The sequence below is a fragment of the Mustela nigripes genome, chromosome 12, assembly GCF_022355385.1.
Source record: "Mustela nigripes isolate SB6536 chromosome 12, MUSNIG.SB6536, whole genome shotgun sequence".
Classification (NCBI taxonomy): domain Eukaryota; kingdom Metazoa; phylum Chordata; class Mammalia; order Carnivora; family Mustelidae; genus Mustela; species Mustela nigripes.
The window spans coordinates 69,038,884-69,183,062 of NC_081568.1; the positions used below are offsets into that span (position 1 = coordinate 69,038,884).

At 39.3% G+C, this 144,179-nt stretch overlaps 2 protein-coding genes, 1 long non-coding RNA gene and 1 pseudogene across 15 annotated transcripts in view; 2 read left to right on the plus strand and 2 right to left on the minus strand.

Annotated features, from left to right (window-relative positions):
* The first annotated feature begins 4,379 nt into the window (after positions 1-4,379).
* CDC42SE2 (CDC42 small effector 2) lies at positions 4,380-119,594 on the plus strand. 10 transcript variants are annotated; one of them, XM_059417497.1, is made up of 8 exons: positions 4,383-4,520; positions 8,827-8,978; positions 11,615-11,705; positions 42,112-42,195; positions 82,123-82,465; positions 113,099-113,200; positions 116,635-116,751; positions 117,080-119,594. In XM_059417497.1, the coding sequence occupies exons 5-7, from the start codon at positions 82,412-82,414 to the stop codon at positions 116,731-116,733; spliced, it is 255 nt and encodes an 84-aa protein (XP_059273480.1). In that variant the 5' UTR covers positions 4,383-4,520; positions 8,827-8,978; positions 11,615-11,705; positions 42,112-42,195; positions 82,123-82,411; the 3' UTR covers positions 116,734-116,751; positions 117,080-119,594. The 10 variants fall into 10 exon arrangements, with proteins under 10 accessions (XP_059273487.1, XP_059273483.1, XP_059273480.1 ...); XM_059417496.1 differs by lacking the exon at positions 11,615-11,705; XM_059417498.1 differs by lacking the exon at positions 8,827-8,978.
* Positions 46,351-50,095, minus strand: LOC132027538 (plakophilin-4-like; annotated as a pseudogene).
* LOC132028488 (uncharacterized) lies at positions 106,064-108,651 on the plus strand. Its single transcript, XR_009407455.1, has 2 exons — positions 106,064-106,536; positions 107,516-108,651. It is a non-coding gene; the product is annotated as an uncharacterized LOC132028488 (long non-coding RNA).
* Positions 119,595-141,312: 21,718 nt separating the features above from the next.
* RAPGEF6 (Rap guanine nucleotide exchange factor 6) overlaps positions 141,313-144,179 on the minus strand; it is a 196,650-nt gene continuing 193,783 nt past the window's right edge. For all 4 annotated transcript variants that reach the window (XM_059417506.1, XM_059417507.1, XM_059417508.1 and 1 more), the window contains one exon: positions 141,313-144,179. This exon is cut by the window's right edge and continues 705 nt beyond it. The gene's annotated coding sequence lies outside the window, so the exon portion shown is untranslated.

The window sequence follows — 144,179 nt, forward strand, 5'->3', positions numbered from 1 at the left end:
CAAGAGCTGTCTTACTTTCAGTAACACCTGCCAGGGAAGGAATGGAGGACAGGACATGAAAGATCCTGGTGTGCGCCTTTTCCTTTCTTCCAGTTATACCCTCAAATCTTACTCATCATAAACTTTCCTTGTGAAAGCAACATAAAGGTGGAACTGTAACATTTCTGTCCTATCTGGTTTAAGGGCAGCAATGTCCAGACATTTTGAGGTATGTTGGAGCTTCCATCTCTCCTCTTGCTAAAGCCCTAGTAAACTGCAGAGGTGTGAGTCCTTCTGGTGCCTTCTGAATGGCTTCCTAAGAGGTCACTGGGGCCCGTTCTCCTGGTCACTGAGCTAAGGACTTTCCTCAAGGTGCAGGGAGTAGCACCCTCTTCCCAGCATAGTACAGACCTCAGACCCTCTTGGTTACCTGCCTTTTGGACTCTTTCCCCACTCTCGTATGCCAATCTGCCAATATTCAGCTCAAAATACATTGTGGCTCTTGCTCTTCCTGGGAACTCGCCTTTAATTAAGTGCTAGTTGCTGAGGTTGTCTTTGCTAAACTTTGTGCTCTCCTAAGTGCCACATCCCCTTTCTTTTTATTGCTACTATTGTTTACTTGAGAGGCTTCTTTTAGCTGACTCCTTTTAATTGTTAACAAATGTGTCAACGAAATTTTTCTCACTATCATATGTGGAAAATCTGAGTTATGTGTCATATTTAGCTGTTAACTTAAGAAAAAAAAGGAAAAAGGAAAAAAATTGTTAGTCACTGGTACTCTCTAACCTGACATAGCAGAATGCCTCTCAAAAGGCTCATTTCTTTTCTAGCTGTCCCCAGGGGCATTTTTATTACAGTTCCTAACGCTTTTTGTTGTTGTTTTAGTTTTTATTTTTGTTTTGTTTTGTTTCATTTTTTGGTTTTTGGTTTTTGTTTCGAGCTGAGGGGCTATAATGCGATTACATTTAACCCTTGAACATCATGAGTTTGAACTGTGTGGGTCTACCTACAGACATACTGTTTTTGATAAATATAGCATAGTACTATAAATGTATTTTTTTAAGGAACTTCTTTTCTTCCTTAGGATTTTCTTAATAACATTTATGGTAAGAATACAAATACATATCGCATAAAAACTGTGTCATATGGGGCATTTGGGTGGCTCAGTTAGTTAAGCTTTCTGACTCTTGATTTCAGCTCAGATCATGATCTTAGGGTTGTGAGGTGGAGCCCCACATCGGACTCCATGTTGGGCAGGGAGCGTCCTTAGGATTCTGTCTCTCCCTCTCTGTCTGCTCCTCCCTCCCCAGCTCACACACTCTCTCTCAAAAAAAAAAAAAAAGTGTTAGTTGACTATCGTTATGGTATGTTATGTTATGTTATGTTATGTTATGTTATAGGTAAGACTTCTTATCAACAGTAGGCTATTAGCTAATTTTGCAGGGAGTTAAAAGTTAAACATGGAAGGGCTGGGCCCCTCCCTAACTCTGCATTGTTCAGGGGTCAGCTGTATATTTGAGGCTATGTGTTGAAGCTGCAGGTCCCCAAACTACCTGTCCCTATCCATGCCCCCTCTATCCATGCTTCTTTTAAGTTTATTACCTAAAATCATCTCCCATACCACCAGAGGTATGCAATAAACAGAAAACACTGATCTACTCCCTTTTTCCCAGAGACCCACCTCAAATTCCTTTCCCTCTAAGAGACCTTTGCTGACAATACAGACCTCAGTGATGCCCTCCATGGCATTCATAAGACTACTATGTCTAATTATTCAAATGCTGCTGTGTGACATTTCATTAAGGACAAAGACCATGCTTTATACTAAGTTTTCCCACAGCACTTGGTATGCTACCTGGCAAACAGCAGGCATTCAATAAATATTTGTGGTTTGATGAACAGCAAGGGGCAGCTCTGGGTAAAAGTGTGGAGTGAAGTTTGACTTAGGTTCTTCTACCTTTGACTGCCTCCATCACGGAAAAGACCATGGATCATGATACTCCTCTGAACTGATCATTTTCTCCTTTCTCAATCAGTTCCAGATGTCTCCCAATTTTTCTCAATCTCCCCAAATCACACTTCATGTGCTCTGTGTCTCCTTATCACATTGACTACTAGCTAAGGTATTTGGTGTTTGCCACTAGATTTTGTTCTATTTAAAATTGTGTCACAAAAAATTTTTTTGTATCTTCTATCACATCCAAGACAGACATATGTATACATAATAGATGCTCAATAGATATTTATCATACAAATAAATGAATCTGTGTTATATTGTTTGTGTCTTAAGGTTTTGCTGTTATATTTTTAGGAAAAAGTACAAAATCACCCAAGTAATTCATTTAACATTGGTCAAGGGAATTTACTAAGTTTATTAACAAGTATATAAACATTTTATGGTTTTTATTCAGAATAATAAAAATAAGATCATCTGTTTGCCTTTTTTTTTTTTTTTTTTTTTTTTTGGTCCTTCTTTGGCTCCTTCATTTGTCCACTTGGCCAATCTAAATGTTTCTTTTAAGGAGCAGTCTAAGTCTCTATAGCTTTACATAGAACTGATGGTTCCTTCTCTGTATTCTGAGCATGCCATACATACTTCTAGTTAGGGGTGACCACATAATTTATTGTCTAAACCTGGACATACTGAGAATGAAAGTACACACAAAAAACTATTAAGCCAGGATAAGAGGTGTCCCTGACAAACCAGGAAGTATGCTCATACTACTTTGAAAGTAGTTATTTGCTAACTATATGTCTCTTGTCATTCAACTGTAAAACTATTCTAGGTCTGGGCCTTATTTCTCTTAGCTTCCTTCTTATCTAGAACTGTGCCTACCACTCGTGGTGATAGAAGAAATGTTAGTGTCTCTTTAAAAATGTTCATTTAATTGCATATTATACTATCTTGATGTAGAACTCAAACCATCCCATTTGGGTCCTATTATGAGCCATTTTCTCAGTATAAAAATATAGGGCATTGAGCTTAATTGTATGCTTGTGTAATGATGGTAGCTAGCATTTACCAGCACTTAGCATGAGCAAGGCCCAAGGCTAAGGATTTTGGTTGAGTTTGAATTTCTCACAATTCTTGGAGGTAAGTGTTGATATGGTCCCATTAAGTTAGAGGAAAAGACACATTTACAAGGATTAAGAGTCTTATTCAGGGTCACCCAGCTAATTATGTAGCAGAGTTTGAACCCCAGACTCTGACGCCATACACCATCTCTCCTATGTGTAAGAAATAACTGGTACTAAATTTTGTAAAGTAATTTTGAAAGATTAATACCACACTTGTAGAAAAAAATTCATATGCTTTTGCATGTTTACAGGAAAATGTGTTTAAGTAAAGATTGCAGAATAAGAGTTGCAGACAATAGAGTTAATGGTGGGCAGAGAGACCATTTAGCTAGCAACTGAAGTAGGCCATTTAAGTATGATCCACGTCAGAGAAGACGGAAGTAATGCACTGATTGGCCTGATTCTGATTTGCTCTGAGAGTACAACGGTCTTGCCTGACAGGGTGGAGTTGAAGATCCGTGAAGAAAGGGAGCCAAGGTCTCCACAAAGTATTTGTTTATGAGCAGCTAGCTAGAAGGACCGTGGCTAGGTCTTGAACCGCTTTTTGAGCAAGGGACAATTAGAAACTTAGGGGAGAAAGAAAACTAATATTGCACTAATATAATCAATCCAGATGAAGAAGACGTATATATTACTACATCATATTCCAAGTGTTGTAGGCCTGAAAACTTAAATGTAGGCGTTTGGTGGAAGGCTGGCAGCTGGATGGGCACTCTTAGGTGTTACTGATTTCTGGGTGATACAAAACACAGCTAAAGAAGGCTCAGATTCCAGGAGACAAGTAATTTCACACTTTTCAAATGTCAGGTGGAACTTCTAGGCCGTGAAAGCCAGTTAGGACAGATTCAACGATTCTGACGTTTACATTAATAAAAAGCGGTGGTCCGAGGATTTCAGGGCATGTTTCCAACAATTCCAACTGACAAGTGGGTGCCCGGACTCCGCGCCTAGCCTGGCCAGCCTGGGAGCGTCCGCGGTCCCGCTAGGAGCGCAGGCACCGCCCCTCCGCGCGGTTCGGGGTGGGAGCGCGAGCCGCCGTTGCCAGCCGCCGGGCGGAGGGCAAGGAGGGGCTGTCGTGCGCTCCCACCCAGCCCCGGTCGCCATCTTCCGACGCGTCCTTTCCCGCGCGGGCTCCAGCCCCAGCTCTCGGCCCTCCTCTCGCTTAGGAAGGGGCTTCCTAGCCCGCGCAGCTGCAGGGAGCTGCGCGTCGCGGGGGAGCTGGCTCAGTCCGACGCCCAGGCGGGGCAGGGGGTGGGGCCGGCGCGGCGGCGCAGTCCTCGCGCGGCTCTCCGGGCGCGCGCCGCCTCTCGCTCCGCCCGCGCGCGAGCCTGGGCGGGGAGGGAGGGGCCAGGAAGCGGCCAGCGCGCTGGGGAGCGCAGCTGCGGGCGTGGGGGTGGCAGGAGCCGCGGAGCCGGCACCGAGAGCGGCTGCGGCTGGAGCCGGCGGTCCAGACAAAGGCGACGGTGAGTGCCCCGCCGGCCCGGGTCGTGCACCGGCCCCCACACCTCGCCCTCGCGGCCTCCTGGGCGGGGGCCCGCAGCCTCGAACCCCCGCCGCCGAGGGCTCGGTGGGGAGCGCGGCCCGGCCCTGCCCCCCGCGCGCTGCGGGCTGTGGGCTGAGCCTGCGGCTCCATTTTCAGGTCTGGGCGAGGTCTTGCTGCGGACCCTGCCTTTGGTTTTTTCTTCCATTCCTTCTGAGAAATGGTTACATGCTCAGTTCAAAATTGACGACAGGCGGGCGGCTGAGGGAGCCAACCGCCAGCCTGATGTAAAATGGAAATGAAAAGACCCCCTCCCCCCAACTTTGCAGGTCTGGGAGTCGGGAGGGGAGGGGCGGAGGGCCGGCGGAGAGGGCCGGGGTCCTCCAGGTGTGAGTTCGGGGGTGGGGCGGGCACCCCTGCCTGCGGAGCCGGAGCTCTTTCCTGCGGGGGGCGGTGCGTTCCGCCCGCGGGTCTCGCCTCGCTTCTCTTTGGGCCCCGGAGAGAAAGCCCTGCCTGACCACCTACACGGAGGAGCTCGTGTTACTCGTACAGGTTGTCCTTCCTTTGCCGCTTCAGTTGTGATTTTTGGTAACGGGTGTGGTAGGTAGCGGCTGTCTGATGCCCCATTTATCGCCGAAAAGCCCCGGTGGGCCGATTTCATGTGTACTTGAAACAACATTGGAATTTCTCTGTAGTTGCTGTTATTTCAAATGATAAACTTTTGTAGGGGAATTTGGTGCTGATGTTCAGTTTACAGAACTGACATTTTGTTTAAAGCGTCTGGCTTATAGTAGGTGCTCAGTAAAATATTTGAATGAATGAACGAATCTTGAAACGTGAAAACTGATTTCACAGCTTTTAAAAATTTAGGCACAAACCCTCTTGACTCAAGGGGGAACAAAAGTTGGGAAACAACATGCAGTTTCTGTTTATATGCTGTTTTTAAAAATTTTTACCCACCATACATGTAGTGTTGATGATCAGTTATTATCAATGTTACAAGTGTAGGAAGTGTAGTTGGAATGTGAAATTTTTCATTTGGAGGAAAAGTCGGTAGACATTTTCTGTTATTTAAAAAATAAGTATTAAAAAGACAAGGGTTATTTCTGATTTTCTTTTGAAAGAACAGAAATTAAAGAAGAGGTGTTTGGATTGTACTTTGTTCTTTTGAGACACCCAAAGTCTATTTCATTATGAATAGATAAGTTTATGTGCTTTTGGCGGGGCATGGTGGCATGGTCTTCAGTTGCTTTTTGAGCCAGAGGCTCTCTAAAGTTAGGGGGAAAAGAAAACTAATGTTACACTAATTAAACCCTACCGTTTATTCAGCGGGTGTTCATTAAGTACCCATTATGTACTGGCACCTGTGTTGGTTGCTGAGTTTCTAGAAGCAAACAAACCCCACAATTATCGCTTTAACCTGAGCGTGAAGTTCTTTCCTTATTATCGATGTTGCCAGTAAGGACTGTCTTACACCCCTACTGCCTACTTACAGGAAAGCTGGCAAGTGGAGTGCAGGAAGTATGGATCCCTAACAGGCTATTTAAAGGTTAATAAGTAACTTCATAGGGTTGAGATTATTGGTTTGCATTTTCTTATTGTCAGTTTAATAAAATCAGTCTACATTTTAAAATGAAGGGAGGAAAAGGTTTAACAAACTAATTTTTTCCCTTCCTTCCATAGTGGATGATTTTGGTACAGTGTGTTTATAGAAGAGTAATGTACTTCTGGTTGTTTTCTGTAAATAATCTTTGCTATACAGTATTTTCTATTTTTTAAATTCTCCAAGGAGAAACAGTGGATTACTTTTCTACAAGAAATGTTTTAAATAAAGCACCTATTTGGAAGTTTTATTTTGACTTTTTAGTCGCTATTTACAGATAAATACAGTATTGACTTAATCATGGTGAAAAGGGAAGGACTACTAGTGAGAATTTGTGGTTCCATATTTGGACTTTCCCCGTAGTATTGCGACTGTGATGGAACTGCTTACTAAAAGGAGAATGCTGTTTGTAGTATTTATTCTGAACATAAGGTTGCATTGTGTGCGTTTGTCTTAAATATATAGGATTTAAAAAAATTTTTTTAATTTATTTATGTGAGAGAGAGAGACAGCGAGAGAGAGCATGAGTGAGGAGAAGGTCAGAGGGAGAAGCAGACTCCCTGTGGAACTGGGAGCCCGATGTGGGACTCGATCCCAGGATCATGACCTGAGCTGAAGGCAGTCGCTTAACCAACTGAGCCACCCAGGCGCCCCATGGGACTTTTTTTTTTTTAAAGTGCTTTTTTTATTTGGCCTATCCAAAGGCCAAATTGATGTGTCCCAGTGTCATTTTTTTGAGCATTACAAAATAATGTAGATTAATAAATTTTTTCATAGATGGCATTTCAGTTTAGGTAGATTGACTTGTTAACACCTTATACATTATTGAAGATAATATGTACTTTCAGGTTTTTATGTTGGCTGTTTGTTTTTTGTGGTTGTGCCTGGGAGTAATGTGGAAAGTAATCTCAAATTTTAGTGGTAGAGGGTTTTGTTTTATTATTTTTTTAATGTACATTTATTGTAGGAAGAGTTACTTTGACAATATACTGTTGATAGTCTGGTGCTGATGAGAAACCTAGTGTAGTAGGTGATAATAGTGATGTTGAAGAAAGTGTAAGCAAGGTGTGATACGTTGAATAAAATGCTTGGTGTATTGTATTTGGTTAAGAACTTCATCATCAGAGCTCCTGACAGTCAACAGTATAGAGAAATACTAAAATTTTTTCAAGAAATAAAAACCCATGGGAAACCTGGGTGATTTGGTAGGTTAAGCATCTGCCTTTGGCCCAGGTTGTAATAGCAGGATCATAGGATTGAGCCCTGCGCCTGCTCAGCGGGGAGCCTGCTTCTCCCTCTCCCTCCACCACTCCCCCTGCTTGTGCTGCCTTGCTCTGTCTCTGTCAAATAAATAAATCTTAAAAAAAACCAAACCCATGATTATGTTTTTGTACCTTTAAAAAATACTATATTTTCATAGTATTATTTCTTTTTTAAAAAATTTAAAAATTTTTAAAATTTTTTTATTTGACAGGGATCACAAGCAGGCAGAGAGGCAGGCTCCCCGCTGAGCAGAGAGCCTGATTCGGGGCTCGATCCCAAGACCCTGAGATCATGACCTGAGCCAGAGGCAAAGGCTTTAACCCACTTTAACCCAGGCGCCCCCATAGTATTATTTCTATCTCAGAATAGTTTATAATGTTTTGAGTCTAAATAAATTCCAGGATCATCCCATTTTATAATTGTTGCAGATTTGAAATGATGCTTTCTTCCTCAGGGTATGTGTGTGTGCGACAGGATGGGAGTAGGGAGTTTGTTGATTTTTTTAAGACCCTTCAGAATGCTTTGCAAAGTGTTTCCTTTATCGTATGTAATTAATAAAGTGATTTAAGAATGATGCCCATAAAAACATTGCAGCTGTGCTAATTTTTGTATAGGTCATTAAAATATCAATTAGCATGTGTATAAAAACATTTCCAAAATGCTTTGTAAGTAATTTGTCACATTTATTCTCTAGGACAGGTTACTATTAAATTTTTTTATATCTCAGGTGTCACTTTCTGGAAGTGTTTAGGTTTTCGTCTGCTTTTGGATGAGTCTGGGGTACTTTTGTTAACATGTCTTAAGTTTTTTTTTCCCTCACAACTGGAAATGTGTATTGGTTTTCATCTGTTATAGTGTTCTTAATCTCAGTCCCCATGAAATATTTTAGCATTGTACTGAAAATTGTTAGTGATGTTTTTGAGAGGAACATTATGGATTCTCTGTACATTCTTGAGAAGAACTGAGTGAAATGTGTACTTATCCTTAATTCTTACTTATTAGTTGGGTGAGGGAATTTATCCTGATTTTTTCCCCATACTGTGTGGAAAAACTTGAAATTTAGCTTGTTAATAATTAACTTCATGCATACTGCTGCCTTACCTCAAAGCTTAAGAATACTGGAACTTTTCTATAATACAAACAAATAACAGGGCAGGATTTAGCTGAAAGAGTTATGGGAATCCATCCAAAGGGAGTTTCTGAACTGAAAGCCAAAAGACTTGGTAATAAGCTATCTTTATCATGACACCATAAAATACCTGCAAATGTATTTTAGTCAAAATGGATTACAGTAAAACAAACTCTCTCTTTTTCCTAGAAAGCATTAGATAACTGCATGTTAAATTTAAGTATCTTTGAAAATGACTAAATGATGAGCACTGAAATTTTTTTTTTTTTAAGATTTTATTTATTTATTTGACAGAGACACAGCGAGAGAGGGAACTCAAGCAGGGGAATGGGAGAGGGAGAAGCAGGCTTTCCTCCGAGCAGGGAGCCTGATGCCGGCCTCGGTTACCAGGACCCTGGGATCATGACCTGAGTGGAAGGCAGACGCTTAATGACTGAGCCACCCAGGTGCCCTTAAATTTTTATTTTATATTTTACGCCATTAGAAATTCATGCTAAAATTTGTTAAATCTTTGATTGGATTATTGTAAGCATCTTTTAGTAACACATAAAATCATTTTGTTCCATGTAGCTTAATAATATACTTCCACTTTTTGCTTAATAAAGCAAAACTGAATTTTTTGTATATTCAGAATTGTATATATTTTGTACTTACATATGGTGAGAACCCAAGGGTATTTGTGGAACTGGTAGGTGCAGTGGATGGGACTTGATAAAACTTAAGGAGAAAACAACTTTCTTCCTGTACCTTCAAACTGTCGCTGTAGAGTAAATATTTCCCTGCCTCTGGATGAGCGTTTAGGAATTCTTGTTCTTACTTGTCAATGATAGTTTTACTTTAGTCATTACAAGGTACAGTTCAGTATAATCAGTGTTAAAACTCTTACATAATTCAGAACTTCTCTTTATGGCTCAGAACTTCTTGAGTCCTAGAAGTCTGCTTTGGAGCAAGAGTCCTAGTAGGTGTCTGGGTTAAAGTTAACACTGTGCTGTCCATTCAGCTGCCCAGGGTCTAACTCATTGGGGAGAGAGAATTGGGGGTGGTGGTGGTGGTATGTTTTTAATGTGGCTCATCTTCTTGTGCTCTGGCATTGGTGCCTTCTGAATCAGGCAGGTTGTTCAAAGTGGACTTTCTCCAGAAGTGCTGGAAATGGTTTTCTTGGGGATTCCATGGCTGGGAACCTTCCAGCTACAATTCTTGTGATATAATTCTTCCATTACTATCCCTTCATCTTCCAGTTTCTCTCATCTGCAGGCTCACTGTGCCTAAGGAGAGGTTTTGCTTTAGTCTTCACAGTAGTTCTGTGAAGACTACTTTTTAACTGGACCTGCTCTTTACTAAGATTATTTCATAATATGCAGTTCCGTGCATTCCACTCAGATCTCAACATTGTACCTTTCCAGTTCTTTCTGTTAATTATTCCCACTTAAACAGGACTTCTGTGTCTGGGACCTATAGCATGTTGCTAATGTACTGTCCCAAGCCTCCTTTCTCCATATCCATGCTTTGAATCCGTGGTCCTCTGTTACAGATTTTACTTTTGTACACCCTCAGTTCTCTGTCGCACTTCTTTACTGTACTCGTCTAGCAATCTGCCCCCCACCCCTTCTCCATCTAGTCTAGCCTGTACATGGCATTTGAGTGCGACTTGAGGGAAAAAAACACCAATGATCACCTCATCTCCCTGTAAATTCAGGAGAGTTCTTCATGCTCCTACAGTTCTGTAATCTTAAATATTTAATTTTTAAAAGTAATCCCTACACCCAACATGGCTCTCCAGCTCAGAAGCCTGAGATCAGGAGTCACACATTCCACGGCCCAAGTCAGCTAGGTGCCCCATTACTGTAATCTTAGTACATTTGTTGATTGAATCACTCTCCCACTCCCCTAAGTGACTATTTTATATCTCTCCTGAAACTCTCTCACTTCTTTGCATTTTCAGCTGATGACTTTGCTTCCTGTATATTAAAAATGAAAGCAATCAGAAGAAACTTTTTAATCTCTTTTTGCATTTATACCCACACTTCCTGCATTTTTTTTTTTTTAAAGATTTTTATTTACTTATTTGACACAGAGAGAAAGAGACAGTGAGCACAAGCAGGGGGAGTGGGAGGCAGAGAGAGAGGGAGAAGCAGGCTCCCCAATGACCAGGGAACCCGACGTGGGGCTCGATCCCTGGACTCTGAGATCATGACCTGGGCTGAAGGCAAATGCTCAACCAACTGAGCCACCTAGGTGCCCCCTGCATTTTCTCTTAAGCCATGAACAGGGGTTTCATTCATCTTGCCTTTCTCTGGTCAAGGACATTACATTGCCTCAGTATTCATCCCAGGCTCCTGCCTGCCAGTGAGCTGCGTCATCCCTGTTTGCCATTTCTACTTGATCATTCCTGTCTGTGTAGAGATATGCTGAACTATCTCCCATCTTTAAAACAAACAAACCTCCCCCAACACCACATTTTTCTTATTTATGGCCATCAGTCCTCTGTATCTCTTTTGGATCCATTACATTCAGTTTTTTTTTCTTTTTCTTTTATCTTCTTTTCTTTTTCACTCTAACGACTTTTTTTTTTTTTTTTAAAGATTTTATTTGTTTATTTGACAGACAGAGATCACAAGTAGGCAGAGAGGCAGGCAGAGAGAGAGGAAGGGAAGCAGGTTCCCTGCTGAGCAGAGAGCCCAATGCGGGGCTCGATCCCAGGACCCTGAGATCATGACCTGAGCCGAAGGCAGTGGCTTAACCCACTGAGCCACCCAGGCGCCCCTAACCAAAAGTATTTTGACTAAAAGTATTTCACTTAAAACCATGTAGTCCTAGAAGAATTAAGTAAAGACTTTTAGATACAAGGAGAAAAAGTATGTTAGATTAATTTTTGTGTATGGAAAGTGAAAACAGTGGGAAATGATTATGGACAGAGGAGGTAGGAAAGCAACAGAGAGGTAAAGTAAACGCAATAAAAAGAAAAGGCTGATTTGGAAGTAGGGTGACAATACTTAAACTATCTTTGGCTTGCTCCGTACTTCTTTTGGGCTTTCTTGAATTCTTTTTTTTTTTTTTAAGATTTTATTTATTTGTTTGACAGAGAAAGAGAGCGCGAGTGCGAGAGAGCATGCGCACAAGCAGGGGAAGCTGGAGAGAGAGAAGCAGGCTTCTCGATGAACAGGAAGCCCAAGGTGGGGATCCATCCCAGGATCCTGGGATTCATGACCTGAGCTGAAGGCTGACAGTTAATGACTGAGCTGCCCAGGTGCGCTTATTTCTAGAATTCTGAGGGTTGGTAATTTACATGGACTTGGGCTCTTGAAGTTGGGCTATATTACACCTTTCTTTTATCAGGGATATTGGTTCAAGTGAGTTTGGGATCCAAAACTTGGTTGGTTTTCTATTGCCAAACTCCTTTTGTTAAAAAAAATGTAAGTTGCTGTTATCCGACTTTATCTGAGGATATTCTTAGTATTTCTTAATTGTTTTGTAGAGAGCCCAAACAGAGGTGTCATAGCTTTAGAGAGAGATTTTCAGCATACACAAATTTATTAGTATGCTGTGTTCTCTCTGTATTGCACAGCATGTTTACCACCCCCTCGGAAAAGGTGGGGCCTATAAGTAGTTTTATTGTAGTTCTGTGGTAAGCTAGCAGCTAGCTACATTAATGTGCACAATTTTATTGAGTGGTATTTATAAGCATACTTGTGCTTATAAATGAAAAATACTTGAATGCATATAAATGCATTTTTAAAATTGTAATTTAATATTTAGGTAGAAAAAGGAGTGTGGGGGAAATTAATGATAATGCAAACTTTCAGTCTTTCATTATGCTGAGACAAGATTTTGTAAACCCTTTTAAAAATTAATTAATTTTAGAGATTTTATTTTTAAGCAATCTCTGCACCAAAACGGGCTCAAATCTACAACCCTGAGACCAAGAATAACACGCTCCACTGACTGAGCCCGGCAGGTGCCCCTAAAATTTATTTTTAAACTCTTTTTTTTCTAAGTTATAAGTCTAATTTCCTGTTGATTGAAAAAAATCTTTTAGGGGTGCTTGGGTGGCACAGTTGGTTAAGTATCTGCCTTTGGCTTGGGTCATCATCCCCGGATTCTGGAGTTGAGTGCCTGGTGGGCTCCCTGCTCAGCAGGAAGCCTGCTTCTCCCTCTCCTTATGCCTCTGCCCCCCTCCCCCAACTCCCGTGTGTGTGTGTGTGTGTGTGTGTGTGTGTGTGTGTGTGTGATAATGACCTCAATCAAAATCAAGAGAAATATGCTTAACAGTCTGAGCTGTTAATTGTTCTATTTTTAGCGCATGCGTGCTCACACTGTTCTTGCAAATGGTTAAATCTTTAAAAAATCATTTAAAGAAATTGTTAAAAGAGGTGGCTTAGAAGTTCCTGAATGAATAATTTTTTATGCATTAGGCATAAATTATTCTCCAAAAACCAATCTAAACATTTTCCTATTTTTTTTTTTAAAGATTTTATTTATTTATTTATTTGGCAGAGAGAGATCACAAGTAGGCAGGGAGGCAGGCAGAGAGAGAGAGAGAGGAGGAAGCAGGCTCCCTGCCGAGCAGAGAGCCCGATGCGGGACTCGATCCCGGGACCCTGAGATCATGACCTGAGCCGAAGGCAGCGGCTTAACCCACTGAGCCACCCAGGTGCCCACATTTTCCTATTTTTATGTAATATACAGTAATTTGTCTTGATTGACTTGTCTGATGGGACAAGTCATGTGGCCATAATTTCATGTGGCCACAATGCGGACTTAATTTTCATGGTCATAGAGGTATGGGTATGTATGTGTTGGTATGTATCGTTTGTTCTTATAATATGCAGATGTAATATAAACTTGTGTATGCTTTATATTTTACTTTAACTCCTAAGCAGTGATATCTGTAAGTCAGATTTGGTATATTTTTCTTATATTAAATAGGGAATTAAAATATAAAAATTTGCATATTAAAACATGACTTTTAATTTTTTTATTAAAATCTTTTTTTTTAAAGATTTTATTTACTTATTTGGCAGACAGAGATTACAAGTAGGCAGAGAGGCAGGCAGAGAGAGGAGGAAGCAGGCTCCCTGCTGAGCAGAGAGCCTGATGCGGGGCTCAAACCCAGGACCCTGGGATCATGTCCTGAACTCAGTGGCTTTAACCCACTGAGCCATCCAGGTGCCCCGAAACATGACATTTTTTAAAGTTTATATACAAATCTTGTAAAATAATTTTGGATGACAAACTAACAAGTGTTTCCCTACGGTTTTGAGTTAATTGTTCTATTTTTAGGGTAATTATGTAATCTTCATTAGAATTTGACTTTGGTCTATCTGAATTCATGTTACCATTTCACATATGAAATACCATATTGGATTAATAAGATCCTTATTTCTGGGACACCTGGGTGGCTCAGACTGTTAAGCATATTTCTCTTGATTTTGATTGAGGTCATTATCTCAGGTGGTGAGAGAGAGCCCTGCATGGGGCTTTGCACTGGGTGGTGGGCTCTGTGCTGAGCATGGAGTCTGATTAAGATTTCTCCACCTTCCCCATCTGCCCCTCTCCCCCATCTCTTGCGTACACTCATTTTCTTTCTCTCTCTCTCTCTGAAGAAAAAATCCCTATTTCTGAACTAGTAAGTAGTTAAACCTCTAAATTTATTTCAGGTATATTCATAGTTTGAGGCCTGTGATGGCCTGCTTTAACTTCATAAAGTTCTAGGTGGATTGTGAAGTAACCAAAATAATCATATTGAGAAAAGTGAATATAAGTAATAGGCTGTCAACCAAGTCTCTTAGGGAGTTGTGAAAGTATGCATGCATTTATTCATTTAACAGATTTACCACACTACTCTTCCCAGTCTACTCAGAATAAACTGTACTCTCCCAGAAAATACAAACTCACTCACACTCTGTCTATATAATATGGACCTTACAGCCTTTCAGAGTGGCTTACGTTTGCTCACTGCCTTTAGCCACAAATTAATTTCTCAAACAGGTCTTGCTTGTTGATTATGGTTTTTATACTAGTTGTTTCCTCTGTTTGAAATGATGGTTCCCAGATCTTTGCAAGGGTAGCCTCTTATCTTTAAGATCTCAGCTTAAGTATCACCTAATTTCCTCCCCACTCAGTTTAAAATAGCACCCTCCCATCACTGTTACACTTTCTTTATAGCATTTGTCAGACCTTAAATTAATATATATATATATATATATATATAGATAGATAGATAGATGTAATATGTATTTTTAAAGATTTTATTTATTTATTTGACAGAGAGATCACAAGCAGGCAGAGAGGTAGGCAGAGACCGAGAGGGAAGCAGGCTGCCCGCCGAGTAGAGAGCCTGATGTGGGGCACCATCCCACGACCCTGAGACCATGACCTGAACTGAAGGCAGAGGCTTAACCTACTGGGCCACCCAGGTGCCCCCAAATAATATATTTTTAATTTAATTGTGTCCTAAAGTAGATCATAAGCCTATGAGAGCAAGGATCTCCTTTTTCTTGTTCCTTGCTGTAACAATGCTCAGAACAATACATAACACTAGATAAGTGTTTAGTAAAAAAGTTGAATGAATAAAATAAGGTAGTAATCTCATTTATTCTTTTTTAAAATTTATTCTTTTTTGTGAATGAATTTTAGTGTATTGATGTCTTAAAGTGTCAGAAATGTATGCCTCCTAGCCTAGGGGAGTAGGAAATGGGATCATTCAAGTAAAAGCCTGATTTAAGGAAAGTATGAAAAAATTTAGGAACTGCTCTGATGAATCTTAGTTGAGAGTACTGGGTAGAAAAACTATTGGTGTGTTGGAACTGGTGAGCTGGTCTTTTGCATCTCTCCAGCTCCATGTTCAGTAACACTGTGTTGGCAGCCTGAAACTGGCTATGGTAGGACATTTATGACATGGAGATCTACAAAAGCTGTAAGTCAGGGTCTTTTTTCCAGAGAGGTAGTTGTTAAATATTTATCATCAGACCACTGGATGGAACCATATGAAATTGCTGTTTTTATGGATAAAAATGCTTGACTATTGATGAACATTTTTTCTTATCGTTTAATGTAGCAGAATTAGTTATTTTGGTTTAAAGATAATTTCTTCCTTGTGGTCTGTGAAGTCAGTTCAGTGACTTACATTAGTGCTGTCCCTTTTTTGTTTTTCAAAGTTGCATTCCCTTCACATCTGATGATGGTTTGTAGATTCTTTTATTGTGTAAAAACTGGTTATTTGTGTGTATGTTAATTGCTTAACTGAACACCTTATTTTGACTGGTTGCTCCAACACAGGCATAAAAGATCTTGATATGCCTTTGAAGGTGTTTTTGGTTTTCCTACTGAGTTGCTAAACCCATTGTAAGGTGTTCTTTTCCTGGTGAAGGAAGTGGAGCGGATTGGTTTGGTCCTAGATTATTAGATAACTTTTATTTTAAAATTTGCTTTTCAGAATGATTTACATAAATATACCTGAGTTCAGTTTTTCATTTTTTTCCTGGTTTGTTTTCTTCTTCCGCCCATTTTCCTCTAAGTGCTTACCTGATGTCTCTGATGATTTACTTCCTGCTACTCTGATTTTTTCCCTATGGAACCGTATCTCTAAATCAATGAAATGATGTGGTCTTATTTCTCAGGTTTAGTAGGTTTTTGCTATTGTCTCTTCCACGATCACCTGGACATTCCATGCCATTTTTCACCCTTATCTCCCCTCCCCCCCAAGTTCTATAAAGAGATTATTTTCTTATAGGCACCTGAGGAAATTTATTTTAAAATTTCTTGAGGAAATTAATTTAAAAATTGAACTTTGTTGATTCACTGACAGATTGTATTTATTTATTTGACAGAGAGAGATAGCGAGAGAGGGAATACAAGCAGGAAGAGTGGGAGGAGAAGCAGGCTTCCCGCTGAGCAAGGAGCCTAGTGCAGGGCTCCATCCCAGGACCCTGGGATCATGACCTGAGCTGAAGGCAGATGCTTAACGACTGATGCACCCAGGCGACCCCTCAACATTTTTTAAAAACTGAAATAAGATCTTAGTACACAATTTAGCAAATACTGTGATCATAAAAGCATTACTTTTATTACTTCAGTTTGAAAAAAATCTCTTTGGAAAGTGAAAATTTTGTTTGACAGTGGGTAAAGCTGTAAGTAAAGTTGTGATTAAAAACAATGGTGTTTAGGGAGAGTAGAATTGTGGTAAGTCACCTCAACTCAAAAATTACTTGAGCAGTAATTTTTTCTTAAGAGCTCGTTTACCTTTGCACAATAGCTTGATTGTGTTATACCAGCAAAGGAAAACAGTACGTGATTCTGTGTACAGTAGACTTATTTTAATAATAGCTCTAGGGTAAAATAAGGGGCTGTAGATAAGTTCCTATTTTTTGGTCTGCCCCAAGTCCTAGTGATGCCTTAATATTAAAATAATTTTAGAAGAAAAATATGTTTTATTCAAGGCTTTTATCTGGTTTGGGACAATTTTATTAGATATTGCTATCCTTTTTAATATATCAGAATGAAGAATGAGGACGTTCTTGGGAAAAAAAGTTTTAGTTTAAGAATTCTTGTATTAAAAAGAATTATTGTATTAATGTTTGATTTTGTTTCATGTATGTGCAAATCCTTGTGGAAGAGTCCCTCAGATATATTGGTATATTCCATGCTTTGTAAATCAGTCCTAATCTTATCAAGTAGCTGTTTTGGACTAAAAGTAGTTCTTTAAAGCTAATGAAGAGTCCTTTAAAGACTGAATAATTTTAAAGATTTTTTTTCTTATTTGACAGAGAAAAACAGCGAGAGAGGGAACACAAGCAGGGGGAGTGGGAGAGGGAGAAGCAGACTCCCTACTGACTGGGGAGCCCGAAGAAGGGCTTGACCTCAGGACCCTGAGATCATGACCTGAGCTAAGGGCAGATGCTTAACAACTGAGCCACCCAGGTGCCCAGGGGTTGTATAATTTAAATGACTTTTTCTTTATCACAGTTATGTTCATTAGCTTACCTTGTTTTTATTTATTTTTTTAACCGTGTCTTTTTATTTTTTATAAACTGCTTGCTCACAAGCTCTGTACTCTGTATCTCTTTTTATTTTTTTAACTTTTTAAAAGATTTTATTTATTTATTTGACAGAGAGAGATCACAAGTAGGCAGAGAGGCAGGCAGAGAGAGTGAGGGAAGCAGGCTCCCTGCTGAGCAGAGAGCCCGATGCGGAGCTCCCCAGGACCCTGAGACCATGACCTAAGCCGAAGGCAGAGGCTTTCACGCACTGAGCCACCCAGGCGCCCCACTTCATATTATTTTAAAACATCTCCAGGGGCGACCGGATGGGTTAGTCCTTAAGCGTCAGCTCAGGTCATGATCCCAGAGTCCTGGGATTAAGCCCCTGGAGGGGCTCCGTGCTTGCGGTAGGCCTGCTTCTCCCTCTCAGGCTCCCTGGCCTGTGTTCCCTCTTTCTCTGTCTCTCTCTCTGTCAAATAAAAAAATAAAATGTTAAAAAAAAAAAGTCTCCAGAGTCAACTGGATATTTTACTTTAAAGTGAATTGCAGTCAGGAAACTGGAAATTCAAGTAACCCAGGTGAACTCATATTGAGTGTCCTTTTAATCTGCCTATTTTAGGGGAGTGATTCTTGAGGCTATTTAATTTATTTATTTGACAGAGAGAGGAACAGGGAGAGAGAGAACGCAACCCAAGGGGAGTGGGAGAGGGAGAAGCAGGCTTCTCGATGAGCAGAGAATCCGATGTGGGGCTTGATCCCAGGACTCTGGGATCTTGACTTGAGCCAAACGCAGATGCTTAATAGACTGAGCCACCCAAGTGCCCCTCTTGAGACTATTTTAAAAACTTTCAGGGAAAGTTTTAAAGTTAAAAGCTGAAGTAGAACAGAGTGAGACTAAGTTCATTATTGCTGGTCAAAATGGTAAGAAAGTAATTTTGGTTTATGGTATAACGGTTGTATGCATAAAGAAGTCTGTTTGTTTATTTTATTTTTAAGTAATCTTTACACCCAACATGGAGTTCAAACTTACAACCCTGAGATCAATAGTTGCCTACTTTTCCGACTGAGCCAGCCAGCCTCCCCACAGATGTGTATTTTAAAGGCTGAGAACTTACCCTTTGCAGAGAAAAAAAGTGACTAAAATGTGGGAAAAAGTGTTCAATTTTAATAAGAGTAAGTTTCTCTTACCAGATTTAGGATTTAAGAAACGGTGCTGATTTACCTGAGTACAGTGACAAAGGTACTAAATTTATTGCTGGAGGGAGTATGCATTTGTAGAACCCATTATTATTATTATTATTATTTTCAAAAGCATTTTGACATATATCAAAGACTGGCTTTTTTTTTTTTTTTTTTTAAGATTTTATTTATTTATTTGAGAGAGAGACAGTGAGAAAGAACATGAGAGGCGAGAAGGTCAGAGGGAGAAGCAGACTCCCCGTGGAGCCAGGAGTCCAAAGCGGGACTTGATTCCAGGACTCTGGGATTGTGACCTGAGCTGAAGGCAGTTGCTTAACCAGCTGAGTCACCCAGGTGCCCAGAGACTGGTATTTTTGTCTCTGAGGCTATAGCCTAAGAAAATAATCCTCAGGCTTTTTTTGAGGGAGGAGGTTCTTTTTTTTTTAAACCCTATGGCAGCTTTATCGAGATAATAGGTGTGATACTGTGAGTTACAATAAGATATAACCTATTTAGTCTTCCCTTTTCTTGGTGCAGAGCTCCTAAAACCCTTGGATTTCCTAAGAGAGGTGTATTTTGTTATGTTCCTGAGGTGACTTTTGGGAAGCACATACAGATGGCTTCTGATTGCCAGGGGAACCAACTGTGAATTGATTATTGGAACTTCAAGTCCCACTTCTCTGACCTGGAGAGGGGCCAGGTGCTGGAGTTTGAATTGCCAGACACTAATGATTTAATCGATCATGACTGTGTAATGAAGCCTCCATAAAATCCAGAGGATGGGGTAGGATAACACCTCCGTGGTTAACACAGGGAGGCGCTCCGGAGAGTGATGTGCTCGGAGAGCAAGGAAGCTACAGATCCCTTTCCTTTCCCTGTGTATCTCTTCCATTTGGCCTTTCAGAATGACATCCTTTCATAATAAACTGGTAATCTCATGACTGAAATGTTTCTCAGACTTGTTTAAAGTGCTCTGGCATATTTCCATTTTTTTTTTTTATTTTTTAAAGATTTTATTTATTTATTTCACAGAGATCACAAGTAGGCAGAGAGGCAGGCGGAGAGAGAGGGGGAAGCAGGCTCCCCGCTGAGCAGAGAGCCCGATGCGGGGCTTGATCCCAGGACCCTGGGATCCTGACCCGAGCTGAAGGCAGAGGCTTAACCCACTGAGCCACCCAGGTGCCCCTGCCCTGGCATATTAATCAAACCTGAGGAAGGGGGTCATGGGAACTTTAGAAGCACAGGTAACAGTCTGGACTTATGTTATGATTGGCTTCGGAAGGGCTGGGAAGTCTTGTAGGACTGAGCCTTTGGCATGCCTGGGACCTGGTGCTGTCTCTAGGTATGTCAGGATTGAGCTGAATTATAGGACACCCAGGTAGTGTTGGAGAATTGCTTGGTGTTGGTGTGTTCTGCACCTAGGGATTGGTGTTAGGGTTGTTATTCACATAACGTATTTTACCTTTTAAAGCATGTAAGTCAGTGTTGTGCAATCATCAGTACTGTCTAATTTTAGAATATTTTCATCACCCCCAAAAGAAATTAGCAGTTATTCCCCATTCCTCCATTTCCGCCAGCTCCTGGCAACCACTAATCTGTTTTCTGTCTCTTTGGATTTGCTTCCTTTGGACATTTTATATAAAGGATCATACTGTGTGTGTGTGTGTGTTAAATATTTTTATTTTTATTTATTTGACAGAGATCACAAGTAGGCAGAGAGGCAGGCAGAGAGAGAGGAGGAAGCAGGCTCCCTACCGAGCAGAGAGCCCGATGCAGGGCTCGATCCCAGGACCCTGAGATCATGACCTGAGCCGAAGGCAGAGGCTTAACCCATTAAGCCACCCAGGCACCCCATACAGTGTGTTTTTGTGAGTGGCCTTTTTCACCTAACATGATGTTTCAGGATTCATCTATGTTGTAGCATGTATCAGCACTTGATTCTCCCTTGTGGATGAATGTTACAGTTGTATGGATATACCACATTTCATTTATCCATTCATCCATTAATGGGTATTTGGGTTGTTTCCATATTTTGGCTATTACGAATAATACTCCTATGAATATTCATAAGCAGCTTTTTGTGTGGATTTTTTTTTTTTTTAAGATTTATTTATAAGAAGGGACACCTGGGTGGCTCAGTGGGTTAAAGCCTCTGCTTTCAGCTCAAGTCATGATCTCGGGGTCCTGGGATCGAGCCCCGCATCGAGCTCTCTTCTCTGCTCAGCGGGGAGCCTGCTTCTTCCTCTCTCTGCCTGCCTCTCTGCATACTTGTAATCTCTGTCAAATAAATAAATAAAATCTTAAAAAAAAAAAGATTTATTTATAAGAGAGGAATAAGCAGGGGGTGAGGCAGAGGGGGAGGGAGAGATAGAAGCGGACTCCCCATTGTGTATTACTGATAAATTCCTTCAGACAGGATCATTCAGTGTTAGAATGTTACTTTTGTATGTTGCCCTAACAGTTGTCTTATATTTTACATAAAGTCATTTTGGACTAATGCTAAAAGATATACTTTATGCCGCAGTTGAAAGACTAAAAAAAGCCAGCTGTCAACTCTGAAATGTGCTTTTATGGCAGTCAATATCACTTGAGCAGGAGAGAGAGAGAATGTCAAGCTGACTCCCCCTGAATGCAGAACCAGTCCCTGGGCAGAATCTCACAACCCTTGAGAGCATGACCTGAGCTGAAATCAAGAGTCAGGTGCTTGACTGACTGAGTCACCTAGGCATCCCAGCCATGTACATTTTAAACTTAACCATAGTCTATCTGTGAGAGTTCTTTGCAAGATACAAACAGTTCTCTGGGATTTTCAGGTAGATATTATACAGGGAATATGATACTTTTAAAAAAAAATCATTGGATAGTGGGGAAGAGTTGGAGTCAGAGAACCATCACTGGATTATGTTTGAGAGCATGAGGCCATAGCTGAAAGGTCAGGAAGGTAAAACTGGGGACCCATCAAAGGAATGCTGAATATGTGATGTGACTGCTTCTTGCTGGCATCTGGTGACTAAAGTTACTGTAATTGCTTCTAATCACGTTGATTTTGTTGTGTCATTGCTTACCATTTAAATCAGAAGTGGAAGGATAACTTCGTAATTTTTTTTCCTTCACTTTTGCTTCCCAAATCTCAAAAGAGGACTTCTTACTGGTAGAAACTGATTTACATTCTGAATACAAACTATAACTTGAAGTCTGGGAAGTGTAGTTTATTGGTTTTATTTTGTTTTAGCTTTCCTGTACCTGAGATACAGGAAGGTGTGTATGGAAGGAGTAGTAGGAAAGAATGAATGCCAAGTGCTACTTGAGTAACCTAACATTCAACGGAAGCCTTCCTTTTTTTTGGTGATAAGGCTGTATGTCTTTACATGCAGTGTACTTTGAAGATGGTAGGATGAAAGAAATCCACCTTAGACTTGATTTTTCTTTTCCTGTAACGTGAGCCATTACCATTCTGTTACTTTCTTAAAGTAGCATGTCTATTGTAATATTTCCATTTGGAAAAACTCAGGTGTTTCTGGAAAGTTCTTTCATACTGTGTTTACCTATGGGTTGAATAGATGAATAGGTGAAATATTTTCAAAGAATATAACTGCAAAATACTATGTTTTTTTTGGATGCCTGGGTAGTTCAACTGTTGATTTCAGCTCAGATCATGATCTCAGCGTCACGAGGTTGAGCACTACACCAGGCTCCAAGCTAAGCAGGGAGTACACTTCAGATCATTCTCTCTCCCTCTCCTGTTGCCCCTCCCCCTGCTCATGCTCTCTGTCACCCTCTCTCTTTCTAAAATAAATGAACAACAACAAATCTTTAAGTTTTCCCCTTATTGCTTGTTTTTCTAGGATTGAATTAACATGTAATTTATTTTTTTAAGAATTTTATTTGTCTGGGAGAGTATGTGCATGCATGCACAGAAGCAGGGGAAGGGGCAGGCAGACGGGGACAAGCAGGCTTTCCATGGAGCAGGGAGCCCAGTGTGGGAACTCAACTTCAGGAACATAATGATCTGAGTTGAGGGCAGAGGCTTAACTGACTAAGCCACCCAGGTGTCCTCTAATAATACGTAAACGTCTTTTTATAAAAATTGTTCATGCTACCTCAGTTTATTACTTTATCAATTTAGGAGAAGCTGTAGTAATCTTTAAAAAGAATATGGGAGCTAGTAAAAGCTTTTCCCTTTGTGATTTAGAATGAAAACATGTATGATTTCTTGATACTGAGCCTTTTTTTTTTTTTTTTTTAATTTATTGTGGCATCTATCTGGTTGGCTCAGTTGGTTAAGAGTCAGACTTTGGTTCAGGTCAGTGATTTCAGGGTCCTAAGATTGAGCCCTGCATAGGGCTCTCCTCACTTAGTGGGGAGTCTGCTTCTCTGTCTGTGTGCCCCCTCCCTCTTGTGTGCACATGCATGTGCTTTTTCTCTCAAATGAAATAGGTAGATGACCGGAGCCGAAATTAAGAGTCAAATGCTTAACAGCTGAGTCACCCAGAGGCCATGATAGTGTTTTAAAGAAACTTCTTTTTCCTCATAGAATATTTATACCTCCCATATTCTGTGTTCAGTAGTTTGAGTATGGTGAGCATATCATTACAAAGCCTTTTACTAAATAACTTTCAAATGCTATGTCTTAGGTTATTCAATATTAAGTTTTTTTTTTTAAGATTTTATTTATTTATTGGACAGACAGAGATCACAAGTAAGCAGAGAGGCGGTGGGGGTGGGGGGAAAGCAGGCTCCCAGCCAAGTGGAGAGCCCGACGTGGGGCTCAATCCCAACACCCTAGGATCATGACCTAAGTGGAAGTCAGAGGCTTTAACCCACTGAGCCACCCAGGTGCCCCAATATTAAGTATTTGAGAATAAGTTGTTATATAGCTTCAGTTGGCATCTGATGTTTGCAAGAGAAAGTATTAAGTTCACCTGGAAACTTGACTCAGCTTTATTTATTTTTTAAAAATTTTATTTACTGGGGGCACCTGGGTGGCTCAGTGGGTTGAGCCTCTGCCTTGGGCTCAGGTCAGGGTCCTGGGATCGGGTCCCACATCAGGATCTCTGCTTGGTGGGAAGCCTGTTTCCCCTGTCTCTCTGCCTGCCTCTCTGCCTATTTGTGATCTCTGTTTGTCAAATAAATAAATAAATAAAATCTTAAAAATTTTTTTTTTTATTTACTCATTTAGAGAGTGAGTGCCTTCATGAACAAGATGCGGGGGTGGAGAGGAGAGGGAAAATCTCAAGCTGAGCCAAAAACAAGAGTTGAGTACTCAAGTGACAGAGTCACCCAGGTGCCCCCTAAGTCTGCTTTAGAGATGGCTGTTGACTGCTTGTAGGGAACATGAAATTAGATTTTATATAAGCATTTTTGGGTACTGAAATTGAAGGGTTGGTCTCCATTTTTTTCCTCCCAGCTATTTTCTAATTTAATTATTTTTAAAGAGCTGGTAGTATTCTGTTGCTGTTTTAGTTAGTTCTAGAGCACTGTTATTCTATGTCTACAAGTTAATGTTATCTTTGAACTTTCTTATATATGTACCTTTAAAAGTTTTTTGAAAAACTTTGTACTTCATAAATTTTAAAACTGACATTAAAACTTCAAATTTATGAAATTATCAAAGATGTAATTTCTGAAATATTTTATGTTGTCTTTGATTTTAAAGAATATGCTGCCAGACACTTTTACCCTATTTGTTTTGCTTACTTTATTGGAAAGAACTGCTGTAAAATTTGTTAGCCCTCACTGTCAAGCCAGATTATATATGTTTTTCTTGTCAAAAGTGGCCTGACATTTGCAGTGCTAATAGAAATAATAACACCTGCACTGAACAACCACTGGACAACTATTTTCACTACCAGATTCTAACATAGATTGATTAGGTAATGAGTCTTGCTGTGAATTTCTTTGAATATTTCTTGCTTTGCTTAAATGAGACTCCATCTCTGCCAGTTATGCCTTTGGTGCATGGGAGACTTGTTAAAAATCAGTACCATGTTAAGGTTTGAGATGAGTTAAGAAATGTGGCTTTCTCCTACAAGATGGAAATGTTACTGTGAAAGGGAAGGTGGAGGAAGAGAATGAATGATGCCTTGACACATCAATTTTATTTAATTAAAAAACATTTAAAGTAGGGGTGACGAGGTGGCTCAGTCCGTTAAGCGTCTGCCTTCAGCTCAGGTCATGATCTGGAAATCCCAGGGTGGAGTCCCACATCAGATTCCCTGCTCAGTGGGGGAGTCTGCTTCTCCCTCTGCTCTTCACCCAACTCGTTATCTGTCTCTGTCTCTCTCAGATAAATAAATAAAATTCTTAAAAAAAAAACCCCAAAACTTTAAAGCTCTTTTTTTAAAGTAATTTTTATGCCCAACATGGGCCTTGCAAACCTACAATCCCTAGACCAAGAGTTGCAAGCTCCACTGACTGAGATAGCCCGGTGCTCCAGGGCTTACCAGTTTCAGAAAAAAGCATAGAAGGAAGTTGGAGATCTGGAAATGAATTTCCTTACAACTGTCCAGACCTGTCCTCTGTAGTACCTGGAAAGTATCAGACCTTACTCTGGGTTGAAGATCCTTGAGTGAAGGGAATAGCTTATCTTCTGCTTTAATTGGTGTTGTTTATTTATCCTTTTAAGTATATTACCTTCCTCCTTTTTAATTTTGCCTTGAAAAGCTTTGTTTTGACTAACAGCAAAACTGACCTTTGTGATGAAATCATTGTGGTTTTCTTTCTTTTTTTTTTTTCCATTGTGGCTTTCATAGTACTCTATAGCCCTTTGATCATAGATCAGAACCTCATGAATGTGATTGCCAGTACAGAAATTGGAAAAAAAATAAACTGATTATCTACCTTACAGTTTATACCATGATAAGTTCTTGATTTTCCAGAGTTGAGTATACAAAAGAAAACTTTAGAAATACTGGAAGAAAACATGAGTCAGTATAAAAAGTTGGATATGGGGAAACCTTCACAAGCCATCCAGCATATAGTAATCCCCATTATCTATGGTGTACGTATTTCTAAGACCCAAGTAGATGTCTGAAATCATGGATAGTAGTGAGCCCTCTGTTACTATACCTCTGTTATATATTTTTTAATACATAAATATCAATGATAGAGTTGATATATCAGGCACAGTAAGAAATTGATAGCAGCATCTAATAATAGAACAGTTTTAACAGTTTACTGTAATTTTTTGTTTGAATAAATTTATGCGAATGTGGGTTCTTTCAGAATAGCTTTTTTTTTTTTAAGTTCATTTATTTATTTTAAAGATTTTATTTATTGAGGGGTGCCTGGGTGGCTCAGGTGGTTAGGTGTCTGCCTTCAGCTCAGGTCATGACCCCGGGGTCCTGGGATCGGAGTTCCACATCAGGCTCCTTGCTCTGTGGGGAGCCTGCTTCTCTCTCTGCCTGCCTGACGCTCCCGCTGCTTGGGCTCTCTCTATCTCTCTTTTTGTGTCAAATAAATAAACTCTTTTTTTTTTTTTTAAAGAGTTTATTTATTGAAATAAATACAGCAGGGGGAGGAGCAGCGGGAGAGGGATAAGCAGGACTCCATACTGAGCATGCAGCCAGAAACTGGGCTGGATCCCATGACCCTGAGAGCATGACCTGAGCCAAAACCAAGAGTCAGATCCTTTAACCAACTAGCCACTCAGGTGCCCCCTTTCATTGATTTTTTTAAAGTAATCTTCTATATCCAGTGTGGGGTTTGAACTCACCACCTCAAGATCAAGAGTCACATGCTCTTCCGAGTGAGCCAGCCAGGCGCCCCTATCTTGATACATCTCACTGTACTATAGTCATCCTTCTTGTGATGACGTGAGATGAAAAAAATGCCTCTGTGATGAGTTGAAGTGAGGTGATCTGCACAGGCATTGTAAGGTAATGTTAGGCAACTCTTGACCTGATTATATTTCAATAGGAGGATCATGTCCTTGTGACTGTGGTTGAAGGTGGGTAACTAAAACCAGGAATAAGGGGAAGACTACTGTACTTTCTGTCATTAGAAAAGTAAATCTGGGGAGCCTGGGTGGCTCTGTTGGTTGAGCATCCCACTCTTGAATTTGGTGCCAGTCATGAACTAAGAGTTATGAGATTAAACTGCATTGGGCTCCATGCTGGTCGCAGAGCCTACTTAAGAGTCTTTCTCTCTCTCTCTCTGCCCCCCTCTTAAAAAAGAAAAAAAAAAGTAAACCTCAGATTTATTGTTTGTGGACCATAATTTTTTTAAAAATACAGAATCTTACCTGTTTCAGAAATACAATTTTAAAAATACATGTAAAAGTTCAAGATTCTCATTTACATCTAAGTTATCTTGCAAATTTTATATATTTTCCCTCTTGCTTTTAAGCTTAGAGAAACCTTTCAAAGTTGTGTTGTAATAAACATGACCTAGTACCCATAAACCTTCCTGATGATTCCTTTGCTAAGTTTAGAGCTTATTTGGCTCTTGGTAACAGACAGGTTGTACATACACAGGAGTGGGTAGAATTGAAATTGTTAGGGAAATTGGCTTTTGTGTTTTCTTGGAAAAACGTATAGATCTTCCTCAACTTAGAATGGGGTTATATCGTAAGTTGAGACTATCCAGAACCTAAAAGACATTTGATGCATCTACCAAACATCATCCATTAGCCTATTACCTTACATGTTCTCCAAACACTTGCAGTAGCCTACAGTTGTTGGTCAGTAAAGTGTGGAATATCTCATGTAATTTATTGAATGCCGAAAATGAAAAACGGAATGGTTGTAAGTTTATCTGTCATTTACCTTCAAGATAGTATGGCTGACTGGGAGCTGTGGCTCACCGTTGCGGCCCAGCATCATAAGAAAATATTGTGCTCTATATCACTATCCCAAGAAAATAACACAGTTTGGAACTTATTATGAAGTACTGTTTTTATTGAGTGTATGTAGTTTTCTCACCATGGTAAAGGTGAAAAATCCTTAAGTCAGGGACTATCTGTATTGATTACTAAACTGTTTTAAGATGGAGATCTTCATCCTGAGTAATAGTATGTATAGTTGTTAATTGGAAATCTGAATGGTTGAACAAAGATATTTTTATAGCATATTATTTAGATTTGTTAAATTTTAATATAAAAATGAGAACTTCTTTTTCTTTTTTGAAGGATTTTATTGATTTGACAAAGAGAGCAGAGGCAGGGGAAACTGGAGAGGAAGAAGCAGGCTCTCCACTGATCAGGGAGCCTAGGGTGGGGTTTGAACCTAGGACCCCAGGATCATGACCTGAGCCAAAGGCAGACACTTAACTGACTGAGCCACCTAGGCACCCCTGTTTTTTATCTTTTCTATAAAGTATATCCCCTCTTCACTCCCTCCCAGTGAGCAATTTGTCAGGGGCTATTTTGAGGCCCTTGTGTGCCAGGGCCCAATTGAAATGCGTGCTGAGTGTTGTGCAAGAGAATGACGCAGTTTACCACATCTTAAGCCCTTAGAAAGGCAGTTGGGACAAATTAAATATATATTGACTTTCTCAAAATAAGTTGAGATTTCAGCACCCTCTGCATTTACCAGAAATAATACCACACTGAGTCACTCTTTTGGTGATTGAAAATATACAGCTGGTAGAAGAAATTTCATGTTAATGGTTGCTGTTATTGTGGGAGGGCCACTACATAAAAGATGCAGAGACTTGTCCTTTAATATTCAGAAAGATCTCAATATTAGCCCTATGTTTGGGCAAATAGGCTGAGATAAATGGAGACATTACTGCATTCACAGCATATATCAAAATATAGATCAAATTAAATGTAGCAATCTCATTTCACACAATATAGCTAATTAATACAGGACAAAAAGGACAAATTACTGATCAGTTCGGGAACTTTTACTTATTTTGCCTTAAAGGGAAGATATGTTGTCCCTTTTCATTATCATGTATGGTTTTCTTTTGTGGAATTTTTTAAAAACATTGAGTTATTCAGTAAATACTTAACACTAGCTGTGTACCAGGAACTTAGGTAGTAGTTCATTGCAAATTAAAATTGTTGTCTTCATGGAGCTTATTTTCTAGTTGGTGAAGACAAGCAGTGAATGAATGAGATACATAGAATGCCAGATAACTTGAAGTGCCACGAGGAAAAATAAAACATGGGATCAAGGTAGGGACTGTCAAGGTAGGGAACAGGTGATTGCAGTTATAAATAGGATGGCAAAAGAAAGGCTCAGTGACAAGACTATAAAAAGACGTCTGTTAGGGCATCATTTATGATAAAGATAAATATTGGCAGCAGCCTAAATATCCATCTACAGAGGATTAGTTAAGTATATTATGATACATCTATATAGTGGAATACTCACCCCCACTCATGTGTGTGGTGTGCATGTGCGTCCACTTGCTTGCTCTCTCAAATAAATCTTAAAAAAAAAAAAAAAGTCATACCTGTAAGAATCATTTCAGATATAGGAAGTAATAAAAATTAGGTATGAGGGGCACCTGGGTGGCTCAGTGGGTTAAAGCCTCGGCCTTCGGCTCAGGTCATGATCCCAGGGTCCTGGGATCGAGCCGCACATCGGGCTCTCTGTTCGGCGGGGAGCCTGATTCCCTTCCTCTCTCTGCCTGCCTCTCTGTCTACTTGTAATCTCTGTCAAATAAATAAAATCTTTAAAAAAAAATTAGGTATGGAATGGTAAATGGAATATGCTACCATTATGCCTACCACAAAAATTTGTATATTTTATATATGTAATTTTATAAATATATGGAATATCATTGGAAAGATACATAAGAAAATGTTAATAGTGCTTATTTTGGGAGAACAGGGTGATTGGTAGACAGACTGAGGATGTAATAGTTCAAATTCCACCCAAGTGTCTGTGGATAGATGAATGGTAAAAGTGATGTGGTGTGTATACCCAATGGAATATTACTCAGCCATAAAGAAGAATGAAGTCTTGCCGTTTGCAGCAATGTGGATGGAGCTAGAGTATTATGCTAAGTGAAATAAGTTAGTCGGACAAAGACAAATACTGTATGATTTCACTCATGTTGAATTTAAGAAAAGCAAATAAAAGAGACAAACCAAAAACCAGACAATTAACTCTGGAGAACAAACTGATGTTTACCAGAGGGGAAGTAAGTGAGGGAGTGGATAAAATAGGTATAGGGGACTTACAGTGGAAAGCAGCCAATTATGTATAGAATTGTTGAGTCATTATATTATACACATAAAACTAATAAAACATTGTATGTTAACTATACCGAATTTAAAATAAAAAAATATTGAAAAGAACCCCAAACCAAAAAACTTTGAATTCATTGAAAAAAATTCACATCGCATTTATTTTGTATTCATATTACTTAGTCAAAATGAGTAAATAACATGTAAAGAATGCAAGGACTGTTTGCCTAATTAGAAAGTGATGGAAAAAAATATGGGTATTTATAATACCCACTGGCCTAGATAGCAGTCTAGCCTAGATAGTGAATAAATTGATAGTTAATAGAAACATGGACTCAAAATTGTATTGAGCTGGAGACCTTGTTGGCAGTTACAGTTGCAAAGCAATGCCAACACTGTTTTCATTGGATGATGGATTGTAGCACTCACGATGGTAACATTTAGATTCATGTGATGTTTGTTTCTTTTCTTTTTTCTTTTTTTTCTCTTCCATTCAAATGGAAGGTATTCATTTCCTTGGCCTGCCACAGTGAGGTACCATCAACTGAAATTTGCTGTCTCCTCATTCTGGAGCCTAGAAATCCAAAATTAAGGCATCATCAGGCCCATGCTCCCTCAGAAACCTGTAGGGGAATCCTTCCTTGCCTCTTCCTAGTTTCTGGTGGTTTTCAGGCAGTCTTTGGCATTCCGAGCTTGCGGCTGCATAACTCCACAATCTCTGTCTTCCTCATCCCATAGCATTCTCCCTGTTTTTATCTTCCCAAGGCTGCTTTCTTATAAAGGTGCCCATTATAGTGGATTAGGGGCCCACCCTACTACAGTATGACTTCACTTTAACTGATTACATCTGCAACAGCCCTATTTCCACATAAGGTCATATTCAGAGGGAGTGGGGGTTAGGACTTGAACATATCATTTCTTGGGAGGGGGGCAGTGGAGGGAAATGGATACAATTCAACCCCAAATAGAGGCTTGTCTTTTTACTGTTACAGCCTTCCATATATACAAAAGTGTTTTGTAAAGTTGTATGAAAAGATAATGTTTCACAAGTTTATTTTTAAATTTATTTATTTAAATTTATTTTAAAAGACTCTGTAAGGAGAAAAGATCTCATCTCTGAATCAAATCAGACTTAAGAGTGAAGTCTATTTATTAAAAGTTATGTTTTGGGGTGCCTGGGTGGCTCAGTGGATTAAAGCCTCTGCCTTTGGCTCAGGTCATGATCCCAGAGTCCTGGGATTGAGCCCTGCATCGGTCTCAGTCTCTCTGCTCCCCGGCCCCCACCTGCCTTTCTGTCAAATAAATAAATAAAATCTTAAAAAAAAAAAAAAAAGAAAATAATGTCTTAAGATATAAGATTTAACTGTATCACAAAGAAATCAGAGGAATCACTCATTATTTAAAAAACTGAATACAGGGGCGCCTGGGTGGCTCAGTGGGTTAAAGACTCTGCCTTCGGCTCACCTCTCAATCCCAGGGCCCTGGGATCGAGCCCCGCATGGGGCTCTCTGCTCAGCGGGGAGCCTGCTTCCTCCTCTCTCTCTGCCTGCCTCCCTGCCTACTTGTGATCTCTGTCTGTCAAATAATTAAAATCTTAAAAGTTATGTTTTAATGAGAATGGAATATTTTTTCTCTTAGTGTTGTAAAGTACAAGTATGGGGATTGTAAATAGTAGAGAGTTAGAGATGACACTGAATGACTAATTCAGGCTTCGTACCTGTTAATAAAGTTATACCATGAAGATAAAGACCTCCTATTTTCTTGCATGTTTGTTCTCACTCATGTAAAAATGGCTTTTTCCAGATCAGTGTGACCTGAAGTTACAACTAAATATGGCAGCAGACAGGACAGAGTATTGAGCCCCCTTCCATGACCATTGAATTCTATAAAACATTAGGAAAACTTTAAAAATTCTTTCTCCCCTTTCTCTCTTCCTCCTGTATAAATCAAAAGCCAAGTATTTGGTAGTCTACAAAGTCTCTTTAAAGATTATTCCTTAAGCCTTTTTGATACCTTTTTATCCTTTGAGAAATAAGCATTCTGTCTGAATAAACTGACCAATTTTCATTTAGATTTTCTCCCCCCCCCCCACTCAGGATCAAATAAAAAAAGAAAACTCTCCTTATTTGCTGTCTTACTTAATGTGCTTTTTTTTTTCCTCTCTGAAATGTTCATTAATAGAGGAAAAATATGTATTCAACTTATTTACTTAAAAATTTTTTTTAAAGATTTTATTTATTTATTTGACAGACAGAGATCACAAGTAGGCAGAGAGAGAGGAGGAAGCAGGCTCCCCGCTGAGCAGAGAGCCCCATTCGGGGCTCGATCCCAGGGCCCTGGGATTAAGAGGTGAGCCGAAGGCAGAGTCTTTAACCCACTGAGCCACCCAGGTGCCCCTGTATTCAGCTTTTTAAATAATGAGTGATTCCTCTGATTTCTTTGTGATACAGTTAAATCTTATATCTTAAGACATTATGTTCTTTTTTTTTTTTTTTAAGATTTTATTTATTTGACAGATTTATTTATTTGACAGAGAGGCAGGTGGGGGCCAGGGAGCAGAGAGACTGATGCAGGGCTCAATCCCAGGACCCTGGGATCATGACCTGAGCCGAAGGCAGAGGCTTTAATCCACTGAGTCACCCAGACGCCCCTTAAGACATTATGTTCATTTTTTTTTTTAGGTTTTATTTATTTATCTGACAGAGATCACAAGTAGGCAGAGAGGCAGGCAGAGGGAGAGGAAGGGAAGCAGGCTCCCCGCTGAGCAGAGAGCCCGATGTGGGGCTCCATCCCAGGACCCCAGGATTAAGACCTGAGCCGAAGGCAGAGGCCCAACCCACTGAGCCACCCAAGCGCCCCAAGACATTATGTTCTTAATAGGGTAGGCTATGGTAATGTATTTTAATTCAGCTGCCACCAAGTCATAGTTAAAATACTTCTATAAACTCGTGTTTTTTTTATAAATTTTGTATAAAATTTACTAGTTTATATAAATTTTACAAATTCAGAATGTTAGAATTTATTTGGTCTGTCAGTAATTGCTTAGTTTGATGTTCTCTCAAACGTGGGCATCTTTTCTTTAATTTTTTATTTATTTTTAAAAATTTTTCTTTGTTCCAAAATTCATTGTTTTTGTACGACACCCAGTATTCCATAATACCTATCCTATCACCAGGCCCACCCAGACCCCCAGCCCCCTCCCCTCTAAAACCCTGTTTGTTTCTCAGAGTCCACAATCTCTCATGGTTGTCTCCCTTTCTCCATTTCCCCCAATTCACTTTCCTTTCCTTTTCCTAATGTCCTCCATGTTATTCTTTATGTTCCACAGTGTTTTGTTTTGTTTTTTTGTTTTAAGTTTTTATTTAAATTTTAGTTAACATATAGTGTAATACTGGTTTCAAGAGTAGAATTTAGTGACTAATGACTTACATATCACACCCAATGCTCATCTGAACAAGTGCTCTCCTTAATACCCATCAAATGTAGGGATCTTTTTAGTATTCCTTATTTTTTAAAAAAAATTAGGGAGTATGAATTCAGCACTTCTCTATCTAGTCCAGTATCTTTTGGCGGGCAGTTATACTTAATATGGTTCTTTTTTTAAATAAAAAATTGCCTTTCTGAAACTTATGCATAATAGCTTTGGTTCCATCGTCTTTGATAACCCACAGTCGTGCTTCCTCTTATGCTGTATGCTTTGGCCTACACATATTTGAAGGCTGTCCTATCTCTGTTTTTTGCTGAGCTAAATCTCTAGTTCCCTTAACTCGTACCTGACATCTTTTTCAGACTCCTCACCATTCAGCTCTTCTCTGGATATATTCCTTTTCTAATTTTTAATTTTTAAAAAAATTTGAGTATAGTTGACGTACAGCATTAACACTGGTTTGACATGTACAGCAAAGTGGTTCACCTTCTTTATGTGTTATGGTGTACTGAACACAACTTTAGCTACTGTCTGTTACCATGTGATACTATTACAATATCATTGGCTATATTCTAAATGCTATGCTTTTATTTCTGTGACTTACTCATACCATGACTGTATCCCTGTATCACCCACTCCTCTTCACCAGCTTGACCTACCCCCGCCCCAATTACCTTGCCTCCCCTCTGACAACAACCATCAGTTTGTTCTCTGTATTTCTAGGTCTAATTCTGCTTTTTGTTTGTTTACTCATTTGTTTTTATATATTCCACATGAGTGAAATCATATGGTGTCTGTCTTTTGCAATCTGATTTATTTTTATTTAGCATAATATCCCCTGGGTCCATCCATGTTGTTGTAAATGGCACAATCTCGCTCTTTCTCTCTTTTTTTTTTTTTTTTTGGAGAGTGTGTGAATATCTTCACCCATTCAGTAGTTGGTCTTTTTGTTTTGTTGATGGTTTCCTTTGCTGTGCAAAAGCTTTTTATTTTGATGAAGTCCCAGTAGTTTATTTTTGCTTTTGTTTCCATTGCCTGAGGAAACGTATCTTAAAAAATGTTGTTAGGGCTGATGTCAGAGAAACTACTGCTTGTGTTCTCTTTTAGGATTTTTATGAATTCATTGCTTTAATCCATTTTGAGTTTACTTTGGGTAAACTCAAACTTTCATTTTTTTAACACATAGCCGTCACATTTTCCCAGCATCATTTATTGAAGAGGCCATCGTTCCCGCATTGTATATTCTTGCTTCTTTTCTCATAGATTAATTGATCATATAGGTGTGGGTTTGTTTCTGGGCTCTGTATTCTTTTCCATTGGTCTGTGTGTGTCAGTGTTGGTATCAGTACCATACTATTTTGATTACTACAACATAGTAATATATCTTAAAATCTGGGATTGCGATGCCTCCAGCTTTGTTTTTCTTTTTCTGGATGTGTTCTGGCTAACAAAAATGTCTCTTAAGATACAGTACCCAAAACAGGATGCCATATTCGTGAACTTGTGAATCTGAAATTACAGACCCAAGTTCCTTTTCATGATGTGGAGGTATAAGCAGGATTGATAACTTCTTTAGTATAAGTGCCCTAAAGGGAAGGTACCTGATACACTGTAGGAGCACCTGATACAGATTTGGGGGTTGAAGAAAGCTTCCTGAAGGAAGTGATGGCCATACCAAGTTCTGAAGGGTATGCCAGGCAAGAGATGGAAGGCAAGTGTGTTGGCCTGTAGTCAAAACAGAGAGAACCTGGTGTTTCATGGAACACAATGAAATTGAAAACGGTTGGATGGCACAGTTATGGGGCATTGAGTGGAAGAGGAAGTAAATGATGTTAAAGGGAAAACTGGGGACCACGTCATAAAGACCCTTAGAAATTGTATTAACTGAACTGTTCCTGAGGATAATAGTGAATCATTAATGGCAGTTTTTTAAAAAAATATTTTATTTATTTATTTGACAGACAGAGATCACAAGTAGGCAGAGAGGCAGGCAGAGAGAGGGAGAGCAAGAGGAGGAAGCAGGCTCCCTGCCGAGCAGAGAGCCGGACGCGGGGCTCCATCCCGGGACCCTGGGATCATGACCAGAGCTGAAGGCAGAGGCTTTAACCTACTGAGCCACCCAGGCGCCCCCATTAATGGCAGTTTTAAGTAAAAAATAAACACTACCAGCCATTCATTTTAGAAGGATCATTCTGTCCCAAATGCCAATGAATTGGAGGGGCTGAGATGTGCTTGGAGATGGGTTAACAGCTATAATGGTATTTTTTAGATATAATGGTGGCGCTCAGACCTTGACCAGTGATTCTTAGGTTGGAAAGAAACAGACTGGAAAAATAGTTCAGGGAATTCCATTGTTGTTTGGCTATAGCTGGGAGTGATGGAAAGGTAGGAGTCAAGGATTTGGTTTGTGAAACTGGGTAGGTGGGAGAATTTAATGAAAATCACTTGAATTGGTGCGGGGTCACCTGGGTGGTCCAATTGGTTAAATGTCTTCCTTCTGCTGAGGTCATAATTCCAGGGTCCTGGGATCAAACCCCACATTGGGCTTCCTGCTCAGCAGAGAGCCTGCTTCTCCTTCTCTGCAGCTCTCCTTGCTTGTGCTCGCTCTCTCTCTCCGTTGAATAAATAAAACCTTAAAAAAAATCGTATGAATGGGATTGGGATAGAGGAGTGCAGGGGAAGAAGTGGGGTTCAGTTAAGCTTGAGACAGAGTAGCACATGGGGGTGAGGTGTACTAGATGCCTTTGGTTATTTGAGGTTGAACTGAAAGACATCTAGGCTGGAGAACCTTGGATAGAGCTTTGCTGGGAAAGTAGGTTTGGCGGTCATCAGTATACATATGGTAATTGAACTCGGGAGAGTGAGCTAAGATAACTTAGAAGAGCATTTGTACAGTGAAAGAGAAAGGCACAGACTGAAACTCTTAAAGAACTGTGACCTTATTATACTTGAGCTAAACACCTTTGGTGTTTCTGATTGGAGTATTTGGGAACCAGCAAAAAGAAAGAAATCAGGGCTGCTCCAATTTATTTATTTAGTAGAAACCCACCCAATCCTTTGATTGGAGAAATGCAAAATAGTTCCTAAAATATCTACCTTAGTCAGTTTTCAGTGTCTGAAATTCATGTTACTAGAGGTTCTCTACTTTGGGGTAAGGCATTGTTTCTCAAGTCGTTAACCTGTTAAAATGTAGATATTCCTAGGGACGCCTGGGTGGCTCAGTTGGTTAAGCAGCTGCCTTCGGCTCAGGTCATGATCCCAGCGTCCTGGGATCGAGTCCCACATCGGGCTCCTTGCTCCGCAGGGAGCCTGCTTCTCCCTCTGACTCTGCCTTCCACTCTGTCTGCCTGTGCTCACTCTCACTCTCTCTCTCTTACAAATAAATAAATAAAATCTTAAAAAAAAATGTAGATATTCCTAAAGACGGTAACATACTGGTGGTGGTGATATTTCTAGGTCAGTAGGTTTTTTTTCTGGAATTCAGACTGAAGGAACAGATAGGAATTTGAGAAAGATTAGGCTTGGAAAAAATATGACATTGTTGCGGAGTATAGGGCAACAAAGAGGCCTGGAGGTTACCAAGCACCTGGATAAAGAGATAAGGAGAGCGAGGGCCACAGACTCTGTGTGTGTGTGTGTGTGTCTGCCAGTGTGCATGCAAAATGGGTATGGTGAGTTGGAGAGCAAAGAGGTAATGCCATTAAAAAGAGATAAGAGGGGCACCTGGGTGACTCAGTGGGTTAAAGCCTCTGTCTTCAGTTCAGGTCATGATCCCAGGGTCCTAGGATTGAGCCCTATGTCGGGCTCAGCAGGGAGCCTGCTTCCCCATCTCTCTCTCTGCCTCCTTCTCTGCCTACTTGTGATCTGTCAAATAAATAAATAAAATCTTAAAAGAGAGAGATAGGAGAACATTTGAGAAGAACTAAATAGATGGAAAATCCTGAAAGTATTTCAGTTACAAATTAGGGCAACCGTATAATTTATCATCTAAAACCAGGACATATTGAGAACAAGTTTTATCTAAACTGGGACATACTGAGGTAGAGGAATGACTTCTGAGTAATCACATTGTGAAAACTTGCATAAACTGGGGCTATCATTAGCAAATAACAAATGGTCACTATAGTTATAATGTGCTTAATTCAATATAGTATAATAAAATACTGTCATTTTTTAGCTACTGTGTGTCAAGCATTGTACTAAGCAAGCACTTTATACATCTTAATTACATTCTTAAAATAATCCTCTGAGGTGAGTAGCTGTTGTTTCTTTATAGTTGATAAAACCAAATCTCAGGGAAGTTTACCTATAGTTCTCCATGGCAGTCAGCTTTGGAAACAGTGAAGTGACATAAACAAAATCCAAGTAAACTCTTAAACACTACATTATACAGCACTGGCTGTGGGTGTGCATCTGTATTTTAAAATGCCCTTTAATTTGGCTCAGAATACTTTTGTCATGTTACATCATGTATTAAATCCCATTCCCCTTCTGATTGCCATTTATCTGAAGGCTTACTTTGTGCCAGGCTACATTTGAGGCATTTTACATGTATTAACATAATTTAAACCTCACAGTAGCCTTATGAATTACTTCCTTTTTATAGTTTAGGAGATTGAGGCATGGTGAGTAACTTGTCTAAACTCAACACATTTAGTAAGTGGCAGAGCCAGAATTCAAACTCTGACAGTTTGACTCCAGGGCCAGTTTTCTTTTTCTTTTCTTTCTTTTTTTTTTTTAAAGATTTTATTTATTTATTTGACAGAGATCACAAGTAGGCAGAGGGGCGGGGGGGGGGGGGGGGGGGGGAGAGGGACAGGCTTCCCGCTGAGCGGAGAGCTGATGCAGGGCTCTATCCCAGGACACCAAGATCATGGCTGGAGTGGAAGGCAGAGGCCTACCCACTGAGCCACCCAGGCGCCCCCAGGGCCCATTTTCTTAATTGCTATCCTCTACTGCCTCCTCTAGTCTGCATTCTTTGTATGGACCTGTTTTCATTTCTCTTGGGAGTGGTTTGTTTTGGTGCCTGGTAAAGTGTGTGTATACCTATAAAGAAAGTTTCTACAACATTTCCAAAGTGGTTGTACAACTTTGCGTTCCCACTGGTAGTCCATCTTTATTACCTCATCCCTCCTTTTCTGTTTTTTTTTATGAAGGCATATGCAGCCTTTTCCATTAGTTTTGAAATTCTGGTAGTTAGAAATACATTCATTCTCCCTGTTTAAAAGTTTTGCCTAATTCACAGCTTCTCGTGTATATACCATCGCTTCTATCCATTTCTGTAAACCTACCACATCCTATACTTGTAGGGTCTAGGAATGTTAACAGCACCAGTGAACAGTACCAAGAAGCAAAATGTCTTGAGTCTTTAATTGTATCCCCACTGCCTATGATACTATTGCCCAGATAACTTTTCACTTAAATTGTGTAACTGAATGGTTATATGCCTTTCTTTACAGTGTACCTAAGGAGGAAATAAATGGTAGTGATTTATTGCAGTACTAATAGGTATTATAGTGTACTGATTAGTTAAGAATTTTAGGGCAAATTTCTTTACCTTTCTGAATGTGTAAAATGAAGAAATTGAACTAGGTTTCTCATAGATCTTTATTATTTTTGCCAGGTCCATATTTCTTTGGGAAGAAAGAAAGAATTAGCATTTGAAATTAAATGAGCAAGAAGATGGAACACATACATAGTACATATTTTTCTTTCAGTATCAGAGTAATTTAATAGGGTCAAGGTCTGATAATTGAAGCCATTATACTTTGAGGAAAAGTGGAAACCAAACAGAAATGTTACTGTAAGACTTAGGTCTTTAGCTTCTTGTAATTTGACCGGCTTAAACCTAAGACTTTTGAATTGTAGTGGGTTTGGGGACTTAAAAGTGAATTTTTATTTTTAAATTCAGAAAAGCATTTGAGGGTTGCAAGGAATCATAAAGTTGGTCTAGATCAGCTATATGTTATTTTCAAGTCACTGCCAGTAATATCCTCACTGCTGATGATAGGTGTTCCAGGCAGGACATCCCCTTTGAGGCAACAGTGGCTTAGAAAGATATTCTAATATGTGGAAAATAGAGCCTCTGCTCATTCATTCTAGTTGTGTCATTTGTGCTGATGCAGAACTAGCATATTTTTTCTCTGTGACTGCCCTAACAGTATTATAAGGTAGCACTGTTAACTCATTTCTCTAAAGATGAAGCCCTTCTTTCATAGCAGTGTCATGGAACTGAGACTGGTAGCTTGGAGAATAGATATCTCTGGATAGAGATGGGCTTACACACTTTCGATATTATCTAAAATAAAATTTAGTGCTTAAATTCACCACAAGAAGTAATGTAATTTGCTGTTATCAGTATAAATAACAGGTAGATGGGGGTAGAGGTGCCATTTAATAAGGTGTAAAAAGCACCAAGCCATGCCAGCAGTTAACAATTAAATGGATCTGATTTCATATTTTCTTCATCATTTCTAAGAAGAATGTGAAATACATTGTAGTAGTGATACTGAGATGAATGCTAATAAAATTCCTATATTAAAATGTTTTTGGTTGACAGGGAAAAAATTTTTTTTTGTCTGATTCCTACCAGATGTAATGAAAGCCTGGGTTACTTTGTAGACTGCATGTGAATGAGTAGTAATGAAATCCACTAAATTTTCTTTTTGCGCATGCCAAATTATATGAGGTTAGCTAGAGTGCAGTTTTTGGTATATGCTTTCTTTGTGATTGGTAATTATGGTTTTGATCTTTAGCATTGAGATAATACACTATTCAGTGGAATTATTTTCCAGAAAGAAAGATAATGGCCATGATTTTCATAGTTAATACATTGAAAGGGTCTTGCCTTTCATATTAATCAGTTTTGCTACCAGTTATTAATATGCAATTTGTTTTAAAACTTAAATGAGCCTGCTTCCTTCTCTTTCTCTGCCTGCCTCTCCACCTACTTGTGATCTCTCTGTCAAATGAATAAATAAAAATCTTAAAAAAAAAAGAAAGATTTTATTTATTCATTTGACAGAGAGATCACAAGTAGGCGGAGAGGCAGGCGGAGAGAGAGGGAAGCAGGCTCCCCGCTGAGCAGGACTCTGAGATCATGACCTGAACCAAAGGCAGAGACTTAACCCACTGAGCCACGCAGGTGCCCCCAAAAGTGGGTTTTCTGATTGTTATTTGAATAGTTCTATAGAAACGGTTGATTTTTAAAATTCTAACTATCTCTTTTCTTAATTTTGTTTTCAGATGAAACGTAGCATCCTAGTTCATTGTTAGTTTAGCTTGGAAGAAACATGTAAGCTTACAAAATGTAATGGGGCCAGTATCTTGCAAGGAATGATAGGTATTACCCCCAGTATTTTGTCTTCATTTTTTTTTTTTTTAAAGGTAATTTCTTTGAGAGAGAGTATGCACAGGTGGAGAGGCCGAGGGAAAGAATCTCAAGCAGATTCCCCTGAGCAGAGAGCCCCACGTGGGACTTGATCTCACCCAGAGATCATGCCCTGAACTAAAATTGTCAGATACTTAACTGACTGAGCCACCCAGGCACCCCATTTTTTTAAGTAATCTCTGTACCCAACATGGGACCTGAACCTACAACTCTGAGATCAACAGTTGCGTGCTCTACCTACTGAGCCAGCCAGGCACCTGCCGTCTTCATTTTCTTAAAATGAATTATTAGTATTCCTCATGATATGCAACCTTGAAACTTCAGAGTATCATTACTTAGTTTGTATTTGTAGGTGATTTTAGGAAAGTAATTGATTCTGAAGGAGGAATTATTATTTTTTATGGGATTCTGAAAATTCATTCAAATTCCATATTTTAGAGAATCAAGTACTGTGGTACTAGTTTTGGGAGAATGAAAGAAATTATATGATTAGGACTTTGAGGTTTGAGGCTTATGCGCATGAATCACATTGCAGCTTACCAGGATGCAGAAGACTGAGGAAGCCCTGAATTTGGGATTGTAAATTCAGCTTGGACATGGTAGATTTTAGGCCAGTTGTTTGTTGGCTGTGTTAAGTGCTTATATGTGTTTATTAGGAGGCTTGTAGAAGAAGAAATATATCTTAGGTTAAAAATATGCCTGAGGTCATACAGCTAAGTTATATTCAGAATTAGAACTCAAACCTGGGGCCTGCTGACTCCAAAGTGAATGTAGTTATTAGCCCTATACTATATTGTATTGTCAAGGCAGAAAAACATGCTTGGCTTTGACAGTAAAATATGTTCCCTGTGAGCTATTTTAGAAATCTAGGAGAATTTGCAAAGTCAGATGCCAGCAGGATCAAGACAGATAATTGAGTTGTGTTGCAAGAGAGTGATGACATCTGCAGGCAAATGCAAAGCCTGTGACCCATCCAAAGGATTAGCTGCTCATCAGCTCCACCAGATTGTTAGTTACCATGTGGGAATGTGGGCCCATTATTGCTAGATCTTCCGATTTTTTTTTTTTTCCCCAAGAGAGGTCAGAAATCTTAATTTTCATGTAGAGTTGTCTTCTGATTTATAAATGTAGGCAGCTGTCCTTTAATATACTATGTGTAGGTCAGCCTTATTTGAATCCACCACACAAATGTGTGTTGGATTCTATCTAGTGAGCAACTTTTGCTAAGAGTTTTACCTGGTACACTGTAGACACAATAATATGTATGATGTGAAAGGGTGATAACTGTGTAATAATCACACTACAGTTTTTGAAATGCAAGTTGCTTAGTTTGAACATGGTGCTTATTGAATCCGGTATTTAAGTTCAGTTTCCTTATGGATCAGTTAGTTATAGATGGGGGAGGAGGGAATTGTTCCCTGTAGCTTTTTTTGCCTCCTGATTGCATGCTTTCATTTGCACACAGGGTTGGTTGTGAAGTTTGTGGACGTTTGACTGAAACCTGGAACCCAAATGAGAAGAAACCTTCAAGGAACAACTTCTATTGATAGTGAGTCTACAGTCATCTGTATGCATAATATGGAAAGTTCTCAACCCACAGATAGCTAAATGGGTGACTCCATTGACCAGGAGTGGTGAGTCTGACTGTCCCTACTGAAAATTAACTAAATCCTATCATAAAAAGAGAACTCCTCCTCCTCCATTCTTAGCATTTACTCACTGTTGAATAGTAAGTTAATTTTTTATTACAGAGAATGACAACAGGGCAGTTTAGGAAAGTTCCTTGTGCCTAATAATGTATTTAGTGTATGATTGCAGTTTGACTTTTTTATTCAGTTATGCACATCCTTTCCTTTGCCATTGTATTTTTCTCTTTTATTTCTTTTCCTAATTATACCATCTTCCAAGGCCTGTCTTCTTTTTTTTTTTTTAAAGATTTTATTTATTTATTTGACAGACAGAGATCACAAGTAGGCAGAGAGAGAGAGAGAGAGAGAGAGAGAGAGAGGGAAGCAGGCTTCCCGCGGAGCAGAGAGCCCGATGCGGGGCTCGATCCCAGGACCCTGAGATCATGACCCGAGCCAAAGGCAGCAGCCCAAACCACTGAGCCACCCAGGTGCCTCCAAGGCCTGTCTTCTTAAAATATTCAGCTAACACTAAAACGATGGTCATGATAATTATCAGCATCTACTTAAATCTTGGTTAATGATAGGCGTTCTTGCCTTTGAAATCATTTTAGGAATAGATCCAGTTTTGGCCACTGAGTAATAGAAGGGAAATCTGTAAGAGGATTCTAGGAAAGGTTTCCTTGATTTTGAGAAAGAAGGAAAGCGTTGATCCCTCTTCTCCGTAGTGGTTTTATCTGGATGTGACATCTAGAACTGCTGTGGCCGTTTTGCTACTAGCCTGAAAGTGTTGCCCTGATATCAAGGTAGGTAGAGGCAGGAGAACAGCGGAGAAGTAGAACTGGACTGTGCTTAACACATGTAAAATCACCCTCACTGTGCATTCCTTGTTAGCTGAGATAATACATTTCCTTAATGTTAAGCAGTTTCCTGTAGGTTTTCTGTTACTTGCTGTAGAAATCCTCTCATTTGATTTCTCCTCTTTCTGATTACCCATTGTCTTTAGTGTCTCAAGCATTTATTTCTCCTTGATTATGTTCTGTGCTGTCCAGTGATGCTCCTTTGTGTATGTTGCTTTTGAGGCACATTGTAAACATTTTTGAAGTTAAGGACTGTGTTTATATCCCTCCTTTGTCTAACACCAGTACTGTCTTCTTAATAAAGCCATCAGAGCTTATTTACTGAATTGAATTGTTTGAACAAATGAGTATTTGAAAGACCAGTCTACAGAATTGAACAAGTACAGAGGTTTTCCTTCCTTCCTTCTTTCCTTCTTTCCTTCCATCCATCTATTCATCCATCCATCGAAATTTTTATTTATTTCAGAGAGAGAGAAAGAGACTCTTAAGTAGAGTCCCTGCTCATGACGTGAGCCAAAACCAACTGACTAAGCCACCCAGGCGCACCTACAGTGATTTCCTTTTAATTCACATCCTCTTCTTTGACCACACTGTTTCTCCTTGGGATTATAAATAAAGCTTGGCTTTTAAGATGATTATTGTATAACACATATTCAAGTGGTTAGTTCTACTCTTAAGAAAATGGTGGTTGTATTTTGCCTTTTTTTTTTTCAATTTTATTGTAAGTCTCAGAGCTTTTCCTATATATTTGAGTTCTGGCTTTCAGTGAAATACATTTCACTCTCTGTTATAAAAACTGAATAGTTTATGTTCTATTTTCTCTGCTAATTATAGAAATAAGGGATGTTAAAAAGTATGAAATAGTAATTTGGAAATAATTAGTATTTGGCTTTGAAATGCACATTTACAAAAAGGCTCCCTATGCTGTACATCTCTGCTCTGTTCTTAAGACCTAGTTGTGTGTCTGTGTGTGGAGGTAGGTTTTGTGGTGAATCTAGTACCTTGTAAGAGGAGTCTTAAGTTACAGGATGGATTATTTACTTATTTTTTATAGCTCTATGAAATAAAACCACTTTTTTTCCTAACTCAAGGTACCCATGTACTCTGCAATCGTTATTTAAATTCTAATGTTGTAATCTTGAAAAAGTTGAATGTAAACCTCTTTTGCTCTGAGAAAATACATAGTCTTGGTTTCTGTTGTATTAAAAAGGAAAATCATAAAGCCTGTGGGTAATTTTGTAATACATTTTGAATCCTTGAAAATATGATTTTCACTTAGGGAAGAGTTGATTTTTTTTTTCCTTGATGGGTTGTTGTTAAAATTTGGGGGAATAACTTTTTAAGAGGGAGTGAAAGGTGTATGATGTGCTTAACCTATCAATTTTAATTCAGTAATACCATTCAGTAATACTAGAAGTTGAAATCACTAAGGTCAGCTCTAATGTGCTTTATTTCATAAATGTTATGAAGAGTTTGTCAGAATGGAACATGTGCCTTGACCCCAGGCAATCACAGCAGACATGTGATCTAAGCTAGATGAATCAGAATGATCTTAGGATATTTGCTAGGAATGCTGGGATAAAGGCACTGTTTTGTTTGTTTGTTTGTTTTTGGGGGGGGGGGCTGTATTTCAACAGAAATCAAAATGTACTGTCATTAAACTCCTGGCAGCTACCTTCTGGCCATAAAAGGAAACCAGTTAAATAAGAAGTAAACACTGAAGGAGTAGAACAGAGAAAAACTATGCTCTGACCACTAGATTGAGTCCTCCCTGAAGATAGTATACCCCTAGACTTTATTTATTTTATGTGAGCCATTAGGTTCCAGTTTAATCCAGTGTGCTTTGGATTTTTTTTTTTTTTTTAAGATTTTATTTATTTGAGAGAGAGGCAGTGAAAGAGCATGAGCGAGGAGAAGGTCAGAGGGAGAAGCAGACTCCCCGTGGAGCTGGGAGCCCGATGCGGGACTTGATTCCGGGACTCCGGGATCATGACCTGAGCCGAAAGCAGTCGTCCAAACAACTGAGCCACCCAGGAGTCCCTGTGCTTTGGATTTTATGTTTTATGTATATGAAAACATCTTAACTGATAGATCTTTTATTAGCACCCATTCTAAACTATATAATGATAACTCAAGGACTTAATAAAACTTGTGAATTAGATAAGTCTGATAATGCAGTCCATTATCAGGTGTATAGATGGCAGATAAGACTGTTCATTGATTGATTACAAGGATTCAAGTATTAAGCAGAAGAGTTAAGGTGGTGAATAAATACTTAGTCCATGCCATTGCTAAGCAGTTTATTGTTAATTGGAATAGACTGACACGGTGTCCTAAATACTAGTAGGATTATTATCAGAGATTAATAATCTCTTACTAAACAAGGTTAGGGTTGTGGAAGAAAAGGAGTATCCATCATTTCTTAAGACTAGCTCTTTGTTGGAGACTCCTGCTGAACCCTTCCTACCTTTGAAGCTGCTGAAACAAATTGTGGAATTGGCAATCTTTTAAAAATATATATATATTACCATTATTTTTTATATAAATTATTATTCATTTTTTCCTAATAAATCATTAGAAAAAGGTACAGTTCTCAATCCTTTATTCAATTTTTGTTTGTTTGTTTGCCTTATTCAGAATCTTGAGGCCAAATATACAGGGGGTTTCAGAATTCTTCTAATTTTAGAAAGGTTAATATAGTGCACACATTGTATTAATATCTCTTTTTTACTTAAGGAAGGGACAAGGTGGTTTCTGTTATTAATAAATACAAATAATGCCTTACATGAGTCAAATTGCTAAATGACATACTCTGTGTACTTTCAATATTATCTTAAATATTTAACAGTTTTTTTAGTAATAGCCATAAAACATGAGGGATATGCATTCCATTTCTTTTTCTGTTCAGTTTATCAAAACATAACTTTCTTCACATTTGAACAATCCCCTTTCTTATGATTTCACCTATACATCTCCTATCTCATTTCACCCATTTCTTTAACTTCTTCATTGCATTGTGTGCACCTTACCTGACTACAGAATCTACAAGTGATTACTTCTGACACCTAAGTAGAGCTTAGAAAGTCAAAATCTTCTCTCCCAAAGGTTTCCTTACTTCACTGATAAGTCTTCAAAAAAGAAAAAGAAATGCTTTTCATTCATATATTCCATACTTACACATTTCATCCACAAATCAGCAAGACAGGCTTTTCTTCTCATTCAAAACAGGATTAGATAGAATTCTTTTACTGAGCATTTTGATGCTACAATCCACTAATCTGGGAACCCAGGGTGCTGTTCTACTGTATAAGAAGGTCATTTAGTGGAATAAAAGTCTATATAACTTATGGTTAATTTCAGTCCATACTATGTTGAATAATTAGTAATAGCTGGGAAGTAAATTCAGTCATCAGAATAAGGATCTTTGTAGCTATGAGGAAACTGCAAATACATCTTTGTATGTCAGGGTTCTTTCTGTTGGAATCATTTTGACTACAATACAGCTGTTGGTGCAGTAGCTTTCTGTTTTCTTGCTGGTGAAGAATAAGAATTCGTGTAAGTAGGTGAAAATTTGCTGGAGCCAGAGTACAGGCCTTTATGCTTGGTTTTATTTTGGCTATTATAATACCACATAGGTGGCTGGGTCCTGTCGTGATCAGAGCAAGAGTTTCTGATTCTTAACTAGGCTGGTGAGGAGGAAATGCTGCTGATGGGTGACCTTTGTTAATCAGTGGTAGACAAAGAAGGATGCGAATTGAATTGGTCTCACTCTAACATGAAATAAAGGTATAAAAAAATAGTTCTGATTGCACCCATTCTTTTTAGAAATGCTTTGGAGGTCCTGATGCCATAATGTATTCAAGACCTGGGCTGCTTTCTTCACCGCTTTCAGCAATGATCTGTCTTCTCTGCTCTTGGTTATGTTTACTACCTTCTCTATCTCCCCTGAGTTGGCTAGGACTTTGTTGTTCTCCATGTTTTTGCTGGTAATCTCATGCAGAGCATAGCAGTTGTCTTGTTTGGTCTCATCAGACAGTACATGAGGGCCATTGCTACTGGGAAGGTGGTTGGCCAGTTCTCTCATGCTGTGAGCTTCTTATTCCAAACATCTAGCACCATATCCCTCAAAGCAGTTACTTCAGATGGAGCATCTATCATTATGTGCTCTCATAGTGGATGGTCACCTGGATGTACTCTGCAAACTAGTTTCCAGCAGGGAAGCTCTGGAGAGTTCAGTAGAGCCTTTCAAGGTAGCTGGTGTGCAACTTTCTGGTAGAAGAGTCCAGTAGCATCTTAAACCCGTTGGAGGACTTTGGCGGTCTTGGGATATGACCAACTCCATCCCACTGATCCTCTTGTGTCCTTCTCTTTTTCTTTTTCCCCTGACATCCGGGATCCAAGTCCTTGCTGGGAGAGTCTTTTCCTGGTAAGGCATCCAGTTAATTCAGGCCCAGCAGCTGGGCCTGAGGGCCATTGCACAGGTTCCATGGGGGTGCAAATGCAGGACACCACAATCTTGGTGTTGTAACCATATGTGCTCACACTTGTGTGGATCCCATACAAAAGTGAGTTTACTAGCACCTCACAAGGTCACATTGCTTCTTCACTTCCTCCCCTGTGGAGCTGGCAACCTGTCATATTAGACAGAACAAGTAAAGTCTGAAATTTAATTTTGTGATCATCAAAATGGAAAAGAGCTATTCCATCCAGAATAACTGGAACATTCACAGTGTTTATTAAGGCCAAGAGAGCACCTTGATTGATTGTTGTCTTTATAACATCACATGGAAATAAATTCCAAAGAACTCCTGTAACAAATTCCTGTACTTCTGCATCAGTAGATTTGTCTCATCAGTTGGAACAAAGCAGGTATCTTACCCCCACCAATATTTTTTATTGCCAGTTTATTTTATTTTTATTTGTAACTTGGCAGACGCAAGGTTTCCGAGGGCACCACAGCATTTCCTCTGAACTTTGTCCAAAAAGTCTACCAGATGCTTGATTCTTCCTTACCTATACACCTCCATCTGTCTTTTGTTGTTGCCAAAGCACAGGTGCTGCAGGTAGGTGGCTGCATTTGCCTCACCTGATGGGAGGGGTGCTGCAGCATGTGAATGACTTCAGGTAGCTTGGGGTCATGCCTGGCAAACTCCCTGGAGTCTTTCTGAATATTGTGTATTGATGGGGATCTTGTGCCAGCACCACATGTGCTGTTGCATGCTGAAGTGTGCTAAAATGTCAACTGCTGCACTCAGTGCTTTATTGGCCCGTAGGGTTCCATGCAGGTAGCTGTTGTGTTCAGAGAGTAATTATTTCTTTGGTATATAAGGGTGCTCTGCTGACTGGACATCCTTTGCACGTTTCCAACACCTACTGTACCTGTGTGATACAGTGCTGCCTGTGATCTTTGGAGTTCACGGTTCCGAGGTTGGGTCTCTGATAACATTGAGCTGTAACAGGTCTTCCCCTTGTATATAGGAGTGATGAGCAGGTTGGGAGACTAGGGTCTTTCCTAAGCTGGTTGTACTTACTAGAATAGGAACTGTAAGCCTTTCAGGCTGTCTAGCCAGTGTGGAGCCATACTCTTCATAAATGGCATACTGCTGCTGTCCAAGTTGTTCCGTGTCATAAACTGCCCTTTACAGTGAATGTCACAGGTGTTGTGGTGCAGTGGTCATCCCTGAGTGTTTGGGGTACAAAGAGCCCACTTGGCCTTGGGATGGGAAGCTACTTGAGTCTGTGCCTCCCATCAGGATCAGTGGGGATCCTACTTTGGTGATGGTTTGGTACTGAAAGGTTGGTCTCTTTGGATTGGATGTCTGCTGGGGTTATTGATCCAGCCCAATGGACAAGTACTGGGGAAGAGAGTCTGTATGCAGAGTATGGAGAGGTTGCCTGCTAAACAAGTAGTGGGGTGAAGGAATATGCACTGGGGTTCAGTGGTCGGGAGTCACTCACTGACAGCCAAATCTACTCTCCAGAGAATTTTTCTGTAACCCCTTTGAAAGAGACATGCCTCCTGATAACAAAAGAAAGACTGCTCTAGATGGAGCTGAACTAACCCTTCTCATGGCCTGATTGGCTACTGATGGCTGAACCAGTGTTTGTCCTTCAGCTCTTGAGTTTCTCACCAAATGGTTATTAGTTGACCTATGTATGAATGCTATGGTCTGTTGTCTGTCTTACTCAAATTCTAGCTGTTGTGAAAACTCTTTGTTTCCTGGTATTTACTCTTGGAATAAGAATCCATATGTGTTGAACTTCTTGAGTTATCTGGTGATGTTTCATGGAGAGATGTCTGTGCTGGTGAATAGAAGGTCCCTTGTGCTGATGCTGTCCTGATGACATCGTTATTGAGATGGACAGTGTCAGAACTCCAGGTTCCTTTATACCAGTGTTTGGCACATCTGTTGATCTCTAAGGAAATGACTTCTCTGTTGAGCTGCTCCTTCAGGAAAACTAGAAAGGTAGTGGCCATGGTGTTTGGTTTCATGCCTGGGCCAGTGGAGGCAAATTTCTTTCCATGGTTGCTCCTCCTGCACAGGTGAGGGCTGCTCAGGAATGGGTGTTCCTCTTGCTAGGTTAGGCAGTGGCTATTGTCACTCTGGGAATGAGGTCTCTCTGCACTGAGGAGTTGCCGCTGCAGCACTGGAAAAAATTAAATAGTGCGTAGGGGGCTGCCCAACCCTCTCTCCCCATGTATACCCCTTTCCCTAAACTAGCGCTCCCACCACCTGTAGCGGTGGGCTAGAGTGGCTAACTTGCCCCTCTACCCTGTGCCCATGGTGTCAACCTCCACGGCCAACATTGACAAGCACTCATTTTTGTACTTGAGAAAACTTAGAGGCGTTAGGTGATTTTATGGAGGTTTATGTAGCTATGAAGTAATAGAGTTGAGATTATACTCTGCATCAGTTTGGTTCTGATATGCATGTGCTTAACCTGTGTTGCCCTGCTTCTTCATGGTGCTGTACTGCTTAAATTCATCTGTTTATTGTTAACATGAGTAAGATGATTATTCTTTGTTAAGTTTATTCAGCCAGCCTAACAAATATACTTAGTATTTTTAATAGTCCTGGAATTGATTCACTTAGCTTTTCTGGGAATATAGTCTGTTTGTAACTAAACGTAATTTTAAATTTTGCTTATCCTTTTCAAATATTATATCATATTGGTTCACTTACTAGTTACAATGGCTAGAACTTGTGGGACATTGTGATTACAGTGAGCTTGTTGTCTGGTTAATTTAATGCACCTATCATTTCACTAAATGCTTAACCATTAATTGGAACGTTGATACTATTTCACCCCTGAGCATGAAGCCAGATGTTAGTATTCTTTATAAATAAAATATGAAAGGGATTGAAGTACTTCTGTTATCTTAATAGTTTTTAAAAATCTGGAGTGCCAGGGTGGCTCAGTCAGTGAAGGGTCTGCCTTCAGCTCAGGTCATGATCTCAAATAAATAAATAAAATCTTAAAAAAAAAAAGCTATTAAAAATCCTATTTGGACATGTTTGTAAGCCAGATTTTAAAGTCTTAATTGTTGCTGTATCAGAATTGCTATAAACTAAAATTTGCTGTTACCTGTACCTGCTTATACTACACTTCATTTTTCTTTTTCAAGATTTAATTTATGAGAGAGAGAGAGAGAGACAGTGCGCACGTGCATGAGTTGGGGGGGGCGCAGATGAAGAGGGAGAAGGAGACTCCTCGCTGAGCTGAGAGCTTGATGTGGGGCTGAATCCCTGGACCCTGAGATCATGACCTCAGCCGAAGGCAGAAACTTAACCAACTGAGCCACTCAGGCACCCCATACTGCACTTCATTTTTAATCTCTCATAGTCTGTACATACATCTTTTAAATCTTTGGTATAATCATTTTTATACATTTAAGAATCTGTTTATTCTGTATAATTTGCTGAGTTATATTTGTCTATGTATTTAAAAAAGTTTTGTGGGGGGATAGTATGTAGTGAATATTTTACATGTATATAACATGTAGTGAATATGTTGAATAAGTTAGTTTTTACCTTTTTATTATCTGGCTTAATTATCTGATTTAATTATCTGATTAGTGAGGCATCTTTATAAGTCTGTGTTTTGGCTAATGATAGGAAAATATTATATCAATTTTAGAGATGGAAAAACCCCAGAAAGTACATATTTATTATTGTTGTAGTTTCTTGTTTTCATGGTCGTGTGCCTGATTTCAAATTTGCCAGTTTTGCTGACTTGATAGCATCTTGCTCTGGGTGCCAGTCTTTAGAAGCTCTCTGGTGGGTTTAGGTATTTCTCTCTCTCTATTCTCTGTCACACACACATACACATGTACACACACGTGAGGAATAATTCATTTACCAAATGTGAGAGCGTGAGGAAATGTGCATATAAAGAAAAAGGAGGTAGAATGGGGTTCCCCCATTTGGATATTGCTCCTGAATGGTTCAGAGTTTCTCCTGTTAAACTAGTAATTATCTGTGAAGTACTTTTGGAGTTTTTTAGGGAGTGGAATAATTTGGTATTAGCTCTTTAGTTTTGTCAGTATGATCCAAAATATCTGTCTCTATCTGTAGCTAGAAAATACTTTTGAAACATTTGATAATAGTGTTACAATTTAAGGGAATGAAACTGATGTTAAATTCCTAGTTACTTTGGCGAATGATCCAGGGTTTAAGTATCTGGAAATAATGTTATTTGAGGGGGCTGTGCTTTGCTTAAGTAAATAGAATTGGGGCTCAGTGTTGGGCCCATTCAGCAGCTAACCATAGTATAATCATCCTTACCACAGCAGCTGGAATTTATTGTAGCTGTTGCTCTATGTTCTCACTGTAAAGGCTATGATTTCCATGAAGAAATCATAAAGGCAGGCCTTTTGTGGTTTTGATTACCAAGTGTTTTTCTGACCAGCATCAGAAAATGCTCTGCATGTTTTGGGCTATGTGGATATAAGACACACACACTTTTATAAAGGAAGCCATTTCTTCTTTGGAAAGTAGTCACATGCAAGAAACCTATTTTCATTTATTGTTAGCATGTGATATTTGTAAATGGTTTTAATTTACATGTTCGCTGAAAAATACATAGAGGAAACATTACTAATTAAAGGAAATGTGTTGATCTTAGGATGGATATAGACATTTTCCACTCAAGACCATATTCCCATGGTCATCTTTTTCTGTAGTTTTCTTTAAAAATGGTTTGACCCATAGAACTGACCACAAGTTGAGTGCTATGTGTATTGTCATTGGGTATTTTAATTTATTTTAATTACAATGTAGTTAACATACATTGTTGTTTTAGTTTCAGGTGTACAGTATAGTGATCAGCACTTCCATACATCACTCAGTGCTCATTAAGATAAGTGTACTCTTAATCCTCTTTACTTATTTCACCCCCAACCTCCCCCTGGTAACCCTGTTTGTCATCTCTAGTTCATACTGTATTGTTTATTGGTTTGTTTCTCTCTCTCTTTTTTTTCCCTTTGCTCATTTGTTTCTTAAATTACACACATGAGTGAGATCGTAAGGTATTTGTTTTTCTCTGACTGGCTTATTTTGTTTAGTATTATACTCTCTAGCTCCATCCATGGCATTAAAAATGGAAAAATTTTACTCTTTTATGGCTGAGTAATACTCCATTGTATATACACACACACTACCTCTTTATCCATTCACCTATTGTTGGACACTTGGGCTGCTTCCATAGTTTAGCTGTTGTAAATAATGCTGCAGTAAAATAGGGGTGTATATATTCCTTTGAATTAGTGGTATTGTATATTTTGACTAAATAACCAATAGTGTGATTACAGGATCATAGGGTACTCCTATTTTTAATTTTCTTTTCTTTTTTTTGTTTTTTGTTTTTAAAGATTTTATTTATTTATTTGACAGAGGGAGATCACAAGTAGGCAGAGAGGCAGGCAGAGAGAGAGAGAGGAGGAAGCAGGCTCCCCGCTGAGCAGAGAGCCCGATGCGGGACTCGATCCCAGGACCCTGAGATCATGACCTGAGCCGAAGGCAGCAGCTTAACCCACTGAGCCACCCAGGCGCCCCTATTTTTAATTTTCTGAAGAATCTCCTTGTTGTCTTTCATAGTGGCTATACCAGTTTGCAGTCCAGCTAACAGTGCACGAAGGTTCCTTTTTCTCCACATTCTGGTCTACACTTACTATTTCTTGTCTTTTTTATTTTAGCCATTCTGACAGGTGTAAGGTAAAATCTCATCGTAGTTTTGATTTGCATTTCCCTTATGGTGAATGATGTTGAACATCTTTTCATGTTGTCTGTTGGCCATTTGTATGTCGTCTTTGTCAAATTCTTTCTTCATGTCTTCTGCCCATTTTTAAATTGAATTATTTTATTTATTTTTGTGTTGAGTTGTATAAGTTCTTTATGTATTTTGGATACTGATTTTTTTTTAAAAGATTTTATTTATTTATTTGTCAGAGAGAGCGAGCACAGGCAGACAGAGTGGCAGGCAGAGTCAGAGGGAGAAGCAGGCTCCCTGTGGAGCAAGGAGCCCAATGTGGGACTCGATCCCAGGACGCTGGGATCATGACCTGAGCCGAAGGCAGCTGCTTAACCAACTGAGCCACCCAGGAGTCCCAAGATTTTATTTATTTGTTTGACAGAGAGACTCCACTGAGCAAGGAGCCTGATGTGGGGCTGATCCCAGGACCCTGGGATCATGACCAAAGCTTAAGGCAGTTGCTTAATGACTGAGCCACCCATGCTCTCTGATTTTTTTTTTTTAAAGATTTTATTTATTCATTTAATAGAGATCACAAGTAGGCAGAGAGATAGAGAGAGAGAAGCAGGCTCCCGACTGAGCAGAGAGCCCGATGCGGGGCTTGATCCCAGGACCCTGGGATCATGACCTGAGCCGAAGGCAGAGGCTTTAACCCACTGAGCCGCTCAGGTGCCTCTGGATACATACTCTTTATTGGGTAGGTCATTTGCAGACACCTTCTCCCATTTAGCAGGTTTTGTTTTATTTTGTTGATTTTTTTCCTTTGCTGTGCAGAAGCTTTTTATTTTGATGTAGTCCTAATAGTGTATTTTTGCTTTTATTTCTTTTTCCTTAGGACATATCTAAAACAATGTTTTAATGGCTGATGTCAAGAGAAATTACTGCCTGTACTCTCTTGTAGGATTTTTATGGTTTTGGATTTCTCATTTAGGTTCTCAAACCATTTTGAGTTTATTTTTGTGTATGGTATAAGAAAGTGGTACAGTTTCATTCTTTTGCCTGTAGCAGTCCAGTTTTCCTAGCACTATTTGTCGAAGAGACTTTTTCCCATTGCTTATTCTTGCCTCCTTTATTGAAGATTATTTGACCATATAATTATGGATTTCTTTCTGGACTTTCTACTCTGTTCCACTGATCTATGTGTCTGTTTTTATACAAGTACCATAGTGTTTGAATTTCTTCAGCTTTGTAACATAACTTGAAGTCTGAAATTGTGATACATCCAGTTTTATTTTTCAAGATTGCTTTGGCTATTTAGGATCTTTGGTGCTTCCATATAAATTTTAGGATTTTTTTCTTCTAGTTCTGTGAAAAATGCTGTTGCTCTTTTGATTGGGATTGTATCAATATGTAGGTTTCTTTAGGTAATATAGACATTTTAACAGCATTTTTTCTTCCAGTTCATAAGCATGGAATGTCTTTTCATTTATTTGTGTTGTCTTCAATTTCTTTCATTGGTGTTCTGTAGTTTTCAGAGAACAGGTCTTTCACCTTTGATTAAGTTTATTCCTAGTTATTTTTTTATTCTCAATGCAGTTATTGGGATTGTATTCTTTTTTTTTAATTAAAGATTTTTATTTATTTTTTTGACAGAGATCACAAGTAGGCAGAGAGGCAAGCAGAGAGAGAGAGAGAGAGAGAGAGAGAGAGAGAGGAAGGGAAGTAGGCTCCCTACTGAACAGAGAGCCCGACGCGGGGCTCGATTCCAGGACACTGGGATTATGACCTGAGCCGAAGGCAGAGGCTTTAACCCACTGAGCTACGCAGGCTCCCTGGAATTGTTTTCTTAATTTCTCTTTCTGCTGCTTCATTACTACTGTATAGAAATGCTGTGGATTTCTGTACATTGGTTTTGTATCCTGTGGCTTTACTGAATTCATTTATCAGTTCTAGTTGTTTTTTGGTGCAGTCTTTAGGGCTTTCTTTCTTTCTTTTCTTTAAGATTTCACTTTAGAGTGAGAGAGTGTGTGCATGTGCGTGGGGACATGAGTGGGGAGGAGCTGAGGGAGAAAGAGAACCCCAACCAGACTCCACTGAGTGAGGAGCCTGACAGGGGGCTCAATCTCACAACCCTGAGATCAGGACCTGAGCTAAAATCAAGAGTCGGAGGCTTAACTGACTGAGCCACCCAGGCCTCCCTTTAAGGTTTTCTATATATAGTATCATGTTAATTGCAAATAGTGAAAGTTTTACTTCTTCACCAATTTGGATGCCTTTTATTTCTTTCTGTTGTCTGATTGCTGTGGTCTTACTATTTTTTGTTTGTTTTTTAATATTTATTTATTTTAGAGAGAGAGAGAGAGCAGGAGTGCACGTGAGTGGGGGGCAGGGGAAGAGGGAGAGAATCTTCAAGAAGGCTCCCCACTAAGCACAGAGACCCACGTAGGGCTTATTCCCCATGACACATGAGATTATGACCTGAGCCAAAACCAAGAGTCTGATGCTCAACCAACTAAGCCATCCAGGCACCCCTTGTCATTGGGTTTTAATGGCCAAGAGGGAAGAATAAATTTTACTCTTTAAATGTTGGCTAACACTTTCATCCCTAATTACATCCCTAAATATTCTAAGGTAGAGTTACATTTCTTTGGTTCCCTCATATATTTCAAGCAGTTTACAGGGCAGATTTACCAGTAAACAAATCTTCCTAAAACTTTTTAATCTTTTTCTTTTTTTTTTTTTTAAAGATTTTGTTTATTAATTTGAGAGAGAAAAGAGAGAGAACAGGGGGAGGAGCAGAGGGAGAGGGACATAAAAAACTCCATGATGAGTGCCAAGCGTGACTTGGGATTCCTGGACTCCTGAGATAGTGACTTGAGCTGAAACCAAGAGTTGGACGCTTAACCAACTCAGCCACCCAGGTGCCCCAGAACTTAAATAATTTTTAAATGTCCAGTAAATTAAACTTGCAAATTTAGCATATCAGATTTTCTTATCTTTTAAATAACTTAATAAATAGAATATAAAATATCATAATAAATTATTATAGATACATAAGAGCACTAAAATATTAATAGTGTAGGTTTTGCTTGACTTGATCATTTCTGTATCAATTTCTATATGTTACCAGAGTTAGAATATTATCCACCCAAAGGGAAACAATTACCGTCAAGGACGGTCGAAGTAATATGGTTAAAAATCGTGACTGTGGGGACGCCTGGGTGGCTCAGTTGGTTGGACAACTGCCTTCGGCTCAGGTCATGATCCCGGAGTCCCGGGATCGAGTCCCGCATAGGGCTCCCAGCTCCACGGGGAGTCTGCTTCTCTCTCTGACCTTCTCCTAGCTCATGTTCTCTCTCATTGTCTCTCTCTCAAATAGATAAGTAAAATCTTTAAAAAAAAAAAAAATCATGACTGTGTGCTATTAGGGTGAAAAACTATAGATTTCAAATGGATTTCTGGGCAAAGAAACTTGAGGCTGATAGAGAGCCTTGGGACCTAGATGTGCCTGCCAAAGCTGAGCTGGCCATGGTTAGGATGGGTGTTTTTCTTAGGGTGAAGTTCTACCTGTCACTTAATAGGACCTTGGGAGCCATTCCTTTCATCTATATACTTGAACACATAGGTTTCTAGTTTTATGCAGTTCTTTGTACTCAGGTGAAATTCTGGTCTTATAAATGAGTGGGGAGTAGGGATTGGGACAAACATCCTTCTGGTTCCCACTGTTAATTATTTTTCTCCCTCAGATTCAGGGTCCCACTTCATCCTGGTGTTCTAAGCGTGTAGTAAACTACTCATTTAAAGTTCTTTATACAGAATAGAATTCTAAACCACTTATTTCAACTATAGTTCTCTACACTAGAGCCACAGAAAGTGATTTGGAGAACAGTTTCTGCCTCTGGAAGGAACGTCTTTTGTTTCATGAACAATGACAAATCTGTATTGAGATGAAACATAGAGGCTGTAGTCAGCCTTCTAGATACAACCACACTGTGTAATGGCTCCCCTTGTCCCTTAACCAGTACAGTTTTTCAGTTGGACACATAGTTTATTTCTCAAAAAGTAGATTACCTGTAGTAGAATCACCTTAGACTCAAAGAGACTTAGATAGAGACTCATTATTAGAATTCAGCATCTGAAAAATACTGTTCTAATTTATAATACAGCATGATGCCAATAAAAATAGCAGAAAGGTTTTAAAGAATTAGGCTAGATGAATGTAAAATTTAAAAGACAAAAAATACCCAGAAAAGTTATGAAAGAAAAGGAAGTAGTTCTTTCATATATTAAAAATGTATTCAGGGGCACCTGGCTGGCTTAGTGGGTTAAGCCTCTGCCTTTGGCTCAGGTGATGATCTCAGGGTCCTGAGATCAAGCCCCGCATCAGGCTCTCTCTGCTCAATGGGGAGCCTGCTTCCTCCTCTCTCTCTGCCTGCCTCTCTGCCTATTTGTGATCTCTCTCTCTCTCTGTCAAATAAATAAATAAGTCTTTAAAAAAAAATGTATTCTAAAACAATAATGATGGAGGCACCTGGGTGGCTCAGTTGGTTATTGGATCTTGGTTTCGGCTCAGGTCATGTTCTCTTGATCATGGGATCAAGCTTAGTGTTGAGCTCCAGGTGCAGTGTGGAGTCTGCTTGAGATTCTCTCTCCCTCTTCTCGTCCTCTTACTCACTCACTCTCTATCTAAAATAAGTAAATCTTTAAAAGAAAACCCATAGAATTATAATGATGAAAAAAATAAAATAGTGGAAACATTGTGATTCTGTATATGAGCTAGGTCAGTAGTATAGAATAGAAGTTGTTCCAGATTCATAGGGAAATTCAGAATACAATAAAAGTGCATTTCAGGGGCACCTGGGTGTCTCAGTGGATTAAAGCCTCTGCCTTCAGCTCAGGCCATGATCCCAGGGTCCTGGGATCGAGCCCCGCATGGGGCTCTCTGGCTCAGCAAGGAGCCTGCTTCCTCCTCTCTCTGCCTGCCTCTCTGCCTACTTGTTGCTCTCTGTCTGTCAAATAAATAAATAAAATCTTTAAAAAAGGGGCGCCAGGGTGGCTCAGTGGGTTAAGCTGCTGCCTTCGGCTCAGGTCATGATCTCAGGGTCCTGGGATCGAGTCCCGCATCGGGCTCTCTGCTCAGCAGGGAGCCTGCTTCCTCCTCTCTCTCTGCCTGCCTCTCTGCCTACTTGTGATCTCTCTCTGTCAAATAAATAAATAAAATCTTTAAAAAAAAATCTTTAAGAAAAATGCATTTCAGATCAGCAGAGAAAAGGATTTTTTAAAAAAATTGTATTATAGCAAAGTAGTAGTACAAAATTAAAAAAATAGATCCTTCAGAGGAAGAAACACATTTTTTCTTTATTTATTGGAGTTAGGAATTTTTTTCAAAGATTGGAAATACAGACACTCTAATGCATTGTTAGTGGGTGTGCAGTTTGGTATATTCTGTTAGGAGGAAATTTGGAAAATATTTGTGAAAATCTAAAATGCCTACCAAAATTTAAATCTGTAAACCATCATACTATACATGTGTGAATATACAGTATTATTCTGTGCATCATGTTTATAGACATAAAAGATTAGAAATAACTCAACTTTACATCTGTTGGAGACTAATTATACTCATGATAAAATACATCCTTTATAAATAGAGGGAGACAATTTTTTAAAAGTTACTGATACTGTCTGATTTCTTTTTTTTTTAAGATTTTATTTATTTATTTGACAGACAGAAAGATCACAAGTAGGCAGAGAGGCAGGCAGAGAGAGATGGGGAAGCAGGCTCCCTGCTGAGCAGAGAGCCCGATGTGGGGTGAAGCCTGATGTGAGCTGAAGGCAGAGGCTTAACCCACTGAGCCACCCAGGCGCCCCTGATACTGCCTGATTTCTAAGATAAAGTGTTAAGTGAAAAAGCAAGGTGCCTAATGATGTGTGCAATCACATGAAAATATTTTAAAAAGGAAAAAATATATATGTGCATTCTTCTATGTGTGCAGAGCATCTGTGAAAGATTACACAAGAAGCTAATACTTGTGGCTTTGTCTGGAAGAAAATTGGATGGCTAGGGATAATGGTGAGATTTATTATTCATAATTTACTCTTGCATCTTTTGAGTTTTATACCGTGGTGATATATTGGCATATTGCTTACCAAAAAGACACACAGACACACACACTCACTAATATTTAGTACTGAGGAACAAAACATATTTATCCAAATTTTAATCTTTATCAACTCATCATAATCTCTAAGAATCTCTAAGGGTGAGACTCACTTCCAGTTACATTAGGAAGTTTTTTTTTATTGTGATATAAAACATATAAAAATTACTTTCTTAACCATTTTTAAAAGTATAGTTTAGTAATATACTCACATTGTTGTAAACAGATCTTCATCTTGTAAAGTGAACTCTGAAACCCATTAAACAAAAACTTCTGTTTACTTCCTCTTCCCAGTCCCTGGTACTCTCATTATACTTTGTTTCTGTGAATTTGAGTACTTCAGATAAAAGTGGAATTACTCATATAAGTGGAATATGGTATTTGTCTTTTTGTGGCTGGCTTATTTCAGTTAGCATAATGTGTTTCAAGTTCATTCATGTAGCATGGGACAGGATTTCCTGCCTTTTTAAGACTGAATAGTATTGCATTATATGTGTGTATCACATTTTGCTTATATATTTATTTGTTGATGAACATTTGGCTTCCTTCCACCTTTCGGTTATTATAAATAGTAGTGCCTTGAACATAAGCGTGTAGATATTCTTGGTGACTCTGCCTTCAGTTCTTTTAAATAGATAACCAGAAGTGAGATTGCTGGATCATTTGGTGGTATTATTTTTCAGATTTTTCAGGAATTGTCTATTGTTTACCATAGGAGTTGCACCATTTTATGGTTTTACAAACAACACAGAAGAGTCCCAATTTATTCATGTTCTCACCAGTACTAATTGTCTGTTTTTTCTTTTTCTTTCTTTCTTTATTTTGGTTACTAGCCTTCATAATGGATATGGGGTGATCTCAATACATGCTTTTAACAAGCATTATAATCATATATTTATTGTATACGTAAAAAAGTTTATCAAGTATATTTAACCTAATGATTTCAGTTTGATTACCTAAAATGCAACAAGTAGCCACTTTTTAGAACTTTTTCTCAGTATGCTTTGTTGTTGTAACTTGAGGTGTGTGTTGTGAAATCAGATTTTAAAGGGCTAGTACCCTTTACAGTGCCTCCCCTGTTTTTTCCTTCTATTTAACCATGATTGAATGACCCAGGAACAGACTAGGCTATATTTATTCCCAAAGAATTTTGCCAGTAGTTGAAATTCGAAGGTTCTATGTGTTATGAGAATTCCTACTGTGTACCAGCATTATAAACACTATGATTTAATAAAAACACTTGTCATTTTCACTTTGTAACATAGTATTTGACCTCTGTTTATTTCAGTTTTTAAGAAAGTTTTATTTATTTATGTATTTGAGAGAGAGCACAAGCTGGGAGAGGGGCAGAGGGAGAGGGAAGAGTGGCTACCTGCTGAACAGGGAGCCCAATGTGGGACTTGATCCCAGGACCCTAGGATCATGACCGGAGCTAAAGGCAGACTCTTTTCTTTTCTTTCTTTCTTTCTTTTTTTTTTTTTTTTTAAAGATTTTATTTATTTATTTGAGAGGGAGGGAGAGAGCGAGCACAAGAGGAGATCAGCGGGAGAAGCAGACTCCCTGCCCAGCAGGGAGCGCAATGTGGGACTCGATCCCAGGACTCCAGGATCATGACCTGAGCCGAAGGCAGTCGCTTAACGAACTGAGCCACACAGGCGCGCCCCTGAAGGCAGACTCTTAACCAACTGAGCCATCAGATGCTCTTGTTTACTTTTGTTTTTATTATTATTATTATTATTTCTATTTTAAAGCTTTTATTTATTTATTTGACACAGAGAGAAATCACAGTAGATAGAGAGGCAGGCAGAGAGAGAGGGGGAAGCAGGGTCCCTGCTGGGCAGAGAGCCTGATGTGGGGCTCTATTCTAGGACTCTGAGATCATTACCTGAGCTGAATGCAGAGGCTTAACCCACTGAGCCACCCAGGTGCCCCCCCCCCCATTTACTTTTAATTGAAAAGTTTTACCTTCATAGTGAAAGTTTTGTGTTAACTCTTCTCACAAGATGAATTCAGTCATAAGTTGTCTTTTAAGAGGAAGGTCAAACAGTCTTGGAGGATTTTATCCAGAGAACAAAAGTACATGAAATCCCAGTGAAAAATGGAAAAGGGGTATAAATTGTCTTCCAGTTTTTTTTTTTTTTTTTTCTTCTCCAGGAAAATTTTAGGGGCATTATTTATTTGAGAGAGAGAGAGATTACAAGTCGGGGTAGGGAAAGGGAAGAGCAGACTCCCTGCAGAGCAGGGAGCCCAATGTGGAACTCAAAACAAAATTAATGCCTGGTAAAATATTTTCCATTTTAAGTAAATTAATTGCAGTTTTCTTTTCCTGACTTGAAGTTTTTGAAATTATTTTTTTGGCATTACTATCACAGAATCGCCTATTCTATCTTGCTAGTATTTATTCTTTAGAAGTATTTAGTAGTGGTATTTAAAAGTATTACATCATTGTGTGAGTATCTATCTATAACCTAAAATTACACTGTAAGTATTAGAAGTCATTTGAAAATAATTTTTGCTAGACTTTAAGTTTCACTACTGTGCAGTTTATGATTTTTCATTTAAACATTTAAACTGAGCAGTTGGATTTATGATATTTGGTGTGTGAGTTGGTAAAGAAGGCTGCTAAGTGATAGTATGGCTTGGGAAGGGTGGGGTTTAATCCTCACTCTCGGTTTTGAGAAAAATAATGAAATCCTTTATATCCCTTCCCATAGACATGCATTTCAAAGACTTACATTTTAATAAGAATTGGTTGTGCAGCTGCAACCCTGGCAACACAGACTAGGAGAGAAGAATTGGGGCAGAATTCCAGAAATCAAGGCAGACAATGGTCTCATGTGGAGCTGAGCTAATGAAAACTGATAAAAATATAAAGCACTTAGTAGAAGTAAGACCAGTTCTTTCTTTGCAATAGTGGATGTTGAAATTTTCCATACTATATTTTATTATTTAGTAAGTCAGAAAGCTGTCATAAGCTGCTTACTCAATAAAAGTAGCTGCATTATATTGTCCTTTAGTATAAAAACACCCTACAGACTCTGGGAAGCTAATATTTCTGTGCAGTATATCTAAAAAGTAATTGTTGCTGGCCCATTTGGTAAAGTATTGAGAACACAATGTACCAAGTTTGTCAGATTTTTTAAAATAAGGTTTTTTAAGTTTTAGTAATTTAAGAAATAAATGCTCACAGTAGTTTTAATGTAAATTTGTGGTTTTTGGGCTCTTGAGGTGCCCTCAAATGATAAAATTTGTAAACGTAGTCTTCTCTCTTAATGCTCTGACAGTGGTATAAAATCTGTTATGAAGCGGTAATTTAATTATTACCAATATTTAGATTGTGTCTGGGATTTTCCCTGCTGTCATAAGAAGTATTGCAAGAAAACATTTTTTGTGCATATAAAGATTTTGCCTTTTTTTTTTTTTTGGATTAATTTTAGTAACTTCTGGATTTTCAGAACTGACACTAACTCAATACCTGTAAAAACTTTAGGTATTTTCTAAACATACTGCCAGTTTACATCATCTTAATTTTTCTAGGAATTAGTTTTTTCCTTAATAACTTATTTGAGCTTTTAAATCTTGACTTTTAGTTCTGGAAAGGTTTATTCTCATCATTTTTTAAAAAAATATTTTATTTATTTATTTGACACAGAGAGAAAGATCACAAGTAGGCAGAGAGAGAGGGGGAAGCAGTCTCCCCACTGAGCAGAGAGCCGGATGTGGGGCTAGATCCCAGGACCCTGAGATCATGACCTGAGCTGAAGGCAGAGGCTTTAACCCACTGAGCCACCCAGGCACCCTGCCCACCCCCCCCCCCCCCCCCCCCCCCCCCCCCGCCCCGGCTCCAGTTTTAATGAGCTTTCCTTCCTTTGGTTTTATAGTTACTGCGTGTACATTTCTGGGTTGTCCAGGTCAGGCACTCTTCTTCAAATGGTGTAAGTTGTTCAGTGTTCATCTTTATTTTGCAGTAGTGTTTTGATCCAGATGTGTCTTTATTGTGGTTAGTAAGGTAATTGTCCCCTGGGGGGGGGTGTTAGGGGACTATTATTTGCTGAATCTAATAGTATGTAGTGGGAATGACTAACAGCCACATCTTAGTTTGTGTCAGTTCAGGTAATTTTAAGGAGTGGGAGAGGGCTTGAGTCTCAGTACAAATAGCCACCCAGCAGCACCAAATTGCTCTTAAGTTTTCCTGTTGGTTGCTACTGCATCAGGCAATTTCTGTTCAGGGTTTATTTTTTAAACTCTTAAAAATAAGTAGTAATACTTTCTGGAGATAAGAAATACTTATTATTTAATAGAAATAAGAAATAATACACTAAGAGTTAATTTCTTTTAGATTTTATTTAACCACCAGATCTGTAGGGTTTTGGTGGTGTGGTGGGGGAACTTAACTAAATGGAACCCCAAAGTCAATTGTATCATCCGTAGACAGATGAAATAGAGGGTGACCCTCTAGGCTTAGGCATACTATATATATTATAGGTAACCTAGTTAGTAATACATTTTTTGAAGTGTTCAAATCTCTTTTAATTACTCTGTTGATAATTGCTATGTTACTAGGCTTCATACATGGTTATTGTTAAACAATATCTGCCAAGGGGTTTGGATGCATATTGTGGATTTTTAAAATTATTTTGTTCTGAAATTAAAGTATGCAAAATAAAAAATCTGTCAAAATAAATGCATGAATACGTACATATGTACATATCTTTATAGTGAAATTGTACATTCAAAAATATATGCTTATTTTTTTTAATTGAAGTGTAGTTAACATAATATTGTAATAGTTTCTTATGTACAACATCATGATTCAGCATTTTGTATACATTTGGAAGTGATCACAGAGATAAATTTAGCTACCATCTGTCCCATACAGAGTTGCTAAATATTAGTAACTATATTTCCTGCGCTGTACATTGTATACCTATAGTTTGGCCTTCTAATCCCTTCCCCTTATTTTAAGTATTTCCTATTCCTCATCCCTCTAGCAAACACCAGATTGTTGTCTATATCTGAGTCTGGTTTCTGTTTTGTTACATGTATTCATACATTTGACTTTTTTTTAGATTCTACATAAAAGTGAAGTCATAGGGTATTTTCCTTAACAGTTTGACTTACTCTTTACTAAGGATTTTTCTCTAAGTCCATCTGTGTTGCTGCAAATGTAAAGATTTCATGCTTTTTTATGGCTAATATTCTAGTGTGTATATAGAGTACATTATCTTTATCCTTCCATATTTGGTGGACATTTAGATTGCTTCCATATCTTGGATATTGTAAATCATGCTGCAGTGAACATAGTGGCATATATTAGTCCAAATTAGTATTTTCCTTTTCTTGGTATGAATACTGTGACGTAGAATTGATGGATTATATGGCATTTGTATTTCCAATTTTTTGAGGAATCTTTATGCTGTTCTTTCATAATGGCTGCACCATTTTGTATCCCCACCAAACAGCACATGAGGGTTCTCTTTCTTTCACATCTTGGCCAGAACTTATTTCTTGTGTTTTTGATACTAGCCATTCTATGAGGTGTGAGGTGAGATCTCATTGTGCTTTGATTTACAGTTTGCTGATGGTTAGTAATGTTGAACATATGTTTATGTGCCTGTTGGCTCTCTACATATCTTTGGAGAAATACCTATTCAGATCATCTGCCGAATTTTAATAGATTTTTTTTGGATACTGAGTTGTGTGAGTTTTTTCTGTATTTATAATATTAACCCCTTTTTGGGTAGATCTTTTGCAAGTATCTTCTCTTATTGAGTAGGTTGCCTTTTGTTATGTTATGGTTTCATTTGCCATCCAAAGCCTTTAGTTTCAGGTAGACCTGTTTATTTTTGCTTTAGTTGCCCTTGCTTGGTGAGATGATCCAGAAAAATACTGTTCAGACTGATGTCCAAGAGCTTACTGCCTGTGTTTTCTTCCAGGAATTTAATGGTTTCCAGTCTTACCTTTAAGTTGTTAATCCATTTTGAGATTATTTTTGTATATAGTGTAAGAAAGTGGTCCACTTTCTGGGGTGGCTCTGGTTCAGTTAATGTAGCATGTGACTCTCGATCTCAGGGTTGTGTTTGAGCCCTGGAGATTACTTAGGAAAGAAAGAAAGAAAGGAAGGAAAGAAAAAATATTAAAAAGGAAAAGGAAAGCTGGTTCACTTTCGTTCTTTGTAATTGTCCATTTCCTCAATACCATTTATTTAAGAGACTCTTTTTCCCATTTTACATTCTTGTCTCCCTTGTTGAAAATTAATTTACTGTATGTATCTGTGTGTGTTTACTGCAGGACTCTATTATCTTCCATTGATCTGCGTGTCCTTTTGTGTTAGTACCATACTGTTTTAATTTCTATAGCTCTGTAGGATAATTTGAAGTCAGGGATCATGATATATCCAGCTTTGTTCTTTCTTCACACTGCTTTGGCTGTTTGGGTTCTTTTGTTGTTCCATACAAATTTGAAGATTCTTTCTTCTAGTTCTGTGAAAGATGCCATTGGTATTTTGCTACAGATTGCATTGAATCTATATATTTCTTTGGGTAGATGGACATTTTAACAGTTTTGATTTATGCTATCCATGAGAACAGAATAGCTTTCCATTAATGTCTTCTTCAGTTTCTTTTGTCTTTGTCTTACAGTTTTCAGAGCACAGGTCTTTTTACCTCCTTGGTTAAATTTACTCCTGCATATTCTTTTTGATGTGATTGTAAATGGGATTGTTTTCTTAATTTCTCTTATAGTTCATTATTAGGGCATAGAAATGCAACAGATTTGTGTACATTAATTTTGTAACCTGCAACTTTGCTAAATTTAGTATTCGTAGTAGGGTTTTTTTTGGTAGAATCTTTAGGGTTTTCTGTATATAATATGTCATGTGCTAGTAGTGACAGTTTTACTTAGTTTTTTAGTTGGATGCCACTGATTGATTGGTTTTTCTCATCTGATTGCTATGGCTAGGAATTTGCATTACTGTGTTAAATAAAAGTAGTGAGAGTGGGCACTTTTGTCTTGTTTCTAATTTTAGAGGAAGACCTTTCAGCTTTTTACCCTTGAGTATGATGTTAATTGTGGGTTTGTCATATATGGCCTTTATTAAGTTCAGGTATGTTCCTTCTGTATCCACTTTGTTGGGAGTTTTTAATCATAAATGGTGGTTGAATTTTGTCAAAAATTTTTTTTCTGTATCTGTAGAGATAATAATACGATTCTTATCCTTTTTTGTTTATGTGGTTTAACGTGTTGATGGAGTTGAGGATATTGAACCATCCTTGTATCAGAAAATTCAGTTCATTGATGTTCTGTTGAGGATTTTTACATCAATGCTCATCAGGAATTTTGTGGTGTTTTTTGTCTCATTTTGGTATCAGGTTATTTCTGGCCTGATAGAATGTGTTTTGGAGTGTGTTCCTTTTTCAGTTTTTTGGAATAGCTTGAGAAGGATAGGTATTAACTCTTTTTAAAATGTTTCCTATAATTCAGCTATGAAGTTCTCTGGTTCCGGACCTCTGTTTCTTGGGAGTTATTAATTACTCTAATTACTCATTAAGTCTTCTTAATAGTAATGGGTCTGCTTAGATTTTGTCCTTGAGGAAGACTTTTTAAAATTTTTTTTAAAACCTTTATTTGAGAGAGAGAGAGAGCACAGCATGCTCATGCACAAGCATCAGTGTGGAGAGGGCAGAGGGAGAGAGGGAGAGAATCCTCAAGCAGACTGCCTCCTGAGTGTGGAGCCTGATGCAAGGCTCAATCTCAGGACCCTAAGATTATGATCCATATTGAAATCAAGAGTCAGGCACCTAACCGACTGAACCACGTAGGTGCTACTCCTTGACTCAGTCTTGGCCGATTGTATGTTTCTAAGAATTCATCCATTTTTTCTCTTGGTGGTTCATTTGTGCGCATAGTAATCTATGTGTGGTATAGGTTGTCATTTCTCCTTCTTGAGATTTTATTTATTTGAGCTCTGTATGCTTTTCTTGATGAGTCTGTCTACAGAATTATCACTTTTGTTTATCTTTTCAAAGAACCAGCTCTTAGTTTCATTGATTTTTGCCTATTTTTAGTATCAGTTTCGTGTATTTTTGCTCTAATCTTTATAATTTCCTTCCTCCTGCTAACCTTGGGTTTTGTTCTTTTTTAATTTGCTTTAGGTATAAGGTTTGATTGAGATTGTTTCTTGAGGTAGACCTGTATGGCTATAAATTTCTCTGTTAGAGCTGTTTTCACTGTGTCCCAAAGATTTTGGATCATTGTGTTAGTATTCATTTGTCTTCATCTTTTTGATTTCCTCTTTGATTTTTTTTCTTGACCTGTTGGTTGTGTAGTAGAATGTTGTTTAGCCTCCATGTGTTTTTTTCCATTTTTTTCTTTGCTTTGTGGTGGTGGTCAGAAACCCCTATAATGTGAACATTAGTATACTTGATATCCTAGTATTGACCTAAAAAGTATTTTCATTTTTTGGATTCCTTTTTTCTCTTTTTTTGCTGTTTATTTTTTAAAGGTTTTTAAAAAATTATTTATTTGAGAGAGAGAGCCAGAGTGGGAGGAGAGTCAAAGGCTGAAGGAGAAGCTGACTCCCCACTGAGCAAGCAGCCTGATATGGGGCTCTGTCCCAGGACCCTGGAATCATGACCTGAGCCAAAGACAGATGCTTAACCATCCAGGTGCCCCTCTTTTTGCTGTTTTCATCAGCAGATTGCTGATCTGCTCCTCTGCGTCATTCAGTCTGCTGTTGATTCCTCTAGTGTATTTTACATTTTAGTTATTGTATTCTTCCACTTTGATTTCCCCCCCCCAAGTATTTTCCATGACTCTACGTTTTTAAACTGTGTTCATTCTTTTTTTGAGTTTGGTTAGCATCTTTGGTTAGTTACGTTCAACTCTTTATCTGGTAGATTGCTTAGCTCTGTTTCATTTTCTAGTCATTTTCTGAGGTTTTGTCTTGTTCTTTCATTTGGAGCGTACTCCCCCTGCCTCCTCATTTGCTTTAGTCTCTGCTTATTTCTGTTAATTAAGTAGATCATTTCTGTCTCCTGGTCAGTAAGGAATGTCTTCATGTAAAAGATGTTTTGTGGGCCCCTGTAGTACGAATTCCCCTGGTCACCTGAGTCATGTGCTCCAGGAATGTTCTCAGTGTGGTTTGCATTTCCCCTCTTGTTGTTGATGGGTCATGATTGATGCAGACTTGCTGGTGTGCAGGACTTTCCCCTGGTCTGTCTGTCTCTTGAGGTCTAGCCACTAACTGCTGCATGCATGATGGTAAACAAGGAGGTCCTATGTCTTATCTGGCTGAGAGGTCAAATCATGACTGCTGTAGGTGCACTGATATATGTAGTTGGCCCACAGTGTGGCTGACTATAAGGCCATGCTGCAGCAGCTGGGGTATACTGGTCTTTTGGACAACTTGTATGAGGTATGGCTGTGTTGGTTATGGGAGTTTCAGTATTTGGGACTGGTCCCCCAGGGCAGGGTGTTTAGGAGGGGCTCAGGGCCAGCCAAGGCCACTGGCCAGTTGTGGTGGGGGTCAGAGGGGTACTGTTTGGGAAGGACTCCCAAGTTGTGTGGGTGGGTTGGGTGAGGTGAATACACAGGACAGTGTTGGATCAGGGTTAGTGGTGCTACCAAAGTAAATGGAAAATATCAGAAATTGTTCTCACAGGCCAGCGAAGTAGAGGAGGGTAAGAAAAGGGACACCCACAAGCAGTTTGCTCCCCAGAACACTTGCCATCAGATTGCTGCCCCTCTTTTACTAAAATTCGTTAGTGGATTTCCTTCACATGTAACCCAGGCACAGCTGCCTCTGTGCCATTGAGATGAAGCATGCCCTTTAAGAGCAGAATCTTGTTTTCCTGCTGCCCTCTGGCTTTCTTGGATGTAAGCCCCATTGGTGTTCAAAGGCAGACATTGTAGGTGCCTGTCTTTCCAATGCAGGAGCCCAGGACTGTGGTGTATCATGTGGGGCTTGGACCCTCGTTTATCAGGGATAGCTTCTCCAGTTGTGATATTCCTGCTGTGGGTCATTGTGCCTGTGGTGTGGATCCTGACTAAACTGCTTGTCTGGCTCTTCTACCCTCTCAATGTGGCATTTTTTTTTTTTTTTTTAAATATATCAGTGTGTATGGTCCATTCTGCTAGTCTTGAGTTAATTGTCAAAGATAGTTGTTAAATATGTTTTTATGGATTTTGGTGTTTCCCTGAGAGAAGGTGGGCTCAGGATCTTCATATTACACTTTCTTGATCCCACCTTCTGGAGTTTGTTTCTGTTATCCAGTTAAAAGGTGGTATTAGAGAGTTATTGATTACGCGATTGGAGTAAAATACTTTAAAAGATGCTAAATGTGAGTGTACTTTTTAATTTTCTCACTGATACACTGCACTTAAATAAAGCAGTGGAATACTTCATTAGTAATATGATATTACAGGTATTTTATACTTTGTGTTTAAGTATTCTTTGTCTTATACTCAGATTGAACTTGTTTGTTATCTTTGAGATTATCATACTATGAGATAATCTATTCTAAATTTTTTTTAATAATTTTACATGTAAAGTGTCAACACTATTTATAGAAAGATTTTTTTTTTTTTAAGATTTTATTGATTTGACAGAGACATAGCAAGAGAGAGAACACAAGCAGTAGGAGAGGGAGAAACAGGCTTCCCGACAAGCAGAGAGCCTGATGTGAGGCCAGATCCCAGGACCCTGGGATTATGACCTGAGCTGAAGACAGACGCTTAACCAGCTGAACCACCCACACACTCCTAGAAATAAAATTCATTCTGGGGCTAGAAGATAAAAGGTTATAGAGAAGTATTTTTCCTTAGTTTTTCTCTAAGCAACCAAAAGGACAATAGCTTTTAACCACTAACTAGAATCTCACATAGATACATTTTTTATCATTTCATGTGAATTCTAACTTAATTTTTCTTGATTTTAGTGAAACATAATCTTACTCCTGTAAAGTTCATGTGTGGGCAAGGAACGAGAATAGTACATTAATTTGGGGGAATGTCCTATAACTTTTGGGAGTTTTTATTTCATCGTGTTTTTAAAGTTTTTTTTTTTTTTTTAAGATTTTATTTATTTATTTGTCATAGAGAGAGAAGCGAGAGCAAGCACAGGCAGACAGAGTGGCAGGCAGAGGGAGAGGGAGGAGTAGGCTCCCCGCCAAGCAAGGAGCCCGATGTGGGACTCGATCCCAGGACGCTGGGATCATGACCTGAGCCGAAGGCAGCCGCTCAACCAACTGAGCCACCCAGGCGTCCCAAAAAGTTTTATTACATAAATGCATCGAGGATGTTCATAAGAGCTTTATTTATTTATTTATTTTTAATTTTTTTTTTTTTAAGATTTTATTTATTTATTTGACAGAGATCACAGGTAGACAGAGAGGCAGGCAGAGAGAGAGAGAGGGAAGCAGGCTCCCAGCTGAGCAGAGAGCCCGATGTGGGACTCGATTCCAGGACCCCGAGATCATGACCCGAGCCGAAGGCAGTGGCCTAACCCAGTGAACCACCCAGGTGCCCCCATAAGAAGAGCTTTTTTAAAGATAACAGTAGGTTTTCTCCTTTGACAACTTAAATTTTTCTATTATTTTACTATGCCAGACACATTAAGTTTTAATGAACCCAATCTTTAGTCTGCCTATAATATATTTTACTAAAGAGTTCAGTGATTTTTCTTTTGGGAAAATACAAACTCATTACTACAGGCAGCATATTGTACTGCTTCTCTGTTCGTGAGAATATGGGTCAAGATACCATGTTCTGATTTGCAGTTGATGGCATTGATTTAATTTGTTTTTTCTCATGGCTTCTGTAAAATTAGCAAAGGATTTCAGTATGATATTTTCTAGAATTTTTTTAAGGCCTGTGGAAACAGTTCTGTAGATCTATAGATTAAAAAATCTCTTTGGTAAGGGTGAGAAAGACCAGCTTTTTTGTATGAATTTTATTTTTTTGGTACCAGAAGCAGTAGTTCAATTACACATTATTTATTTTTTGGTAAGGATTCCTGTCGCTTTTATTTTTACTAAATTTGGTATATTTTTATTATTTTTTCTTTGTAATAAAGCTAATGGTTTATTTTTTGATTCACATTTTCCTGGCTTCCTAGTCCAGCTCTGTATAACTACATATAGAGCATATTTTTCTACAGTAGTTTCCTTTTCTCCTCCCTGTCTACCCTAAGAAGATGAGAACCTATTCAGCCTTAGTGACAACCACATACAAACCTAAGCAACTATTGAAAAAATAATAATTAATTATTAGTTTAGCGCTGTAAATAAATTGTAGTCTGGTAAGTCTAGCAGGGGGCAATGCTTTTTTTGCAGGTGTTGTCATTGTTGATCTTTAACTTACTAATTATGTGAAATATTTATGTAAAACGGGATGTGTACAGCTTTTTTTTGAGCTCATATCTTCCATCTGGAACTTAAAAGATAGTATGTACATACGTAATTCTTAGAAAGTTTTTTTTCTGTAGATATTATTGGTTTCTTTAACAAGAAAATCTTTGAACCATTTTAAACTTATATGATGTACTATGTCTGATGCTTGACCTTCTGTTGATATTGTTTGATGTTTGACTTGAGAGGAAACTGATAACCTAATAATATAAGTCAGCTTTTACTTTGTGCAAGGTAGAATGTTAATCACTTTGTTAATTTATGGTGGTGTTGAGGTGGAGGAATTTAAAACAGCTAAGAGAGCTCTTTAAGGAGTGACAGAGTTCTCTCTCTCTTTAAGATTTTTTAATTTATTTAACAGAGAGAGAGAGAGAGAGATCACAAGCAGGCAGAGAGGCAGGCAGAGAGAGGGGGAATCAGCCTCCCCACTGAGTAGAGAGCCCGAAGTGGGGCTTGATCCCAGGACCCTGAGATCATGACCCGAGCGGAAGACAGAGGCTTAACCCCTGAGCCTCCCAGGTGCCACAGGAGTACCAGAGTTCTCTTGTCTTAGCAAATTAATCATGTAAAAGTTTGTCCCAGCCAAAGAATCATTGACAGCTGAGAATACCTCGTTTATTTAGGGAAAAGACCAAGTTAGCAAAAAAATTTCAGGCAATTATCACAAAGCAGGTAAGGATCAAATATAAATCACAGTGATCTTTTCTCTCTGGGATGAATTTGGAACACAGTATCAAACCCTGGTCTCTGCCTTACCTAGTTCTAAACCCAGAAAAATGACTGCAGTTTGTGCTCATTTGACTTTCACCTTCTCAGGGGATTGATAGGAGAGTCCATCGCTGAGTAAGAAGCCTGAATTACACATACTTTTCATTCTTCAAGCCTTTTAATTGCCTTCCTTCAACCTTGCTTTTGCAAAATAGATTTGGCAGTGAGTTCAGGCAGTAACTAGGTATGGACAAGCATTCCTTTCTGAAAGTTTAAATCTCTGATACCAAGGCCTTTTATACGAGAGAGAGAAACCCTGAATAAATAGAGCTTATTATAAGAATGTATCCTTAGGGGTGCCTGAGTCATTGAGCGTCTGCCTTCGGCTCAAGTCTTGATCCCAGGGTCTTTTGATCAAGCCCCACATCAGGCTCCCTGCTCGGCACACCCCCTGCTTGTACTCCCTTTCTCACTCTGTCTCTCTTTGTCAAATAAATCTTGGGGGGAAAAAGATAAAAATTTGATTATTGAATTAAAAGTCAATAGTTGGGAGAAAATATTAATGGTGAAAATGAAATAGCAGTTGAGAAACAGGTGAAAGAATCATAAATAGAAATGTATCTGAAGCTAGAGAGTCTATGAAATTGGAGTCTAATGGAAAGACAATTTTTAAAGTATCCATAGGTGGAAAAAAACCAAAGTTTATGTTCAAAGGACCACAAGTTTGATTAACAGTGAACTCTTCTCATCAGCAACAGTGGAGGTCAGAATAATAACTGCCAAGGACTGAAGGAAAAGCACTGTCAACCAAGAATTTCATTCTTAGCTGTTAAGCTCTCATGAAAGAGTAAGGGCACAATAGAGAAATTTGTGTTAATAATGTTTCTGAATAAAGGTTAGATGGGAGATTTCTGTTTTAGCAATTCCTTTGTAAGTAAATTGTTTTAGAATTGAAATTTAAACCCTCACTGTTTTAGAGAAGTGGAAGGTTACCACTTGTCGATAATTATTAACAGCATGTATTATGGAAAAAAAAAACTCTTGAAGTATGTACTTCATGAAGATGGAAGTTCATCTTTAAAGGAAGGGTTGAAAAGAAACATTCGTTTTCAAAGAAATTAGTAAATATCTATAACCATTGATTATCATCACCATTCTGTACTTCCATGTGCCAAGTGTAAGTGTTTTGTCTAATTCACACAGCAACCCTATGATATAGGTACTTAACATTTTTCTGAAGTCAAGGACACCATTCTCCTTTTTGAAGGAACTCTTTCAGTCCTTGACACACTGAGTGAAAAAGGACAAAACCAAATTATGTGAAATTTGAGAATTCTGAGTAAAGAGAAAATTGTTAAACCTTTGAAAGAAGGAAAATTTTTTCACCTAGAAACCAAATTAAAATGTCACCAGACTTACTAGCAGCAACTCTGGAAGGTAGAGGATCATGAAACAGTTCCTCTAAAATCCTGAGGAAAAGATCTTTCACCTGATACTGTGTACTCAATCAGATGTCAAATGCAGGGATTTAAACATTTTCCTTCTTATGTACTCTTTCTTAAGAAGCTACTGGACTTAGAAGGTATAGTAAATAAACTATTTTCACACACAAAAAGCTATTGGAATATGTGATTTTACAAAATAAGCTGAGGAGGATGAAAAAAGGAATACATAATAACTAGAAATAGGAAAGGAACTGAGGGAACTTTTTAAAGGAGCAGCTAGTCAGACTTGAAGCAGGAGGCCAGATTTTGTGAAGAAACAAAAAAAAATTTTTTTTAATCAATATGTCTACATGTGTGGTTAGGTATTTGGAAATTACAGGTCTTTTATAGCTCTAATTAAAGTATTTTACAGTTCTGATACAGGTACACAGAGAAACTAAGCAAATAAAAAAGCTTAGGACTTATTAACCTCAGGGAAAACAAAAGATGATTCAAGAAGGGATAGCTGATTCTAATATATTACGTGTTTTAGCAGTGGCAGTTAAAATAGCAGAAACACTGAATATTGATTCGCTGAAAAATTATAATCTAGTGGTGACGGTGACAAGGAGTTTGAGGGTAGGAGGTGTGATTAAAAAAAATAATCTGTTTTAACAGAAAATTTAAGTTATTTAAAAATCAATAATTTAAGAAGTAGCAGTAAGTATCTTATTTATAAGTACCAGAGGGAAACATGTTGATAAGTTAAAAATGACTACAACCAACAGATGAAAAGGGATAAATTAGAGATTTGTCTTTCTTCTTTCTTGCTTTCTTTGAGATTTGCCATTTTTGGTGGCTTTTTATTAGTTGAATTTTAAAAATCTATGTGCTTGTATTTTTTTGAATAATGTTTTTAATAATGTTTTAAACATGTTTAAACAAAGGATTTGTTTAAACATAAGAAAGTTTTGGACAAGTATGGTTTTATTCAGAGAACTGCCAGTAGTAGGATAGAACTCAAATGTATGTTCCTTGGTAAAGAGTTTGTGGTGGTACCACTGACCAAGAAAGGTAACATAAAACCAGATATAGAGGAAAGGGCAATGAATTCTGTTTTTCAAATACCAGGTTTAAGGTAAATAGGAGACTAAATGAGATGTTCTTTCCTAGGTGTATATAAATGTGTCCCTGGACTCAGGAGAAAAGTTTAGAATGATAATAGAGATTTCTATAGGATTTCAGTCCATCACCTAATACACTGAGAGTCTATTACATAATTGTTACTTCTAATCTAGGATGCTAAAGAAGTGTTTAAGGAAAGGGAATAATACAATGGAAATGGGAAAAAGAAAAAGGGAGAGAGAGAATGAAAAGAAGAAAAGTAACAGGAAAGGAAAAGGAGAAGCATTGTTAAGGAGAGGAAGGAAAACATGGCTCATTCTCATACAAGAGGGAGAAGAAATGTGGGGTGTAGGGCATGAGAGAGTGGTGTTCATGAATGGTACTTTCGTCTGTGTTCATATTGCAAACTCTTGCACATTTGAGCCAAAGATACCCCTAAACATAATGTATATGTTTAGTGTTAAATACTTAAGTTTTAATTAAGAGGGGTAGAGGAAGATGTGAGGGGATAAAAAGCCTGAGTAGACTGTGAATAAGTTACCTAATGAACACAGTATCAGTGATTAATGTTCTGGGTGGCTCAGTTGGTTAAGCATCTGCTTTCGGCCTAGGTCATGATCCCTGGGGCTTGGGGTTGAGTCTCGTAGCATCAAGCTCCTTGCTAAGCAGGGAGTCTGCTTGTCACTTTCCCTGTGCTCCTCCCCCTGCTTGTACTTGCTCACCCGCTGTCTCTTGCTCTCTCTCTCAAATAAAATCTTGGGGGGGAAAAAAAACCCCAAAACTGATGAAAAACACATGTAAAGTGTGTACACTGAAAACTACAAATTATTGGGTATGTCATGTTGATGAATTTGAATACTCAATATTGTTAAAATGTAACTATCCATTATGTAGTTGTTAGTATAAATGCAGTCCCAATCAGAAGTGAAGGAAGCTTTTTTGTAGAAATCGACACAAAGTGAATCTAAATGTATATGAAAATGCAGAGAACCTAGACAGTCCACAAAAAGCACAAGTTACAAAAGATAAAATTTTGATAAACCAGACTATCAAATTAAAAAAAAAAACTTTGAGGGGCACCTGGGTGGCTCAGTGGCTTAAAGCCTCTGCCTTTGGCTCAGGTCCATGATACCAGCATCTGTGGGATTGAGCCCCGCATCGGGCTCTACTCAGCAGGGAGCCGCCTCCTTCCGTCTCTTTCTGCCTGCCTCTCTGCCTGCTTGGGATCTGTCAAATAAAATAGTAAAATCTTTAAAAACAAAACAAAACAAAAAAACACCACTTTGAAAGATTTTTCTTTTCCAAGATTGTATTTCTTTATCTGAGGAAGAATGAGAGGAGAGAGAACACACAGGCAGGGGGAAGGGCAGAAGGCGAAGCAGGCTTTGGGGCTAGGTCCCAGGACTCTGAGATCATGATCTCTCACTTAACCACTGCCACCCAAGCACCCCGAAAGATGTTTAAAAAAAGAAAGCCCAGGAAAAGATATTCACAGCGCATATTTTGGACAATGGACTTTATCTAGAATATATAAAGAACACAACTGAGTAAGATAACTAAAGTAAAAATGAGCAGAAGATCTCAACATATGTAACCAAAGAAGATAGATAAATTGCCAATAAGCTTAAGACTATCATTAGTTACCATCAAAGTGCAAATTAAAACTGCAGCAAGATACTACTTCATACCACTTGAATGACCAATAATGAAAAGACTGACAATTGTGAAACAATGGGAATGCTCATAGATTGCTGGCACAAGTGCAGAATGGTACAATGGATTTGGAAAACGGGTGAACAGTTTCTTACAAAATTAAAATTAAATTAGCATAAGATCCAGCATTTCTATTACTAAATGTTTACTCTGGAGAGATGAAAACTGATAAAAGTGCAGAATGAGGAGAGGAAAGCTGATGGTGGAGAGTACTACTACAGGGTTGTGGGTTTTTGTTTTTTTGGATTCATGCTAGTCTCTTTAAAAGTGGGGAGACTGAGCTTTTAATTCAAGGGATCTCTGCCAATCACTAAATGGCTAGGTAATTTAATTTAAGCTGTTCTAAAATTGTATGTCTTGTGAATCTATGCATTTGTGAAATAACCCTCTGGCGCTATAGAGCAGTCTGACCCCTTATATATGTGTGGGATGTGCTTAACTGTGTTTTAAGCCAAGTTTAGATGTTGATATTGCAAAGTGACGCTCCTTTCATTGTCTTAAGATTTTAAAAGTATAAGGTTTTCAGAATGGAGATTTTTAAGCACCTGTCAGCTTAAGAAATGAAAGTAATTGAAGTTTATATATTACTAGGGATATTGTGATAAATTTAATACTTCTCTCAAGTATTATTCATATATAAATGTTTCAAGTCTATATACGTTTGAAAAATAATTCTGACAAGGAAGTTCATTTAGAAAAGCAGGAAGATGGAAATGTATTGACTTGACATTCCAAGGCATATTTGAGACATTTTTTTTTTAAGATTTTATTTATTTATTTGACAGAGAGAAACCACAAGTAGACGGAGAGGCAGGCAGAGAGAGAGAGAGGGAAGCAGGCTCCCCTGCTGAGCAGAGAGCCTGATGTGGGACTCGATCCCAGGACCTTGAGATCATGACTTGAGCCAAAGGCAGCGGCTTAACCCACTGAGCCACCCAGGCGCCCTATTTGAGACATTTTTAGATTTATATATTTACTTAGCAAATACAGAGCTGTGGAGTTGCAAACATCTGCTTGGTTTGAAAGTACATTTCACCAGATTGATTATCTAGGTGGAAATAACTTAAGCTGTATATCCTGTCTCTCTTATTTCCCAAAATGAGGCACAAATTATTGCACATTTATTTATTTATTTATTTATTTATTTATTAGTTAAAAGATCTTATTTATTTATTTATTTGAGAGATCAGAAGTAGGCAGAGAAGCAGGCAGAGAGAGAGGAAGGGAAGTAGGCTCCCTGCTAAGCAGAGAGCCCGATTCGGGTCTTGATTCCAGGACCCTGGGATCATGACCTGAGCCGAAGGCAGAGGCTTTAACCCATTGAGCCACCCAGGCGCCCCAAATTATTGCACTTTTAAAAATCATTCTTCAACTGAATATGAGAGAAGAGGAGGTCTTGTGAATGTCATTTTCCCAGATACCTGTGAGTGGGAAATTGTATATTTTAAAATTCACAAGTTAATGAAGAACTTTGTTCTCAATGGGAAGGAGGTTTGAATTTGGAAAAATGCAGGGTGTTAAGTGATAAAGTATTACAGATTGTATATTAGGAAGCTATTTATTTTAGTATTAAGCAGAAAGAACAGTTAGTTAAAAAGAGAAGAAGTTGGGCGCCTGGGTGGCTCAGTGGGTTGGGCCGCTGCTTTCGGCTCAGGTCATGATCTCAGAGTCCTGGGATCGAGTCCCGCATCGGGCTCTCAGCAGGGAGCCTGCTTCCCTCTCTCTCTCTCTCTGCCTGCCTCTCTATCTACTTGTGATTTCTCTCTGTCAAATAAATAAATAAAATCTTTAAAAAAAAAAAAAAAAGAGAAGAAGTTGATGCCTGGGTGGCTCAGTTGGTCAAGCGTCTGCCTTCGGCTCAGGTCATGAGATTGAGTCCAACATAGGGCTCTTCTCAGGGGGAGTCTGCTTCTCACTCTCACTTTCCCTCTACCTCTGTACTCTCTCTCTCTCTCTCTCAAATAAAATTTTTAAAGAGAAGAATCTACACCTCCCCGTCCAAAATTAATATTTGAAGATGCTTTCTGGAAAACATAATTTGCAAGTAAAAAGCAAATTTGCCTGCCTTTATATGTAGATAAGAAACTAGAGTAAATTAAAACATAGATTTTTAAACACCAGATTTTAAATCCAAAAGATGCGAAGTTTTTCCATGTGTGTGTTGCAACAATGATGAACATAAAGACTTTTCAGTTTCAAACAAAGGTTTGTTTTTATAGATAGACTTGGTTAAGAGAGATTTCATTTGATGTGGTTCAGTGGGTTAAGCCTCTGCCTTCGGTTCAGGTCATGGTATCAGGGTCTTGGGATAGAGCCCCCGCATCAGACTCTGCTCAGCAGGGAGCCTGCACCACAGCCCCCCACCTCCCCACCTCCCCACCCCCCATCCCCCACCCCCGCTCTGCCTGCCTCTCTGCCTACTTGTGATCTCTGTCAAATAAATAAAATCTTAAAAAAAAAAATTCCATTTCACAATGTCATCTTTTTTCATTAAAAAAAGTTTTTTTATATAATACAGTGTAGTTGACATAGTAGTTTCTGGCTTGCAGCATAGTAATTTGGCAATTATATACATTATGAAATGCTCATCAAGAGAGGAATGTAGTTACAATGTTTCACCACCATTGTTATTGCCGTATTATTGACTGTATTCCCTATGTTGTACTTCTTTCATCTTCATGACTTATTTTACAGTTGGCACAATGACTTGTTAATGCTTGAGGTCTTTGATCAGGAATTAAGCTTCTTCAATGCAACACTAAAATAATGTTCCTGTTATTGTGAATTTTACCCTTTCCTTCTTAGATTCTTCCTAAGAAGGAAGTAAGTGAAACCTAATGTTCTCTTGAGCTTCTGAACCTTCACAGTATTTACCTAGTTCATTGGACAAAGTCAGTTACAACATTGCCATTTCTTTGTTTTGGAAGTTTGGGTGAGATGAGGAATATTCATCCCTGCTTAAAAATAAATCTTCCAGGTTCTCAATTTTAACTATGGCAAGAATATAAATTTTCTTCCTTCTTGAACATAGGCTTAAGTCTTAACCTGTCATTTTCCTGTAGTATGTTAGGGCATTTGTTCGCTGAGCTCTGTAGAATCAGAGTCCCACATTTGTGACATTAAACATATATGCATTTATGTTATTGAAGATTTTCATCCATACAAATACAAAACTGATTGTCATTTATGTCTTACCACGTTTCCAGTCATGGCTTTGGAGAACACGAAAGAATGTTATTTCGCTTAGTGTTCAGGGTCTGTGATCCTGTAATGTAGCTAGCTGTCTTTTACTGATTTATAGTTGGCATAGCTTATAAATGTATGGTATCTTTTTCAGAGATTTGTAAATATGTGGTATCTGTTTGATGACTTGGGACAAAAATGTTAATACCTCTTTGAGTAATCTGGTTAATGCGTCTTTGATCTTTTCATTCCCGGATGGCTTTTTTCTTCCCTGTATCTACCACCCTACCATGTCTTCTCTGGGAAATATTTCTTAAATTTGTTGACTCTGCTTCTTTCCCTTCACTCACTTCTCAACTCACTCAATCTGATATCTGCCTACACTACTTCAGTGAAACTGATGTAGCCAGGGCCACCTAGTTTCTTCTGCCCATTCTGATGGACATTTCTCTGTCTTTGCTATTTCCTTAGCAATTAATACCATTCACAACTTCCTCCTTGAAGGAGGCTCCAGTGATACATTAACTGGTTTTCCTCCCCTCTCTCTCTTTGTGGTAATACCCAAATATTCTTGCTGGACTTTTTTTCCTAAACCCATAGTTAAATGATTCTATTACTTAAAGTTCTCTATTAGGCCCTCTTTGCTTTTCATGATGCAGCTTTCTTTAGAAATTAGGATGCGACAGCGCTTGGATGGCTCAGTCAGTTGAGTGTTGGTGAGCTTGGGTTCTCTCTCCTTCTCCCTCTGCCCCTTTTTCCTCTCCCCCGTTTTCTCTCTCTCTAAAATAAATAAATAGGGGCGCCTGGGTGGCTTAGTGGGTTAGGCCGCTGCCTTCGGCTCGGGTCGTGATCTCAGGGTCCTGGGATCAAGTCCCACGTCAGCTCTCTGCTCGGCAGGGGGCCTGCTTCCCTTCCTCTCTGCCTGCTTCTCTGTCTACTTGTAATCTCTGTCTGTCAAATAAATAAATAAAATCCTTAAAAATAAATAAATAAATAAATAAATAAATCTTACAAAGGAAAAGAATTTAGGATTCATGTCTTAATTTATGATCTGCTGGTAATTCCAGCGGAATTTCATTGGCTTCAGAACTGTACATCCAGGGGTCTAGTGGACATCTTTACCAGATGATTGTACTAGGCTTCAGTGATAGAAATCCATTTCAGTGTAACTTCAGGGTCAAGAGAGAGAAACAGCTTCACAAAACAAAAGCTCAGGCTCATAGGTCAAACTGGTCTTCGGGATGAGTAGAAGTAGAGGTTCACGTCTTCTAGACTTGCTCTCCTCTCTTGTCTGTGCTTGTCAGCATTATTATCTCAGAACAATCATCTACATGAAGTTTGGAATTTACTGGGCTAAGGTCTTTCTTAAAGTCAACAGCTTTGGCGTCACGAAGAAAGCATAGGTTCACTCTTTGCCCAGCTCCACATAGAAAATTGCCTGACATGATTCTGAATGACTCATCTTGGTTGGCTACCAGTGGGATATAAACTGTTTTTACTGACACTGATTCTGGTGATGGTGGTGGCAGGAATCTAATGTCTTAATTCACAAAATGAAGCCAAAATTAGACCCTGTCCATCTTTCATGTTCAATTTCAACGTCATTGGAGAGGCTGCTACTTTTGTTTATGGTTATTGATGAGTTAAACAGCTACTTAATTATCTAAGAGGAGTAGATTGCTCTACCAGTTACTTTCTGGGTTATCTTTGAGAACAGAAGTTCAGGTGAAGAAACCTGTATGAAAATGAAAATTCTCTTGGAATTTCAGACTTTTGTATGTCTATCATGGTGTTCTAGTTAGTGATTTAAAAAAATAAAGTTATTAGAATAATTCAGAATTTTATAGTCATAAAATAGGATGCCCTATGAAGTCAAGGATTTCTTATTTCACTGCTGTATTCCTAATACCTGACACTCAAGAGTATTCAGAAAATTTTATTGGATATCAGTTTATTAAAAATTTTTTTTCAATGCTTACTTTTTGGGGAAATATTTTTAATTTTGTCACAGAGTTAAAAAAAAAAAGCATCTAAGGATAAGTAAAGTACTTATTTTCTTCTATTTTTCCTTCTTTTTAGACTACCTGTTAGACGCCCTGCATCAGGACAACAATTTTTGTACCTTCCTGGTGGTTGAGAAGTGAGTCTCTGTAGAACAAGAAGGAAAGAAAGGAAAACAGATTGACTTTCTTCATTAAATTGACTGTATAAGATACTTGACTTCCAGGAACAAGAACACAGAGAAGTAATAAAATTATTTTTTGGGCATCATTGGACATTCAGCATATCAAGGAGCTTGCTTTGTGAAGTTTCCTGAGCCAAGATTTGAAAACTTCATTGGTGCTCATTTATACTGTGGACTATAAGCATGAGTGAATTCTGGTTGTGTTTCAACTGCTGTATTGCAGAACAGCCTCAGCCTGTAAGTATGAAGTAATATGTGTACAGATTGGGTGGGGTGCTTATTAAATGTACCACTGGTTCTCAAGCTGGGAGTCAGGTCCCTGGTGGTAATTGCAGGGCAGATCTAAGAAGTGTCAGAAAGTAGTTCATGGAACTCTGAACATCTGGTTAAAAAAGGAGAGAGAAAAAACTTTTGAGTAAATACTGTGTGTCAAGAACTGTGCTAAACATTATACATGACTGAGGAGATTGTCTCCTCTACCAAGTAGACGGCTTCTAGAGGAACAGTGAGAGGTTGAAACCCCAGCTTGAAGTAAAACAGTGGAGTCAGCCTTGAAAGTCATTGGGTAAAAGTTGTGGAAGCCAGATTGTTCACATCATTCTTGACCTACCACTTCTTTTTCCTCTCAGCTACCATCCGAGGAAGATACCATACCCTTATTCAACTAGAATAGATACAGTTTTTGCTCAAAGTTCTGTAGCTAGTAATGGGTCTTAGGTGAATTTTTGGTGCATGTCCTGCTTTTGTGCCTTCTAACCTGTGCACTCATATTGTTGTTGCCAAATCTTGCCCTCCAACTCTAATTTTCTGTTCATCTTTTAAGATGCCTAGATCAAATGTCACCTCTGTCAGATCTTCAGCTTTTTCCTGACTTAGCCATTACCTCATGTATTCCCACTGGCTCCTTACTTTATTTTTCTATTATAGCCTAGAATTTCTTTATGGTAAATAACTGTTCTACCGTTTTACCACCACATTTTTAGTTCTTTGGGGGTCCTGACCATATTGACTTTGTATTTTTAGGAGCAAATCTATTATCTTGGAGCATGTAGCTTTACATGCCAGTTGGTTAGCTGGCTGGCTGGCTGAATAAGTGAATTTATATTGTCTCATTTACATTTGTAAGAACATAAATGGAAGAATGAGGTGTAATCTTGATGTCTCCTCAAATATTTTTAGAGCCTGTTCCTGGGCATATGCAGTCACTTTCTAATTTTCCTCAGGTATGCAGTGTTTTTTGAATGTCTTAGTCTTTCATGTCTGGCTCCCAAGGGGAGAAAAAGTGAAAAATGTCGGGGGTTGGAGGGAGAGGAGAAAGGGTGCTGGCTTTTAAATCCCCTGCAAGTGATTAACTAGAGGGGAAGCGCAAAGGTGCCCCTCTTTGCTCCTTCATGATGAAAAGCACAGGTAATTGAAGGAGAGGTTCATTTTTGCCCATCCTGGTTCCACAAGATGTGTGTTAAGCCGCTCTAGGAAACAGCTAGGAGTGGGTGGAAATGTGTAGCTGCTACTGTACTTAGAGCTGAAATTGACTGAAATTAAATGTAGTTTATTTTCCAGGTCTTACCTTGGAGGCTGCAAGCCTTGAACAGACTCCAGAGTTCTAAAATAATTGTATCAGATAGATCTTGCCAATGCATTTGTTGCAGAATCCTTGTGCTACTTACTCTGCCATTTGCCCTTTTACAACTTTTATAATTTTGTTTTTCACATTTGGCTCTTTGGCCCATGGAATAGGGAAGGTTGTTCTTTGTGGTGAGAGGCAGGGGTCTATTAGTTCATGCTAATCAGCTACCTAAAGACAGTTTATTAAATAATCTTTTTAGGAGTTTTTTCGAATGTCACTTTTGCTAAAAACCATGTTTTCATATATTTGAAGGGTCCATTCCTGAAGTCTTTTATTTTTTTTGGTACGTGTGTTTACACCTGTGCCACTACCATACTGTTTTAACTGCTGTAGTTACTAAGTAAATTTTTGCTGTATCATAAAGGAAATCTCTTTCATGGATCTTTTCCAACAGTATTGGTAATGTCTTGTGAGCTGGCTTGTTGTTCTGTGGTTCCTTATCAGGTCTTTCTCTATCTTTTCTCTCTATATGAAGTATTTTGTAATGTGTATTTTTAATCCTGTAGGTGCTTACTTTACAATTGTGTTATATGTAGATGCAAATGAGTGAGATTTGATGTCTTCAAAATTCTGAACCATCCCTTTGAGAAACATGGCAAATGTTTTGAGTACCTGGGTGGCTCAGTGGGTTAAAGCCTCTGCCTTGGCTCAGGTCACAATCCCCACGTCCTGGGATCTAGTTTTAGGCTCTCTGCTCAGTGGGGAGCCTGCTTCCCTTCCTCTCTCTCTGCCTGTCTCTCTGCCTACTTGTGATCTCTGTCTGTCTAATAAATAAATAAAATATTTAAAAACAAAGCAAAACAAAGCATATATATATATATATATATATATATATATATATATACATACATATATATATGTTTTATATAGTCCCTTTCTATTCTTTCAGTAAAGCTTAAAAATTTTATCATTAAATTATGCACATTGCTTACTAAGTGTTTTGGGGTTTTTTCTTACTGTTGTAAATCAAATTCTGTTCTTTAATTACATTTCCTAAGAGAATTTTAATAGTATATAGGAAATGAAAATATTTATCCACTAATTTTCTTAACCATGCATCTTACTGAATACTTTATATTTTCAAAATACCTTTGTATGGTGACAGGTTCTTCTTTTTTTTTTTTTAAGTCTTTTTCCTCATGAGTGAATGTCTTATCCTGGTGTCTTATTGCATTGGTTGAGGTCTCCAGCTTAATATTGAGTATTTTCAGTGATTTGGGGGAAGGGGAGAAAGGAAATGGGACAGATTCTAAATAAAGCATAATATGGGTATATATAGCGAATATATGTTTACCTGTACATTTAAGTTATTGTGTATAATTTGTTATCCATGATACTATCAAGGATTTAATTTTCAACAGTTTTTAAATTAAGGAGTTTTAAAAATCTGTTGCCATATTGTTTCAGTATGCCTTGTAAAATTTTGTTGAAAGTCAGACATAGGGTAACACTGAGTAAAGGAACTAAGGTAAACATGAGGTTTTATGTTTATCTGTAGTAGTGCTGGGCTGTGATGACTGAAGCTATAGGTGTCAGGATAAAATTTCCACTGGTGTCCTTGTTTTTGTGCCTTGTTTTCTTTGGGTTTGCTTGGAGACTTCTTTTTTTTTTTTTTTTTTTGCTTGGAGACTTCTTAAAAAAGGTCTGAGATGTCTCCTTTCAATTCCTTCCTTTTACTGTGAAGCCTTATTGATGTGTTGATAAGGCGTGGGGGAAGGGGAAGCATTTTGTGCTGTTGTGGTTGGGTTTTGTTTTTTTTAGTGAGTCTGTGCCCCTGGGCTGTTAACTCAGGGAAGTGCTTTTTAGTGTTTTGTTTTGAACTCCATGGTTGAAGCAAAAACCTTAGAAGGGGCTGGAATTAGATATTTCTCTTTCTCTGTATGGAAGGCTAAACTGCTGGGGTGGGGTGGGGGTCTGGGATTGGATAATTCCCTTCCCAGGAGTTGGTTAGTTCATGGTAAAACCCCAGCCCATTAGCTCTGGTTAAAAGTGTGTGTCTCGAGGAGTTGGCTTTTGTTTTGTTTTGTTTTTTAAAGATTTTATTTACTTGTCAAAGAGAGAGCACCTGCCCTCGTGCATAAGCAAGGGGAGTGGAAGAGGGGGAAGTAGGTGCCCCTCCGGCAGGGAATCTGATCTGGAACTAGATTCCAGGACCCTGGGATCAAGACCTGAGCTGAAGGCAGATGCTTAACTGACTGAGCCACCCAGGTGTACCAGGGGTTGGCTTTGTTAAGAACAGAATGGCCTGCCTTACTGAGAAATGTCTGTATTTCCTTTTTCTTGGCTGAAGCACAAGGAGCTGTTTCTCTCATCTTCTCTTGAGAATAGGGTGGAATTCCTGGAGGTAAACCTAAGACTGCCCCCCTCCCCCCGTGGCTTTTAACCCTTAAATTCATATACATTCCTCTTCCACTGATTCATCAGATACAGTTTACATTTTCCTGCACTGGTCCTGGATACCTGGAAGTTTCTTAAGTTTCTGCTCCCATAAATTGTGGTTTTCTGTGTGTGTCTGGTTTTGGAAGCAGTGATTCTCTCTGTGATCTAGGTTCTCTAATGGATCTGAGAAGAGTTGGTGGTTTTTAGTCCGTTCAACATTTTTTGTGTGTGTGGGTGGGAGTGAAACCTCACAAAACTCTTTTTGTGCCACACCAGAAACCAGTATTTTGTATTTTTTTTAAGATTTTTAAATTTTTTTCTTTTTAAGATTTATTTATGTATTGTGTATTTTACAGAGCTTGAGAGCAAGGGGAGAGCAGGGGGACAAGAGGGAAAGCGAGAACCCCAAGCAGACTCTGCATGAGCACGGAGCCAAGTGCAGATCTGGATCTCACAATCCTGAGATCATGACCTGAGCCAAAACTAAGAGTTGGATGTTCAACCAACTGAGCCACCCAGGCGCCCCAGTATTGCTTTATTTTTTTAAGATTGATTTTTTTTACTTTGTGTTTTTCCACTGTTTGGGTATTCTTATTTTTTTTAAAGATTATTTATTTATTTGACAGAGACACAGTGAGAGGGGAACACAAGCAGAAGGAGTGGGAGAAGGAGAAGCAGGCTTTCTGCCAAGCAGGGAGCCTGACGTGGGGCTCAATCCCGGGACCCTGGGATCATGACCTGAGCCTAAGGCAGCTGCTTAACAACTGAGCCACTCAGGCGCCCCATTGTTTGGGTATTTTTAATCAAGTAAATTATGATGAATACTCATGGTACATCAGGAAATAAAAAGGAGTTCCATAAGTTTTTCTTTATAATTTACTGTTATCACTCAAAACTGACATTTTATCGTCATTAATTCCTCAAGACAATGTAATAATAATTTTCAGAGCTCACATTCTACTGTCAAACTTTCCACTGGGGTTATAATTAAAATGTTAACTCAAAACGAAAAGATTGATTTTTTTCAGGACTAGTATTTGTAATGTCTATAATAAAGTGAGTCCTGTTGCAGTATGTGATGTAGGTATAGTCACTAGTAGCTAAAATAGGAAAATATAGATTAGGAGTGCAAACACCAGGAACAGAAGGCCTTGGAATTACAAATACGAGACTTTAGAAATACATTTTCTGCCACACGAAGGATTTATAGCTTCAGTTTTTTGCATACATATAATGTGTCAGTACTGTGTTATTGTTGAATAATATATATTTGTGTGAAATACTCCATAAATGTTCCATGGACATGTGATTTTTTATTCTTTTTGGCCTGCTGAGAAAAATCACACAAAACTCAAAAAGGCCATGTGGTTATTATAGTACAAGAATCATAGCTTATTGGCATCAGAAAAACATTTAAAGGATGCACTAATAATTTTACATATGTTTATAGTTTACAGAAACATATCCTTGCAGTTCTATAAGACACTATCAAGAGTGCCTTTTTTGAAAGCTGCTTGGTCATCTCTAAAGGTTTCTAAAGTATTTTCTGAAATGAAGTGTTGAATGCCAGCTCTCCTACTCGTTCTTTGCCACCCCCTACTCTTGCACATTCCATGTGTGAAAAAGAAACAACCCAATATGGGAAGAAAACAGAATGCATTTTTCTGTGAAGTGACATAAGAATCATACTTTTTCTTCCTACTCGTTCAGTTTAGCACAGCAGAGTACAGAATATAATAGAGTCCCAGTTTTTTTGAGTCTTGGCAATCCAAACTTCTCAAGTTAACTGTATTTTATAAATGCTGTAGTTGCTGTTGCTAATTATAGCTAAAGTTAGAAATTTAAAAGTGGGTGGTTGCTGCCTTGCGATTTAATTTTTTTAAAAAATGAAAAGATAGGCAGCTCTTTATAGGTTTGTAGTGATTATTTACCTTTTTGATTCTTTACCTTTCTGATAACCTTTTGATTTACCTTTCTGATACCTTTTGATTTTTTACCTTTTTACTTATTGTTGAGTGTTGGAGTACTGATGGACTTTTATTAAAGCATAATTGGTATACCAAAAACTGCAAATAATTCATGTATACAATATAATGAATTTGGACATATGTACACACTTGTGTTACCATCACCACAATCAAGGTAATAAACTTCTAAGGTATCCTCAAAAACAATGAATATTAATTACAACCTTCCCCCACTTTTCATTTTATTTTATGATATTTTGTAATGCTGTTTGTCTCTGAAATGTGTTAGTTTACTTAGACATACACACACAGTCATCCTAAGTTTGTGCATATACGAATGCTCCAGGATTTCTGCAGTGCTGGGTACTGATGAAATAACAATGAGTAAAGCAGACATTGTTTCTGCCATCATGGCTCTCATTCTAGTGAAGGAGAAACTTAGTGAATGAATAAGTGTATGTGATGTCAAGTGATGATAAATGCTCTTTGGAAAAGGAAAGCAGGGAATGAAGATCAAGAAGGAGAAATAGGGGTATTAAGGTTGTACATACAGTGAAGACCTCTCTGGTGAAGTGTTATTTAAGCAAGGATGTAAGGGAATAAGGCACATGAATTCTAGTCAGACTAGAGAGAGCAGTGTGTGTATGTGTATAGCATCAGAGAAGGCCAAGTGGCTGTAAGCACGGGGGATGGTGCTTGGAGATGAGTTCACAGAAGTTGCTAAGGGCCTATTCACGTGTGGTCTTTCAGGCCATGAAAAGATTTTATGGTATCCGTTCTTTATGAAATGGGAAATCATTGAATGGTTTTGAGCAAAAATATCAAATAGAACATACTCTTTTTTTTTTTTTTAAGATTTTATTTATTTACTTGACAAAGAGATCGTAAGTAGGCAGAGAGAGAGGGGGAAGCAGGCTCCCTGCTGAGCAGAGAGCCCGATGGTGGGCTCGATCCCAGGACCCTGAGATCACTACCTGAGCCAAAGTCAGAGGCTTTAACCCACTGAGCCATCCAGCCGCCCCAGAACATAGTCTTTTTCTAGTGGTTTGAATGTTTCTGTAAGCCCAGACTGAGAGTGAGCCCTTACTGACTATACTGTCACACTCAGGGCTGGTGAGTTACTCCCTTACTGCACACTCAGCCAGCAATTCTTGATCAGCCTATAGAGTGTTCTGCAATAAGGTTGTTTATTCCCTCCGTAGCTTTTCTTTCTGCCATTTTTGTTGTTGTTGTTGTTCTGATACAGTTTTAACCTACAGTTATATGTTTGTATGTGTGTGATGATGCTGGACAGGCCACAACAAAACTAAGAACATTGTGTTCGATGTTCTCAAGTGCTTGAGGTTTCTTCAAGGGAAATGGTTGAGGAATTGGGAGGAGGATGGCATGTGTCACTAGATGTTTAGGAATTGAAAGAAGACTGTAGACATCCTGACAAGCATCAAAGCCGTGACTGCAGCCTGAGAGGAGAACTAACAATTCTGTGGAAGGCTCTAGAGGAAACTAGCTAAGGGTGCTGTACGATTTCAGGTGCTTTATGTAAAGTCGAGGAGCACTTAAGTGTGGTGCTTCTTCAGAGGTGCTTTATTCTGTGACCTCAGGTGGTATGTTCATTTAGAACGAAGTTCCTCTTTTTATGAAGCACATTCTGTATGCCACATATGCAGTGTGAGTATGGTAAAAGTGTTATCTTCATTCCTTTTTCTGAAAACAAAAATGTACATGCTTCTGATTTAAGTACATTTAAAATCATGTTATATAATCACAGGAATCTCAAAACACTTAATAGATGAATTACTTAATAAAAAGGCAATTATCCTTATCTGTTGAGACATGAAAAATATCCCTACTTTTTAGAAAGGTATTGCAGAGGACTGATTAAAATGTTTCCTGATGGGGCGCCTGGGTGGCTCAGTTGGTTGGTTGGGTGACTGCCTTCAGGTCAGGTCATGATCCTGGAGTCCTGGAATCAAGTCCTGCATCGGTCTCCCTGCTAGGCAGGGAGTCTGCTTCTCCCTCTGACCTCCCCTCTCATGCTCTCTCTCTGAAATAAATAAAAATTAAAAAAAAATTGTTCCCTAGGATGCCTGGGTGGCTCAGTTGGTTGGACGACTGCCTTAGGCTCAGGTCATGATCCCGGAGTCCGGGGATCGAGTCCCGCATCGGGCTCCCAGCTCCATGGGGAGTCTGCTTCTCCCTCTGACCTCCTCGCTCATGCTCTCTCTCACTGTCTCTCTCTCTCAAATAAATAAATAAAATCTTTAAAAAAAAAAAATTGTTTCCTGAGAATATTTTATGCCCTGTCTCAGGAGTGACCACCGTGTTTCCTCAGAGTCAGCTGCTTTGGGGTGTGGTGGTTTGTATTCCCTGTGTACTTAATATCCTGAGGAGAAAGCTGAATTTGTGTATATGTGCTTAAAGACAAATTAGAAAGGCTCTTGACATGAGGATAGAGTGTAAGGTTTTTGCCCTTAACCAATCAGGACACTCTGGTAGTTAGTGCCCCTAACAATTCATGTGAGTTCAAGTTTGGAGATGAATGGGGGAAGATAGTAGAAAGCCATTCTTTTCAGAGGTTACAGTGCTTTTATAAGTTTGTAAATGTTAAGTATTTTTGCTTATTGCTTTTCTTAAATTGATCTTTGTTTAGATTGGAGTTTTTTACTCTATTCCTCAGAGTCAGCAAGCTATTTCTTAGCAAGCCATTGATGATTGCTGCCATCTTTTGTTACTTAAAAAGGGGTAACAGTGGGACGTGCAGGGGTGGCTCATTTGGTTAAGCTTCTGACTTTTGATTTTGGTTCAGGTCATGATTTCAGGGTCCTGGGATTGAGTCCCATGGAGCTCTCCTCCCTCTGGCCCTCCCCCTGCTGTGTGCTCTCTCTCTCTAATTAAATACATCTTTAAAAAGAGGGAGAACAACAGCAAAGGTAATAAGTATTAAATATAGACAGTAGGTTATGAATTCCATGCACTCATCTTTCAGCTTCAACAATTTCATTTTTTTTTTAAGATTTTATTTTTTTGACAGAGATCACAAGTAGATGGAGAGGCAGAGAGAGAGAGAGAAAGAGAGAGAGAAAAGCAGGCTCCCTGCTGAGCAGAGAGCCCCATGCGGGACTCGATCCCAGGACCCTGAGATCATGACCTGAGCCGAAGGCAGCAGCGTAACCCACTGAGCCACCCAGGCGCCCAACAATTTCATTTCTTTAGTGATTTTGTTTATCTTACTTCATCCACTTTTGCCTTTATTATTTTGAACACCACTACCAAGTATTATATAATTCTATCCATAAGTATAAATACCTGTAAATTTACAGGAATAAATTTACATTTACAGGAATAAATACCTGTAAATGACTGTTATTTAACATAACCACACTTTTACACCAGAAAATTAATAATTTAAAAGTTTATTTTACATCTAAACATACAGTATAATAATTATGAAACAAAAATATTAGGAAGAAAATATTACCTAAATTAAGAAATGGGGCATTACATCCTAGAAGCTTCCTATTGTGCTTTCCAAATACACCCCTACTCCAACAGTTGGAGGCAACACTACCTTGGGTCTTAGAGTAATCACTTACATCTGTTTTATTATTTTACCATCTATGTATGTATCCCTAAACAGTGTAATTTAGTTTACTTGTTCTAACTTGAAATGAATGGGGTTCTTCTGGATGTAATTTTATGTTTTCTTCTTTAATTCAATATTAACTTTCTGAGATGGGTCCATGTTCATCCAGGTAACTAAATTTCATTTTTCTTGCAAATTTTCTTATATGACTATACCATAATATATTTATCCACTATCAGCCTTTTGAAAATCTGAGTTGTTAGCAGTAACCTTCTTGTGCCTTTCTGTGAGTGTGTTATCTGGTGAATACGTATTTGAGTTTGTTTAGGGTATATATGTAGGAGAGGAATCGGTGGCTTTGAAGTCTAAGGGCAGTCATTTTTACCATGCCAGACCAAATTGTTTTAATTTGTTGTGGTCAGTTTACATTTCCACCAGTATTTTGAGTGTCCCATTGTTCCATGTCCTCATGAATATATGGTATTGACAGACTTTTACGTTTTTATCAGTCTGGAAGAAAAGTAATGGCATCTCTTTGAAGTTTTAACTGTGGTGTGTTTTCTTGGATTTTAATGTAAGGGAGTGAAAAGTAACCTGACTTTTTTCAACTCTTCAGTTGGGAGCCTCAGAATTATACACAGATCAGAGATTTCTTAAAGTAGAATTCCCCAATTCAGCTCTTGACACTTTTGTTCATCAGCACATTCTACTTTTATTCTAGGATAAGATCACTTCTCTAAGTGTACAGAAAAGACACATTTAGATAGGGGTGTCTGGATGGTTCAGTTGGTTAAGCATCTGCTTTTGGCTCAGGTCATGATCCCAGGATTCTGGGATCCAGCTCTGCAGCAGGCTCCCTGCTCAGAAGAGAATCTGTGCCCCCAACCCCACTTGTGCTCTCTCTCTGACTTACATGCTCTCACACTCTATCTCAAATGAATAAAATATTAAAAAAAAAAAGATACTTTTAGATAACTCTTTAAAATACTACTAAAAGGAAAAGAAAGTCAGGAAGAATTTTTTGTACGAACCAGGAGGGGAAAAAGCCCATTGTGGTCAAATAATTAAAAAGTATGTATGTATATGACAAATAATCCTTTTTATTTTTCTTTATGCTGGCTAGAAAATCCATATCCTTATGTTCATAAAGAAAGTCTTCCTTATCTTGGAGGTCATGTTAAGTAATGTGAGCTTATATTAACTCGCTACTTATAGGAATACTGAAACATTTCTTAAAAGGTCTGTTGTTTGCTACTCAGCTGACCACATCTGGGATATTGTTAGGTTTATTTAGAAAATATGTCTTCAGTTATAACTTGTGTCATTTGTGTAAGTATTGTGAAAGTCTGTATCATTTCATTTATTTAAGAGAGAGCTTGAGTGTGTGCTCATAAGCGGGAGGAAGGTGCTGAGGGAGAGGGAGAAACAGACTCCCTGCAGAGCTGGAAGCCTGACTTGGGACTTCATCCTAGATCATGACCTGAGCCAAAGGGAGATGCTAAATTGACTGAGTCACCCAGATGCCCCAAGGTGGTAAATTTTTAAAATGGCTAAAATAAAGGCCCTTCTAAAATAGCAGCATAAGTTTTGTTTTCTTTTACTGAATCTTAGGGTTTTTTAAACCCAGAAAACAGCAAGAATGAAGAAGAATAAGTCTTTATATGTCTAGAGTTAGTGTGGATTGGGTTCTGATTCTCACATTGTCTTGGTATTATATACAAACAGGAAAGGAAATAATACTGTTAAGGATCATAAATTTTATTATTTTAAAAAATTTTAAAAAGTGAGTATACCAGGCAGGTAACAAACTATTCACTATTGTAGAAAAATGAAGTGTTTATACAAATCTTATGTACTCTATGATTAAGGAGAAATTAGAATTTAAATATTTTCTGGAGCCTCATGCTATAGTGGTAATGTAATAATTATCTGGGATAGATACTTAGGTTTATAGTATATTGAACATTTTTATTTTTATTTTTTTTAAGATTTATTTATTTGACAGATAGAGATCACAGGTAGGCTGAGAGGCAGGCAGAGAGAGAGAGAGGAGGAAGCAGGCTCCCTGCTGAGCAGAGAGCCCGATGCGGGGCTCTACCCCAAGACCCTGGGATCATGACCCGGAGCCAGAGGCAGAGGCTTTAACCCACTGAGCCACCCCGGTGCCCCTATTGAACATTTTTAGAGGCACTTCTTAAGAATATGTTTCTCACTGATGTAAACACATAGAAAAAAACCATTGTTTCTTATCCTTCTCTACTTTAAACTTATTTGTAGGCTCCTGGGTGACTCAGTCAGTTAATTGTCTGCCTTCAGCTCAGGTCATGATCCTGGGGTCCTGGATTGAGCCCTGCATTGGGCTTTCTGCTCAGTGGCAAGGCTGCTTCTTTCTCTGACTCTCTGAATTCTCATTCTCTCTTTCTCTCTTTCACTCACTTTCTCTCATGTAAATAAACAAAAATCTTTAAACAAAAACTTGTTTGTAGTGGGTAGAAAATATTACAGATAAGTTTTATTAGCAGCAGATTGTAAGATCTCAGCTGTTATCTCCTTTAAATCCCGAGTACACTGAAAGGTACTAAGGTCCCTTAGCACCTTTGTACATAGTAAAAATTCTTCTGATTTTTTAGATAAGACATTTCTGGTACTTAATACTCCATTTGCTTTTGTACAATGAACTTTCTTTTAGTTCATCGAAAAGCTAATTTTGTGCTTAAATTCCTCTGTTTTAGAGGTAAGGTGTTGTTTTATTTGTGATTTTTCTGTTTTTATTTGTGAACTGAAAATAATTTTTGTATAGACATCTAGTCAAATGCTTTTTTGTGCTGACATGCAGATTTGGCTTAACTAGTAAACTAAGTTAAGATTAATGAGTTAATGGTAGAGCCTTTGCATTTTAAGATTGGTTTACTTTTTGGTGTGTGTTTCCAACTTATATCCAAATGGAAATGAATAATGTATTGGATATGAAATTGAATTATGAAGGTATGCAAATGCACATCAGTAGTTTTAACAAGTTAAGATGAAGCCAGCAGTTTCAACATTTTAAAAGGCTCTCCTTACCATCAAATGTTAATTATTATCTACCATTTTTATAGACCTTCTTAGTTCACATACTTTCATATATATTAACTTAATGATATACATATCTGTCATTTTCATTACTTCTTTGCATTTTTCCTTCTGCCCCTCTTTGTATGGTTTTGAATTTGGTTTTATTTGTTACTACAGTGTCTACCTGGGTAATTTCCTCACTGGGATCTTAACATACACAAGTACTTCTGCATGTACTCATATATGAATATATTATATTCAAAAGGCATTAAAATACTGGAAAAAGTATTAGCTGTGTGAGTTCTGCATATAGATTAAGTAAACAGAACTTTATTTTCATTTAACACAGAAAAGCTATTACTAGGTACCATATTCTTGACTACTTTAAGAATAGGTAAAATTAGGGTGCCTGGGTGGCTCAGTGTGTTAAGCCGCTGCCTTCGGCTCAGGTCATGATCTCAGGGTCCTGGGATCGAGTCCCCCATCGGGCTCTCTGCTCAGCAGGGAGCCTGCTTCCTCCTCTCTCTCTCTGCCTGCCTCTCTGCCTACTTGTGATCTCTGTCTGTCAAATAAATAAATAAAATCTTTAAAAAAAAAAGAATAGGTAAAATTAGTAAGGAACGTAAGAGAAATTTGCTTTCAGTAGTAGTCAGCTATGGGAAATTGATCTCATTTTTAGGAACCCCAAAGTTAAGGGTAGTTATGAAAAAACAAATTCCCCCCCTTCCTTTTCTTATGATATTGGATTTCTGGGGGGGTTAGAGTTGTTCAGATAAGGGTTTGAATTCTAGTGCCAGTACTTACTTAATCTTTGACCTTGAGGAGATTAAACATTTGCAAATAGGAATAATGATAGGAAAAATAGGGGTAATAATCCCAACTCCTAGGATTGAATATATTAAAGTAGATAATAGGTTAAGTATGTCAAATAAGATAATTTATGTAAAGTGCTTAGTGTAGTGCCTGGCTTACAGAGTGCTCTTATAATAATGAATGTTGAGTTGATAAATTGTGGGTTCCTCTCATTTAAAAATATTTCTTTCTGCCTTTTCTTGTTTTTATCTCCATTGATTATTTCTAAGTACATTGTATTTGAAATGAACAGGATCTTTCAAGTCTGAAGAGTTGGTCTCTTGCCCCAAGTATTTTGGCTTGGTTTGCAGTTACAAGGAAGAGAGATCCAGTTGCCTAACTTAAGATGAGAATGTTGGACTTCCTCACACACACTTCCTCCATTTCTTTTCTCCTGAAACCCACTTTACACCACATTAAAGGAATTTAAAAAACAAAAAGGTATGAAAAGATAAAATTCACAAAGACAAAAAGGTTAAAGAGGTAATTACCATGGAAGAGAGATAATAAAAAGTGGTTGATAGAGTAGGAATTGGCTGAGCCACAGCCACAACTAGTTACCTACAGAGGGGATACCCACAAGAAGCAGCCTCACGCCCTGCTCTTTAGAATTCCTTCAAGAATAAATTACCAAAGTAACAATACAAGAACATGTGCCTGAACTGAAATAACAACATTTCAGACTGTGTGGGCTAGCTGTTTAGCTGTTTAACCAGTTGTTACTATAAGATATTTATGGACAGTATTGAAACAAAGAAAAAGAAGCAATTCAATATACATAGTACAAGAAAATTAATTATAGAACTCTGCTTGGCTCACTTGTGAACAATATTTAGAATGTTTATAAAAAGTTAAGATAAACAGTTGATCTTTCTCTGTTTCACATAGTGTGTGGGGGGAATTATAGGACTTTCTTTGAAACTAAGATGTTTATTTTAGAGCAACTGTCAGTACGGTAGAGAAGGAAAGACTTGAGGACACAAAGATTCCCAGATGTACTTTAGTAGGAGCTGTGGAACCTCGTGGAGTAAGACGACCTCCCTAGGAACATGAGTTTCCTGCTGCTGCAGTAGCAGATTGTCTATCACATTTAGTAGGTGAAAGCGACATGAATTTATTATGTATACTTAGAGGTCGGAAGTCCAATACAGGTCTCACTGTACTGAAATCAGTGGAGGCCATCTTATTAAATCATGTTTTTTGTGCAAGATATACAAGGTGTTCTGCCAGTCTGAAGTTAGCTATGCTATGCATGCCTACACACATGCTTGCGTGTACCTTGTACAGAAATAGTCTCTCAGGTGGATTGGTGGTTGGGGGGCGGCGGCAGAAATCTCTCGGGTTGTAAAGGCTTTTATACTCAAAAGCTCTGAAAAATCTGTCATTAGTACTTAGGAAACAGATTTCAGATTATTTTTTAAACCTGTTTTGTGCTTCAGTTTTTCATACTTGCAATGTGTCACTTTAATCCAGATACTAACTTTAAATAGGAGAAAAAGAACTTCCCATGTTCTCTTCAGGTTTCTCACTGAGAGATAACAGCTAGTTCTGACAGTTTTGCTTTTAGCCATTTCACCCTTGGAAGGTCACTATAAACTTGCTTAGAGATTGCTTTTAAAAAATTTTGGGGGACACCTGGGTGGCTCAGTCGTTAAACATCTGCCTTTGGCTCAGGTCATGATCCCAAGGTTCTGGGATCAAGCCCCACATGGGGCTCCCTGCTCAGCAGGGAGCTTGCTTCTCCCTCTTCCACTCCTCCTGCTTGTGCTCCCTCTCTCACTGCCTCTCTCTGTCAAATGAATAGATACAGTCTTTTAAAAAAAATTGGTGGGGGGGTGCCTGGGTGGCTCAGGGGGTTAAAGCCTCTGCCTTTGGCTCGGATCATGATCCCAGGATCTGGGATCAAGCCCCACATTGGGCTCGCTGCTCACCAGGGATCCTGCTTCCCCCGTCTCTCTCTCTCTCTGCCTGCCTCTCTGCCTACTTGTGATCTCTGTCAAATAAATAAAATCTTTAAAAAAAAATTGGGGGTCTCCTTCAAACCTCTCATCTGTTACCAACTGCAAAATTTATAGTGAAAAGGGGGGAAGGTTAGTTATCTATTAAACTCTAAAGGGCAAAATAAAGAGGTCTCTACTTAGGATTGGATTTTGAGTTCATTTTCAGTAACCCACCATTGGTAAATATTTCTAGCATGAAATATCCTGCCTTTTGGTACTTTGAGAGAATCCCTTGCTTGTAACTCTAGCTGGGTGATAGGTAGTGTGGCTCTCATCTTTTATTGAAATGTCTCCTTAATATAAGCCCTTTGACCTGAGGGCTACTGCTGGCATTCCAGTGAGTGTACCAAGATCTAGAAACCAGAGGAACAGAATTATCACTTATTGCCCCAGAGTAGAAGGTATAGTATAACTTGTATACTGAAAAGTCTTACTATTTTTGAAAGTTTTGACCTAACTATAAGAATATGGAATTTAAAGTAGGCTACTAGTTATTGAGGGCAGATTTTTTTTTCTTTTTAAAAGATTTTATTTATTTATTTGACAGAGAGAGATCACAGGCAGAGAGGCAGGCAGAGAGAGAGGAGGAAGCAGGCTCCCCACTGAGCAGAGACCCCCCCCCCCCCGATGTGGGGCTCTATCCCAGGACCCTGGGATCATGACCTGAGCTTAAGGCAGAGGCTTTAACCCACTGAGCCACCCAGGCGCCCAGGGCAGATTTTTTTTTTATTATTTTTTTTTAAGGTCTCTGCAGTGTCTCACTTTCGGTTTCTCTTCACTTTGCACCTTAACCTATTAATGGGGTGGTTTTGGGTTATAATTTTATCAGACTTCCAGGGTGCCTGGATGGCTCAGTGGGTTAAAGCCTCTGCCTTCGGCTCAGGTCATGATCCCAGGGTCCTGGGATCGAGCCCCACATCAGGGTCTCTGCTCAGTGGGGAGCCTGCTTCCTCCTCTCTCTCTGCCTGCCTCTCTGCCTACTTCTGATCTCTGTCTGCCAAATAAATAAATAAAATCTTTAAAAAAAAATTTTCATCAGACTTCCATAAGTTGTTCTATCAGCTATATTACTAGTCATGGGAAAACTGGATCTGGCTTCTTAAACTTCTGTATCTTGGGCCTGGGGCACTGTTCTGACCCACCTCTGTCGTTTTCTTGATTCTTGGCACATTGGCTTCTTCTTACTTTCTGACAGGAGGTGGGTGTTTTTCTTCATAGGAAACATGGTTGTCCTCAGGTTCAGGTTCATCATCTCAGTTTAACAACCATTAGGAGCAAAGGGCTTTTGCTTGCATTAGTCCTTCCCAGTGAAGAATTCTGGCACAGTTTGTGTCGTATGCACACCCTTGGAATCAGGGTTGTGGACTGTTGTCATTGGCAGCCTATCAAAATGTATGGTTGGGTTTGGGAAGAGATGACTTCCTGAAAGGAAAGGAAGGAGACTGGTGTTTCCAGAACAAAAAATATGCAGAAAGAAATGGCATGTGTCCACTATAAAGATTTGTATTTATTTATGCACAAGAATAAATCGCACTTGGTCACTTTGGATATCTATTATTATTTCTGGTAAACATGTTAAAAATTGCCTTAAATCATTTAAGAACAATAAAAAAATTATTATTGTAAGTCTGGAATACCCTAAGCTACTATATGAAAAAAAGAAGTTACCCAATCAGTAGAGTAGGAGCTAAGGGTATGAAATTGTAAACACAACTCTTTATCTTTTGGTAAATTGTAGCTTTACAGTCAGAAACTTGTATCTGTTTACCAAATACTGAAATAAACTTGGAGACTATTTTACATTGACAGAATAACTGAAGTGAAGAAGTAAAAGAAGACTAAAGATCTAATGCTAGTTATATAGCTTTGGTGGTTTTAGCAAAGCTAAGGTCTGGTAAGCTCTTTTGACTTTTGTGCCATATTTAATAAATTTTGGTATGAAAGATAATAAAAGATCGAGGCTTCCAATGTTATCTTACACAGTTTATTCATATGGTTTTCACCCCCTTTCCCTTAAATTTCTAAGTGTTGTGTCATTTTGAGCAGTGTATTGAAACTCATTAGATACATTTTGATGGATTAATGGGTAATAAAATCTTGTGAGGAATCATATATTTTTGTATATTTTAAGTGACAATAACAGTGCTTATTTTTCCAGAGTTGCTTTTTTATGTCTGATTAGTGGAAAAACTTTGCTCTGTTTTGTTTTCCTTACTATTAATAGAGTATAGGCACCTGAGTGGCTCAGATGGTTAAGCATCTGTCTTCAGCTCAGGTCATAATCTTGGGGTCCTGGGATCGCGTCCTGCATCGGGCTCCCTGCTTATTGGGGAGCCTGCTTCTCCCTCTGCCTCTCTCTCTCTCTCTCTGTCTCTGTCTTTCATGAATAAATAAATAAAATCTTCTTAAAAAAAAAAAAGAAAAAATATAGAGTATAACATACTATATTTACATACTATCTTCAAAGTTCGTTTGACTCATCAGTGAAAGGGCTCATGGACACAGATGGGAGATAGTAGATTGGGTAGGTCAAATCATCAGCGATACCTGTAAATAGGTTTTTATGACCTCTGTATAATCATCCTGGTATGCTTATGATTTATCAAATCATTATTCAAATAAAACCATGACTCATGCTGGAAGTGTGTTGTAGAAAACTTGGTTAGGATCCACAGGTAGGGAATTAAAATGGTTAGGGGTAATTCGTAGGAGAGAACACTGGAGCTGTTTCCCTCTGTGAGATAGGGATAGGCTCTTCTCTTCCCCTACAATTTTGAGATGTAACTGATATATAACATTATATTTGTTTAAGGTATACAGTGTAAAGGATTTGATGTACATATATGCAGTTGACCCTCTAACAGTGCAGAGGTAGAGACAGATTCCCCACATAATCGAATATCCATGTATGACTTTTGACTCCTTTAAGACTTAACTGCTAATGGTCTACTGTTGATCAGAAGCCTTACTGATAACATAAATAATTAACATATACTTTGTATGTTATCTCTATTATATATTGTACCTTTATAATAAGGAAAAAAGAAAATATTATTAAGAAGATCTTTAGGAAGAGAAAATACATTGATAGTACCATACTACATGTATCGGACAATCTCCACATATAAGTGGACCTGCACAGTTCAAACCTCCTGTTAATCAAGGGTCTGCTGTATTGCAAAGTGATTACCGTGGTAAGTCCAGCTAATAGCCATCACCTCATATTAGCCACAGATGTTTGTTTCCTGAGATGAGAATTTTTAACATCTACTGTTTCAGCAACAATCAAATACACAATACAGGATCATTAACTGTGCTGTACACTGGGTCATCCACCATGCTGCTCTGTAGTACATCTCCAGAACTTAATATCTTGTAACTGGCAGTTTGTATCTTTTGACCACTTTTACCCATTTCCCCTACCCCGCCCTAATCTGACTGCCTCTGAAAAACTGGTATGTTCTCTGGTTCTGTAAGTTTGGTTTTTTTTTTTTTTTTTTAAAGATTGCTTATATGAGATCATAAGGTAATTGTTTTTCTCTAACTTAACTTCATTTAGCATGCCTTCCTTCCAGGTTCACCTATGTTGTTGTGAATGGTAGGATTTCCTTCCTTTTTAATGGCAGAGTAATATTCATGTGTATGCATAATACATCTTTGTGTTCTGTCCCTCTATCATCAGTGGATGCTTAGGTTGTTTCCATGCCTTTTGGCTATTATAAATATATTGCAGTGAACATGAAGGCACATACCTTTTGGAGCTAGTCATATTGTTTCCAACAAATATATACCCAGTAGTAGAATTGGGGGATCATATGGTAGTTTTAATTTTTTAGGAACCTCTGAACTGTTTTCTATAGGAGCTAACCCTAGTTAACATTCTCACCAGCAGTGTGCTAGGGTTTCCTTTTATTTCCATTCCTGCAAACATGTGCTATTTCTTGTCTTTTTTTTTTTTTTTTTTTAAAGATTTTATTTACTTATTTGACAGAGATCACAGGCAGAGAGAGAGGAGAAAGCAGGCTCTCTGCTTAGCAGAGATGCGGGGCTTGATGTGGGGCTCGATCCCAGGACCCTGAGATCATGACTGGAGCCAAAGGCAGAGGTTTTAACCCACTGAGCTACCCAGGAACCCTATTTCTTATCTTTTTGATGGTAGACATTCTAACAGGCATGAGGTAATACCTTACTGTGGTTTGAATTGCATTTCCCTGATAATTCCTAATGTTGAGTACCTTCCCATTTACCTGTTGGTCATCTGTATGTCTTGTTTAGAGAAGTATCTGTTGAGATTCTCCACACAATTTTTAGCTAGGTTGTTTGTTTTTTGGCTGTTGTATGAGTTCTTTATGTATTTTGTGTATTAGCCCCTTATATATAATTTGCAAATAATTTGTTTCATTCCGTAGGTTGCCATTTAATTTGTTGACAGTTTCCTTTGCTGGGCAAAGGCTTTTTGGTTTCATGCAGGCCCACTTATTTTTTATTGTTTATCCTTTTGGTGTCAAATGCAAAAAATTACTGCTAAGACCACAGTTTCCAAGAGTTTATCCCCTATGTTTTTTTCTAGGAGTTTTATGGTTTCAGGTGATTTTTATTTATTTATTTATTTTTAAAGATTTTGTTTGTTTATTTGACAGAGAGGCAGGCAGAGACAGAGGGGGAGAAGCAGGCTCCCTGCTGAGCCGAGTGCCCAATGCGGGGCTCAATTCCAGGACTCTGAAACCATGACCTGAGCCAAAGGCAGAGGCTTAACCCACTGAGCCACCCAGGCACCCCAAGTTGTTTATTTTTAATGAGAAAAACCATTCAACCTAATGGCTTTCTAAGTAATTAAAAAAACAAAGATTGTAATATTTTATTCAGGGAGTATAACAGGTGAACAAGTGAGAGTATAATTCATAGACTTGAGCAAAGGTCAAGATACATTAAGTGAGAGTTGGCCAGAGGCCCTGAGATTTGAAGGCAGTATTAAAATGTCACATTCTGCTATTCAAGGTATTAGCAATTGAGTTCTTGTGTTTAAAGTGCTTAGAAATAGGTGTGACATGTGGTATGGCTCTTAAGTATTAGCCATTATTCATTTTAAAATATGCAGCTGTAAGTCTTTAAAGCCACTGTTTCTAAACCATGGAGCCATCAGCATCACTTGGACTGTTGTTAGACAAGCAGATTCCTGGCCTTTCCCCAACCAACACTGCTGGATTTAAAATTCTGCAAGTGAGCTCTCCAGCCTGCATTTTAACAAACTCTCCAAGAATTCTGATGTGCACAAAGTTTGAGAACAACTGCTATTGAGGTTCTACCCAATCTAAAACCAAAATAGTGATGCCAGTTGAGCTCTAAATACAGCATTACTGTGAGGTAGAGGGGAAAAAAAGCCATCAGATGAGCGATTTTTTGCGCAGAAATTAAACTCCACTAGAATTTGCATTACCCGTCTCCCCCTTTAAACGTGTTCCATATAAAGTAGGTCCTTGAAAAACATTTGGTCTGGATACTGGATAAGACTAGTAGGTTTTAGAAAACTGAGCTGAAATTGTTTCTTTATAAGCCATTTATCATACAGCAGCCATTTATTTTCTATTTTTTGTCAGGCATGTTATGGTCCTAGAAGAATGTGTACTATGGTAGGAAAATCAAACTACAAGTAAACTATTTTGGTGTTTTAAGTGCTGTCATCGAAATATGAGCCTTGTTCTCTGAATGCTCAGATCATGGATTAATCAGTGACCACAACTTATGAGACTGAGTTTGAGCTGGGTCTTAAGGAATGATAGCCAGTTGCTAAGTGGAGTAGGTTTGGGGTGAGAGCGTTGGTACATTACTACTGTAAAAGTCGTTTTGTTTTTTGTGAGTGAAGACCGACTTTTCCTTTTCTACAAAGAATGTTAAATCCATTTTTATAGCTTTTGTTATTCTGTTTTTTTCCGTTGTATGAACTGATTGGACAGTTGGAGGCCTCTCAAAGTCACCTCATGTATCCAGGGAATCACTGTCAGTAGTCTCATAGAAAAAAGTAACTATTTGCTTTAGAAATGCCTGTTGCCTAGTCATACTGTCAATATTTCAAAAAAATAAACCTCCTTCAGAGGCTCTCAGAGTTTGTTTTTGGTGCCCTTAACACTTGAGTAACGTTTTTCATGGCACCTCTAGGCCAAGAGAAATTCTTTACAGATTTGGTAACTAGTTTTGTGCAGACAACGTAATAAACACTATGTCCTAACATTTTGGTCGACTTTAAAAATACAACAAAAGAAAAATGAATTTCTTTTTTTCCTTCTGATACAATCAGGGTGGCTTACAGGATGTGGGTGTTAGGTATTACATAACTCCTCAAACCATGGAATCAGAATGAAGACCACTACCCTCTCTTCTAGTTCCATGTTATCTTTTGTACAGTACTTGGGTTCTTATCACAGCACTCTAGAAAGCACCGCTTTGCAGACATGTGCCGTTAAAAAGAGTGGGTGCTGTCATTGTAGCTGGAGTGGAGGGCTGCTGGAGCACCTAGCTCTAGCAGTACCAAGCAGACCAGGTCTGGCCATTTGCTGCTGACAAAATCCACAGACTGCTAGAAGAGTGGTGGTAAAAAGGAATTTATTTCAATGAGTCCCAGCACTGGGAAGACAGTGGACTAATATCTCAAAGACTGTCCAGAGTCCCGAAAATGTCTCCAGGTTTACATAAGGAAAATGTGAGACAGAGGTGGTTGAGTTCATGCACCGGGTGGGCAGTGAAGGTCAAGTTGACCATTGTCTTATAGTCTGTTAGGAGGGTCTTGCCTGTTCAGGGCAGTCCTTACTGCTTAAGGGAGTAGTTTCCATTCTGCAGGGTCTTTTGCTTGAGTTAAGAGATAAACTGGAAAGAAAAACTTAATCAATTAAAAAGTACTCATTGGAGTCCCAGTGTTGGTAGCTGAAGTTCTTTCATGATATTGAAATTTTGAATTATCTTGCTTTACTAGTTCACACAGTATCATACATAAGTTGAGTATCATTGTGTTTCCCTCAAATTGAATATACTGTGTGGGGCTCGTGGATATTTGCTGGGGATCATGGGTATATTTGATAAGATACATAGGCTGGGATATACTTTGTCTAGGTCACCAAGTTAAGTCAGTAGCATATCTTTCTTTTTCAGTTGTTCATTTACTTAGGCTGCCCTGGTGTGATTCCTGTCTTACAGCCTAAAGGTACCAGCTTTTTTCACTGCCCCAAATGGCAGGCACATTAATTTTTCTTGTAAGTTTATTTTTTTGTGTGTGATCTTGACACTGAACATGTGGCTTAAAACTCAAGACCCCGAGATCGAGTCACATGCTCTTTGAGCCAACCAGGCACCCTGGCATATTCATTTTCTATTCACTGTGTCCGTTTCTAGAAGTACCTACCTGTGCTCTTACCTAAAGCCTCCTGTTACCCTGTGGACCCTGGCCCTGAATTGCTCCTCAGTGGCATGTGTTTGTGCACTAAATTGCCCAGACAGAAGTCCTAGAGGAAGTTTGAACTTTTAAGTGATCACTTAAGTGATAAAGTAATCACTGTTTTTCTAGAAGCTCTATTTAGTTAATATTCAAGAAATCTGGGGGAGTTAGTGAATTTATTTTATTTTTGGGGGGAGTGTTTATATTATTGCAGAAATGCATTCGAAAAATTATGACTTAAAAACATGAATTGTTGAGGCATGTGGGTGGCTCAGTCAGATGAGTGTCCAACTCTTTATATCAACTCCAGTCTTGATCTCAGGGTCATGAGTTCAAGCCCTGTGTTGGGCTCCACACTGTTATTACTATTACTTCATAAATTTATTCATTCATAAAAAGTTCTTTTGATGAATTGCTGTACAGTATGTACTGGGCCTTGTAGATTCACATTTTACGTGGCAACCTATATAGGAACACATCTCCCATCCAGGGGACAGTTTAAATTGAGTGTGAGATGCCAGTTTACTTTGGTAGGTAAACATGTGGTCCCGGAATACTGAGGGGCCATAACCCTAGACTCAAGGGTGTAAGGGAGGCAGGACTGGGTTAGTGAAATTAAAGGCAGTCGGAAAGATTCTTCCAGGAGGAGTACTGGAAGGGCACAGTGTATGTAGGAAACCTGAAATAGCAGATGAAAGCTTAGAATGCTTGAAGGAATGTAGTTAAAGATGAAGTTGGCAAGAAAGACAGGGTCCCCATAGGCTCTGGAGTTTTGAATTTATCCTGGAAGTTTTGGGAAGCCATTGAGTGATTTGAAATGGATGAGTAACATGATCGGTTTTGTAGTTGAGAATGTCCAGATTTAGGTGAAGCATTTTGGGAGGGGAAAGGAGGTTGGAAGCAAGTTAGTGAGGGGCTCCTGTAGGGAGGCAGGGGAGAGGCTCAGGGGCCTGAAATAAGGCTGTGACACTAATGTGGGGACCGAGAGAGGAAGTGGGCTGACTCCACAGGATGTTTTGCTAATTGGATGTGACCATGTGTGAGGGAGAAGACGCAGTGAGTGAAGGATAGCCCTCCAACCTGACTGGAAATACTGGCAGAAACGTTGTTTACCAAACAGGGACTGGAGAAGGGCGTGGGCTTCACGAAGGTTATGTATTCAGTGTTGGACTCAGGAAGCGTGCATGTCCTCTGGATTTGTCATAAGCAGTTGAATGTATAGTCTCAAGCCCAGAAAAGTAGAAAAGAGGCTAATAGTCATCAGCTTAGCCTTAATAAGATGTGCAGGAGCGAAGAGGAATGTTGGTTTACACAAAATAAACAGTAGCACAGAAATGGAAGTAGGAGGAGAAAGAAGTGAGAAACCCAAGAAGAGGAATCTGTTGGAAGGAGAATTTCGGAGTAATTCTTTCTCCAAATGGTATGTTCCAGGGTGTTTTCTTGTTTTGTTTTTTGTTTTTTTAGGATTTATTTAGTTTAGAGAGTGTATGCATGTGTGCACGTGGGGAAGGACAGAAGGAAAGAATCTCAAGCACATGCCCCCCTGAGCTCGCCGAGCCTGCCGTGGGGCTCGGTCTCATGACTGAAGCTGAAATCAAGAGTCTGACGTTTAATAGACTGAGCCAGTCAGGTGCCCTTTCCGTTTTGTGTGTGTGTGTGTATGTGTGTTTTTAAGATTTTTAAAATTTATTTATTTGACAGAGATCACAGAGAGAGAGGAGGAAGCAGGCTCCCTGCTGAGCAGAGAGCCTGATTGGGGGCTTGATCCCAGGACTCTGGGGTCATGACCTGAGCCGAAGGCAGAGTCTTAACCCACTGAGCCACCCAGGCGCCCCTGTTTTTTTAAATAAATATTTGACTAGTAATTTTTAGGTTTCATACTAGATGCCTAGATGGATATAGTATCATTACAAGCCCAGCATCAGTTCTCCCCCTCCTCTGTGATACATGAGCCATAGTTGAAGCTGCTGACCCCTTGCTCTTGGGGACCCGTGACGAGGTCTGTGCTGCTCCTCAGAGACTGCCATCCTTCAGCAGTGATTGGTTGGGTTCAAGAGTTTGGCTCAGGGAAGACATTCTCTGGATGAGAGGGGTTGTTTCAAGACAGGGCTTAGAACTCAGATGCCAGGGGAAGTTTTGTGGAGACCTCAGGGGAAATTTGCCTTGTTTTTTATAAAGCACTATTTTTCTCTGTGTCTGTAAACACAGATGGAAGGCCTTAGATTGCTGCAACTCTGTTGGCTACTAGCCTGAGGCTGAAACTGACAGGAGGGCAGAGCTGAGAACACTGCAGAGAAACCTTGTGGAAGCTCTGAGTACACCAAACACCTTGCCACTGGGCCTTACTGCTTAAGCTGTTTTTTTCAGTTGTAATTTTTTTTTTTTTTTTTTTTTTTCAGAGAAAAAACATGCGACGGGAGTGCATGAGTGATGCAAATGAATGGCACAAACTAAATTGATATTGTAGCTGTTAGCCAAATACTATATGGTAGCTCTGCAGTGTAGTTTTCAAAAACTTAAAATAGATCTTCTAATACTTTTGGGAGGAAGACAGGAAGTAGGGAATGATGTTAGAATTGTATCAGAAAGAATGAGGACAAAACTCAGTTCTGGTGGAAATCAGAAAAGAGATGAAGTGTTGATGATTCATTCTCATATTACACAGTTTTTACTTTTAAGCAGTACTTGTTAGGTTTTTGTGTAAAGGTGTAAGTAGGAGAGAACTCACATCTTCTTAAAAAACTTATTTTGAAAAACTTGTTAGAAAATTACCAAATATACACAGAAATAGAGGGAAGAGACCCCCTCCCCCCTATGTACGTAGACACAGCTTCAGAGTTGTCAGTGGAGGGCATCCTCTTATACTGTCAAACCCTTCCTCTAGTTGGAGAATGTTAAGCAAATTCTGGACATCACATTTCATCCCAAAATACTTCAGTATGAGGCACCTGGCAGGCTCTGTTGGTAGAGCATGCGACTCTTGCTTTCTGGGTCATGAGTTCAAGCCCCCTGTTGGGTATAAAGATTACTTAAAAATGATAGCTTAAAAGAAATTTTCATGATGTATCTGTAAGATTAAACCACTTTACTGAGGGATCATTGACATTGAGTAAATATGAAGAGACATTTTCCCTAATCTTATCCCTAACCCAACTAAAATCCTTGATCTTATGTAGAATAATAGTATTTCAAGGATGGCAAGAATTATTCAGAAGGTTGACAGTCTATAATAGAGTACCTTATAAAGAGCAGAGTGTTTCCAGGAAAAACGATGACTCTGCTACTGACAACAGTTAATACGCATCAGAGTGAGTGCACCATTTCCTGTTTTTCTTTGCAGAGGCCCAACTCTGGAATTCCCCTTGTTTGCCCATGATTTCAATCTTCTCTGTCTTGTATTCTTAATACAACATACCACAGAAGTGTCCTATTATTTAAGTGTCCGTAGTGACTGAAAAATAGTACATTTTTGTATTTTGAAATATGTAATTATACTTAGCATCTAGGTTAATAAACAATACAAACCCAAAGAACATCTTAACCTGTGTCTAGATCTGTCCTTTGTACCCTCCCTGGAATTTACCATGTTGATGGTCATTTTACTTTCAGACTCTTTCACTGGATATTACCAGAAATTAACCTTCAGATCAAGTCTTTCTCATCTTTTTTTTTTTAAGATTTTATTTATTTATTTGACAGAGAGAGAAATCACAAGTAGGCAGAGAGGCAGGCAGAGAGAGAGGAGGAAGCAGGCTCCCCGCTGAGCAGAGAGCCCGATGCGGGACTCGATCCCAGGACTCTGGGATCATGACCTGAGCCGAAGGCAGCGGCTTTAACCCACTGAGCCACCCAGGCGCCCCAAGTCTTTCTTATCTTAAAAGGAAAGATTAAGTCCTCTTTTCAGCTCAGCCCATTCTTTCTTGTCCTTATCCAGATAGATGGCCAGACTGTGTTCAGTTGTGTTCGATGTTCCATTTCCTGCCTCTTGCACACTCGTACGGCTCTTCAGAAGTCCTTCACTCTTACCCCTCCATAGGCATTCTTTTCAGTCTTTATCTGACCTCTCACCTGCTTTTAGTTGTGTTTGCCTGAACCCTCCATGACACCTTGAAGAGAACACACACCAGATTTTCCTCCTCCCTTTCAGGCTTTTTTTTTTTTTTTTTTTTTTTTAAAGCCTCCTTTGATCACGAATTTTTCTCCACTTGATGGTGGGGTGCCCTTTCCTTCTTTATTGTGCTGGTGAGACTTGATTTCTTTTGTCAGAATCCTATATCCACTTATCCAGCTTGCCCTCTTGATAACTTTACTTGGATGTCTCAGACATAACTCAAAGTCCGTGCATCTTAAGCACTTTCATCATCTTACTAAAGCCTGGCCCTCCTCCAGTGTTACCTGCCCCTGTGAATTGTGTACATTCTTCTCAGATGGGAAATCTGTGCATCTTTCTTAACTTACGCTGCTCCTTACTTCTCAAATCCAGTCAACAACCAAATGCTATTGATTTTACCCACTGAGTGCCTCTTAAATCTACCTAGTTCTTTCCACCTCAGCTGCTGTAATTGAATCCAAATAATCTCTTTCCACCAACATTACTGTAATGACTTCTTTGGCTCCTCCAGCCTTCCTGCCAGCTGTATATTGTAGACTGGACTTTAAAAACCAACTTGTCCTGGAGCATGTGGGTGGCTCAGTCTGTTAAGCATCTGACTTCTGCTTTTCCCTCTCCCTCTGCCCCTCCCCTGTTCGTTTTCTCTCACTGCCCCCCCCCCAATAAATCTTAAAAACAACAACAAAACCTTTAACCTCTGTACTTTAAATTGATGTCAGATTAATAGCCCAAAGAAATCTTCTAAAATCAAAGGGGAAAACCTCTTAACTCAGTGAAGTTGAAGTTAAAATGTATTCACTGTTTTCAGATTTACAAATTAATTACCTGTCCTTTCATTTTTAGTATGAGAGTAGTCTCTGTTGAACGTCCTTCCTTAGTATTCAGAATGTTTGTTATAGTCTTTGATTTTGATTAACCACCTGATCCATTCATTACTTTGAGGAGACATTTTTGGGGAGTTGGGTGGTGGCCTAAGTGCCCGGTGATGATTTCTCTCCCACCATCTTCCTTTAGTAGTTCAGTTGTTAGAATAAATCATTTAGTGTGGAGATGTGAGCTAAGCGTAGCCTTTTGCTAAGCCCTGAACACACCATTCCAGAGGAAATTATGAAGTTAGAACCCGAGAAGTTTCTCCTCTGTGTTCATAGGTCAAGGGATGGTCAAGACTCCCAGTGTCCTTAAAGTAGATCTTACTCTCTGAAATGTTCCCATCCCTTAACCTGCATGAGAGGGCCCTCCGGCTGAGCCGTGTGGAGCTGTCTGACCTGTGAGTGAGTTGCACAAGGCCTTAGGAGGAAAAGTCTGCAAGCCCATAGATGCCATTAGCCCCTGGAACTTGACTGCTGTCCTTTTTCTTCAACTGGAGCCATCCACCCTTTCCTCCTGTGTGGAGAGTGCCAAGAAGCTAGAAGTCCTTCTGTCAGTCAAGGGCTTTACTGGGCAAGAAACCCCAACAATTTGTCTGGCCCAGGAATTGAGACAATTCTTATATTTTTGATGGTGAAGATACATTTATGTGCCTGGATATACAACTTTTTAACAAAGCAGATTCAGTGGATGGTAACAGTATAGCCAAGAAGAAAATAGGCACAAAGCTATTAGCATCTTCTTTCCTTACCTTACTCCTAAAAAAGAGAAGGTAGCTTTGCTTCTTATGGCTCATTTATGAGCCATATCTTAGAATAGTGTTATCTTAGAATAGTGTGAAGGGGAAGTACACTGAATGGACTGGGTAGAAACAGATAAACTGAGAGTCCGGGGGAACCAGCACACTGCTGGTATGGGTGTTCCTAGACAAAGGATGCTGTGGGTGTCAGGTCTGTGCTGAGGGGCATGGAGTCTGAGATACATTTAGGGCACCTGAAGTAGCAGTGAGTAAGATAGAGATAGCAAGAAATCCATGCCTTGTGCTGACAAATAGAACAATTGAAGAACATAGACAAAAGTTCTGGATCCTCTCTTGGTTTTCTGACACCTTCTTAACCTGAAATTTTTCTAGAATCCGAGGGAGGAGGGCCTCAAAAGACTGAATTTGTCAACCCTTGAAAAGGGGGCTTGAAGTAAATGAGAATATTTTGCTCCTACTGTTACAGACTATAATTTATACAGTCAAGCATTTTGAGAGGGAAAATGGAAACCCTTAATACAAATTCTCAGATGAAAAAGTACTGCAGTGATGTAATTTCATAGCAGAGCTTCTGAAAAAATAACTGTAATTGAAAAATAGTCTGATGTAGCTCCTGCTTAAAAAAATTTTTTTTCTAGAGCTGGGATCTGCTCCTCGTTCCCATGAGTGAGTGAATGTTCACTAAAATGGAGCTATCCTTGCTTTGTTTGTGCACTGTGTGTAGTGGCTTTCATGCTGGAAGGACCACAGTGCAGTTGCAGCTCCAATACATGGAATGGCCTCTCTACGTCGTGGTCTGCAAGAAAAATTTGTGGATTTCTGAAGAAGATCAACTAAAGTTAGTTTTCAGTACAGCAAAACTATAAAGAGAAATAAAAACATTAGATAAAAATAACAGAAAATTGGAAGATTATACAAACACACACACACACATTCTCACACATAATCTATTGTTCACCTAAGAGTGAAACAAATTGCACAAATGAACACAAGGAATGTTATAAAAACATAATAGAAAAAAACTTTTCCAATATGTAGGAATGCCTGTGTTCAGATAGACAGGGACACCACCTGCCATGGGAAGCACCGGATGGAGAAACTAGCGAACTTGGAGAGAGCCCACTCTCTCCATGAACGTAAGTATTTCTGAGGAAAAACTTGGGCTTCTTAAGGGATTCTAAATGGCATCTGTAAAGCTAGAAGGTGGCCAAACAATGTGTGTTGGCTTCTGAAATTAATATATGAGCTCCCCATTTTTGTAGCTTTGTAGAAGATTGTATTTTAATCCTGAGGTGGTGTTACTTGGGTCTGTCTTGGTAAGTGTTTAGGATTTACCAGCATTTCAGTTGGGGTAGACTCAGTGTAATTTCTGGAGTATATTGTTCAAAGGGAAGTAGCAGCATTGGTGTTGGGACACTGAGCCATCTGTGCAGTCCCCTCTCAGATCACAGTATCTAAGGGGTCATGGAAAACATGGGACAGATTTAAGATAACCTTTGTCTCTGGAAAGATCTCATGATCAGTGAAACAGTAGGATAAGGAACTTCCTGTAATGAGAATGGGCATATTGGTGGGGCAAGGATTACAGATAGTAGCAGAAGTTACTGTGACAGCAGCATTCTGTACCCTGTAAGAGGTGGTTGGCAGAAATTAGGAGGGGTCATTAAGCCCCAGCCGAGTAGACTGAGTTTGGATAGGGTTTCATTCCCAGCCATCTCAGACCAGAGGAGAGTGAACAGACTGTTCATCTCCTCCAAACAAAGCAGCTGATTCATTCTAGTGTGGAATGGTTGTGGGGGTATAATCTAAGTAAAAATAATCAAAATAATGTCAGTTTATTAATGAAAGCTAGAAAGTGATGTTAAAATCAATGTTCTCTTCAAATCACACTGTATTCTTTGCTAAGCATAAGGGTCACTGGTGATAATTTTACAGTTACCTCTTTTGAAACAATAAAACCCAAGTAGTTATTATACAAATAAGTCAGTGGCCAAAGCTAGGCAAAATAATGTATTTTAAGTTCTAAATGATAACCTGTTGTTTTGCTTTACCAGTCATTTTGTGTGTGTGCGTGCGCATATATCTCTTGAGGTAATCCTGATAGTCCCAAGATGTTGGGATCCTGATGTCCTGGGGAAATTGTACTGTGGACATTAAAATCATTCATCCGCAGTAAATAGATCCAACAGAATAAGCATGTTGCTAATAAAAGCATTTCTCAACACATTCTTTCCTGTATTTTAGAAAAGGCGCCGGCGGATTGACCGAAGTATGATTGGAGAGCCAACAAATTTTGTGCACACGGCTCATGTAGGATCGGGAGACCTATTCAGTGGAATGAATTCAGTAAGTGTATTGGTGGAAGATGCAGATGGGTGTTGGGGCACAGACTTAGGTCACCTGTATGACAGCTACATACATTCTTTAAGATTATACAGCACTCACTGAATTTGTAGATATTGAATATAAGTACGTAATATGAGCAAAGAAGAAAATAAGCAGTGGGAAATTAATCTCTCCTCTAACTTGCTAACCTATGCCTTTATTTCTACCTTTCTCCTGAAAAAATACTTAAAAGGAGTTGAGTTTACAATGATAGTTATAGCCTTTTGGCTCTCCTGACTCCTTGCAAAGGAATGTGAATGCCCTCCTTTTAGTAATATTTAATTTCTTCTTTCTTCAATTAAGTTGCCTTTTGCAAACATATTTATTGCATTTATCTTATAAAAGACTAGCCTTTTCTTGATATTAGAATGTTTGTGATTTATTCATAATTAATGTAAATACTTGTATATATTTGCTATCTTTTATAGAGATTTCAGTGAATTTCAAAACATACTTTAGATTTACTCACTTGAACATGTGTACTCCTTAATGTTCAGCCAACAAAACAGTGCTCTGTAAGAGAAGCGCTGCCAAGTCAGGGTGTCCTTTTTGTCTTAAAGTAATAAGCTACAAAGTATCTTACCCGCAGTTGTAAAGTAAACTGATATGTCTAAATGACCTCTAAAGTGTTTAGAACCAGAAAGTCATTAAGGCTTGTATAAATATAGAATTATCCATTGTATACTTATTTACTGGACAGAATTAACAAAAGACTTAATAAGAGCTCAGAGACTTTTAAAACAGGTAGATCATATATCCTGGATACAGCAAAGAAGTTTGTCACATCAGTTACTAGGTGAGCAAAGGGATAACATGTGTAGCTTCCTGAAAGGAAATATCTTGTTTGTTTTAAATCTGTAGGAAAAGTACTTTGTTTTGTTCAACTGCTTTTGTGGAAATGTAAGAGGTGTCAGGTTACTGTCACAATACAATTCAGTAGCTTTGTTTCCTGGATCAGCATGAAATGCAAAGATGAAATGAGAACCTATAGCTTTTGTTAATAGGGTTATTATTACCCATACAAGTCGAGCGAATGGCTTCAAATTTATTATACATGAATTTTATTTTTTTAACAAATGTTCTTCCCCATCTCACGTTTTTAAAAAACTCCAGAATGATATTTTTAGTTCATGGTATTTAACTTTTTAAATACTGTTTATACACATTTCAGGATTTCTTTAAAAATTCCTCTTTGACGTTTTGTCTGCACTAGGAGCCTGTCATGGATGTGGGGGACCCTCGTTGCCAGCAGCGTAGCTAGAGCTTAAGGACAGTCTCCTTCCTGTAGGGCATCCGGGTCTGCGGCTTCGGCTGAGAGCTGGTTCCAGACAGCCCTCTGCTGTTAGTCTACCTGCGGAGTCCAGGCAGCCTGCTCTGCTTACGGACTAGATGTTTTAATGAAGTGTGTCTGAGCTTGTTAGAACCCACTGTGTCTCCAAGAGGTTTTCTGTCTGTGTGATGATGCGCACACGCGGTTCCGGGCTACTGCTTGAGCGGTGTGTTAGGGTCAATGTTATGGAATCCCCGAGTTCCTGCAGGTGACATCAGTGGAGAGATGTCACTGATATGAACCTGATTTGGTGAGAGAAGTCTTTTCTTCTGTGCAATACTATTATTGCACAGAGTGAGACAAAACCATAAATGTGGTTTATCTGCAGAAATAGGATAGACTAACTTAAGGCAAACTAAGAACTGGGCAGCATGGATGAGGTACTTGGCTCGGTGCAAATGGAAAGCCCTGGCACTGGATTCCTGAAGGGGCAGATCACTTGGGGGAGTGTCTCTTTTCCTCTAAACACACTCTTCTTCCCAAGACTACCTTTCATACTAGAAATAGATCCCATGACTCCTTTAATAAGAGAGTGTTATTGTGTTAAAATACAATATATACACAGTCAAAAATAATCCATTAGAAAATCCAAATTGTATTGTTTGAAATTGAACAACTGACTTTTGGAGAAAAACCAGGTTTTTTCTTGCCTAGAAGCAGCATGACATTATGAATGCACTATGGAAAAACACAAAAATGTTACTTTTTCTAAATAGCCCAGAAATGCCTAGAAAAGGTAACATGTTAGGTGGGGGAATTTTTGGTACCTGTATAGAAACATGTTCATGCCACAAAATTGGTTACCTGAAAGGAACAGGAAATGACTTCGAACAGATAGCTTATGCTGGTAGCCTTCTCAGACTGAGCAAGGTTACTGAAAATAAATAGGCCTATAGATTTCAGGGTTTTTTATGTTTTTTTGGTTTTTTTTTAATACTTCTAACTGAAGTGGTCATTTGAGTAATGTGAATATAGATAAGGCCATAATTAGAGTAAGATGTTCCACCCAAGATTTTTCTCAGTGAAACCCTTCTGGATCTAAAGAAGGTATACATTTTATATTTTGCTTTTCTACTAGAATAAATTTAAACCTGCCTTGCTCAGAAAGGAGGCAGATCTTACTTCCTTTGCTTAAATATATGGACTCAGGATCGACGTTGAAAATACCTCACACAGCATATTTTCTATCATGTGCACAGTAAGTATTTGATAAGTAGATTAATTAATGGATGTTGTTCCCTTCTGCTGTCCCCCAAGGGAACCATGGACAGGTGAGGGACCCTTCGAGCAGATCACCCCTGCTCGGCCTCAGCACTGTTCAGTCAGTAGCTCCAGCACCTTCTCACTGCTCCTTTTTCTGGTAATCTAGCCTGATTCTCTTCTGTACTTACCATTTGTTGCGAGTTGGTATGAACTAAGTAAGATTGGAGTAATTTTGGTCCACTAAGGGCACTTCTCAGCTTGCCTAAGTTCATTTGCCTTTGCTTCCACCAAGTAAAAGAAGAACCCAGCAGTTCAGTATCCTACAGTCCATCAGTTTGGTGGGGAGGAGAAATTATCATGTTAACTATTTCACAGATCTTTAGAGATACTTAACCCAGGTTACAATGAGTATAGATGAATAAATTTGGATTCTTTAAGGCTGTATCGGTTATGTAAGTTTTACCACATGGGACCTTTGAAAATTTATCTTTGGTCTAATTTCCTTTGTATTTATTTTTATTCGATTCTCAGTAATTGAGATGATCACCTATGTGAACGAGGTGTCTAAATTAAGAACTGGAGTTGCTCTGTATACTTCTGTTTTTGAAATGTTACCAAGTACATTGTGAATCACAACACAGTTATTTTATCACTGCTAAGTGGGGAGAGGGAGTTGAAGCCTGAAATGTGTTTTTAGAAGCCTCACCATTTCCCTAAGGGCAATCAGAAATTTAAGTCTATAAAAACAGATTTTTTTCTGTAGAAAGGATCCTTCTCAAAACTGCTTAGCTAAAACGTTGAGACCAGGATCAGTTGCATTGTCCCTAGTTCTTGATTTGGTTCTGTTTTTGTCTTATTTTAGGTTAGCTCCATTCAGAACCAGATGCAGTCGAAGGGGGGCTACGGGGGTGGGATGTCTGCCAGTGTGCAGATGCAACTTGTGGATACGAAGGCTGGATAGCCCCAAGTCCTGTCTCCTGTGAGTATCTGCGTCATATGCTGGAAAAGGCCAAAATATTTCACCCTGCTAAGGGTTTCACGGGCTGGTTGTAGGCACTTTGAGTAGTAGTTTTCACTTGTTCTTTCCCTCATGACCCAACAGCCAGGTGGGGAGGAGCCTTTGACAGATAGTATCCTTTAAACATGAATGAAATTACTATTTTGAGTATTGATACTTTGGGGAATGTCCTGTGTAGTGAAGTACCTTGATGTTTTAGACTGCATGGTTGAGAAATCTTTGATGATAAACTTTACAAATTAAACATTAAAGTGTAAAAATAATTTGGATTTTTCTTTTGGTTTTATAGGTCATTGTGAATTTGTGTTTTCTCTTTTCACTCCTCTTTAATTTGTTGTTGTGATTCCTTTTCAAATACAAAAAAGAAGTGTGATGGCATCTTATTCACCCTGTTGTGATTTCTCCAGTGAGACGTTCTTGTTCTGCTCTGAAGAAGCTGTTGTCAGATGAACCTTGCATTTCCTTCGGCTGGCATGCATGCCTTTGGACTCACGGACTTTGGATCGTGGCTTCATTTTTATCAATTATGGATCTGATCTTAGCATGATCTTTTTTTGTGAATGCTAGCACTATTTTGCATCCCCCCCCCATTTTAAACGTTTCTATTTCCATCTCCAGCCCTCTGCCTTATGAGTTTGTTGGTAAGGTAGGACCTGCTGTTGTTAGTCACTGTTTCTGTATATTTTGGAAGGTATGACATCCATAAGCACAATGATCATTTTTATTCATTTGAAACTTGAGCAGAATAGATACCGCATGCTTTATGAAGTTGCTTTGTCTGGGAGCCCAGAAATGAGTGTTTCTTTGCTGCTGTGGGCTGAGGGTAACTGCTGCTGTTAGAGAGAGGTTAGCTGTGGCACCAAGTCATATCAGTTTCACACACACAAAGGTAACCTGTAGCTTACTCTATAATTAAAACCTGGCATTCATAAGGTGTTCATTCAGTTGTAAATGTTCGGTGTATTTATTCTGAGAGTGAGGACCTGTGATTTGCGAACGAGTGTGGTTGTGTGTCAGAGTGCTGTGGTGAGGCCCTCATCCAGGCTCATGTGTACTCACTCTGTTTTGACTTATTTTAATATGATGATCTATATGTTTCCACTATTAACTTCTGGCCGGTACTACTAACTGCAGTGTCAGTGGCCTTTCCATATTCAAACCTGTTTTGGGGCAGTGGAAGTTAACCCAGAGCAATAGAGTGACTTGGCCGAATTGTTGCCAGTGAAGAAATCTATATGGTGATTTGTTAGGAGATTGGTGAGAAACCATTGCTCAGGCTCCAGAATCTTTATTCTTCATAAATGATGTGTATTACAGGTATTTCTGTAAGTACTTCCCCTTCTCTGTGAGGGTATGGTGTATGTATTCTTGTTGTTTAAATCCTATGTCCAGTGTAGTCCTGACTAACTACATTTAGTAGGATTAATATTTTATGCAGCAAATGGGACTTAGGTGAAAATGTAGACAGCTAAGAAATTAGGTAAGTAATTATTTTCTTTGCATCTTAGTCCCAGGTTCTTATGAACCAGGTAACTGGATAAATAGCTTATATAAGGCAAACCAGGAAAGCGGTGCTTCTGAATAGAACTGACCAGTGCAGTGAGGCGCTAGATTCCTCAGTGCTTGTATTTCAACAGTTGGAGGCTTCATAGGTGTCAGTCCCAGAGAGAATCTGTCAAGGAAACATTTATGCTTACTAATAAAACAAGGCCATTTGCAGTTTAATTTACGGTGTGTATACTGCATTCTGGCATTTGCTGAGGACCCATGTCGTTCTTCTCAGCCAGAGTCTGTGTCCTGCCATGGATAGTGCTTTGTCCATGGTCTTAGAAGACCTTGGATTTTCTGGGCCTTGTCCATAGTGATGCTCTTTAGTCTATTTTGACTTTAAAAATTAGTAGAACTTTTATATATGTCCTATAACTCCAGGATTCCTAGTACAGGGAGCCCTGCTCCTAGGTCTTGAACTCCTGATTTGTTCCCCCCGTCCCCGCTTTTTTTGTTGTTGTTGTTGTTGTTTGTTTTACTTCTCTTTTTTCTAATCAAGATCTTCTGTGTGGACCAAGTACTTCACTGAGTTCTGGAGCATATCTCTGTGGTGACCCCAAGTGTATGCTCTTGAGTGTGTAACTGACCTGCAGTAGCCACCCCGTGTGCAAGACCATATGCTGAGGGAAGGTGCCAATAAATTCAAGAAGAAATGACAAAAAATTTTAACACAGTAATCTTAAACACAGATTTTTTAGGGAGGCTTGAAGATAGTGAAGGGTGGCAAGTTCCCCACATCATCAGTGGGATTGTAAATCTTGGGCCATGTGTCTCATTTTAAAATTGAATCTAAAGCAATAGGATTGACTGTTAGTACTTTGCTGAAATACATGCTAACATTCAGTGCACAGGAAACTGAATGAAGGTTTAACCAATGCCATGGATTCTGTCAGTGATCTGCATTTGCTACAAGAGGTGCTTTCCCATGATGTAGGCAGAAGTTGGTGCCAATAAGAAATGTTCACTATGGTGACTGGGTTCAGCATTTCCAATGCAGCATTATCGCCTTTAAAGATATTTTGTGAGTATATATTAGCTTTCACTTTTGTTATTAAATTATAGCAGTTTCATTATAGAGAGCAAGTAAGTTTGCCTTGATTTTGTTTTAAAATGACTTCTGCTCAGCACCCAGAAGATAAAATTGACATATTTTTATAATATAAGCATACTTTTTTTGTACATTGTGTTCATTCAGTGTTGGCTTGTAGATATTAAAAGAAATTATTGATTTTGATTCAATAAATGTTTTCTTTCCATCCTGGTTTGGTTTTTCCTTTCTTAGTTCAGGCCAACTAGAATTCACTCAGAGGGTATTTTTGGCATTCTTATAGTTTCAGTTAAGATTAATGTCCTGCAAAACCATCCCTTTTTAAAAGCTGGTAGCTACCATATTGGGCAGGTATGGACCATTTCCAACATGACAGCAAGTTTGGAGGTAGCTGACAGTTTGCTCCTCGGGAAAAACTTCCAGTGTCTAGAGGCAGTTTGGGTTGTCCCAGCTTGAGGCAGGTGGGGTTGCTAACCATCTGTGGTGCAGAGAACAGCACCCTTCCCTCCCCAAACAAAGACTTACCTAGCCCCAAATGTCATAGTGCCACAGCTGAGAATCCCTGGCTTAGGACAAAGAATATGGATATACTCACCAAGTACATCCAGTTAGAAACTCCTCACTGTGTGGAGCCTTGTGCGTTGGGCCGTAGGTTTGGCTGTATTAGGAGATGGGCCAAGTAAGGTTGGTTCTGAAGTAGAAAAATCAATGGGAAAAATATTAATATTTCAAAAAATTATCATAACATTTGTCATTTCATGGCCGAAGACTGAGGTAATTGGGTTAAGGTGAAGTTCTTTCCACAACTGATAAAATAGTAGGAATAAGGCATCCTGATTAAAGTATCTGAAGAAACTGATAGTGGTTTATGAGGATTCTATTTTGAGCACAGTTTCAAAGGACATGAATAAAATGCACAAGGGTTCATAAGCTAAACTGTTTTTATAGATCTATCCTACTTTTTGTGCTTTAGAGACATAGCCGGGAATTTGCTAAAACTTGTGGAAATGCAAAAATCTTCAAAACTGACAGGAAATTATTTACCCTCTGCTTGAAATGTGCTTTGAGTACACTGTAAAGAAAGCAAAGGAAAGGTTACCTTAGGTTTATTGTCTCCATTCCTCACGGGCTAATAAAACTTAAACCATGTTGCTCAGAACTTATATTTTTAGCACATTCACTTTTCATTTTTTTGATGTTTTTGATGCTTTCCACCAAGTAGCTACAGCCTCTGGGCTGCGTGTAACCCCCAACCCTCAGCCTCTCATCATCTTAACAATTTCTGTCTGCCCTTTGATGCCCAAAGGAAGGAAGTTAGTATCAGAATAAGGAGAGCCAGATGTTTGATCCGGAGCCTCACAAGCAGTGGGGAAAGGGTGTGCTCCTGATATTGGGAGTCTGACAGCAAGGCGACAGCTACAGAGCAAAGACACTGGCCAACTCTAACCTACACTCCACTGGATCCTTTACAACTCAGTTGTGTGGAAGCTTTAGATCAGTGAATGCATGATAGCTTGCTCTGGGGGCCCAGAAAGGACTCCCAAGCAAGGGTTTTCGTTTTTGGTTTTGGTCTGTTCAAGGATCAGCAAGAAAGATTATTTAAAATTCCTCAGAACTTCACCTGATCACCTTTTTCTTCATTTATTAATTTCAGCTGCCTCAACACATGCCTCCTTTATAACATTTGGGCCTTTCCAATATTTGAGCTGATTCTTTACATTAGATCTCGATTCTGTGCAGCAGCACACTCAGGCACTGTCCACAGACATTTTAGTTGAGGTTTCTGGGTGTCTGGAAACATCACTGTTTCACTGTTCAGAACCATGCAGACGCGAGTTTAAGAATCGTCATTGCTGCTTTGAGCACAAGCACCCAGAGTCCAAATTCCAGTTCTCAAGTTTTCAATAATGTCTATTTTGTCACATTAACATTTTCATAAATTTCTGCAGGTTTTGCTTATATCTAATTTTTGCTGCTTGGATAGTGGCTTTGTGGGGGCTCTTCCAACAAAATACCCTAGACCAGACAGCTTATAAACAAGAGGAGTTGACTCCTTACAGTTCTGGAAGCTGGAAGTCCATGATCAGGGAGCCAGTGTGATCCTGTGAGGGGGGCTCCTCCAGGATGCAGACACCTCAGATCTTCGTGTGCTGAAGGGGCTAGGAATTTCATACGGCGTCTCTTCACAAGTGACGCACTAATGACACACGTCACCTCAGGGGTTAGGATTTCACCATGAACTATTGGGGGGGGGGCATTCAGAACCACAGCATGCAGCTATAGGAGGTGAGTGACTGCAACTGCCCTTCGTGAGCTGTGGCCACCTCCAGCGTGGAGCGTGTGCACCGTGGAGATGAGGCTGCAGGCCAGGAGCCTCTCAGTCAGGTACGACTGCCACTGAGAAACAGAAATGACTGTCCTTTCTCCTCCTGTCCACCATTCTGATCGTCCCCTAGGACACTAACATGACAGGTAGACATTTCAGGAAAAAAAAACCAGCCTCTAAGGTCATCTGAGGGATGAGAACTTAAAGCAAATGGAAGATTCCAGTGATTCAGCCTCTGCTGAGCAAGGAAAATGCTCTGAAGGAGGGGGAATATCAAAAAGAAATGCTCTTTGCCTGCTTTGTGTGTTAAAAATTTAAAAAAACTTTATCATTTATACTTTCTCACTTCACAGTTTGTTCAATAAACCTTTTGTTTGGAAGATATGTATCCAGCTCTGGGAAATTATTTCTCTGGTTATTTCTTGTGAGGATTATCAGATTTCTGAGGAGCAACAGTGAGCTCTAGAATATAAAGGAGTACTTTACACATACTGATGAGAGAAAATTATTTTGAACGAGTATATTCTATCTAGACCAAAAATCTCAAGGAGGTGAGATGGTAAAATAAAGATGAACAGGCAAGCAAGCCATCAGAAACTATGTCACACACCCTTTCTGAAAATACAGCTGGAAAAGTATGCTCTGCAAGAACCAGCAGAACACACTAAGTACTATGATTTAAAGGTATCTCAGGACTTCGACATCTGAGGCTGACCTAAAGAGCAATCTATCCAAATAAGAACAAACATCAGGAAGATTTTAGGAAAACTGGTCCTAAGAAGCATAATTAAATAGATGCCATTTATGAGCTGCAAGATTTGTGCATTCACCAATCTTTTTTTGCACATTATGTGCCCAACACGCTATTTATGTGCTGGGGGTACAATATCGTTCTCGACCCGCAAGAACGACACATAGCCTGGTATCTTGTTAACGTTGCTTCCTCTTTATTATCATACCACACTTGCTTATATGCAGTAGGGCACCCTATCAGAAAACAGAAATTCTCAAGACATCCAATCACAGACCTGGTGCTAAGCTTCCCCTAATTAGTCTATCCAATGTCCGCTTTTCCTCCCCTACATGGGCCATCGTGGATATCAGCTTGTTTACGTGGAGGTTTGTTTTGGCACCTGGCCAGGCGCCATCTTATAATGGCGGGGACTTCCTTGGCCACAGGCGGTTCCCGACATCTCCCCCTTTTTTGTTTTATAGCAGGGATCGTGCCTGTCTTAGGTTGTCAACAGTAGAAGACATCCTTACCCGTCATTAGACATGAGGTAGCAAAGATCTCTGTCCTGTCTTAGGTTGGTATGTCTCTCTGCTGATCTTACCCGTCCTTGACTACCGACCCAGCATGCTTAACCATATTTGGGGGGATGTTCCAGCTTCAGTCGTCAGCAGAGCTTGTACTAGGGCTCGCTTTTGCTCACGATGTTGTCATCTCCACTGACATATTTTCTTAGTAAGAAGTAGCATGCCAATGAGGAGAAGGACAAGCAGACCAATCGTTCTAGCCCATTGTTTAGTAAAGTTAAAAACATTGCCGAGTGCATTTAGTATGTCTGGAAATGATGCAGGCGGTACACGAGTACTATTAACATTAGTGGTCTCAGCAAGAAGGCTCCGTGTAAAATTTTGAAAGTCTTCAGACCAGGTGCCTTGTAAATATCGGGAGAGCAGTCGGGAGGAATTGCTAATCTGACTAAGGTTAGAGAATTTTACAGGGATAACACAGAGCGCAGAAAAAGGAACAATACAACCAACGCTCAGTAGTGAAGAACGGGGAGAAGATAAAGGAAGAATTAGTTAAAGGTAAAGGATAGGGCCAAGCTTTCAGAATAGCCCATAATTCACGTGTCGCCGTCGGGGGAATTAGGAATATCAGAGTCCCCCACGACAGTAGGAGGATCACGGCTTCCTCTGTCCTCATCCTCGTTCTCAGGGGCCTTCCGGACCAATCTCTCCAGAATCCAAATCGGCACTTCTTTGTCCTGTGGGAAAACACAAACGGAGCCTCTGCCCCAGATTAATACAGGATCCGGGCCTTTCCATTGTCCCGTAAGGATATCCTTCCAAAGAACTAAGGGCTTGGGGGAAGAATCCATACGGGCTGAATGTCTTTCAGCTGCTGCTTGACCATTTTTATCGAGCGTCAAAAAAATTAAAATAAATAGAATTGTATTTAGTTTGTCTTTAGGGGACCGGAACGTGTCCCCTATTCCCCCTTTTTGTTTTAAAAGAGTTTGTTTGATGGTTAAGTGGGCACGTTCCACGATGGCCTGTCCTTGAGGATTGTAGGGAATACCATGATTTAGGGTAATGTTTAGTTGAGGAAGGAAACCGTGGAATACTTGTGAGGTGTATGCAGGTCCATTGTCTGTTTTTATTTGTCGAGGTTTACCCCAAGCGGCAAAGGCTTGAAGGCAGTGGGAAATAACATCTTTGGATTTTTCCCCAGCATGGATAGGGGTGAATATGACACCAGAACATGTGTCCACGGAAACATGCACATATTTTAGTTTGCCAAATTCAGGGATGTGAGTAACATCCATTTGCCATATATGGTTGGGTAACAGGCCTCGTGGGTTAACTCCTAAGGAGGGGGATGGCAAGAGGGTAACACAGTTTTTGCAAGAGACTACAATGTCCCTAGCTTGAGCTTTAATTATGTTGAATTTAAGTCTGAGAGTAAGAGCATTAACATGAAATAGCTTGTGAAATTGTTTTGCTTGTTGAATATTTTCCATTAAAGTGAAGATAAATTGCTTTTTGGTTAACATGTCTGCAGTGCGATTGCCTTCCGTCAAGGGGCCGGGGAGAGCCATATGTGCCCTGATAGGCCCTATGTAAAAGGGTACCTTTCTGTCCTATATAAAGTGTTGGAGATTCTTTAAAGTTTCTGTAATGGTGGATTTGGTGCTGATGTGACCTACGTTTTCCAGGATGGAGACAGCTTGGACAACATATTTGCTGTCTGATAACAAGTTAAAAGGTGTATCATGAAACAACTGAAAGGCTTTAATGACTGCAAATAGCTCTGTAATTTGAGGGGAGGAGCTTTGAAATAAAAAGGTCCAGTGTTATCTTGGGTAACCACAGCGCCCACCCCATTTTTAGAACTATCAGTAAAAACGAGTTTTGCATTATCCAAAGGTGATTGACGTGTAGCCCTCGGATAAATTAATGGGTGAGTAAGACTAAATTGCAGCCATGGGTTTGCTGGATAATGATTGCCAAATTTTGCAGTTGAGATAGTCCTAGTAATGGCCCAATCATCGTGACATGCTGCTAAGCAAGTTAACTGCTCTTGTGTATAGGGAGTTAGGATGACGTCAGGTTGTTTGCCAAATGCAGTGATGCTAAGTTTTAGTCCTTTCAATATAATTTTAGCTATGGCATTGGGATACCATGGCAGAACCTTTCCTGGAGAGTAAGCTAAATTGACCCAGGAGATGGGACCTTCCTGCCAAAAAACAGCAGTGGGCGTGTGCTCTACTGCAAGAACACAATAATATAGGGTTTCAGAGTAATTAATTCTATCAACTTGGGCAGTCTCAAGTCTATTTTGAATCAATTTAACAGCTTCTTGAGCTTGTTCAGATAAAATACGGGGGGAGTTCAAGTCAGAGTCTCCTTTCAATGTCTCGAACAGGGGCTGTAGTTCCTGATTAGTGAGTTTTAGGTATGGCCTGATTCAGTTAATATCTCCCAGGAGTTTTTGAAAATCATTTAATGTCTTTAATGAGTCAGTTCGCAAAGTGATTTTCAAGGGCTTGACCTTTGTGCTGTCAAGCTTGGTGCCCAAGTATTCCTTGAGAACTGTTTTTTGAATTTTTTCTGGGGCTATATTCAAGTCAAACTGTTTGAAACATTCGAAAAGGGAGACAAGGGCCTTTTCAAGCTGTTCTTCCTGTTTATGGCAAAGTAGTATATCATCCATATAGTGGTATACCAAAACGGAAGGATAGAGCTCCTTGACCTTTTGCAAAGCCTGATCAACATAAAGTTGACACATTGTGGGGCTGTTAGCCATACCCTGAGGAAGAACTGTCCATTCAAATCGCTGATCGGGACCAGAATGATTAATAGTGGGTATGGTAAATGCAAATCGGGGGTATCACTGGAGTGTAATGGTATAGAAAAAAAGCAATCTTTGATATCTACAACAATTGAAGGCCATCTCGAGGGGAGGGCAGATACCAAGGGTAACCCTAATTGGACTGGTCCCATGATAACCATTTGGGCATTGATTGCTCTCAAATCATGCAATAACCGCCATTTACCTGATTTTTTCTTAATGATAAAGATAGGAGTATTCCATGGTGAAGTGGAAGGCTTTATATGTCCTGCAGCAAGTTGTTCATACACTAATGTGTGGGCTGCTTCGTATTTTTCTTTGGGCAGGGGCCACTGAGAAACCCACACAGGCTTGTCATTGTGCCATTGAATTTTCAAAGGCTCAGTGGCCCCTATGAAAAACCCAACCCCGGTCCACCAATCCCAGAGGTATGATTACTTAGGGGTACTGAATTTGCAATACCCTGATTTTTCCTCCCTAATCCTCCAACACCTGAATATCCAGCTTTAGTCATGAGGTTTCAAGCTTTCTCACTGTAAAAGGCTTCAGTAGTCAATTTTAGGTCCATTTGAATAAGAATGTCTCTTCCCCAGAGAGATATAGGGATCTTAAGTACATATGGCTGAACCAGGCCGCGATGACCTTCATCATCCTTCCATGGTAATGTAGCAGCACTACACATAGGACTTTGGGCAACCCCTAGGCCTCTAAGGGTTTGATCACCCCTTTGTAGGGGCCAATCTTTTGGCCAATCAACTTCATTAATGATACTACGATCAGCCCCGGTATCCAGAAGGCCCATAAATTTTTTTATTTCTGATCCACAAAGAATAAAGAGGTCTAGCCTCCATTCCAAGTGTTAGACATGCGAGGGGCGGGCCAGTGGAGCCAAAACCCCTCTGTCCACGGGATTTTTCTATGTTGGGGAATAGTTTATGACAGCTTGGTAACACTATAATTTGTGCTATTTTATCACCTGGACTGATAACTGTAATGCCACGAGGGGAAGACACTAATATTTTGACTATTCCTGTATAATCAGCATCAATTACTCCGGGGTGTACTATTAATCTGGCAAGGGCTGTGGAGCTTCGCCCTAATAATAGGCCTAGAGTGTTCACAGGCAGCGGGCCCTTAAAATCCGATTCCACCACCTGGGTTCCCATCTCAGGGGTTAGTACGAGTCTGGTGGTGGCGCGGATGTCCAATCCGGCGCTTCCTTTTGTAGCCCATCTTGGTTTGTCGGCAGGTAATGCGTGCGGGCTACCTGTTGAAGCACCCCATACATTTGAGGGCCCTGGGGTGATGGGCCCCATTTCCCGTTTTTTGAATTCCTTGGGGGTAGTGGATTACCTTGAATATCTTTTACTGAGTGACATTCATTCGCCCAGTGTGTACCCTTGCTACACCTAGGACATATGCCAGGTTGCTTTGTTGTTGGGGGACCCTTGCTGTCAGGACATTCTCGCTTAAAGTGCCCCTGAGCTCCACATTTGTAGCATCCCCCAGAATTTCCTTTAGCGCCCTTATGTTGGGGTAGCTGAATGCCCTGAAGGCCTTGAGTAATGGCTGAAGCAAGTACTTGTCCTTGAATAACACTGTCATTAATATCCCTGCATACCTTGATGTATGTGCTTAAATCTTTAGCCTTCCACGGCCTAATGGCCTCTTTACACCATTTATTGGCTTGCTCATAGGCTAGTTGTTTAATTAGAGGCATGGCTGTGTCAACATCCCCAAATATTCTCCCAGCTGTTTGCATCAATCTTGCAACAAAATCAGCATATGCTTCATTTGGTCCTTGTATCACCTTAAATAGTTGACCCTGCAAGTCCCCACTGCCCTGGAGGGTCTTCCATGCTTTGGTAGCGGCAGCCGCAATCTGCATGTATACGGCAGGGTTGTATTGCAGTTGGTCATGTTTACCAGTGTATGGCCCCATGCCCATAAGCATATCCAGATTCCATTGTGGATTGCCTGCCGCGGCATTACGCCGTGCAACATCCTGGGAATGCTCTTGCCATGCTGTCTTCCAGACCAAATATTGCCCTCCAGAGAGGGTTGCCCTTGCTAAATTCCCCCAATCTTTGGGGATTAAATTCATGCCTGCTATGGACTCCACTAGAGAAATAGTAAATGCTGCCTGAGGGCCATACTGCATGACTGCTTCCTTTAATTGTTTAACTAATTTAAAGTCCAAGGGCTGGTGATACCGTTGATGATTTTGGTCCTCTAGAACTGGGAAAATTGAGCTGCTATTGGCCCCCCTCCATGCGGTCTTCCAATCCTCCTTAGCAGAGGGATGACATTTACATGTTATCTCCCCCACCAGGGGATTGTAGGGAGGCGGAGCATTAGGGGTCACTGCTGAACAGGGAGGGCCTAGTTTTAATTTGAACTTCCACTCTAGCTCCTCCCCCGACATTTCTTCTTCCCCTTCGCTAGAACTACGCCTTTCCGCAGCTCGAGATGAGCGTTCTTCTTTCACTTCCTCGAGTGCCTCAGCGCCCTCCTGAATAGCTGAGTCACATTTCGGCTTATATCCTCCCAGGCACCCTCTGACTAGAGTCCATATAACTAACGTTCCCGGCGGCAATGATTTGTTTTTATCCCTCTTCCTAAAATCCTCACCTAACTGGTCCCTTTGGGGGATATTTAGCAAGCCCTCGTCCAGAAACCAAGGCGCCACTGCCTCAACTGTATTCAAGAATGTCCTAGCAGTTTTCGTTTTTAACGGCGTGCCATTGGCCTTTAGAAGGTCCTTTAGGGAACCCTCTAACCTCGACTTTGACAGTCCTGATCCCATAATTAGAATCCCAACCTAATGGTTGTTCCGCCTATACTCGCCGCTAAATCCCGGCTCTAAGGCTGCCCCGCTTCTTATTGCAGACTTGTACAAGCTTCCCACCACCTTTGTCGTGGTTTTACCCCGCTTACCTGCGGACTTCTCCCTTGCAAGGTTTTTCTATTTTTCTTAATGTGTCCCAGGTTTCGGCACCAATTATCGTTCTCGACCCGCAAGAATGACACGTAGCCTGGTATCTTGTTAACGTTGCTTCCTCTTTATTATCATACCACACTTGCTTATAGGGCACCCTATCAGAAGACAGAAATTCTCAAGACATCCAGTCACAGACCTGGTGCTAAGCTTCCCCTAATTAGTCTATCCAATGTCCGCTTTTCCTCCCCTACATGGGCCGTCCCCGATATCAACTTGTTTACGTGGAGGTTTGTTTTGGCAGCTGGCCAGGTGCCATCTTATACTTCCTTGGCCACAGGTGGTCCCCGACAGTACAACAGTGAGCAAACCAAATTCCTTTACCCTCTAGGAGCTTTCATTCTAGTGTTGGGGTGCCCACAGATGGACATGAAGCCAAACAAATTCTGTCAGGTCAGAAATTGAGACATGGTCTGGACAAACAGCCGGGGATACTGGAAAAGAGTTGCATTTTAAAACATCACCGTGCCAAGACCATCGTATGAAACGGAGACGATGTCAGTAATATGGTGAGAAAAAATGTACTGTCAGGAAGCAAAAACGACAATTCTTGGTATTCTAGTATAAACCAAAAACTTGTCTGAAGGTAAGACAGGATTTTGAGTGAATGACACATGAAAGTCAGGCTCCAAGAATAGCATCAGCCATGCAAATTAAGTTCTGAGTGAAATTTAAGAAAACTCATTTGAGAGATATAGGTTTAGTGACAAATAATTGCCTTTCAGGGCACACAGGTACATCACCACAGGATGCAGATCTTTTAAAATCAAACCATGAAAGACAACTACTTTCACAGAACATAAAGTACAGTTTAGAAAACTGGAAACCACATTCAGAAGATGGTGGCGGGGAAAGACAGAGTGCAGAGTGCTAATCTCTCATGTATGTACTGGGAGTGCGGCAAGTATTTACCCCTTTTATGGCTATAAACAACAGTGTTTTATGTCAGTTGTACCTCACAACTAGGAAAGAATTTAATTCTAAAACTAACGAGGGGCGCCTGGGTGGCTCAGTGGGTTAAGCCACTGCCTTCGGCTCAGGTCATGATCTCAGGGTCCTGGGATCGAGTCCCGCATTGGGCTCTCTGCTCAGCAGGGAGCCTGCTTCCTCCTCTCTCTCTCTGCCTGCCTCTCTGCCTACTTGTGATCTCTCTCTGTCAAATAAATAAATAAAAATATTTTTAAAAAATTAAAAAAAAATAAAAATAACGAAAGAGGGGTGCCTGGCTGGCTCCATCGCTAAAGCATGCGACTCTTGATCTTGGGGTCATGAGTTTGAGCCCCATGTGGGGTGCAGACCTTACTTAAAAACAACAGAGAAACTTACGTGTAAAAATAAAACCATAACTGGAATGAGGGAAAAGGAAGTCTATTGCAAGTCTCCTTTTTTGTTGCATAAAGTCATTTGTAGCATTCAAAGTTGATGAGTGAAGAAATTAAACTATGCCAAGTTATTTACAATTAAGGAGGTGACCTGCAGAAGAATTCAAAATGTAAAGACCTGTAAAAGTAGGAACGGAATATTAGAAGTGGACATGGAGACTTATTTTTTAAGTACTTCCAGTCTATCCTGTTTGGGTTTCATTTTTTTAATACTACCAGTTTCTAAATAATATAAAACAAAATAACGTTACATTTTAAGCAGATAGTAGAAAGGTATCTTTAGTGGGATGGCAGAGTAGGAAGCTCCAGGCTGTTGTTCCCCCCACAACACACCAAATACTAGAGGACCAAAATAGCTTTGTGAGAATGCTAGCGATCAGTTAAGCTGCAGCAACCAAGTGAACACTGAACAGAAAAGGCCACACCCAAAATGGTCAGAAATTTTGAGGCGTCCCTGTCCCACCCTTATGCTGGTGCAGTACACCTCAGTGGTGAGGAAACAACCCAATCCTGTTCCTCCCTTGGGACTCGAAGAATGAAACTTGCTTGTAACTTTGACTTGCCTGGGGACTGGTTTTCTTGCCTGACTCAGAATGTTGCTGGAAATGATGGCATCGAGTAAAGGCAGGCTGGAGGCTGCTGACTATAGGCACGGGTGCGTTAGCAGGTTAGAACTCCAGGTGGTCTGAAGACCCATGGATGGCTGTGGACAAGAAATCACAGGCAGAGGAAGAGAAAAATTCAAGTCTCCTGAGAATGGGCAGGAATGAGAGTTTTAATGGAAATGAGACCATGTAAAAGCAGTTGGTATGTGAGGAACTGAAACAGGCCCACATGTGGTCCCAGGCAAGATGTATCCTCAGCAGAGATCTAAGAGGACCATGAGCCTTTTTTAGGTTGGGCTTGATGAGTCAAAGTCTTCCACTGCTTGAACCTGGTCTCTGAAGAGTGGGAGAGGTGCCTGCTTTTTCAAATACCAAAATCTTAACCAAAGGTCACAAGCCATAGAAATAACAAAACATGGCTCATTCAAAGGAACAAAATAATCTCTAGAAATCAATCTTTAAAAAATGGAGACCTCTGACTTGACGAATTTACCACAAGGGTCTTAAGTATGCTCAGTGAGCTAAATGAACATGGACAAATACATATTTTCTCTTCCTGGTGATTTAATAGCATTTTCTTTTCTCTAGCTTACTTTATTGTAAGAATACAGTATAGAATATATATAATACAAAATGTGTTTTAGTTGGCTATGTTGTTGGTAAGGCTTCTGGTCAACAATAGGCCATTAGGAGTTAAGTTTTGAGGGAGTCAGAAGTTATATGTGACTTATATATGACTACATGGGGTGGGGGTTGTGGCCAGCACCCCTAAGCCCCACATTGTTCAAGGGTAAACTATATAATGAACTTATCGAAAGTCAAAGAAAGAGGACCTTAAAGGCAGCAAGAGGAAAGCAATGCACAAAATTCTCAAAAAATACCAACTAGAATTCAATAGCACTGTAAAGGATTATGCAGGATGGCCAGGGGAGAAGGATTCCTAGAATGCAAGAATGTGTCAATGTAAGAAAACCAGTGTAATATACCACATTTACAGAATGATGGAGGAAAACTAGTAGGATCATCAAAGTACAGAAAAAAGCATCTGACAAAATTCAACAGTTTCACAATGAAAACATTCAACAAACTATTAATAGAAAACATTGAACAAAATGAAGGCTGTAAACGGAAAGTCCACAGCTAACATACTCGGTGGTGAAAGACTGAAAGCTCTTTCTCCAAGATCAGGAGCAAGACTTCATTGCCTACTTTTACCTTTCTATTCAACAAAATACTGGAACTGCTAGCCACAGCTTTAACGGCAAGCAAAGGAAATGAAGGCATCCATACCAGAAAGAAAGAGGTAATATAAGCTCCTATCACAAACAGCATGGTCTGTTACGTAGAAAGTCCTAAAGATTCCACAAAACAAAAGAAGAAAAAATGTGAGGTAAACTCCGCAAAGCTGCAAACAAAATCAACACACAAAAATCAGTTATGTTTCTATATGCTAATACTAACCATCCAAAAGGAAATTAACAAAACAATTCTGTTTATAATAGTATCAAGACAAATAAAATACTTAGGAATAATTTAACCAAGACAAAGACTTGTGGAAAATTGAGTATAAACATGCAAAAGAATAAGGCTGGATCTTATAGTCTGTTTGGGCTACTATAACGAAAATGCCAGACTGGATAGCTTACAAACAACGGAAATTTCTTTCTCACAGTTTTGGAGGCTGGGAAGCTCAAGGTTCTAGGGCCAGCATGGTTGTTTCTGACAGTGGCCCTCTTCCTAGTTTAGAGCCAGTGCCTTCTTGCTATATCCTCACATGGTGAAAGGGCACAAGAGATCTCTCTGGAGTCTCTAAGAGCACTAATTCTATTTATGAGGGCTCTGCCCTCCAGATTTGGGCACTTCCCAAAGGCTCTACCCACTCATACCATCAAAAAGGGCATTTTCAAGATATTGTGTGTGTGTGTGGGGGGGGTGCACACTCAGACCACAGCAGATCTTTACACAATATACCAAAATTAAGTGGATTAAAGATGTATATTTAAGACCTCAAACTACAGGGAATATGTGGGTGGCTTAGTCTAAGGTTAAGCGTCTGCCTGCAGCTCAGGTCGTGATCTCGGGGTCCTGGGATCGAGTACCGCATTGGGCTCCTTGCTCCATGGGGACCCTGCCCTCTGCTTTCCACTCTCCCTGCTTATGCTTTCTCTCTCTCTGACAAATGCATGGAATCTTTAAAAAACAAAAAAAGACCGCAAACTACACAGCTTTTGAAAAAAACACCGGGGCGCCTGGGTGGCTCAGTCCTTAAGCAGCTGCCTTCAACTCAGGTTGTAATCCCAGAATCCTGGGATGGAGCCCCAAGTCCGGCTTCCTGCTCAGCAGGGAGTCTCCTCCTCCCTCTGCCGCTCCCCCTGCTTGTGCTTGCTCACATGTGCGCTCTGACAAATGATATAAAATCTGTTCAAAAAAATGTCAAACCTTGGTGATGACAGAGTAACTACTTTTAAAGCTTCCTTGTTTCTTAGCGTGATAAAGCCCTAGAGTTTTAGCAAAATGAAGTGCTTGACGAGCTGTGGTTAAAACCCTAGGTCAAGTTTCCCTGTGAATGCTTACCCTTGCTGCAGTCTCAGTGCTGACTAGCGACTTGACCTCTCATGTCCTAGGGGATTTTCACGGATGAGACATGGGAGGTGGGATCATTTGAGGATGGGTTTGTTAAGTATGTGCAACTGCCCTAAACATACTTCTGGTCTCACAGGAGCTGAAACCCTCCATCACTGCCTACTGATTCCTTGCCCTGTCCAGCTGCAGCCCACCACAAATATTTCATCTGTTCATCTTTATTGGTTTGGAAAAATTGTGGTAAAACACACAAACTCAAAGGCAACCATCCTAACCATTTTTAAGTGTACAATTCCGCATTATTGTACAACTGATCTCCAGAACTTCGTCTTGCAAAATGGAAATTCTCTACCCCATTAAACTCTAGCTCTCCATTTCTCCCTCCTGCCCAGACGCTGGAAACCCTTCTCCTTCCTTTGACTGTGGACTCTACTAGGTACCTCACATCAGCAAGATCAAACAGTATTTATCTTTTCGTTACTGGCTTCATTAACTCCAATATCTTTTCTCGAAGTTCATTCATGTCATAGCAGCTGTCAGAATTTCCTTCCTTCAAAAGGTTGAATAATACATCCACTTCATGTACATTCCACACTTGGATCTCTCCCACCTCTTGACTGTGAATGATGCAGGGCTGGACAGATACCTCTGGGAGACCCTGCTCTCAGTTCCCTGGGACAGTAGCCTACAAGTGAGATTGCTGGATTGTATGGTATTATTTTTTTGAGCAACCTTCAGGGCACAGTGTTCCCATTTCTTCATCTTGTCACCAAAACTTTTTTTTTTTTTTTTTTTAAATAGTAGCCATCTTAATGGTTATCAGGTGATAGGGTGTCATGATTTTGATTTGCATTTCCCTCATGATTGATGTTGAGCATTTTGTCGTGCACTTATTGGCCATTTATGTATCTTTTTTGTAGAACTTTTAGGTACTTTGCCTATTTTTAAATTGTCTTTGTTGCAGTTGAATGAGGTATCTTTTATTCAATAAATATAAGGCTTTAAAAATACTATGTATTCCCAATATACACTTCAAGTATGAACATACACTGACGAGGAGTGTCTGAGCCACCCTGACGCTGTGTCTGCTGAGTGACACCCCCATGAATCCCTGAAACACAGCCTGCCCCATTTTCCCTTGCTTGGCAAGCTCTTCTGTGCCTTTGTGTTCTGGCCCCTTCCCTCTCATGGGGTCTTCCTCACATTCTTCTTGCTATAAGTGTGTCTCCTACTAGTTTTCCACCCCTAGTATGTTTTAACTTAGGAAACAAGGAAGTGCTCGGTCTCACCAACAAGTCAAAAATAGAACTTCAGTGCATTTGCTACATAGAATTGATTTTAGTTTTGGGAGCATCTGGATTATATTTTGAATAGTTGCAGTTGTCAGATAAATGACCATAGATAAAGGAGGTGTGGGACAGCTAAGACTCTACTGGGCAAAGAAATGAAATTCAGCAAGAGAAGACGAAATGGAACAGTGAAGGTACAGAACTACGGAAGTGTGAGGAGGGGAAAAAGGCAGGGAGAGAGAGCGCGGGATCATAATAATCCAGCCTAGAGTTTGCCAGGTGGCTGGGCACTGCCAGAGGATTACATGTGGATTAATTCACTTCATCCTCAGAGCAGCAGTAAAAATGAGAGAGGTTATTGTTGGTAACCTGTTTAAGAGAACATAGAGAATCTATAGCTAATACAGAATATATTAGTTCTCTGTTGCTGTAAATCATCACAAACTCAGTGGCTCAAAACAGCACAAGTTCAGTGGGTCAGAAGTTTGGGCCTAGGCTGGCTGCTGGGTCATCTACTCAGGGTCTCACAAGTTGGGAGTTCACAGTGTCAGCTGGGCTGTGCTCTAAGCTGGAGGCTTCACGAGGGAAGCATCCACTTCCAAACTCACTGAGATTTTGGTAGAATTCATTCTCTAAGGAAAGGCTGGCTCCACCTTGCTGGTTGTTGGCTGAAGACATGTCTGCACCCTCACATTCACTGCAGGATTATTTGCAGTTGCCAAGATTTGAAGACAACCGTCTGCAGATGACTGGATAAGTAAATGTGGTATGCACACAGATTATTCAGCCTTAAAGAAGACAACAAAAATCTAGCCTTTCTTAACAACCGGGAAAAACCTGAAGAACATTATGCTAAGCGAAGTAAGCCGCACACAGATAAGACGGCTATCATGTGATCTCCCTTGTATGTGGAAGGCGGTGGCTGCCAGGGGTTGAAGGGGAAGGATGGGAGGATGTTCAAAAGGTACAAAGATTTATGCAGGATAAGTAAGTTCTGGAGTGATTCTGTACGACATATTGACTATAGTCAGTATTACTTGACTAAGGGCTAAGGTAGGTGATTTTAAGTGTTCTTACCACACGCAAATTTTAAGTCTGTGAAGTAACAGATACATTCACGAGCTTAATTGCGGTAACCGTTTCACAGTGTATACATACGTCACATCATCATATTGCACCCCGTAAGCCGCCATACACTGAAGGTTTATGCCCCACTCCCATTCATGGGTTGAAATCCGAATCCGTAAATGTGAGGGTATTAGGAAGTGAGGGCTGTGGCAGGTAATTAGGTGAAGTGTGTGAAGCCCCGATGAGTGGGATGACTATCCGTATAAAAGAAGCCCTTCTCTGTGAAGACACAGCAGGAAGGCACCATCCATGAACCAGGACACAGGCCCTCAAAGAATAGTGAATCTGCTGGCACCTTGACCTAGAAATTCCCAGCTTTCGCACTGTGAGAAATAAATTCTGCTCTTTATAAGCCACCCAGCCTGTGGTATTTTTGATACAGCAGCCCAAATGGACTAAGACAAACAACTCAAATATATACAATTTTTAATTGTCAAATCTCTCTCTCTCTCAAAGTGGGATGGGGGGGAACCCCCAAACACATCAGACACTCAAAACCATAAATCTTTTATGAGATATATTAAAGCTCTTAAAGCAAAACAGTGAAACCAAAGCAATAGAAAATCTAAATAAATGAAGAAATACACTGGGCTCATAGACTAGAAGACTAAATTTTACAGAAATGTTAATTTCCTTCAAATTATATAATTTTAAGAAAATCCCATTCAAAATTGCAATTGTGTGTGTGTGTAAGTTGATAAGCTGGTCATTAAATTTATCTGGAAATACAAATGATATGAGAACAACTAATAATATTCTTGAAAAATAAGAGGGTCAGCCACCTTTCTCTACCAGGTATCAGTATTTAGTGTAATGCTAGAGCATTTAAAACAATGTGGTATTAAGGAATGGAAGGATAGCCTGATAAAGTATACAGACCCCGGAATAAATTCACACATACTATGACTCACATCAGAGATGGCACCACAGGGCAGGGGAACAAAGGACTTATTTTTTCAACAAGTGGTCCAGGAACAATCAATGGGTGGGAGACTAGACCTTACACTATACACAAAATTCTATTCTAGATATATTGTAGAGCTACATTTAGAAGGCACAACATTGAAGTATTTGAAAGGTAACACAAATACGTTAATGAACGTGGAAGAGGAAAACACTTCTTAGATCACAAAGAAAGCACTAACCATAAAGGAAAGGAGTCATTTCTTTAGTTTAAAATTAAGAACTTCCGGGGCGCCTGGGTGGCTCAGTGGGTTAAGCCTCTGCCTTCGGCTCAGGTCGTGATCCCAGGGGCCTGGGATCGAGTCCCGCATTTGGCTCTCTGCTCAGGAGGGAGCCTGCTTCTCCTCATCTCTCTCTCTGTCTGTCTCTCTACCTATTTGTGATCTCTCCTCTGTCAAATAAATAAATAAAATCTTAAAATAAATAAATGAATGAATGAATGAATGAATGAATAAATAGAATTAAGAACTTCCCTTCTTCATTATGACCACACATGCCACTGAGTGGGAAAGTTATTTGCCAAAGATGTAAGTGACAAAGGAGTCATATCCAGAATGCATAAAAAATGTATACAAATTGATAAAAATGCAAAAGACTCAAAAAGGCACTTCATAAAAGCAGAAATCAAATGACCCACAGAAATATGAAAAGGAGTTCAACCCTACTAATAGCCAGGGAAATGAGAACTAAAACCATAATAAAATACCATTACTTATCTACCAAAATAAAAAACACCAAAAACACTTGTGGTGTCAGAATGAGATGGACACCTGCCAGGAGCCTGTGGAGTAGGCAACTGCTCAGTGTAGACCGCAGAAGTCGACTGGTTCTTGTGTTTATTACCTGCTCTTCATTCCTGCTCGGAGCTGTGCCATTTGTGTTTTCTGGAAGATTTCCCTTAGCAGCCCTGGAAAAAACCAGCACTCATTAAATATACCAGATCCTATGTCCAAATGCACAAACAATGTATACAGAAATAGCTGTATCACACTGTCTACTATTGAGTGTCCAAACTTTATTCAACTATAATCTATCTAAAATTCTTTATTTGCTGGTTGGAAATGTTTTCATTTCATAACCTCTGTGAAGGGGAACTCTCAAAAAATTTCACTGCGGAATGCAGAGATATCTGGAAAGATGGCCAAGAAATTATAGGTGCCTGGGTGGTTTGGTGGGTTAAGCATCTGCCTTCAGCCCAGGTTATGATCTTGGGGTTCTGGGATCAAGCCCCATGGCAGGGTCCCTGTTCAGTACATATAGGTCCCTCCCTATACTTCTCCCAGTGCCCCTTTCCTCCCCCCTCCCCTGCTCGAGCACTCTAATAAATAAAATTTTACCCCTCCCCAAATTACCTTGCCCTAATCTTTCTAAAAACAAAGACCACAAGGGATACGTGATAGTGTGGCGCCATCTGGTGGCTCCAATATATTTTACCACAGCTCCCCATTGTTCTTGCAAAGGAAAGGTTTCTGCCCATGATCACCTGCCACCACAGTCCAAGCAGAGCACCGCAGAGCTAACATTTCCACGTCATCAATCCTAAACCTATGTAGTTTTTCATAAAGGGATCAAGCAACTTTCCATGTTTAATAAAAGACAACTTCCCCTCCTTTATGTAATATTTAAGTCTTGCCTGTTTTCCTACTGGATGCTCTTTTTTTGTACACATAGAAGTACTTTATGTATTCTGGATACCAGTCCTTTGAAAGGTGTATGAATTACATTGTATTTTCCAATTCTGTGGCCTTCGCTTTTCTTAAATGGTATTTTAGAATAAACCTGCCATCATTTCCTTTAGAGTTGTCTTAACGAGGATCTTATTTAAAAATATCCTTCCCACTTTGGAGATTTTATTAAGATCAGCAGTATTTCTTCTGTAAGCATTTGGTACAACTTCTGCCCCCACTCCCCCCTTCAAAGATTTTTATTTATTTGAGAGAGAGAGCGAGCACGATGGGGGTGGTCAGAGGGAGGAACAGACTCCCTGCTGATTATGGAGCCTGATGTGGGACTCCATCCCAGGACTTCAGGATCATGTCCTGAGGCGAAGGCAGTAGCCCAACCAACCAAGCCACCCACTTGCCCCTGGTACAACTTTTTTTGATAAAGTCATCCAGGCCTTCGGTTTTGAGGGAACGCTCGTAAAGTGAGGTTCCACTCCTTTAATAGCTGTAGGACTACTGAATTTTCCTTCTTGTTACAGTTTTGCAAAGTTGTGTTTTTTTTCTGTGAACTTATTTCTTCTAATTTTAGTACTAAAAGTGTCTCATATCTTCAGTGACATTAATCATAATCATTCTTTATCACTCCTAATGATAGTTTTGCTGTTTTTTTTTTTTCTTGGTTATTCCAAGAGATTAGCAATTTTATTAGTCTTGTTAAAGAACTCAGTGCTTTCTTGATTTTTTTGGGGGGCATCTTATTTCATTCCTTGTTATTAATTTTTCATTATTTCCATTTATTTAAATTTAATTTGCTGTTACTATTCTGGTTTTCTTGAGAAGAATGTTTAATTCATTTTTAGCCTTTCTATACTTTTTCTATATATATATATTTAGGGCTATAAACGTCCCCTGTAAGTATGGCTTTAACCTCAAACCAAAAGGTTTTGATACTCAATTCCATTCAGTTAAAAAACCTTTCAAAAACTTTCCATTGGGTTAGTGGGGGACATATTTCTTAACCTCCAATTTTTATAGTTCTTGTTACTAACTTGTTTTATTCTGTACAGAGAAACTTCTCTACACAAGTTCAACTTTTTGCAATTTGTTAGTTTATGGCTTAACAGAGCCGACTTTGATCAATGCTCATGTTCACTTAGAAATAATATATACTTTGCAGTTAATGATTACGTGTTCTGGAGTCCATTGGATTATTAAGTTTGATAATTCTGTTGTTCTTGTCTTTTATATCCTTACTGATTTTTTTGTGTGTGTGTGATGGGGGAAGGGTATGTGTGTGTCTGCTTGTTACTTACTGAGAGAGTTATCTTCAAGTTTTATATGTGGACTTCAACTTCTGCTCAAAAGGCACTAATTGGCACTTTAACCTCATGCCTCTAGTGACTAAAAAACTACACCAACATATAAAACAATGCCATTTAAAACACTGGACATCAAGCACTGAAAGACATTAATCTTTGAAAGCACAAGAAACAAGACCTGAACCTTACCACTGCCCCAGTTTACCGCCTGAAGAAAATTTCCAGGCCATGATGCAAGGAAGGGTAAACTGGGTAGGAGCTCCTCAGTGTTCCGGAGCCGAAGAGACAGGTGAGAGTCCAGAGAGGTGCAAGTGGCTAGAGTTCGTGTAGTGGTTTCCCTGGGCTACCGTAACAGATCAGCAGGACTCAGGTGCCCTATTTGAAACAGGCCAGAAGTCCAAATCAGGGTGTCATCCAGAGGTGTGGAGAAGAATCTCCTTTCTTCTAGTTCCTGGAGGCTGCTGGCATTCTTTGACTTGTGGCTTCACCTTTCTGCTCTCTCCACATCGCCTTCACTAGGTCTGTTTTATCTTCCTTCCTCTCTCCCTCAGACTCTTGTCTTGGCATATAGGGCTCATCCAGGTAATTCAATGTAATCTCATCTCAAAATGCTTCATTACATCAGCAAAGACCCTTCTCTCAAATACAGTAACATTTACAAATTCCAGAGATTAGGGCTAGATGTTTTTAGGTAGCCAACACTCAACCTACTCTATTTATGTGTAGTGTTTCTAAGTAAAGGAATGAACCAGGGACACTTGTGCAAAGATGGTCAGGGGAAGGAATGACTGGGGACAATCTGGTATGTGTGGTGAGAGGGGGTTAAACGGGAGGAGGGAGAAGCCTTATTATAAGGGAATAATATTCCCTAGGTACAGAGTGAAGACTAGGAAAGTTTCAGGAAGAAATGCTAGAGCAAAATTTCTTCCTTCTTTGGTGGTTCTCGGATCTGATCCCGATACAAACTGCTGCATTTCTTGCCTCACAAGAGGAGTCCTGTGGCAGACAAAGGCAGGTGCCCATTCAATGTCCATTCTTTCCTTCTTCACTGAAAGGAATCCAACTTTTTTGGGGGGCCATTGATGGCTCAGCTAAGGAGTTCACTTCCCAAGTTTCTTGCAGCTGCTGGTCATGGGACCCACTTCTGACTAGTGAGATAAAGGCAGAAATACCAAGTGCAGCTTCTGGGAAAGCTGCTGTTTCGCTATAGAAAAGAGACACACTTTTGCACCTTTACCTTTCTGCCCTTCCTATTGATGCACAGGTGATGTCAAGCAGTGTAAATGCCGGGGCCCTGAGTCCCAGAGAGTGTTTACTTACCCCATTAGCCCTGGGCTTTCCTGTTCTAAGAGAGAAACAAGCCAAATGGGGATTAACCACTGTTATTTGGTTTTTCATCTAACACCCTTTTTAAAACCCAAAAAAGAGATAGGTATTTTCTAGACACCACCAAGTCAACAATAATTGGATCACTCCAATTTCTCTGCGGACCTAAAATATAAGGCCTTCACACCAATGCTAGCCCCACAATGGCCGCCTTGAGTGACTGGGTGTCATTATTTTATCTATGTAAGAAATAAAGAGCAGAGAAGTTTAATGTAGATTCTTTATTGATTCCACCAATGTATTAGTAGATATGATAATAAATGGACTTTTACATTCTCTTAACCAAAAATATAACAAATATTTACACTCAGTAAAAATACAAAAAGCATACAGAGGCACTGTCTTTCTAAAAGACATAAGTTTAAGAGGTATCAAAAAATAGGAGACAAACATTGCTCGTTACAGGATACTTTACAATCACTGAATTGTGCAGTATAATTGCATTTAATTATTAGAACTGTGCAGTTTTGTCTTTTTCTGATAAGCTCACGTTTCATTTTAAAAGATCAAGTACAACTGCATTGTGTATCAAAAATAAAGAAGCCTTAAAAAAGCACAACAAAAGCTAAAGATGAACTGGGGTTCAAGTTTAAATTTGAAAATGTACTGTGACACTTTTGAAGATTCATCCCTCTGTTCTAGCCTTTAAGGTAATGCTAAAGGGATACATCTACTTTAATATCACATTTTTTAGAAACAAAATATATCAGAATAACAATCATTATCATTGTTTTAAATATACAAGGAAATTCTTTCTCCTCTCTTTTCATAGGGAAGAGAACACTTCATAAAAATTAGGTTTGTTCTCATAAATCCTCATGATTACTGCCACACTTCTGGCCTGGGAGATGCTCAGGTTATACCAATGACCACAGTATGACTTACCAGCCTCAGGAGAAACCAGTTAATAAGCCTTATTATTCTCTCCAAAGATCAGAATCAAAGTAATCATTTGGAGGAAGAATCTACTACTTAAAATAAATCTTTAGGGAAGTTATATAGCAGATTTACTAATTGACCAAATCTTTCATTCTAAACGAACGGTTCTGTTGAAACTTATTTGGCAAAACTCATGGATTTACTGCTTCAGGAAGTCCTGACAGATTCGGAGCTGAGGGGAGGTGAGGGCACTTGTGTCTTCATTAAAGTTAAAAATTTATAAAATAAAAATAAAAACAAAAATGGGGGTTTAGAATTGGAGCAAATACAGGTTAAGGCTTCCCTTGTTTTAGTATGTAACTAAGAGAAGGCAGAAATGTATCCTAAATTAGAATTAAAATATAAAAATCACAATGCCATGAGTTTTTAGGGGATACACACAGATCAAAATACAATGCATTTGGCTTTAGTTCCTGATCACTGTTATCGGCTGACCCCAACACTCACAGGAGGAGCTAGATAAAAACAAAGGCAGCCACAAGGTGTAGTCAAAATTACAGCCTCTGACTCTCTGTGCAAGATATTCTCAACACCATTAAGGATGAAGACAGGTAAGGCTCGTGATTGATTTCAAACACCTGTAAATAGATAATGTGCAAACAGCACATTTTTGGGGGGGGTAATGGATATAAAATAATAAGAATATATAACCAAATTTGACACAAAGAGATGCTTTGTTTTGTTTTCTTTTGTTTTGCCCCGGACATGAAAACACTATTATGTAAATCAATGAAGGGACATTTTCTGTGATCAGAGGAACAGTGTTATTAGGTTAAATCACGACAGTGTGAATTTCAAAACCAGGATTTTTTGATCCAGGCCACTTTCCATGTCAATGGAACAAGAAAGCTACAGAGTCAATTAGCCTCTTTCTAACATACTTGGCAGGTGGATTTTTAAGGCTTTAATAAAGTTTCAAATTCATGGGGTTTTCGTGCCCAAAGGAATTTTTCAGATAAGCTATTTTTCCTAAATGAAGAGACAGTCATTTTGAAGGAAAACATAGAGTACTCCCATTCACCACTTGGGAAATGAATTACTTCAAAATGAAGGGGATGGGGGGGTAGGGTGTGCCCCTAGCTGGCTCAGTAGGTAGAGCACGTGACTCTTTATCTCAGGGTCACAAGTTCAAGCCCCATGCAGGCAGTGGAGCCCACTATTTAAACAAACAAACAAACAAACAAAAACTGAAGGGGACTGCAAGAAAGTGAGAGAGGGAAGAGATAGCTAGGGAAAAATGAGAACAAACTCTTAAAAAAGGAAATCACAAACGAGCTAAATCCTATAAATTCACATATGGACGACCACTCAGAAGTAAACCCATTTTGGCTCCATGTTAATCTGGGTATGCACACAAATAGCTTTGGCTTTTTTCCCTTTTTCTTGCTTTTTTTTTTTTCTTTTTTTGGTAGTCATCACAGAAGTTTATTAAGCTCTCACTTACATTTACATTAAAAAACAAATGATAAATTTTAAACTTAAGATATAGAAAACACTGTATTTAATTAGTAAAAATGTGGAAAAACTAGATCATCCAGTAAACAGTCACTGAAATTTTAATTAAATACTTAGAAGCGCCATGCCCAATAGGCTATTAAAAATATGTATTTCTTTCCTCTCAAGGGCTAAACTAAATACAGAAAAGAGAATCATTTCCACAATTCTAGCTCCTTTGTCCCCCCTAAAATTTTCACTTATCACCTCGGTGTGCTCATGAGCTTTCTTGCAGGCAGCTGGGGGCTGCTGCTTTGATCAGGGTTGAACACAGCCTCATGCTGAGATGGGGTGCAGGGGCGGCTGCAGAACATACATGCAGCTGAATTCATCTCCATGGTTACAGACCAATGATTACATTTCCTTTGGAAAGAACTCCACATTTGAGCAGTCAAAAATTTTTTTTTTGGATTTCTGTAGAACTCTACTGAACCCATTCTCTACTTAATGGATTTACACTTTTAGTTAGATGCAGCATAACTTTAACTTCAGAAGGGATTGGTATACATTTTCTTTTGAGAAAAAATTTCATTCTTTGGAGATGAGGGTGGCTACCCCCCCAGTCACAGCCTCCCTGTCACAAAGGACTGAGAAGAAACCCTGTGGCAGCTTCAGCTGGCCTTCTAAATCAGCCAA

What these genes read in the sequence shown, in the direction of transcription:
- CDC42SE2 (XM_059417504.1), top strand. Translation starts at nt 82,412, where the DNA reads ATGAGTGAATTCTGGTTGTGTTTCAACTGCTGTATTGCAGAACAGCCT. An exon ending in TTGCAGAACAGCCTCAGCCT is followed by an intron (nt 82,466 to 113,098) that starts GTAAGTATGAAG and finishes CCTGTATTTTAG; the next exon opens with AAAAGGCGCCGGCGGATTGA. An exon ending in TATTCAGTGGAATGAATTCA is followed by an intron (nt 113,201 to 116,634) that starts GTAAGTGTATTG and finishes GTCTTATTTTAG; the next exon opens with GTTAGCTCCATTCAGAACCA.